The sequence below is a fragment of the Thamnophis elegans genome, chromosome 4, assembly GCF_009769535.1.
Source record: "Thamnophis elegans isolate rThaEle1 chromosome 4, rThaEle1.pri, whole genome shotgun sequence".
Lineage (NCBI taxonomy): Eukaryota > Metazoa > Chordata > Lepidosauria > Squamata > Colubridae > Thamnophis > Thamnophis elegans.
This window is the reverse complement of record NC_045544.1, coordinates 42,512,628-42,656,806: the sequence shown is the minus strand read 5'-3', so window position 1 is coordinate 42,656,806 and position 144,179 is coordinate 42,512,628. Positions and strand designations below refer to the sequence as shown.

The following is a 144,179-nucleotide window of genomic DNA, read 5'->3' as shown; positions in this document are numbered from 1 at the left end:
AACATGATGTAAATGCTGAACCATCATCATGCATTCAAGTTAGATGCAGCTGTGATTTAAATGCATTTGGTGCAAAACTCCTTGATGTGGTCTCGTGGAGCACCCAAAATTCTTTATGATGTTCTAGTCATTTTATTTCAAATATAGGTTCTCTTTTTACACTAGTAGTAGCAAGTAAGTCACTGGGGAAATGAATAATGTATTTTGATCTGACCCAGAAAATGGTCTGGCTTTTTCTTCTCTAAAGTTGCTAGTTCTGTTGAAGTTGGACCCATCAAATGAGGAGTCTCAAATGGAAATGTTGGCTTCCAAAACATGGATGAGGGATTTGACCTTGTTGATATCTCAGTGTCCATTCTGTTTTTCATATTCTCAGTCATAAATTACTTTCAGCCTGTTTCTGCATCTGTTTGCTAATTCAGCAGGTAAAAAAACAGCTGACAAAGACATTTTCTTAAGTGATACCATTTTCTATACACATTTCTAGATTTACCAGTTGCGGTAAGCTAATAAAATGCACTTATGTGTACAGTTTTCTTTACTGATACAAGCATTTTTATCTGCGATTTCATTTAGCACGCATTATCACTCACTTTCTATCACCCACCCACCTTGATCCTTCACCAATCTGCTTGAAGTTGACCTCAATCCTCCTCTGTTCTTTCTTTGGATGTCCAGGAAGATATGCAAAAAACAAAACAGTAAGATGTCATCATATGCATGCCATAACTTACCTATCCACATCAGAGACTATGTCACGACTCCTTCACTTAATAACCAAGAAAGAAACCACTCGACTCCATGTTTCAGAATTAAGTGTACTTTTACTGATTATAAGCGATGAGAAGCTAAGCAAAGCTGGAACTGAGCAAAAGAGCATGAAAGCAATAGATATCAATACATGATTCATTCCCCTCCCCTTGGTACCCCAGTCCATAGTCCAATCGTATATCACCACAACTGTCAGGTGGGAGACATCTTCAAAAATCATCATCAGGTTGGAATGCTGGACAGTTGGCCTTGGCGGGAAATTCCCCTCCTTCCACATGCGCAAACGAATGGTGAGAACAACACCCAATTAACAGTCCTCCTGTACAGATTATTTCGCTCACCCAAATACCATGCCCACCCTCCCCGTTTCAATGGCAGCCGAAAAGCAAACAGCAAAACAGAGGCTGACAGACTGGGTCATGCAAATGTAATGGTTTCCTTCATATTATGTCAGTATCACACATGCTGTGTTACTTGGATATCACCACAATTGACACAAAAAGAGAAGATGATGACCAGAAGCAAGATAGATGGATTTAGCTGCAGTAGTGATCAGTACACCACAAGAAGAACTGAGGGATCAGGCTATCATAGAGAAAATCTATGTGGTTGCTACAAATTGATAGCAACTTGATGGCATGTAATGAACATCATGATAAATCATCACAAAGGATGCCACTTATTTTGCCCACTGTAAAATTCTGAAAATAGTCAGAAAACCTTATAAGCCAATCAGTTTTCTCTCCAGTTAATCAGTAGGAGAGTAAAATACTGTATATACAGTTAGTCCTCCACTTACAACAATTTGTTTGAAGTGAGTCTTCGAAGTTACAACAGCAGTGAAAAATGTGACTTACGAAACTGCTGTGGTGGCGCAGTGGTTAGAGTGCAGTACTGCAGGCTACTTCTGCTGACTGCCGGCAGACAGAAATTTGGCAGTTTAAATCTTACCAGGCTCAAGTTTGACTCAGCCTTCTATTCTTCCAAGATGGGTAAAATAGGTAAAAGGTATTTAAAAACCCAGATTGTTTGGGGCAATATGATGACTCTGTAAATTGCTTAGAGAAGGCTGTAAAGCATTATGAAGCAGTATATAAGTCTAAGTGCTATTGCTATTGCAATTTTTCACCTTTATGACCTTTGCAGCATCCTCATGATCATGTGATCAAAATTCAGATGTTTGGCAACTGGTTCATATTTATGACCGTTGCTGTGTCCTGGGGCCATGTGATCATCCTTTTGCGACCTTCTGACAAGCAAAGCCAATGGGGAAGCCGGATTCATTTAACAATTGGGTTGCTAACTTAACAACTGCAGTGATTCACTTAACAACTGTGGGCTAAAATGCCGTAAAATGGGGCAAAACTCACTTAACAAATGTCTCATTTAACCACAGAAATTTTGGGCTCAATTGTGGTCGTAAGTCAAGGACTACCCCTATAGGGCCACAAAATAGGTTCCAGAAAATGCCACTACAGTTCCTAGAGTAATAAACATTCTTATTTCCCCACCTCAATTGTAAATAAATTAACAGCAGGCAACACCCACCTCTAAGCTTTCGGAATACACAGAGTACTTTTTCTAGGATTTACAAAAATAAAATAAAATTGAACAATTGCTGAGAGTAAGTAATCCTTCCTCTTTCTGTTCCAAAGCCTCTGTGATCTGACCAGTGGAAAAATCAGAGGGAGGCATTTTTGCCTTCTGCCCTGACTCAGATATAGGTTACAGGTTGAACTTCCTGATGCCTGTTGGAGTAGGAGGAGGGAAATAATGGCTCATTATAGCCTAGGGGCAGAATGGGGAGGGGGGTGGGGGGTGGGGTGGAATGAAGTCAGGCTTTGGTTGTGCTGTTTATAGAAGCAGAGGAAATCAAGATGAACAGTGGTGATGCTGATTTTTGTAAGGCTCATGAAAATGAACGCAAACCGATCAGAAGGATTAACGGGGATTTTGCTGATAAAGTCTGCTTATATCACTGAGACAGACATATAAAATCATGAGGCATCATGAAGCTGATTGGGAAGATTAAGAGGGAATCCCTAATCTGATGGCCCATATTTCTACCACAGCATTGTAGGTTGCAATTGATGTTAATCAAGTCCTTGCTTGCATCCCAGAGAACATCGATTCAGCCCGTGAAACCAGCCAATATATCATGTATAAGATCACATACCAATAAGAAAGCGTATTGCTTATGATTCATAGTTCCATAAGTTCAGAGGTGGGTTGCCAATTTTTCTACTACCAGTTTGAGCGCGCTCCCATACACCGCTTTTGCACATCTGCAGAAACGTCCAGGTGGGTGGGCAGAGCCTCCCACCGCCGCTACTACCGGTTTGCTCGAACCGGGTCAAACCGGGAGCAACCCACCTCTGCAGAGGTTCCTTAGACCCATCAGAACCAAAGATGTTTAAAAAGAGCCATTGTACATTTTCTCCATTTTCTTCCTGCCCTGTGTTTTTCTGCCTCTTCTTTTTTTGATCCATAAAAATCAGTTACAGACGCAAATATGAATTAACTGTACCATGCTTTTGCTTGATAGCCCTATAATCTTTCTTTACAGAGGCAACTGTATCTACAAAAATTGGAGTGGAGAATTTAGGTTTCAATGGAAAAACCTTTAGCGTTTATTTATTTATTTATTTATTTATTTATTTATTTACTTACTTACTTACTTACTTACTTACTATATAGTATCAGAATCAGAGCACTTAAAAAATCAATACAAATACTGCATAAATTCAAGCAACAATAGTAAAATGATATAGCTATTAATAAAATATTTTATATTTTTAATCAAGGGTGTTATACTTATTTTTAAGAATTGATCAAGCAGTTTTACAAAAAGCTTTTAAGCATTGGATAATCAAAGTCTTTCGGCTACTTGCCCCTAATGTCCCAAACTTTCTTCCCAACTTATCTTCCTGATGTTACCTTCATCTTATCATCAGTTGACAAATAAACCAGACTTAAGTCTTCCTTAAACTTTAATGGTCTTTTAACTACTGTTCCCCCCTCCTTACCTTGACATCATTCAAAAGCAACTTTACAATGTACAAAGCTATTAGACCTTGCCAATCCACAAGCTTATAATACACAGTACAGCTAGCAATGATTGGGAAAAGAAACAAGATGGGGACCATCAATGAGGATAACAATTTTCAGGCTAGCACAATTCAAAGAGGCAAAGCACTTAATTCAACAGAAAGAAAAAGGCCATTTAAGTGAGGGCACCCTCTTCATTCTTACCTTAGGCTTTATTATTTTGATTTATTATTTATTAGTAGTATTTACTTTGCTCTATTTGTGTTATTCCTGCAAGATAGTTCAGACAAGAAGAACAACTAGGAATACCAGATTTGTCTTTTTTGAAAGGTTACATGAATAGAATCTTGTGAGATTAAAAATATTTTCCTCTTCCCTTTGTTTTTACTCTCCAGAAAACCAGAGGGGATCCTTCCAAAGTCTTTTCCATTCCATCTTCCCTTCTGAGGGCTGAGATGTCTTTTACAGCTTGGTTGTCCAATCTGCAGCTCTTCTTCCTATCTCCCAAGGTCATTTCCATATAACACTACACCACAGCAAACAAGAATTCGGATTAGAAACCCAAAACTTACAATGTCAACAGCATAAAAAGAAAACCTGTATAAGATGTTTTATAGGTGGCATTATTCACCAACAAGACTAACAAACATGTATAAAAACAAACCGGTCAAATGTTGGAAATGCAATCAGACACCAGGCTCATATTACTATATGTGGTGGACATGCCCCAAAGCAAAAAACAAATGCTAGGGAAAAATACTTACATGGCTGGAGAATATGACAAGACAACATATAGATTTGAAACCAGAGACATTTTTGTTGGGCATGCTCCCCGGAAACTACAATAAAGGTAACACATATTTGGTTTTACACATCCTAACAACAGCTAGGATCGCATATACACAAGATTGGAAAAACCTAGAAACCCCTGCAAAAAATTCTGGATTGTGTGGAGATGGATAAGCGAACCCTAAAAATTAAAGGAAAAAAAGACTCAGACTATTTTACAACATGGGAATTATTTTATAAATGGTTAAATGACAGATATTGAGGTCAGAGGAATAGAATCAGATGAAATAGGGTTTACTCAAGGAAAAAAAATAGATGTGTAAATATTTGGATGGTTAGGTGTTGTGGCTCGGCAGGAGCCATTGGAGCTCCTATCAGACTCTGACAGCGAGGGGCCCTATGAGTCAGGCCTGGAGGAGGCGGAGGGCCCTGGACAGGGTTCTGACTCCAAGCAGGGCTCAGAGAGACTAGTTGGTCCCCAGGTAATGACTGAGCCTTGGATCAGTGAGAGAGGCTGACACAGAAACCTCCTGTGAGTTGTTTTGGGATGCACACAGGAGAAGGGCTGACCGACGTAAGGAACAATTGAGGACTCACAGGAGATGATAACGAGCAGCTGTGGTTCGTTAGGATCTCCTCCTGAGGATAAAAGACTGATGGTGCCATGCCCTGGTTGCAGAAGTCAACGTTCCGTTTCTCTTCTAGTCAACGTTTCCGTTCGTGTGCAATCATCGAGAAAAGCACTTGGATAAGTGACTTGATTTATATAATCCTATTCTGTAGCAGTTTATGAGTTAGGACTTTTGCCAGAGCATTTATCTGTGTTTATTTTGGGGCTCGCAGCCAGCAAGAGCCAGGACTGATAAAAACATTCCTTTGAACATTCTGTTTGGCTTTCGTTTCTGAATGGACAAGGTGGGGGTCAGAACAGTTAGGTAACTGAGATTATAATGGAAGATAGTACACATTGTAAAGATAATTGATATTAGTGTATATTTGCCGGTATATTATTGCATATTTGTTTATACCTAAATGTAGATATATGACTATGATGATTATGTTTGTTTATTAGCCCTCTGGACATCTAGAGAGCACACTGCTCAACATAAGAATGGAATGTATGATATAAATGTGTGTGTGTGTGTGTGTGTGTGTGTGTGTATGAATTTCCAATATATAATGAATGAAAAATAATTAGTCTTTATCATCATCTGCTTGTGGACATCTGAGTACAATAAAGGAGTGAAAACCCATTGGAATATCTTAATTTTAATTTGCTTTTTAAAAGGACAGAGGTTTGGCATCATCCTTTCTTTCTTTCTTTCTTTTTCTATTTATGTATTTATTTATTCTGGTGCCTTCAAATCTGTCTTGACTCGCCAATGCCTTCTTCCTATGGGTGAGAGAGAGAGTGACTGTCCCAAGGCAGATTGAGAATTTATGGTCTCCTGGTTTCTAGTCTGGTGCCTTAACCAAGACAAGTCGTCCTTGGGTTACAACCTATTGTTCAGCAGTTGTTCAAAGTAACAAGGGCACTGAATGAGGGGGGCCTATCACCAGTTCACAAAGTTGTGGCCATCACAATGTCCTCTTGTTCACATGAACCATGATTGGTCAACTAGTTCACAATTACAGTGGTACAGCAGCATTCCATGGCAATGTAATCACCATTTGTAACCATTTGCCTATCCCAGATTCTTGGGAAGGACTCGACAGATGGATAATAAGACCATAATCTATTCTAAATGTCTGTCTGTGTAGCTAACCATAATAATTATATAAAAGGAAGGCACCATTGAGATCACTGTTGAATACCCCTTAGAACAAACAGGGAAAGAAATCATATTTAATTCAAAGCAGCTATTTTGCTTTTTCTCTTTGTTTAACATTCACTCTCTTTTGTTTCTTATATTTAATAGTTCTTCATTTCATAATCTGGATTTTGTTCTTTTGCACTTTTTGATAGAAGAGATTTCAAAAATTATCATTGATAGGAACTGAAAATATTGGCAATCTTAATGGCTCACAGCAGGATTAAAGAAATGTTTTTTTCAAAGTAACTAACATATTGAAAAAAATGTCTTCATTAATGTGAAGGACAGCAATGTCTTTTATTGTTGATTGTGTAATTCAAGAAAGAGGTTATAATATGAGCGCAAATACCTATTCCACATTAACTAGCTGCATTTTAAATCATTATATATGAATAATACTCTTTGCAACATGTTACCGTTTATTAGAAAAAACAGTAGAAGAGAACAATAACAATAATATAAACCTTTTGATATATACAAAAATATGACAAAATATGGTATAGTACAAGAAGATACTGAATTTGAATGAAAAGTTTATAGCTTTTTATCACAATTTTTAAATCTAGAATTGTAGTGCCTATTGAGGGATTCAGAGCCTCCATCTTTGCAGCTTCAAATTGCTTATTTCAGGGAATAGTATAAGTGTCAGTAAAGGACATCATCTAAAACACAGAACTGTAACAAGAACGCACTATAAGAGCTTTTGATGTTGATTCTGTCTCTTACATGACAAGAATTACTGGAAAGAGGATCAATGAGAACTCTGTTTCTGCTAGATGATTATCCTTGTTTATTTGGGAGAAAAGTCCTTTTAAATGTTTGAAATTGTCTTCATTTGAAGCTTACAGAAATGCTAGGTTAAATCCCTGGAAACTTCCCCCAAACTGAAATGAACCAGCAAAACAAAAGAAGATGCAAATTTATACAGTTTATACACAGAGAGCAATGCAAATCCAGACGTCCTCAATTTATATCAGGGATAGGATGCTGAGGACTCTTTTGAGCTCCCAGCTTAAATTCAAATCCCCTGTGAAAAGGATAATTCAAATTTGAAAGAATTAAGGGCATACTACTCTCTGCAGTTGCTCTCCATGGCCTCTTGCCTGGGAGGGAGGGGGGAAGGGGATGAGGAAGAGAACAAAAGGGGTGGGGTGGGTAGACAACGGGCATAGTGAGGAATAAGCAGACAGTAGTGCAGTGCTCAGAAAGAATACTTAGGTGTGTTAGCTAATTTAACTGGATCAAGCCTCAACTTAGTGATAGCTAAGTGAATCACCGGTGGAAATAAATGTACTGTGTGGGGTTGTGATTCCTGATTCCTGAACAGGTGAACTCTTTGAAAGAATAAATAAATAAATGCTTAAACAGTACAGACATGAAGAGTAGATGTTTTATTACATGTATATAATTATAAGTATAATTATACTAATACTGGAAGTACAAGCCACAGTTGCTCTTATCAAATGTAGTAATGAACTGGTTTAAAAAATAATAAAGAGGGTGGGGGGTAGGGGAAAAGACCTTGAAGCTTGTATGGTATTTGAATCATAGATTGCTTTAGTATTTGAACATCTTTTCCATCTACTTTTCCATTATGTGAGAGACGACACCAGCCCTTCAATCTTTGGGCCTCCTAATGAATATACATTATAGTAGAAGATTTCTGATTATATAGAATTTTCCCCCTACATTTTTGTTGTTGCCATCTCTCTCAAAATTTCCTTCAGAATTTTTCCTGCCTAGATCTGGGTGTGCCAGAGAGCACAAAATCAAGTGAATTCGTTCAGCAGGCTGGTCTCATTCTATTAGTTGATGGGTATATTTGAAATTCACTTTATGTTCTATCTGGTTTGGTTTTTAAATGATTTTTTAAAAAAATGTTCCCCATAACTTATGAGAAACACATACTGTAAGTGGAACAGAAAAACAAATCTGAGTCTGATATAGGAGCAATTTTTGTTTGTCATGTACTACGCACCACAACAAATGTGTAATAAGCTTCAAACGCAGTAGGTTTTTACTAGAGATGCAGTTCATGTGTTGCCACATTAATATATGACCTGATGCAGACTTATTATCACTACAATTTGTAATGAAATCTACAGACTTGTTAAAATTATAGTAATCACACTGAATTAACGATGCAAATGATTTCTTTAACTATATTCCCAATATTTATTATCTATTACTTTTTGCACAAAGAATGTGACCAAAATAGTTATTATATAATAACACTGGAGAGATAAAATAAACACTTACCAAAAATCTATTTTTTCCATGTTGGATTGCTGACATATTATTTTTCAATGATTGACTGGTCTTAAGGCCATTCCTCTTATTTGAATTAGCATAATACCTGAGTAGATCTAACTCATACCATTTGTCAATTACAAGTAGTCCTTGACTTACGACCATAATTGAGCCCAAAATTTCTGTTGCTAAGCAAGACATTTGTTAAGTGATTTTGCCCTATTTTATGTTTTTTCCCCATAGTTATTAAGTGAATCCCTGCCATTGTTCAGTTATTAACATGGTTGTTAAGCGAAGCTGGCTTCCCTGATGATTTTGCTTGTTAGAAGGTTGCAAAAGCTGATCACATGACCTCAAGAAACTGCAACTGTCATAAATATGAGTCAGTTGGCAAGCGTCAGAATTTTGACCACATGGCCATAGGAATGCTACAACAGTCATATGTGTGAAAAATGGTTATAAGTCACTTTTTAATGCCATTGCAACTTTGAATACTAAGTCACTAAGGGAACTATTGTAAGTTGAGGACTATCTGTGGGTAACAGTTCTAAACATTTCTATGTTGCAAATCAAGACATGAGAACTGGTTTGGTACAGTAAAGTTCCAGGAGAGTCCATGAGGTCTAGTCCTGCCTTAGACATGAAGCCAGTTGGTTCACCTTCAGGCCAGTCATTCTCTCTCAGCTCTAGGAAAAAGACAAGGCAAGAGTAAACTACTTCTGAAGAAAGCTGCAGGGACTTATCTGGGCCAGGGGTGTCAAACTCAAGGCCCGGGGGCCAGATCTGGCCCACAGGGTGCATAGATATGGCCTGTGGGGCTGCCCTGGAAACAGCAAAGGACCAGCCTGTGGTGCCTCTGCCAGCAAAAATGGAGTGTCAGGCGTGCCTCCATCAATAACCAAGAAAGAAAACTCCCAACTTCATTGTTCGTGGAATTAAAGTACTTTTACTGGTTATGAAAATATAGCAGTAAAAGTAAAGCAAGATCTGAGCCAGAAAGGAGCGAACAAGTACATATCAAATGATAACTCAGCCCTCTCCCTCCAACGACCCCATCCCAGTATCCAATCTGCAACTCCCTTAGGTGTTATGTAGATTGCATCTCCAAAAGGCATCATCATGTTGGTATGCAGGACGGTTGGCCTTGACCAGGTCCAAACACCGGCCACCAGAAGATGGTAAAAGAAAATTGCCTTTTCCATATCACCTCCTGTACCATTTATTCCCATCCCAAATACCATGCCTCCACCTTCCCCGTTTCTATGGCAGGTGATAGCAAGTAAGCGAAGCAGAGGCTGACATAGAGCTTGGGAAGGTCGTGGGCGGTCCTCTCGAACTCCATTTTCCCTGGCAAAGGGTTGCAGGACACCCTTACAGTCAAAAATGGAGCTTGGAAGCTCGTTTTCACTGATAGAGCTCTTGGGCCACCACAGGCACCCCCGACATGAGTGATGTGGCCCTCCATGAAATAGAGTTTGACACCCCTGATCTAAGCAGTCTCCAAGGCTTGAACAGTATAAAAAACATCAAGACATGTTCGCAGTTACCATTCCTACTACTTCTGCCGCTATACAGGAAGAAAACATTCACATATCCCACTGGAGGCTTATCCTGTTCTGACAGTGATCACAAACAATGTTCAATAGCTTCAACGCAGCAGGTTACCTTCATCTGTTGTACCTGGGTTTTCTTTTGTCAATACACAACAGCAGCAACAAGAAAAACAAGAACAAAAACACCTCCAGTGTTACTGAGGGGTAAAAGCTTAATCACCAGTGTTACTTGTGTTGTTTTGTGTGATTACTTAAGAATAAAGCAATCAGACAGTAGCAGATTTTTCCAGATCCTGAACACGGAGCCTGATATTGTTGCTATTTTAGGGCCAGCAAGAATCATAGCAGAGTAGCTGCCATTTCTTTCCACCTCCCAAGTGAGTTTAGCTGGCTGTTATCTATTCCACAGCTGCCACCATGTTACATTCCTCAACAGAAAATACCAAATCGGGCAGAAACAGGGAAGGCAGCCCCTCCACAATAACTCTCTAGCAACAAGACCTGGAGAGAGAGCTGGCCATGGAACTTCTGAACTCTTGGGCAGAAAACCCAACCATGCCAATCTGAAGCTGGCTCTTTCTCTATAACCTGATTCCCATGGAAGCAGGATTGGTGGGGGTGGGGGATAAGGAAAAAAGAGGAAGTGAGTCCTTTCTCATTTGCAAAATACTGTGGAATATTGTTAAGAGGAAGATGGGGAAAAACATGCTTAATTAATCAAGAAACTTCAGTGTCTTGAGGCCACTTAATTATGTTAATTTTGCAAAAGCATGAAAGAAGATTATGATAAATGGATCTTGTCCTCAAGTTAGGAAACATAGGAAACTTGGGAAAAGATAGAAAATCCATTGATAAAAGGGCAGAACTCCAAGTAATTTTCTTCTATTTTAATCCAATATCTCACTTTCTAGGCTTCAAAAAAGAATAAAGAGTAAAAAACCTGGAATGAAAGATAAGGGTGCTTCCTATGCCATGAAGACGGAGTTGATATAGTGGGCTATATAATGAAAACAAACAGTACAGCTGACATGCCTTTATCATATTTTGGGATTTACATATAGAATAAATGGAGTGTTAATCTTTCCTAGCAAGCAAGCTAGTACATCTCCATGCAATGACAATAACTGTGCTAATAGTAATAATAGTGAGCAAGATACACAGAGAAAAATACAGTAGAAGCATGAAAAGATAGTATACATTGTAATTGTGGCTTAGGAATCAATACACAAGAAATAAGAAATTTACCCAGTAAGTAGTAGTATTAATCAGCCATCCAAATCTATATTAGAACCAAAGCCCTGGAATTGAAAGTCTGCTCAGTGCATTAGCAATTCCCATGTTGCTGTCTATTCAAGAGACAGCCAAGATTTTGGCTCTTCTTTTTCTGATAGAATTGGAAGATCATATTATCAATCATTAAGTAAAGGGATAAATTATTTACTGCTTTTTAAAATGAAAGTGGAGTTTTGTAAATACAATTTCTGATGTAGCCTCTATATTATAATTTTGTACAGCCAGGGCAGATCTAAAACCCATTAAGTAAAGTGCTAGACTTTAATTTTCAGAGGGTGAGTTGTTAAATTTCTGGTTCCCCCCAAAAAGTCAGATTAGCACATTTTCGAGCCTATGAAAATCTTACAATAGAAATGGTAGTCTTTAAGATTTTGCAGTAAGTGTTCAGATTTTAAACTAGGTGATGTTTTGAAAATAGCATGTCTCTCTTACAGATTGGGTTATAAGTATTTAAAATCACCAGTTTCTTTTTACATAACAGGAATGAAATTATTTGAACATCCTAAACCAGAAATGGAAGTAAAACTAGCTTCAGCTGTTCTGAAACCAGATTAAAAGAATGAAATGGGTTGACTTTAAAAAATAGCTTTAAAGATGATATAGTTTACTTTAGATCAATCTTTTTTTTTTCAAATTTAATACTTTGGGTCATAGCTAACTGGGGCATTTTGCATAATTAATATGTAGCATCCCAAAACATAGTGATCAGGAACATCTATTGCAGGAAGAGTGAAAGAAGGGGAATATTGCTACTTTTATCATATTGCTATCATATTGATCATTCTTTTTCGAGAATAATATGCAAAGTAGATTCTTAAACTTGAGGGTTCATATGGGTTCAGCAAAGTGTTCTTACATCATCTTTCTGCAATGGCAGAAAGTTAAAATGTTATTTCTTGATAAATTTCCCACAATGTTTCTTCATACCTAATGTGGCATCATGCCTCTAGATTCTCATATCTAACTACACAAAGCAAGACACATATGAGCTCTGCTGTCCCAGATGCTGAATCTAACCTATGGTCTTCTATGGTCCAGGTTCACAAATCCAGATTCATAGTTGTAGATAACACATTAGTAGCTAAAAATAATAGAAAACACATGGGCAGGTGTTTGTCAATTTGTTTTTCTTTAGATGGAGTTTGCAGCAGCAGCAGATGGCTTACAAAGCTTTTTGCCTCTAGTAATACATATTCTTTATTTTTTTTCAAACTAGTCTAGTCTAGAATAGAATAGAATAGGAGAGGAGAAGAGAACAGCTTTATTGGCCAAGTGTGATTGGACACAAAAGGAATTTGTCTCTGGTACATAAACTCTCAGCGTACATACAAACAACAAAGCAATATATTCATAAGATACCAATAGGAGAAAGTAGTAGAAAAAATTAGACGGATAATAGCATCTTGATGATATCTATTGTGACCTGAGGAAGCAAAGACAAATCAAAGCTTGGTCAATGTCTTTAAAGAGCTTCACATTATTTATTGTTAGTTCATCTTTTTGCATTCAAGTATTCTAAATAAATATAGAGATTGCTCTATTTACTTTTTTGCTTGTTTCTGTTGTATCATTCTCTATCAATTACCCTTGGCATAAAATGACCTCTTCACTTTCACTCTAGGTAGATGACGAAAATAGCATGTAGACTTTTATATTTTGCAATCAACTCCTTGGAGACATTTTTCTCACATCACCTGCCTTGTTGAGAAAATGGGGATATTTCCTAAAGCATTTGATTTTATTGTCTTATCAGGTGACAGCACTTGTTTTAACTTCCCTGGGCTTGGAAGTTAAGAAGAGTCAGTATCTAGATAGAAGACCACTAAGGCTCAAGTCTACAGAGTGGAAAGTTGGGAGAACTTTGTGGACAAAATCATTGCCAAAACACTTTTATATGGTTGACAGGAAAACTGAATCATCTCTCTGTATAGTCACCAAGAATTATACTCAGTTCTGAGGGTACCATTATCTCTTAATTTATATGAATGAAGAGTTTTAAAGAGTATGATTGCACACACAAGGAATTGGACATATAGGTCATTTTCTAGGGCCCATTATGTATTTATGAAGACACAAAAATTAGTTATCTTGGCACAAAAATTGTGCTAACCAGGAGCTGTTGGCTAGTACTGTAAAGTACCTGAGGTAAGGAATATCTACTTTTTAAAGTATGTTTTCATTCAGTATGTTAATGGCCTCTTTCTAGATATTAGACAGTTGGCACTTGATCATTAATGTCAATAAGGATACAGCTTTCAATCTTTTTTCAGCTATGCTCTGGATGCATCTCAGAGTTCCTACTAACAAGCTGTTTCATCAGCTGCTACTATAAAAAAAATTATTTTTTTTATTTTATACACATAAGCACATCAACAGAACACATAAACACATTAACAAAAATAACCACATCTTAAAAACAACATAGGAACAATAAGTTCCATCGTATATCATACAGCAGTTCCGAATCGGTTTCTTTACAGTTAATGTTTTCCCTTCTATACATTTCTATCTTGCGTTCATAATCTCGTTATTCATTATCCATTTTTATATACATTTCTTTATTTATTTATACTTAGCTACTTATGATCAAGTATTATTTACCTATATTGTGCTTTATATTTTTACTGTCATTTATTCTCTTACATACAGTTATAGGTATACATTCACATAGTTATTCTTTTTTTTGCCATTCTTATATTATTATTATTCCATTTAAAAGGATATAAGGTATAATTTGGAATGTATTGTTTACCATCCTTCATATCTGCTATGACACCACCTTATTTTCTCTTTCTTTTCTTTTCTCCCTCCCTTCCTTCTCTACTTCCTTCCTTCCTCCCCTCCTTCCCCTTCTTCCTTCCCTTACTTCTCCCCTACTTCTCCCCTCTTTCTTCTAATTACTACCCTCTCTCCTTCTCTTTTTCTCTCTTCCTCCCTCCTCTCCTTCTCTTTCTCTCCCTTCCACCCTCCTCTCCTTCTCTTTCTCTCCCTTCCACTCACCTCTCCTTACTTCTTTCTTCTTCCCCTACCTCTCCTCCACATTTCTTCTTCCTCTCCTACTATCTCTCCTTCTCTCTCTCTCTCTTCCACCCTCCACTTCTTTCCTTTCCTTCGTCCCTCCATTCCCTACTTCCTTCCTCCCCCCCTTTCCTTCCTTCTTCCCTTCCTTTCTTTTTCTATTGTTATAGATGTCTCTTTCAAATCCAGTTTATGTTTTCTTGAAGGTGTTATTTCCACAAGTCCATTTTTTTTCATATTATTTCCTTTTTTATCATTCTACAGTATATATGTCAGTTATTATCCTGATTGGATTTCACCAATCATGACCCCCTTGTTTTACTCATAATTATTATTTTTGAGAGTTGTTCTATTCTTTCATTGCTTTTTATTTCTTTGCTCCATCCATCTATACCAATTAACCCATATCTGGTCTACTTTCAATTTCTTAGGAATATTAAACATCTGGGCTCTTTTTTTCTGTGTGTGTTCAGTCCATTCAAGTTTATCGACATAATTGTTATTTCTTGATCCATCTTTAGTTGAGATTGTTTCTTTTACTTCTAGTTTGTATCTGACTTTTCCCTCTCACGCCTTCCTTCTCTGCTCTCTCTCTTTCTTGCCTCTGTTCTTCTCTCCTGCTTCTTCCACTGTCTTCTAATATTTCTTCCTCTTGACCTCTGCATTCTAGTTCCTCTTTGCTTCCTTGTTCTCTTTCCCTATTGCAGTGTTCTTCATAAAATTTGTGTGCTTCTTCTAAATTCTCTATCTTATATCTTTTACCTTGCCAAGATACCAGAATCCCTTCTGGTACCAACCATCTGTACATTATTCTATTTTTATTTAACTCGTTTGTTAAAAATTGGTATTGCCTACGTTGTTCCCGAATTCTCCATGGGATCTGTTTAAGCGTGATCAGCTCTTTTCCCTGTAGTATAATTGTCTCTTCTCTAGTTTTTTTGTACACTTCATCTCTGGCAGTTTTCTTAGTGACTCTTACATGCACTTCTCTTACATGCTATTATAAAAGTTAATGTTCAGATTTTGCACCTGTTCTAAACAGGCAATTCTCATGATGGAATACAAAGTGGGTTCCCACCAAGAACTATATTAATATTTTTTTCAAAAACAATTTTGAGAAATTAATAAATAATGAGCTAGCTAAGGGGAGATTGAAGTGAGATCATAAAGGATATTCCAAGGAATGTGAATAAGTAGTAAAATAGCTAAGGCAATTCAATGGCTGAATTTATGTATGCATATATTACACAAAGCCATGTTATGTTACATGTTGTGTGCATATTTTCATTATGATTTATAAGCTATTAATGATGGTTCAGCATTCCATGTAAGTCTAGCTTTGTAGCTTGTTCAAGAAATATTTTAACCAAGTCAATGTAAACAAATGGGACAAAAGAGGGCAAAAGTGTAATCCAAAAGATATGTGATGGGGTCTGAGCTGGTAATAACAAAGAAATAGAACAAAAATGTGGTTGTGATAGAAAATATTAAGATGGTTAATCTGTATTTAAAGAGACAACTTCCTTGTTTAGGTACCTTATAATGAGCTGGAAAATTGTAATGCCATTATACAGAGTGAAACCACACACTTTGAATATAAGAATAGGCCTAGCTGTTGTACCTTAATAATGGAAAATAAGTAGAAGAAAGCTAATTGTTCAGAAATATGAAGTAACTTTCCCATGAGGCATGGTTTGACTTTCAAATCTTAAAATGTTAAAACAAAATAAATTTGGCTGCTGAATTTCTTCCACAACCTTTATCAGCAATGTCCATAAGAGGCTCCTGCATTTTCTTCTGTGGAATAAAGTGTTTGTGTGCAATGAGAAACACTGGGTTCTGCTCTTGGTCACATGACCAAGAGGGAGGAGGCTTGGAATAGAATGAATGAGATGGTAATATTCTGGATTCTTAAACTTCTTACATAATTTGTCTCCAACATTTCACTGGGTTGAAAAGATAGATAGATAGATAGATAGATAGATAGATAGATAGATAGATAGATAGATAGATAGATAGAGTTGTGACTCAGCAGTTCTGCTGAGAGTCTTTTCGGGATTCAAAATTCAGTAGGCAGCTGGGGCTTGTGGGAGGCAGGTTTGGAGATAAAAGGACAGATGCTGCCATGCCCCAGTTGCTGGAGTCAACGTCGTTCCTTTGTGTGTTCCTTGTTTGGTACATTGCTTGATGATTAATCGTGATTTATTGCTTGTTACACTTGGATAGGTGGTTTGGTGTTCCCTGTAACCCTGATTCGTGAAGACTTCGGAAGAAGTGCATTTGCTTGTAAGAGTTTTGTTTTGAATTCTTATCGGAGACTGGTATTTGTGTTATTTCTGGGCTCGGAGCCAGTTTGAACTGTGAACTGATAAAGAAAAGTTCCTTTTAAGTTGCCTGCCTGCGTTTGTTAACGAGCTGTGAAGTGGGGGACAGAACAGATAGATGGATGGATGGGGAGAGAGAATTATAGATATAGATTATAGAGATAGAGAGAGATATTTTTCTCTCTCCCATTATATAGTTGATGTGAAAAGAGGAAAAATCCAGAAGAAATTCGGGACAGGCACTCCTGTGCTAATACAAGAATGCTTTGGCTAGTAGATGAGATAGTTTACAAAGCCATTAGAAAATAGCATGAAATGAAGATATTAATGGCAAAGTATCACCATAGTTACAATGTACCTCAGGATCTGATGTTGCCTATATTTTAAAACTTTTGAAAAGCAGCACATGGGACTTCCGGGGGAGGAGCTGTCGTCGTCGGAAGCTCAACGGAGCTCTCCTCAGAGTTCTGGTCTGTATATCTAAAAGATCTATAGATATCTCCTCTTTCAGACAAGGAAGGGGCAGGGAGGAACTCAGTCATTAGAATTCTCTTTGTTGTTCACAGCCTTTTGTTTTTTGCTGTGAACGGAAAGGAGGTTCAACATTAAAGCTGAGGTTTTTTTTTACTCCAGCCAGATCTTCTCAGCTGTTTTTTTTCCAGCTCAAGGCAGGTTGCCCCCCCTCAGGACAAAACTAAGCTATTTAAATTCTATATGAGCAGCGACCATTCCTGAGAACCCTTTGGTTTATTATTATTCAAAATACCAGCTTCAATTTTACAAAAGGCTCCTTTGTTTGACTGCTTTTCAAAATGGCGATTTCATAGCCTTCGCAGTTGATATATGATATGCTTGACTAGCCCCGTTTCCCTGAAGACTTCTCTTTGCTAACTGCCAAAAGTTTACTGAAAGTACTTTATTTTAAATCAAGGTGAGCAGAGACTTTGTTTGTTTGTTTTACTCTTTTATTATGGCTCCTAAGTCAAAGCAACCGAAACGCTTCTTCAATAATACATCGCAAGCAATTGCCATAAAGCCGCAGCCTTTGCCTTCTACGCCCTCTACTGGAGATTTGTTAACGAAAGAATTTCTTTTTGAAACTCTTAATGAATTTAGAGCGGAAATGAAGTAATTTGTTTCGGAATTATGTGATAAACTTGATGCTAAGATTGCTCAAACAAAGGAGAATATGATCGAGGTTATAACTGTAATGACAGATTATATTGCAGGAATGGAAGATAAACTGGAACTTTTGGAAGAAACTAATTTTAATCTGACATTTAAAATTGAAAAGTTACAACAGGAAATTGAAAAGGCAGAAAGACAACTTGTTATGACAAATTATAAAAAGACTGCATTTGTAATAAGAGTTAGGGGATTGCGTGAAAAGGAACAGGAGAATTTGAAACAGACCTTTTCGGAGGCTTTCAGTCGTTCGGTGGGAAGTCCGGGATTCAACTTTGATTGGCAGATTCAAAAAATTTACCGCCATAATTCACGGACAGCAAAACAGAGACAGCTTCCGAGAGACATAATTATATATTTTGCTACAAAAGAATCCAGAAACGCGATACTACAAAAGTTTTACAATAACAGGCTGCGAATTGATGGACAGGATTTGATCATCTTTAAAGAAATACCATCTCAAATGCTAAGATCCAGAAGAGACTATGCTTTTCTAACCAAAGAACTCAGAAATAATCAAATAGAGTACAGATGGGAGGTGCCATTTGGTATTATGGTTACATTCGATAACCAGAAACATCGCCTTAACTCTGTTTGGGAAGCCCGAGATTTCTACTACAAGATCCTGAAGGCGGGACTTCCTGAATCACCCGGACATGGAAAAAGACAAGGAGAAGCAGAAGAGAAACAATTAAACACACAATTACAAGGCGGGAGGTATTGTTTTCCCCCTCCGGAAGGGCAGAAGAGCAGAGAACAAGGATTTAGTTTTGCTTCCAAAATATTTGCTTAATGCTGATACCCTCGAAAAATATACTGTATGGAACTTAAAAATTACTTGATGGATAACTTTGAACTTTTATATAAATTGTTTATGATTTATTCTCTAGGGTGAGGAGGGCGGAGATTGTGATGTTTCTGGACTGCGGCTTAGGTTGAATGGAGTTGGGAAGGGTGGTGCAGACGGGAGGGTAGTGAAGGTTCAATTAGAGCTTATTCGAAGCCAGAAAGTAAGGTGACTTGTATAGAAATTGTTATTGCTATTTGAATAAAATGCTTGGAAGGATATATTCAGGGAGTTTGAAGGAAGGCGGAGCAAATATGAGAGGAGTACGGATGATATAATATATATATATGGACACGGGTAGAGGCAGGATGAGAGGAGTTAGAATGGAAACCGTGAGAAATATTTGAGGTGTCTAAATTGCTTTATAGAGAAGGAGGTAAAAGGGACAAATTAAAGGTTTGGAAATGGACACATACCTAGATAAAGAGATAAGGTCCTGGCTACAGTAGAATTTTATTTGATTAACTCACCTGGTTTCAACATAGTTTGAAATCCTGCAAGTAATAAATTAATTGAGTTTAGGAATGATGCACATTGCTTAAGTTTTAATAATGACGGGAAGCTGAGCTTAATGTAGAGAGTTTATTGATTTTTCTTTCTTTTTTGGTTCTTTTTTTATTTTTTATTTCTTTCTTTTTTCCCTTATTTTTAATCCTTTAATTCTTAATCTATTTGGTTTTAATATACTCCAGACTGTGCTTGATAAAGAGTCATGCCGGGAATGGGATCTGGGAAGTTGGAAGGGGGCTAGGGAGGGGGGTTCACGGGGGGGGGAGGGGTGGAGGGTGGAGAGATAGTTTCAATTGTCAAAACAATAAGAATGCACTTGTATACTGTTGGTCTTTTTTCCTTTTTTTTTCTTTTCCTTTTCTTTTCTCTTTTTTTTCTCTTTTCTTTTAATTTTAGTGTAAAATACAAATTGAATAGATTAATGAATAGTAGAAATACACCGAAGTGAGGAGTAGAGGGAAAGAAGAGGGAGGAGTTAAGAGGGAGTGAGAGGGGAATGTAAGGAGGGTGAGATGGAGGGAAGGGGAGAAAGGAATGTTTGAGGGGGAGGGGAAGTAGAAGAGGGGAATGTTGGAGGGGAGAAAGGAAAGTTGGAGGGGGAGAAGAAAGGGTGTATGGAGGATCGAAGTGTTATACTGGTTTTTCATGATGGAATAGAAGACAAGTTGTGTGTATTGCTTTTTTAATTGCACAGTATATAAGTGATTGTATAAAAAGGAAAATGAAAAATGAAATAAAATATGTGGAAAATCGAAAAGCAGCACATGCAGGAAATGTCATGCTACAGGGGCTTTCCTTCATAATCTATTTGCTTCTGTGAGAAATAGGACATTGAAGAGTCACTGGTTGATCTAATCTTTTAGACTTTGTTGTAGCCACCCCACTCCAACCCATGATTAGCCAACATTCTTATCTCAGAGAAGGAGGGTTAGACTTGAACTTGGATAGGAAATTATCAGGAAATCGCACAAGGCTGCTGAATAACAGAATAACAGAATCTTCTCTCAAGGAAATACAGTATTTTTCAGAGTATAAGACATACTTTTTTTCCTCCAAAAAGAGGCTGAAAATCTGGGTGCATCTTATACACTGAATACAGCATTTTTTGCCTCCCAAAGCCCCACCCCTTCACCAAAATGGCCATGCATACCCTTAGAGAGGCTTTTAGAGAGCTCCTGGGGGCTGGGGAGGGCAGAAATGAGCAGAAATGGGCCTTTTCCCCCCCCCCAGCACTCTATAAGCCTCCATAAAGCTATGCATGCATTTTTTTTGACAAAAAAATGGGCCTCTTTTCACAAAAAAACAGGCCATTTTTGCTCATTTGCACCTCCCCCTTCCACCAGGAGCACTCTGAAAGCCCCCCCCCCCCCCAAGGCTATTCATGCTTTTTTGGGGGGGAAAACGGGCCCATTTTCATGAAAAACGGGCTGTTTTGGGGAGGTTTACAGAGTGCAAAAACTTGTTTTCCTTTTAGAAAGCTCTTTAAGTGATTGATGAGAATTATATTGATCAAGTGCTGTGCCAGCAGAAACAGCTACCGATCTACTGTATTTCTCTCTCTTTCCCTCTCTATCCCTCTATCTACCTACCTGCTTTTTTTAAATTTGCTTCTTCAAAACCTTCGTGCGTCTTATACTCCTAAAAATACGGTAACTGCAATCTAAGCAAATGAGAATGGGGAATCTTGAAGGGATTTTAGAATAGAGAAGATTGGATAGGTTTGAGATCCTAAGATTATGATTTCTACAGACAAGATCTCAAATACGCAGGAAGCAGATGGTACTATTCAAGGTGGTTGTACTTCAATTGCCCAGAAAATAAAAGAATATCCTTGAAAAATTGCTAGAGTACAGAAAGTAAATTCATCTCTTTAAAAAAATCCATTTGAGCTCTTCTAGTTAGGATATCTAATTATGTCTGTCATCAGGAATAAAATTGCTGTTTCAAGAGAAGCTTTGTTGTTTAATTCAGTGAAAGTTTCCCTTCTCCTAGATAATTTGGAAAATAATACTATTAATCTGATAAAGGAGAATATTTGTAGCTCAAGGTTGAAAGGAGGAGATCCTGGGTTCTCTCTGAGCTTGGTTGTTTTCTTGCAGACATTTCATTACCCAAACTTGATAACATCACCAACATTAATAAGCAATTTGGGTTGCAGCGCACTGATGATGTTACTTAGTTTGGGTAGTGAATCATCTATAAGAAAACAACCATCCAACAGGAGCTGCAAAGACTCCTCAACAATGTAAATATCTATGAACATATGATTCATGAAGGGTCAACACCTAAGGCACCAGTCATGCACAATGCAGTCAAACATTATTTTGTCAATAGTGATATTAATATGTTTATTATGTTGGATGTTTATTATACTTGTATGCCGCCCTATTCCCAAGGGACTCAGGGTGGCTAACAAACAAGTGGGGAAGGGGGAAATACAAAAAACAAGCAAGACAGAACAAGATACACAAAACAGATTAAAAACAACACAACAGTCACAGCAATTCAAGTGGGGCTGGGAACTCATCAGCCCCAGGCCTGCCGGAATAGCCAGGTCTTGACGGCTTTGCGGAAAGCCAGAAGGGTGGTGAGGGTCCGAATCTCCACGGGGAGATCGTTCCAGAGGGCCGGAGCAGCCACAGAGAAGGCCCTCCCCCGAGGGGTCGACAGTCGACATTGGCTGATGGCTGATGGTATTCGGAGGAGGCCTAATCTGTGGGATCTAATTGGTCGCAGGGAGGTAATTGGCAGGAGGTGGTCTCTCAAGTACCCAGGTCTGATACCATGTAGGGCTTTAAAAGTAACGACTAGCACCTTGAAGCGCGTCCGGAGGCCAACAGGCAACCAGTGCAGCTCGTGGAGGATAAGTGTGACGTGGGTGTACCGTGGTGCACCCACAATCACTCGCGTGGCTGCATTCTGGATAAACTGAAGTCTCCAAATGCTCTTCAAGGGCTGCCCCATGTAGAGTGCATTACAGTAATCCAGTCTTGAGGTCACAAGGGCATGAGTGACTGTTCTGAGAGCCTCCCGGTTCAGGTAGGGACGCATTTGGTGCACCAGGCGAACCTGGGCAAATGTCCCCCTGGTCACAGCCGACAGATGGTGTTCTAAAGTCAGCTGTGGGTCCAGGAGGACTCCCAAATTGTGAACCCTGTCTGAGGGGCGTATAATTTCACCCCCCAGCCTGAGAGATGGAATACAGGGCCAATCTTTGGGAGGGAAAAACACAAGCCACTCGGTCTTGTCGGGATTGAGTGCAAGCTTGTTCACACCCATCCAGACCCTGACAGCCTCCAGACACTGACACATCACTTCAACCGCTTCACTGAGTTGGCACGGGGCGGACAGATACAGCTTTGTATTAATAAACACATAACAGGTTAAGTACATGCAATGCCAAGTACAAAGACACTGTAAACATTTGGTAGAAGTAAGCTCAGAGGTGGTTTGCTCCCTGTTTGGCCCGGTTCAGTCAAACTGGTAATGGAATTCAGGATTGGGTCACAGAACCGGCAGTGACCCAGGCCTGCCACGCCCATGAACCGGTTCACTCACTGCTGCTGGGCCACCACCATTTTGATTTTTAGTGACTGCGCATGCACAGTTCACTGTAAATTGTTGTCAGCATGCACAAAGAATAATTTACATTGAACAGTGCACATGTGCACAGCGCATATATGTGCATGTGCAGGTTGAGAACCGGTAGTAAAACTGGCAGCAATCCACCCCTGAGTGAGATCATATTGTTATGGATAGCTATTTAAGTAATGATTAACCCATGGGACCAGTGGTGGGTTTCAAAAATTGTTCGAACCTACTCTGTGGGTGTGGCCTCCTTTGTGGGAGTGGCTTGCCACCCATGTGACCGGATGGGAGTGGCTTGCTGCCCATGTGACCGGATATGAAGATGCCGACGGCACTTGTCAGAACCACCTTAAATTACCTCACACACAGCACTGGCATGCATAAGAATATGATGTAAACTTGTTTTTTTAAAGGCATCTTTGGTTTGCGTTAAAACAACTTCAACACACGCAATGTTCTGATTGCACCACAAACGCAGTAGTCATCCTTACCTTTCACAGAGGCACTGAGTTTTATAAATATGAGCATGATAGTGTAGAATAATCATAGCCAAGGACCAGTGGTGGGTTTCAAAAATTTTTGGAACCTCTTCTGTAGGTTTGGCCTGCTTTCTGGTCCACTGGTGGAATCTCTTCTAACTGGTTCGGTAGATTTCACAAAGAACAATTTTATTGGATCTATCATATTGGCATAGGCTGGTGAAAACCAACTCTAACGGTTCTTGCTGTTTCCACCTAATTAAAAGTAACAGTTTCTCCCTTTTCCCAAATAGTCACATGGTCCAATCAGGGTGATGTCCAGTTGCTTAGTAACATCACTCCTCCTCCTCTCTTCAGCCACCTGTTGGAATGTCCTTGGTTCCTAGGGGAAAGTATTTTGTTTTTGGCTACAAATTCCCAGATATCTCTATTTCCCCATCCCTAAACTTCATCTCCCTTGTGGCAACACTGAAGCCTCAAAGATGGCTTCAGTCAGGCCATCTTCAGAGTTGACTGAGTTCATTCCAATGGGTCTTCCAGGCAATATGGAGAATCTATTCATCATCTATTTCCGAGATTAATTCTTTTTATTTCTCAATCTATTTCAGGTTCTATTTTATTGGCTTTTTCCCACCTGGCATCTACAGATTCCCACCACCCCCCTCTTCTCAAGTTCTGTGCTTGAAACTAGAGAAAGAATTATGAAGAGATTAATCCACAGAGTCTGGAAAGTTTTTGGAAAGAAAGTGACTCAAGAAGTAAGCTTCTCTTAAAGACAAATATATTATGCACTTGTAAAGCAATTAGTAAAATTACTGTTGCATACTGAATGTTTCAGGGATTGAGGATTTTCAGGAATTCCAGATTCTGCAGATTAATCCCTTTATACATCTTTCTCTAGTTTCTCAACATTGCCTGAAGAAACTTCAGGTTTCTTTTGCAATGCCTTCAGTCATGTCAATATATTGGCTTAACACATTGTGCTTAACATAAAGTGGCACATTTGATGTACACTTAAGATTTTTTATGAACTCATATTATTGCTTGTAAAACTGGTTTTATTCTTTAAAACTGGTTTAAAACTTAGCATTATGCATGAGGCAAATAGGCCAGATTTGTTTAACTTGTAGTTCAAACTATTGCTTAGCAAAGGTATGAATGTAGAAGCCAATAAATGTGCAAGACAGTATCTCATGCAGTCTTACTGGAAGGATTTAGCAGAGCAAACCAAATTACCTGCTATGAGGAAAAAAACATTATTATTTTAATGCAGCTGGCTTAATCACAATCAGTAGCATTGTCTAAGTGCTCCAGCATTTCAAACTGTATCAAAGTGAGCTATTAGCAATTTCATATGAGATTATTGAATTTTTTTTAAAAAAAAAACCTGAATATCTTATTATACCATTTGTTTTGTACAATTCCTGGCACACACTTCAGTAATTGATGAGAAAGAGATTATCTGGGCTTAACGTTTACTGTCTAGATACTCTAAATGTATCTTGCTGAAGATGGATAAATGCAACAATATTCTCATAATCACATAGTGAATAATTACAAGTAGTGCGTATAGGGGGAAAACACAGTAATAGTAGATAGAATTTTTCTTCTGTAACAACAATATACAGTAGGAGAGTGATGTAGACTGTGTTCAGTATAAATCTTTTTGGTGCAACACAAAATCTGTTAAGAGAACACAGTGGCATATAATATGGGCAAGGCCATAGATCAAATGATTTAAACAAGCAAACAAACTCTTAGGGAATCTACAATAGCACAGATTTGTTCATCAAACAACTGCAATCTATGCAGCCTCAGTTGTTGTGAAACCTCATTTGGGTTTCACAAACACACTCACTGAAGTGGTAAATTTGGATGGAGATATCTGTGCTCTCTCCTTGCACTTCTAAATTCATTTAATATCAAGTCTCGTGTTATTTTTAAGAAAACCTTACTTTGGTAAATTGTAATGAAAATATGAAACAGAAATCAACATTCTTGGTCATTGCACCGCATTTAATAAGTGCAACTGTTCCTAGAATGGAGAGAAATATACTGTCCATTTTTGTCTATATTAAAAATGAACAGATCTATCAAAAGAAGGAAGAATCCTTCCAATGCAGAAAATGCACATCATTAGATATAAGAATTTAAGCCCAAACATTGATTCAAATATTTTTAAGTTCAATTTTATATACCCCTACATTATATTTAATAAATTTATATCTTAAGTCTTTCCACAATTCATGAAATTAGCTTTTCACATTCATCATTCTAATCAAAACATGACTTAAATGAAATTCTTGCCCATTCCGAATGTGGATTCATAAATAAATGTCAGCTTATAAATAAATGTCTTACATACTATGAGGCCATCTGCCTAGAAAAGTGACTATGGAGAGACTAACTACATCTGACTCAAGAGTAACAAATAATGGATGCTCACTACAAGCAGAGGAGACTTGATAAATTTTGAAGCATATTGCTCATCAGGACTGCGCTTTTAGCCCCATGTCAAGAGGAGCGCATACGTTTGGGTAAATGAAGTGAGTCATGTCACAGTGGGCCAGGTTTGTTAGATGCTAACAAGATTAAGCAGTTTCAGACATGTTTAGCACTTAGATAGGAGGCCATTAGAAAAACCTATGTACAATATGTAGGACTGGGAAGTTGAAAAATATATCCCAGAAGAAAGTAAAGACAAGCTACTTTTATATTTCTGCCAATGTCCATATAGTCATTAGCAATCAAGCTTGATTTAAAGGATTTTTTGTTAATTCTGCAGAGTATGCATTTTCTGATAACCATAACTTTTATTGGATAACTTTGAGCTAGTCATTGTCTATGCCTTGTCTACCAAACAAAAATATCACAAATCTTCAAAAAGACTCAAATTTATACCATACTACTGTGTTTCCTGAAAATAGGACTGGGTCTTATTTTCTTTTGACCTGTGAAATAAGCACTTAGCCTTATTTTTGAGGAGGTCTTATTATTTTTGAGGTGCAGAAGGCAGTGAGCGTGGTCACCTCATGGCTGCTGCTGTGTTGCAATATTTTCAGGGAGGGCTTCTTTTAGTGCATGCGCTCAAAAGTCCAATTGGGCTTCTTATTCGGGGAGGTCTTATTTTCAGGGAAACAGAATAGCTCATACCACTTCTGATGATTGAAACATTGCTGTTGTGGTGAAGAAAATGTCAGAAATTTGCCTCCCCCTCTCCAAGACCCATGGTCTATTTGCCACCATAAAGAGAGAAGTCTTTGGTATCTGTAGCTTCACATAACATATTTGGAGAGTTGAAGCACAATGGATGGAAATATTATAATGGGAAGAACAGGCACTGTTATTGATAGAAATGAGAACAGAATGGATTTTCACTTACATTATAATGGACCATGTAACTGTTATGTATTTCCTGCAAATCTTCCACTCTCAACAATAGTGATTGTTGGGGGTTTCAGCAATTACAAAAGCAAGGTTGTGGGCCAAATTTAGAAGCAGACAGTGTGGTATTATAGAAAAGTCCTTGAAGATTCAGTGACATAACACTGATGTTCATAAGTAAAAATCTTTATTTTATAACTTGGCCAAGAACCTACTCATCTATTTGTCAAGATCACAGCTGCCTGATGAGCTTTCTAACAACTTGTTTGTGCAACCCTGATAACCTTTGAAGTTATATTAATACCCAAGAGATGGACAAAGCTGAAAGCATTCAGTTCCTTTGGTTATATCTATCTCACATGATTCAGTATGGAGAAAAAAGCAAGATGCTCTCATATCTTCAGAGACCTCCTGTCAGACAGAGAAATCACTAGCTACTCTCTTTGCACTCTCTAAATCATGTGCTGTCAGCAAGAATTATGAATGCCTTGGTCATTTAAAAACTCAATATTGTAACAGCCTTCTAAAGGCTGTCAAATTCTTGGAAATTTACTGCACACTTGAATGACCACCAAAGTCATCCAAGCACTTCCAGAGTTCCCCTAGTTTAGTGACCTTATTTTTCCTCTTTCTACTTCTTGAATATTTGTTCAATAGACTTAGAGTGGCAGGCTAATTACCTCCAAGAAATAATAGGCTATTATACCAGGCTAAGGAACAATGGCTTAGATCAAGGAAAGTAGCTCATTGGCAAAAGACATAGGAGTGACTGTCCATTTTTAACCATGCAGCATGCATACTTTGAACACACAAATGGATACATTGAATAGAATGGAATGGAATAGAATAGAATAACAGAGTTGTAAGGGACCTTAGAAGTCTTCTAGTCCACCCCCTGCCCAGGCAGGGAACTCTGTACCATTTCAGACAAATGATTATCCAGTCTTGGAGAATTCACAATTTCTGGAGGCAAGTTGTTCCCTAATCAATTGTTCTAGCTGTCAGGAAATTTCTCCTTAGTTCTAAGTTGCTTCTCTCCTTGATTAGTTTCCACCCATTGCTTCTTGTCCTGCCCTTAGGTGCTTTGGAAAATAGGTTGACTCCCTCTTCTTTGTGGCAACCCCTGAGATATCAGACCACTGCTATCATGTCTCCCCTACTCTTTATTTTCATTAAACTAGATATATCAATTCCAGCAACCATTCTTTACATTATTAAGGATGAAACATTTCTTGGTTGTCTATTTTACCCATTCAAATGGCAGTCTGATAGTAATAATAATTATGTTCCATTAAATGTTTGGATAGAGAAATGTGGGACAATTTGTACTGTCCTTGCTCCCTATAACAACATATTGAGTGAGTTTATATTGCATACGACTAGGCTTTTACTTCCAGAATCACACAAGGATACTGAAAAGTATTTTCTCCAGGAGGGTCCACATCTGCTCATCAACTGTAGGTCGCCTCATCCTAGCATATTGTCAACAGTTCTAGCCTCATGCTAAATAAATAAATGTCAGCGGTCCAACAAAATTAAATCTGTGAGTTAGATTGCTGCAATGGACAAATTGCCTATTTATGAGCTAGGGCAGTGTTTTTCAACCTTTTTTGTGCAAAGGCACACTTTTTTCATGAAAAAAATCACGAGGCACACCACCATTAGAAAATGTTTAAAAAATTTAACTCTGTGCCTATATTGACTATAGGCAGCAATGTTCCCTCTAATTTTTTTTCAGTGTGAGCAGAAAAGTATAGTGTTTGAGCGGCACATTTTCATGTCTGAGCACCTAAATTTTTTTCATAGATGTTTCACAGAGCAATTGATTTATAGGATCTGAATTGGAATGGAGAAAAATGGTTTTGTGCATGAGTGTGTATGTGTGTGTGTGTGTATGTGGGTTTGAGTGAGCGATGGTTCCGGTAAGGGAACTGTGCCTATTTAGAAAAGAAGGTAAATTATTGCAAACATGATATATGTTTCTAGAGAGAGAGAGAGAGAGAGGGAGGGAGGGAGGGAGGGAGGGAGAGAGAGAGAGAGAGAGAGAGAGAGAGAGAGAGAGTATCCCTCCTTCCTTCAGCCCAACACACTCTCGCTGGCATCCCGGCCAGACGAGAGGGACTGCAGAGGGTCTCCCTGAGTTTAGGGCAGCGAGTCAGGGCTGGGCCAGCTTGGGCACCGCAGAAAAGCAGCGGCAGCCAAAAGGGGAAGGGCAGGAACAGCCTGAAGCCACCCCCACACCAGCTAGAGGGGGTGCTGTAGGCTGCAGGTGGTGGCGAACAGGAAGGGAAGCGAATGGCAGCCAGCATCCCTGCCTTCTTCCTCCCAGAGCCGCTTCTTTGCCAGCCTCTCAGCTGATCGGTGCCAGGCAGCCCCCACAGGGCGAGCGCTGCCGGGGGGAGATCGAGGGGAGAGGAGGGAAAAGGCGTCCCGAGTAGAAGTTTCCCTTCTCCTCCCCCTCCCGCTGACTTCTCCCCAGCAGCGCTCGTCTCCAGCCGCAGCAACCCTGGCAGCCCCCAGGGAGACTGAAAGGGGCGCAGCGCTCTCCCAACTGCCGAGGAAGGCAGAGGAGCCGGTCCTGGGCTGTTGGGAGAAGCGCCCTAACCCTCCCTTCCCTTTGGCAGCCGCCTGGCAGAACGGGGAGATTTCTGACATTTTGCAGCTGGAACCAGCCAAGCGCCCTGCGCACATCGGCCGCCCGGGAGCCCCGAGGCTCACCACCACCGTCTCCGGAAGCACCAACGGCTCAGCGCGCAGCTTAGAGGGAACGCTGATAGGCAGGTGTTTTTCCCACGGCACACCTTACACTATGCCATGGCACACTAGTGTGCCGCGGCACAGTGGTTGAAAAACACTGAGCTAGGGTACAAAACTCACACATGTTCACCTTCCATTTAAAATGTCCCAAGTTCAGCATGGTACCTAAAGGGAATCTCACAATGCAATTTTAAAAAATAAAACCTTTTTCTTTTTTCTTTTCTTTTTTAAAAAAGCATCTATCACTTGATTCAGTTGGGCGACTATAGAAATTGAATAAATAAAAATTTAAAAACTTCCTTTTTTATCACCATCAGGAGATGCTTCTAAATGCAGTGGGGCTCCAAGTGCTTAAAGCTCGTTTAATAACAAGGGAAATAGGATTTCTGAACATATGCTTCTGCGTACCAAAATACTAAATGGTTCTAATGTAAGGTGACCAGATTTTCAGATTGGTAACACCATTGACCGGGAAGGGCGTGGGGGCTTGATTAAAATTTTTATATTTTGTCAAAAGCTCACAAAAGGCGATTAATGACCCCAGGACACTGAAACCATCATAAATACGAATCTGTTGCCAAACAAAATTTTGATCACGTGACCATGAGGATGCTGCAATGGTTGCTAGGTGTGAAAAATGGTCATCAGTCACTTTTATCAATGCCATTGTAACTTTGGTCACTAAACGTTTTCCCCCTCCTCGAGACACCTCACTTCTTCCTTCATTCATTCCTCTTGCTTATCTACCTTCACCTTATCCGTCTTCTGCTCTTTCCCTCTCTTCCTTCCTTTCTCCTTCCATCCTCTTTTTCCTCACTCACTCCCTTCCTCCTTTTCTCTTCCTTCCTCCTTCCATTCTTTCAGCTTCCTTTCTTTTGCATATCTACCTTCTCTGTCTTTCTGCTCTTTCCATCTCTCTCTTTCCCTTGGCTTCTGTTCCTTCCATCCTTTCACCTTCCTTCCTTCCTATTTCTTCCTTCTTCCTTCCTTCTGCCTATCTACCTTCACCTTCTCTGTCTTTCTGCTCTTTCCCTGTCTTCCCCTTTCCTCCCTCCCTTCTTTCCTTTCTGGTTCCACCTTTTCTTCTTTCCTCTCTTTCCCTTTTTCTTCCTTCCTTCCTCCTTCCTCCCTTCCTCCTTCCTCTTGCCTATCAACTTCATTCTCTTTGTCTTTCTACTCTTTCCCTCTCTTCCCTTTCTCTTCCTTCCTCCTTCCCTCTTTTCTCCCTCCCTTCTTCTTTTTCTTCCTTCCTTTCTTCTTCCATCTTCCTCCTTCTCCCTCCTTCTTCTTTCTATTCTTTCTCCTTCCTTCCATCTTTTCTCCTTCCATCTTCTCCCTCCTCCCTTCTTCTTTTTCTCCCCCCTCCCTCCTTCCTCCCTCTCCTTCCCACTCTCTCCTTGGAAGGGGTTGGGGGTGGCGGGGCAGCAGAGACCAAATAAAGTCAGTAGATCTTATTAAAACTTTCCTATTTGTTGGAGTGCATTGCTGCGAACTTATAAACCAAATCAGGGGAACATTTTGCAACCGAGGATGCTGCAAGGAAAGGGGGGAGGGAGGCAGCCCTGCAATTTCCCTGGTTTTGCAAGGAATGAGAAATGGTGCTTTAATCCGAAGCAACTGCAATCGGAACCGCAGATAGGGAAATAAAGAAAGAAAGAAAGAAAGATCCCTGTAGCACAAAACCCACCTTTGCATGATTGTGAGAACATAGGTAAAACAAAACAAAAAAGCACAGCATCTCTCCACCCTCTGAATGGGACTCAGCGTGACTCCGATTTGAATAGAAGGACACGGAGCCAGGTGGGGAGATAAGCACCTTCATTTGCATTCTCTGCTACCATGATGCTTTGCGAGGAACAATCCCAGGGGCTCCCCATGACTTTTTGCAGATTTTTCCTTTTGTGCTTAAAAAAAAACGGGACTTTTTAAAAACACCACAGAATGAGCTGTCAGTGTGACAAAATGCAACCCCTTTCTTCTCCTCCTCCTCCGTCACTAACAGCTGGGTGCTCAGAAATCGGAGCAAAAAGCCAGTCCTCCATCTCTTCCCTCTTCCTGGATTCACTCCAAAGTTTCTTAAATATCCCCCCCCTCTCTCTGTGTATCTGTTTGTCTCTCACTCTCTGTGTGGCTCTTTGCCTCTATCTCCCTCCCTCCATCTCTCTGTGTGTCTGTCTCTCTGTGTGTCTGTCTCTTTGTCTCTCCTCCCTCCCTGTGTGTGTATGTGTGTGTGTGTGTTTCTCACTCTGTGTGTGTGTCTTTCTGTGTCTGTCTGTAAGCCGCTGTCACGCCTGTCGTCCTGGATCAGGCTGAGCTGCCTGTCTTTCTTCAGCACCTCCCGGGGGTGCACATCCATCGTAAGATCCATTGGGTCATCCAAAGTAGCAGGGCTCAGCAGGACCTTGGCTGAATGCGTGCAAACACTCAAGTCCACTGCTCGCCGCTCTTCAGCTAGTTGCAAAGTTCTCTCCAGAGATTCTGGCAGGCGGAGGCAGCGCTTGCCTCTCGAGCTTCGGCAAAGGGGAATTTTTCTGCGGGATGGAGCCTGGGCGGCAGGGAATTTCCCCGCCGAAGTAGAAGGCGAGGCTTTCAAACTAGTCTGATCCTGCTTGAAAAGGTTGCTGTGGCGGAGCAAAGGGTGCCCTGGCTGAGGAGTCCCTCTTTCAGTTGGTCTCTTGAATTCCCCCCCTTTTTTTCTACAGAAGGAAAGGGTTTTTTGGCTGGGCAGCTCAACATGCAGGATCCCCCTTGCGTTCCTCGTCTCCCTGGATTGGCTCTGGACCAGCAGAGTCGCCTCCTCCTTTTTAACCAGGCAGCTATCAGAGAGAAGAGGGTAGGGCATGCCCATGGCCTTGTGCAGCATCCGAATTCTCGCCTCCTGTTTTTCGGCTGTTGCACAATCCCAAAGGCACACACTGCCCGGTTTGCTGAATCTGGTGCGGCTTCAGAGAAAGAAGGCATGCGAGAAAGCCTCCCCCACCATCCCCGCTGCCTGAACGTTTGAATGAAGGAGGCTTCAGGCTCCTTTGTCCTCGGCTATGCGATTTTCTTTCATTTTCTGCTGCCCGAACAAGTGAATGAGGCAGAGGGAGAATGAAAGGAGATTGCATCCCTTCTGTCTCCCCGTTGGTCAGAAAAGCAACTCCCGGAAGGTCCTTTGGTGGCGGCAGGCATCCTAGAACCTGCCTGCTAGCAAAGGACCTTCCCGAAGTTGCTTTTCTGAGCAATGGGGAGACAGAAGGGACAAAATACTGGCCAGCTGGGATGGGTAAACAGGGCTGGGGGTGGGGCAGGCTTACTTCCGGGCCCAGTCACAAAAATCAGGACTTTTTAAGAATGCCCTGGGACGCAGGACAAATTGTGCAAAATCGTGACTGTCCCGCCAAAATCAGGACTTCTGGTCACCTTATTCTAATGCAATGCATATACTCATCAGAAAGAAAAAAATGGAATGAGAGAGAGCTGTAAACAGAATTGAAAACATCAGGACTGTACAAGGTCTTTTTAAAACAGCTAACAGCAGGGAAAATGTTGTCTGTGGTGGAAGTATAAGTATGCAGAAGCAATATATTTAAGCCATACATCCTATTCCCTTCCCACATTGTTATATGGAACTCCAAAAAGAAAAGGACCTGTTGTTTTAGATCCCCTCTGTACATTTTTCACATTTCCTTGCTTCAGATATGGGCGGGACTGAGAGAATGGGAACATTTCCCCTTCTCCACTTTGCCCTAATGTGATCCTTTTCCATGTTACACTACAAACATTTCGAGAGGAAAAACTGAATTCCTTTTATTAGGCAGCACACATTTTAAAAACTATCCAGTCAATCTACATCATATTTCAATGAAGCTCATTTCTCCTCTGATATTCATTAAATTGGGTGTTTTTTATTTATTTCAGACTCTTGGTACAAGTCTGAACACAAGCCAGTTCACTAAACTTGAGGCAACTCTTAAAGCATTCATATTTTTTTTATAAATCTAGACTCATGAAGAAGTTGGAAAAATAATGACTGCTGTAATGAATAGCAGGTAGGCCCAAAGCATTCCTCTAAATGTTATTTTCATCTATTCTTTTATTCCCCAGAATAAATATATTCTACATATTCTCTGTGCTTATGAGTCACACATAAACTGATTGTAGTGGTCATCAGGTAAAAAGAAAGCATTAAAGCACTGGATGTGAAAAAGAGGTGACAAGTCGACCTGGGTGAAAAAACATAAAGTCCTCATTGCAGGATGGAAACAGTTAAATGATACCCTGATGAAGATGTAAATTTTTCCTGTTCTTGGCAGCCATTGAAATCCAGAATCCTTGTTTTCTTTTTTTTGCATGTGATTAGCCTAGGCAAATTTCACATGCAAATGTTAAAAATAGTTGTTCTGGAAGATTCTCACTGCTTTTTAATGATCAATTTGCATTTATAAGAGAAAATCAGGAAGTAAAGTGCTGGTCAGGATAGGCTAAAACTCAAGATGGCAGAATACGTTCATTCTTTAAAGCCACTTTGCATAGGAAAAAATAATTGCTGCAGACAAACCTTTCTACTTTTAAAAAACAAAACAAAACTACAGCTGGCTTTGAGTACAAGAACAAAGGAACTGGCATCCATGTGGTTATTTTTTTCAGGTATGTAGCAAAGATCCCAAGGTATTTTCAAGGTCTGCCAACATCATCTCAGTCTACCCCTTTAAAAGGGAGAGCTGATTGTGTGAACAATAATGTGTTTACTTTCGCTGAGTATCTAATTAAAAATAAGTTTTGCCAGTTTTAAGGATTTACTTCTTTGTTTCCCCTGTGCCAAAGCAAGCAAGCTTTCATATATTGAAGGATCTACAGACAGCAACCAATCCTGCAATCCTGCCTGAGTTTGCAAATACCAGAGAAAGCATATTCACATAGAGATACACACTTAAAATTAAATCTCATTGAGTTTAATGGGTCTTCTTCTGGGTAAGTAACTATACAAATACAAAATAATTGTTTGCAGTTGTGGGATTCAATTTTTTTTACTACCAGTTCTGGGGCGTGGCTTGGTGATCGTAACTTGGTTTGGTGGCATGGCTTGCCTTGGCTTGGTGGGCAGGGGAAGGATACTGTAGAATCTCCATTCCTTCCGAACTCCAGGGGAAGGTTACTGCAAAATCCCCATTCCCTCCCGATCAGCTGGGACTCAGGAGGCAGAGAATAGATGGGGGCGAGGCCAGTCAGAAGTGGTATTTACCGGTTCTCCGAACTACTCAAAATTTCCGTTACTGGTTCTTCAGAACTGGTTGGAACCTGCTGAATACCACCTCTGGTCATTTCTCCTTCTTAAAAAAAAAGAGAAGGGGAGCAGAAATATCCAAAACTAAGTTCGCTATATTAAGCAAGATTTTTCTTTTTAATCAAGACACAGAAACACTGAATTAGAGGAATATACACTGTGTAGCTATATAAAGAAAGAAAGCGATATTATGAAAAGAAATGCAGTTATATTGCGAAATCAAATTACATTAAGAAAACAATATGAAGAAAACACATGGAGTGGTTTTTCAGAAGAAATGGAGTGGGACGCACTCTGGGCATATGCTGTAAAATGCAGCATTCTTGAGTTCCTGGAAGACAGACAGGGTATAAATCTAACAACAATAACAACAAAAAACACATTTGTCAAGGGAACAACTCATTTTAGATTTTCAAATAAAACCGCAAAAGAAGGACATTTTTCAACGTAGGCTTTGTGCCATTAACCTGCCTCCTTAAAATATTACAAGGCAAGCTAATGTGGTAACTTTCTAATGCAACACTCTTCTTATTGCTTCAAAAGGAAAAGATGGGGTAGCTGTGAGATATTTCTGGATTTATAGTGGTAAAAGTATGTTCAGTTCCCTTTGCACATGACCCAAGCTTCATAGTAATTACACTTTGCAGAACTCCCAGATAGTATGGCCAGGTTTAAGAATTAAGGAATCTTGAATCCCAACAGATATGAACAATATCGGATGGAGATGGCTTCTAAAGAATGCAATGTATGAGAGCTTAACTTGGAAATAGAGTCCTCACATGATCACATGTCTTCAAAGCTTTTTTAAATGTAGAATCTGAAGGAAATAAACAATTGCCATATAAATATTAATAATACGGATCTCCATGATAATATTAGATAATATTCTAGCTTTATCTGGACTAAATGGAAAACACAACAATTCAGAAACGTGGCAAACTTAAGATGCTTGGATCAACTCCCAGAATTCAGCATTTTACAGTTGTCAAGTTTGAGAAATGCTGCCCTAAAGGCAACTTATTGTCTCACTGGAGTCCCTCTCAAAATCACCTCACAAAGGAGGAGTGAGAATATTCCAATATTCTCTGAGACTTCAGAATATAGTTGGTCCTTGATTCACAACATTCCATTTGGTGACCATTCAAAGTTACAATGGCACTGAAAAAAAGTGACTTATGACCATTTTTCACACTTATGACCATTGCAGCATCCCCATGTTCATGTGATTTACATTTGGACGCTTGACAACTGATTCACATTTATGACAACTGTAGTGTCCCGGGGTCATGGGATCCCCATTTGCAACCTCCCGACAAGCAAAGTCAATGTGGGAAACCAGACTCACTTAACAGCCATGTTACTAATTTAACCACTGCAGTGATTCACTGAACAAATGCAGTGAAAAAAGCCATAAAATGGGGCATAACTCACTTAACAGATTTCTCACATAGCAATTTCGGGCCCAATTGTGGTTGTAATTTGAGGACTACGGCAGAGGTGGGTTTCACATAATTTTACAACCGGTTCGCTGCAGACCAAAAAGGTGAATGTGCACTTTCCGCACATCTGCACAGCCTTCCGTGCATGAGCTTTGCTCATGTACACGGCTTGCATGCATGCATGCAGCTTTAGAAAACATGGCTAAATAGGACAGCATAGCGCCGGGGCCACCCACAGGTCACCACTACCAGTTTGTCCGAACCAATCCAAACTGGCTGAATACCATCACTGACTACCTGTACTTAAGAGTCAAATCTGGTTTTAGTTTTTCTATTCTCCTGACCTTCCCCTTCAGTAGACTGAATTTAAACATTCAGGATATCTTATAAACAAAAATAGGCCACATAAAGATTCTCTTGTTGTGAAGTTATCATGACCCTTCACAGAGGTAGAGCAACGATTGTTTATCTATTTTATTTTATTTGGCCAGCTAGAAAGTTTTATCATGTTCAAGTCTAGTGCAGCTGCCTTTACAGCTACATGTTAAACAAAGAAATCTAACCCTGAACGCCAAACCTCTCCACTGTATGGTTTCAGCACATTTTTTAAAAAATACTGGAAATGTTGCTGTACAATTAAAGCAATTTTTTTTCATTTCACTTTTACAAACTAAATAAATAAGTAAAATCTTGTGGCAGACCAAGATCCCTTAAAATGTATCTTCTGACCATAGATGAATGTGCCCTGCTAACAATTTTGAATGGAATATTTTAAGCTCCTGTTTTTAAATGGCTTTTACTTTTTCTCTTGCCACTAATTTTTTCATGGACATACGGTTGGACTCTTTATCCCCCATGTGAATGATGGGGCATGTCAGGACCTGGGATCAGTTAGTTACAGACTGGTGCAGGCCTGCTTCCTCTGACCATTCTTCTCCTTCGCCCTTCTGGAAACATAGCAAGCAGATCAATAATTAATGGCTAACTGTCCAATTAGCAGAGGATTAAACAAACTGTTCAAACCATTTGCCTAGATTCATCCAGCAGTGATCTCACCACACATTAAGTAGAGTGATAGGTCTTTGTTTATCCCACTAGCACAGGGATTGGCAGCCTTAAACACTCAAAGGACCACAAAGGTCCTAACCGGAAGCCTCCCCTTTAATTCTGGAGCCGACCAGAAGCTCGGTTTCCACACCATAGTCTCTCCTAGTACAGCATCCTTTTGCCTCTACCTGTCCTAACCAAAAGCCTATCAATTGTGGAGCTGACAGGAAAACCCACCTCTTGCCATAGAGTCTTCTTCTGGTGCGTCCTGCTCTCCCCCTCAACCGGAAGCTCCTCTCAAAATTGTGGTGCCAACTGGCGACAGAGAGCCACAGGAGAAGGATGAAAGAGTCACGTGCGGCTCTAGAGCCGTGGATTGCTGACCTCTGCATTAGAACATGCCACTCTGACAGGAAAAACAAATCTTGGAGATTCCATCAATGTTTCCCCTAATTTATCCTGTATTGAAGGAATAAGGACAGTGCCCAATCACTGTCTCATTACTGGGACCGAATTAGATTAGGGCATCAAAATTTATGTCAGCAATTTTTTGCCAACTCAATGTCTAGGGAAAGAGTATCCAACCCACAATCCATGGCCTCATGTGGCCCTGGGTAGCCCACAAGATCATACACTTGTAAGATTATTATGTGATATTTAGTGATATTAATATACATTAACTACATTATAAATTTTATATGCAACTCCAGACAATTTATCTTCACTCAGTGTGGCCCAGGCAAGCCAAAAGGCTTGACATCCCTGGTCTAGGGGACCAAAAGTTAGAATGGCTATAAGAAAGATCCCAGGTTACTTTTTGTTTTCAAATGCTAGAAGGACTAGGTTCAACTATTGTGTGTGTGCGTGTAGAAAATGTGTCATAATAAAGGGAAAAATATAATGGCAGGTATTATTCAAACAGCTCAATCCCCTGTACTTTTAACTTGGAAATAAACCTATTAAAACCATAATGGCACTCTAAACCAAGAAATCATGTTTTAACGGTGTATATGTGCTATCATTTTTTCATAAAACCTGTAGAAAAGCAAAAATTTCACTATAATTAGAAAAAGTGCCCAATTTCCCCTCTTTCCCACCTTTTTTTGAATATTCTTGGGCTCATTCTACATGTGATCTTATAGGCAGAAATACAAATTCTGGGTTTATAATCATTAATAGTGAAAATGGAACATAGAGAGAAAGAGAACAGGATTGAACCAAAACTATTTTTGAATAGCATTTTTACCGGTTCTGTCTCTTTAACAACAGTTTTAAATGAAAACGTGAAGCTTTTCCTGCTGGGAGAAGCTAATCAAAGTATTACTGTATTAGTTATCCTTTAAAGAACAGAGGGGGAAATGTGACAACTCAGCACTGGCAAACAGAGATTGGACATTCTTATCAAGCAAGTTTCAAGTTATAGTGATAAGAGGAAGAATAAAAATAAACTGAATTGCGGGAAGACAACCACAGCAGGGATAGCAAGGGTAATAGTGTAGGACTGGTAGGTCAGCCATGTTGAGTCAGGGCCATTTGGCAACGTCTTGCAATGACCAGCAGGGGTCTACTATAGCAAGTAATTGATTGATTATGTGCCACTACATTTGTGCTGACTATGGGTGACCACATAGATTTTTTTTCTAGGATTAATTGTTCCAATCTTGGTCTTCAGATCTTCCAATGTTATCCCAATTGCCACCGTAATTGAGTCTCTCTATCCTGCTGCTGATCATCCTCTTCTCTGGTGATTGATACAGATTACAAATGAGATCTCTGATGTTCTGCTCTCCAAAGGTAATGGGAACATATTTGAAAGCATGTTATGGGTGCAATCACAAAATTGCTGCCATGAGAATTTGCCTATTGACAATATGGGTACCCTGACTTGGCTCATTACAAAAATGGTCTCCCTCTTAAATTGTTTCATTTTAACTATCAGGCAGTGAAGTCAAAAGAGGTTGGCTTTGACTCTTCCTCATATAGTAGTAACTCTGTGAGAAAAACATAATTCATTAAGATTTAACATTCACCTTTCATGTAACAAGGGGGGAGAAAAACATCATTTGTATTGGCCTAAAGCATGTTAGAAGGCAATAATAAATTATATAGAAAGAAGACAGATTAGCATGGCAGATTATTTGCTACTTGCTGTAAGTGTTTGAACACTTCAGTTAACACACTGATAGTTGAGATTGTGAGTGGTTGGTCTTTGATTTGGCAATGTCATTAAGCTCCATCATTTATGTACATGGTGCTATAAGGGTAACTCACCCAAAGCATGAATGTTCATCTCAATCCCTGATTGATTAATGAAAGAGGGAGTGCTATGAACACCCTGAAAACATATTATCTTCTGACTTACTAGATCTATTTCCATTCCAAATTCCAAATAGAAAAATAGTTCTCTTCAGGACTACAGGGTGGGGTAGGATGGGATGGATGTCACTGGTTACAAAATATGCACTTTCTGTAGTCCCAACCCGTTTGTCTCTTTTCATTTGTCCCCGTTTGCAATGCACACAAGCAAAAACTTCAGAAAATTAGCTTTGGAAATAATAACTTCCAGCAATTGTGATTGAATCTCATTTCCTAATCATGTTGTTATGACAGTTGTTCCAACACATTATATGAATCATTAAGAGCTACTACCATTATTCTATAATTAGAAAGTTCTGTGTGAGTTTGTAATGAAAACATCCAAATAGTTTGAATCCAGGTATATGGAATGGAGTACATCCAAGGAAAAGTCTTTGAGTGATCTACCACAGATGATATTTTCCTCATGACTTCTTTATTTAATTCCTGGTTACTTCAGGATGAGTAGATTGTGAACACATGAAAGGAAAACATAAAGGGGCATATGTAATCTGTCCTGAACTGAACAAGTTGTGCCTTTTCCTTTATTTACAGATTTCAGAAAAAAGAATATAAAAAGTTGATTTATATCAAGTTAAAGATTCAATGTGTTTAATTAAGCATTATTTTCTCTGGATGAGAACAACAACCTAATCTTTCAGGAAAGGGACATTCACTGCTCTACTTAGGAATTAAAAGTATTGAAACTGGGGTCATTTATATACAGACAGGCTATGGACATTTTCTTCACAACCAGAAAACAGTCCAACCTAGTGACTTCTAGGTGGTTGAAATACAACCATTAGTAACCTAACCATGACTATTGGCAGTGAGAAATGAAAGGAAATTTAGCCTCACATGACTGGAAGAGCTTTGTCACTTCTGTAAGTCTGCCAGAGGATGGGGGAAAGGACAAGGTCTTTCCAAATATGCATACATAGTCCATCTCTTTTTTATTTTCTGTTCTTTTGTATGTTTACAGAAAGAAGGCAGGTCTCCCTTAACCAGAGGTTTTAATCAACCATTAAACATCTCATTCTCAATATCTACATGAACCTGACATTTGGCTCACAATAGAAAAACCTTTAATTCTGACATGATTGCATCATGTTAAGTCCATCTGGACAACTTAGCCTACCAAAGTTGCAGACTGAGAAGGCGATGTTTGAACTTCACTCTGCTGTGTGTTGATCTAACATCATTTTGACTTGAGCTAGGTGACAAGTGTATGCTAAATCGGCATGCTATTAATCAAGCACTGAAGACCTTGCTTCCCCTGTGTGGATTTTTTGGCACAGACAAAGCTCTTTTCTGCAACAAACAGGAACTTCAGTATTAATACCTACTCTTGTTTTTGTAAACAGAGCACATAATTTCACTGCCATTGTGACAAAGACTAAGGACACCATGTAGATATAAAAGGAACTGTGTGAATTGTTCATAGATGGTGTGGCCCACAGCAAAATAATTACTCTTTAAAGTGGCTTTCTCCAACCTAGTATATTGGATTGTTAGAAGAGAATCCTGGGTTCGAAAACAGGCTGGGTCATCCAAAGAACATACAGGGCAAGCCACTTGGAGCAAAGACAAGGTTTATTTGAGAGCATAATGTGAAGTAGGCTATCAAAGTTTGTAACAAAGTTATAGTTGTCAAGTAATTACCTTTATACATTTCCTCTGTTCTATTCACACACTCTCTTCAGAAACAGAGGCCCATCCTGTAGGAATTATTGAAAACTGCAATTAACTTGGATGGCTTAAAGGGGGCATTTGGTGTTGGCTTATGGCCGTGATGACAAACCTATGGCACATGTGCCACAGGTGGCAGGCGGAGCCCTCTCTGCAGGAACGCGGGCCGTCACCCAGCTCAGTTCCACCATGCATGTTTGTATGCCTCATACTGGCCAGCTGATTTTGGGATCTCTGCTGCGCATGCAGAAGACATGTGCACATGTGTGTGGGGTTGCGTGCGCATGTATGGGGCTGGGGGAGTGGAGGGGGTGCGGCATCCCCCATGCCCCATTTTTTGTTTCAGGACGCTTCAGGGAGGCCTGCTAAGACCAAAATGGAGCAGAGGGGGGGCATGCACAAGTGCGGGGGTTGCATGCATGCATGTGGGGAGTACAGGAGGGTTGCATACATGTGGGGGGCAGGGTAGCATGGGGGGTCATGCACACATACACAGGGGTGGGATGCATTGCATTATGGATGTGGGCATGTATGCACACACTGTTTCATGTGTGCACATGATTTCAGCACACGAGGAGAAAAAGGTTAGCCATCACTGGCTTATGGCATTTTCCCACTCATCTATCTTAACAACTGGCTTCCTGCTTAATTAACATTGAGGCTGGAGGTGGCAGTCACTCAATGGTAGGGATCTTTTTATTAATAGTCATGATATCTGGTATATACCTGAGTGGGCTGCAACCTTTGGCTAATCTCAAGCACTTTGTGTGTGTCTTTAAAGGAGGGGATTTATAATGATCATTCATTTATAATGATTGAGTTACTAATGTCTGCCAACTTCCTATCAGTTTCATTCCTGGTTGAAAGCTCAGGAGGTTCTTTGTTTTGTGATCTGGGGCTTCCTGAAGTCAGGTATGGCCAAGATTACAGTGTGTGGTCTGGTTGGAAGGTGTCACAGGCACTTTTACTTTCTAATAGTACAATTCTATATACATTCTGACATGACTATGATTTGGGTCTATTTCTGTTAGGGAAGAAGCGGGTTTACCCCATACAGCTTGAAGGAATCACTGGAAAAAGATCTGGAGAGACCTGTTAAAGAGATTCTCACCAGTACAGGACTTGCTCTATTTTCTCTGTATATCAAATTGATTTTTTAAAAAAAGCTAAATTAGGAAATTTTCAGAACAATCTGCTTTATATAAAATTTACTTAAATATATACATAAAACTTGGATGGAATACACCTGGATATCCTGAGTAAGAATATTAAGACTCAAAACAAAACAAAAACTTATGCAAGATTTTAAATACAAGCCATTTCAGAGCCATAAATCCAAAACACAGATTTAAATTGTTGTTTGTGGTTTCAACAGGTGTCTATTTCAACAAAGACAAGCTGAAAAGAACAGAAGGCAACAAAGACTTATCTAAATACCTAAAGGGAAATAAAGACAGGAGCCAAATCTCTAAAATCAATCTATATGTTTTTATTTTACTCTCTCCTTAAAAATACCTATTAATGTCTGCAACATTTTACTTCTATATTTTATCCAAATATTTAGATTCTTTGTTTCCAAGGTAGATGTCTTCACAATAAAGTTGGCATATGGTTAAACTAGTATATAAGCTAATTAAAGAATACAGCACCCAATAATTTTATGAGAAACACAACAAAAGTAATTCAGAGTCTGGGTAAACAGAGAGGAGTTACTCTCCAGTGAGCTTTTAAACTGGAGAGTTTTAATATAATAAATAGAAGGACAAAAAGACCCCAATACTGTCTTCAAAATTAAGATTGTAGGTTATAATACAGAGTTCCCCAGCCTTTGTGCTTTGTGGCCCAGTGGGGGAGAGGAAGAGAGGGATGGTTCCACATGAGTGGTGGCCTACTACTTTCCCAAGTAGGGATGAGTGCATGTGCGCACTCCCCACTTTTGTGGCCCAGTTCTGAATGGCTCAAGGCCCAGTAGTGGGCCATGGACCGGGAGTTGGGGAGACCTGTTATAATATAATGCATGTAGTCTTTGAATTATGGCCACAATTGAGCCCCAAATTTCTGTTGCTAAGTGAGACAGTTGTTAAGTGGGGTTGCCCCATTTTACAATCTTTCTTGCCACAGTTGTTAAGTGAATGATTGCAGTTCTTAGGTTAGGTTAGTAACACTTGTTAAGAATGTTGGTAACATTTTCAAAACTGTGGCGTGTGTGTGTCTGTGTGTGTCTGTGTCTGTGTGTGTCTGTGTGTGTGTGTGTGTGTGTGTGTGTGAGAGAGAGAGAGAGAGAGAGAGAGAGAGAGAGAGAGAGAGAGAGAGAGAGAGAGAGAGAGAGAGAGAGAGAGAGAGAGAGAGAGAGCGCTAAGCATGCTTTGGAAGAGATCCATGAGCTTTGAAGTGCTTCTTTTCATTCATTTTCAAAACATGCACAGCCCCCATATAGTATTTCTTCCTTTACCAACCATATCAGAGCCTACTTTGCATTCCAGTGATGTCTTATTTAGACAGTTCTAAACACCTTCATTAATGCTACACAGTATGGTAAAAACATTAAGCCTGCCCTCCTATTGCTAACCCTTTAATAAAAATTCCCAGGAGTCCTCTTTAGTCAGTGACAAAATGACTTACCTGCTGATTTCTGCAGAGCACCTCTTTGTTAATGGAACAAAATCAGTCTAAACTTTTCTTTCTTTATTGCCCAGTTGCACCAGGTGATTTCCAAACTCATTTTGCATTTCACGTATGATTCATTCCTGATTGCAATATGTTGAACAGAAAATAGTAGCCAGGTTCAGTATTTAATGAAAGGTATAATATATCAGGAAATTATTCAAGGTCTACAGTTAGCGGATATTGCTCCCTGATAGACTTGATGCTATTTATATAGAGTGAATGGCAACACAAGGTGCTGTGAACCAGTGAGCCATGCAATGCTGTAAAATACTTGAGTGTCAGGGGGAAAAAATGACGTGTGTTTCCAGGCTGAAAGCCTCTGGCCCAGAATGACATTGAACAGAATGCAAGCCAGCAAAAGCAGGCATATGTTTGAGTTCATGAAGCACGATTTTGACAAATGATTGATTTAATACCTCTTGCAATGTATTTGCCCTACTGCAGAGAGCGCAGCATAAAGACCTCTATCAACATCCAAAGAATCTTTTGTATTCATATTTAATGAAATTGTTTGAGAAATGCCACAAAGAGTACCTAAATAGTTAATTTAATTCAGGGTGTATATGGAAATGATCATTGAAGTATTAATAGATTAATAGCAGCCCATTATGCCTCTGGCCCATCACTTCTTTTGCTCTCCTGTTAAAGGTTGTGAGATTTTCTTTTTTATGTAAATGTCTCCCTTCTCTGTTCTTCTTGTGATATTTTTATTGAAATTAAGGAATCTATAAATATTTTTTCTTTTACCCATTGTGTTTAGCAATCCCTCGGCCTCATGATCAATGCCTTCATATTTTTGCAGTGATGTTTCACATCCCAAGCTATCCTTCCTTCCCTGTCTGTCTCCATTGATCAGTTTTAGTCTTACAGGAGCCTTAATAAAACTTTGCAAGCTACATTTTGTTTTATCTACTTATCTACTTTTATTCAACACCTTTTTATTCAGTCCTTTTGTACTAACTTGAATGATGAATAAAGTATCATTCAATACCTCTTTCTTTCATTCAGTCCTCTCTCTTCTCCTTGTACTAAGTTGAATAAAGCATTATCTGTGCTCTTTTATAGCCGTTCATTAGAAAGAGAAATCACTTTGCTTTTTGTGTGTTCTGTGCTAATCATGACAATTGTTAGTTTTAAATTGATCAAAAACATTGCCATAACTTGAGCACAAGTGACAAAAAGGACACGTTATGGACATGAACACTTTGAAATGTTTGTGTTCAGGTTTGGTTGAGTATACCACCATTCAGTAAACACATATTGCATTTTGCGCTAATCCCAGAGTTTCTAGCCAAGATGACAACTGTGATGCAAAGTAGGAAAACCTGTTTATTACATGTGTAACTATTTGAAATGCCAGAAGAAGTTTCTGCTGTCTCTGCACAAATTAGGCAAGATGCCCACTCAGCTACTGAAACCATCATTCAAGGCAGTTGCTCCACAAATGATGAACTAAATGAATCTTTTTTTTAACTTGAGTGTCTTCCAGATGTGTGGGCTTCAATGTCCAAAATTTGTAGCCAATATGGCTATTGTTGAGAAAGCAAAGAATTGAATAACAGAATCGGAGGAAACCTTGGAGGTCTTCTAGTCCAACTCCCTGCTCAAGCAGGAGACCCTATACCATTTTGGATGAATGGTTTCTTAAAAACCTCCAGGGATGGAAGACCTACAACTTTTGAAGACAATTCACTGGTCCAGTTCTACTGGTTAATTGTTCTCATTGTCAGGGAATTTCTCCTTAGTTCTAGGTTGGTTCTCTCCAATGGTGGGTTTCAAAAATTGTTCGAACCTACTCTGTGGGTGTGGCCTCCTTTGTGGGAGTGGCTTGCTGCCCATGTGACCGGGTGGGAGGGGCTTGCCACCCATGTGACCGGATATGAAGATGCCGACGACACTTGTCAGAACCACCTTAAATTACCTCACACACAGCACTGGCATGCATAAGAACATGATGTAAACTTCTTTTTTAAAAGGCATCATTGGTTTGTGTTAAAACAACTTCAACACACGCAATGTTTTGATTGCACTACAAACGCAGTAGTCATCCTTACCTTTCACAGAGGCACTGAGTTTTATAAATATGAGCATGATAGTGTAGAATAATCATATCCAAGGACCCTTTCTCTTATCCCCAGTCATGAAATTCTGTTTTTTTTTTTGCTTTTTTATTTTAAGAAAGAAGCATTTTTCATTATTAGGCCTCATTGTCTTTAAAGAAGCCAACAGCTGCCATGAGTCAAATGAAAAACAGAGTGGAAAAACGGGGCCTAACAAGGAGAATGAAAATAATGAGACAAAAGTAGAGAAAGGGCTTTTCTAAAATAGTAAATTTCTAAATAGAAAATGATTGCACCTCACATACTATCTCTTCTTAGTTGGTAGTAATACCAACTAAGGAGAGATAGTATGTCAGGTGCAGGGCTGGGTTCCTACCGGTTCGCACCGGATCGCACGATCCGGTTCGTCGGTGAACCCGGAAGTAATGAACTTCCGGGAACGCCGGTACCGGTCCTGGGCCCTGTCGCGCGCTCCCCCGCCCGTCTGGACTAAGCGCAGCCTGCCACTCACTGTTTGGCTGGAGTCCAGCCAATCAGTGAGCGGGCTGGCCTCGTTTAAAAGTGTGGCGCCAACGGCTAACATTCCTCTTTTGAAAAGAATCTTTCTCTCAAAGAGTCTTTTCAAAAGGGTTTGTTGCCGAGACGCCTCGTTTCGCGCTTCACGCCTTCCCTTCACCTTCCAGGAGCTTGCTGCTTCCCCCACAGGTAAGCAACCAAGCCCTGGCGGCAAGACTCGGGACGCTAGCGGCGGGACTTCGGGTGAGCGGTGGCGACGGCAGCGGTGGTAGCGGCGGTAGGAAGCTGGGGGGGGATAGGGACCGTGGTAGCAGCGGTAGCGGCCTAGGTTTCGCCAGGGAAGGCCTCCAGGCCTTCCCTCGTGAAAGCCGCGGCGTCGCGTACGCCGCGTGGCCGCCTTCGGGTGGGGGGGGTGGCGGCGGCCTCCCTTTCGAAAGCCGCGGCCTCGCGTAGGCCGCGTGGCCGCCTCCGGGTGGTGCGGGCGGCGGCGGAGGTCTCCCTTGCGAAAGCCGCGGCCTCGCGTAGGCCGCGTGGCCGCCTCCGGGTGGGGGTGGTGGCGGCGGCCTCCCTTTCGAAAGCCGCGGCCTCGCGTAGCCCGCGTGGCCGCCTCCGGGTGGTGCGGGCGGCGGCGGAGGCCTCCCTTGCGAAAGCCGCGGCCTCGCGTAGGCCGCGTGGCCGCCTCTGGGTGGTGCGGAGGCCTCCCTTGCGAAAGCCGCGGCCTCGCGTAGGCCGCGTGGCCGCCTCCGGGTGGTGCGGGCGGCGGCGGAGGCCTCCCTTGCGAAAGCCGCGGCCTCGCGTAGGCCGCGTGGCCGCCTCTGGGTGGTGCGGGCGGCGGCGGAGGCCTCCCTTGCGAAAGCCGCGGCCTCGCGTAGGCCGCGTGGCCGCCTCCAGGTGGTGCGGGCGGCGGCGGCGGCGGAGGCCTCCCTTGCGAAAGCCGCAGCCTCGCGTAGGCCGCGTGGCCGCTTTCGGGTGGGGGGGCCGCCGGTAGCCGCCTAGCTTTCGCGAGGGAAGTCCTCCAGGCCTTCCCTTGCGAAAGCCGCGGCCTCGCGTACTACGCCTGGCCGTCTTCTGGTCGGGGGGGGGGGGCGGCGGCGGCCTAGTTTTCGCTAGGGAAGCCCCCCACCACCACCCCTCTACCCTCGCCTGGCTTGCTAAGCATGCCAGGCAACCTAAGTGACTTTACCTAGCCTTGTCCCTCCAGTCAGGTTTCTTACCTGTTCCTGCTGCCTGCCATCGCGACGAGGATCCATCCATCGCATCGGAATGCTGCTGATTCTGCCTGCTGCTGGTAAGTGGCCCGGTTTTATTTAATTATTATTTTAATGTATTTTAAAATATTTTATTTAATGCATAGAATTTTTTATAATAGTTTTACATATAAGTATTGAGTGTAGAATACTTTAAAATGGTTTACTTTAATTTATTTTGGATATAATCTTTTTTTAAATTGTCTTAGACTATTTAAAAAAAGATTATATCCAAAATAAATTAAAATAAACCTTTTTAAAGTATTCTACACTCAATACTTTGAAATGTATTGTGCATTGAATTTTTTATAATAGTTTTATTGTAACTTATTGTGTGTGGAATATTATTAATGGTTTCATGTTAAGTTATTGTGTGTTGGCATAGTTTGAAATGAAATATGAATTATTGCTTGTGCTTTGAAATAATCCTAATGCATGAAACTAATTATGATTGAATAGTTTTACTGAAACCTTGGGATCTAACATCAAAATTTTGATCTCGTGGCCATGAGAATGCTGCAACGGTCGCTAAGTGTGAAAATGGTCGCTAAGTGTGAAAAATGGTCATCAGTCACTGTTTTCAATGCCATTGTAACTTTGGTCACTATACCACCTTTCTGGCCACAGTTCTTAAGTGAATAACTGCAGCTGATAAGTTAGTAACATAAGTAAGTGAATCTGGTTTCCCCATTTGACTTTGTCAAAAGGTCACAAAAGGCAATTACATGACCCCAGGACACTGAAACCATCATAAATACGAATCTGTTGCCAAACATCAAAATTTTGATCGTGTGGCCATGAGAATGCTGCAACGGTCGCTAAGTGTGAAAATGGTCGCTAAGTGTATGTATCCTAGAAAATCAGATTTAGTGTGTTTCACCCTTATTGTTTAGGTAATTCTGAGGTGGTTGATGGTTCTGTGAATGCCTGTCCTTTAAAATTGCCCGCAATGCCTTGATGGTTTTTATTCCAGTGGCTTTGTGTTTCCTGTCCTTAGGCTTAGGAAAAAAAACCTGGTTTCATTTGCTGTCTTTTTTTGGGGGGGGGGAATTCTTATTTTATGGTGTTTTCCATCATAGTGTGTGTGTGTGTGTGTGTGTGTGTGTGTGTGTGTGTGTGTGTGTGTAATGTCCCGCAGTTATCTACGCATTAATAATTATCTAGTAATATTTCCTTATACATTTTAGGGACCTTTCTTTACATAATTGGTGTTTTCTTTCATACTTTTGGCTTTCTAATTCCTGTTTCCGTTAGTTGGCAATAGCTAAAACCAATCCCACGTGAAAAAGTAGTCAAAGCCTTCTTGATTTTAATTGTCCATTTATTTATTCCTGCACATTGTAATATTTATTCATTTACATATCTCTGTTTTTCCACTGTTGTGCAAACACAATTCCAGCAGCTGCTAACATGTGTAAAATTAAATATATATTATACTCCCTTTCAAATAATCAACAAAATATTTCTGGTTTTAATTCCATATCTTGCTTTACGATTGCTTCTAACCACTAACTTCTGAATAGCTACTTGGACCGACCTAAGTACTAATTCATAATTTCATATGAATTCATATATTCCTGTCTTTTGAAATGGAGAACTAAATTTCAGAAAAAGGAAAACTGTATTGCTCTGGGAATATGACATTCATTCTTGAACTATCTTCTTGGATGAAAGACTATATCAACAACCAGAAAAGCAATAACACAAGTAAGTACTTGAGTGTATCTCTTCCATTGTGTTATTCTTATGTAAGGTGTAAGTGCCAGCAATTAAAGTGTTGCTTTCTGTGTCTCTCCTTTGTGCAGGTTTTCTGAGCAAAGTAAAGAAAGAAGGTGGTGTGCAGAAGACCAGCAAGCCAGCGATGCTTCCTCTGTAAGTAGCTGTCTTTATTGCTGGGTGTGGTGTGATCTGTGTTGTGTTCCTCCTTGAGATAGTGAAGTGCCAGAAATTAAAGTGTTGCTTTCTGTGTCTCTCCTTTGTGCAGGTTATTGGAGCAAGGTGGTGAGGTGGTGGTGCAGAAGATGCAAAAAAGGAGAGTAATTTTCCTTTTCTATTATTTTGTGTGCTGGTTTCATCCCAATGCAGTGCATGCAATTAAAGTCTTGCTTTCTGTGTCTCTTCTTTGTGCAGCCCATTCATTGGAGTCAGTGATACTGAAGACTGGCAAGAACAGGCATCTTCCATCTGTAAGTAGCTCTTTTATTGTTTTTGTACTTATTTTAATCATATTGTAGTTGGGGGAAAGAATTCAGTGACATCGTCTTGGACACTCCCATCCGGTCACATGGGCGGCAAGCCACTCCCATCCGGTCACATGGGTGGCAAGCCACTCCCATCCGGTCACATGGGTGGCAAGCCACTCCCATCCGGTCACATGGGCGGCAAGCCACTCCCATCCGGTCACATGGGCGGCAAGCCACTCCCATCCGGTCACATGGGCGGCAAGCCACTCCCACAAAGGAGGCCACGCCCACAGAGGTGGTTCAAACAATTTTTGAAACCCACCCCTGGTCAGGTGCAATCATTTTCCTAGGGAGAACTTCCATCCTTAAGTAGAAGTGGGCCAAAAGACACCACCCAGGAACATGTACAAACTGAAAAAGAAGTAACGTAGGGGATAAAGAAAGAGAGAAATGTAGTTGCTTCTTGGAGAAGGTGGGTAAACTTGGTAAGCCCCTTTTCTGGGTGGCCAATCCTAGCCACTTGCGCCTGGCGCTGCGGCTGAACTAATCCCCCAAAGCCCCTGCCGCCACTGGAATATCTGCTGCCTCCTCCTCCTCCTCCAGCAGCACTGCCAGATTTGCCACCTGACACTGCAGCTGAGGTAAAGCCCCAAAGCCCCTGCCGCCACCGGAATATCTGCTGCCGCCTCCTCCTCCTCCAACAGCACTGCCGGATTTGCCGCCTGACATTGCGGCTGAGGTGAAGCCCCAAAGCCCCTGCCGCCACTGGAATATCTGCTGCCTCCTCCTCCTCCTCCAGCAGCACTGCCAGATTTGCCACCTGACACTGCAGCTGAGGTGAAGCCCCAAAGCCCCTGCCGCCACCGGAATATCTGCTGCCACCTCTTCCTCCTCCAGCAGCACTGCCGGATTTGCTGCCTGACACTGCGGCTGAGGTGAAGCCCCAAAGCCCCTGCTGCCACCCTAATATCTGCTGCTGCCTCCTCCTCCTGCCGATTACCTTCCATAGACCGATCAGATCTCACAGGCTAGGTCTTCTCCGGATTCCATCTGCCAGCCAATGTCGGCTGGCGACTCCCCGGGGGAGAGTCTTCTCTGTTGCAGCTCCAGCCCTTTGGAATGACCTCCCCATGGAGATCTGGACCCTTACTACTCTCCCGGCCTTCCGCAAAGCCACTAAGTCCTGGCTGCTCCAGCAGGCTGGGGGGCTGTTGAAATACCCAGCCCCACGGTAACTATGAATGTTGTGTATTTTAAAGTGTTGTTTTGTCTATTTATCCCCTTCCCTTGTTTATGGTAAGCCGCCCGGAGTCCTCCGGGAGTGGGCAGCATACAAGACCAATAAACTGCTGCTGCTGCTGCTGCTGCTGCTGCTACTACTACTACTACTACTACTACTACTACTACTACTACTACTCCAACAGCACTGCCGGATTTGCCGCCCAACGTTGTGGCTGAGGTGAAGCTGCCAAAGCTCCCGCTGGCACCACCACCCATGGCAGCGACTCCTCCCCCTCTGCTCGGAGCACCTGAGCTGGGCCCCACGTTACCCCTGCCTCCTCCTCCTCCTCCTCCTCCTCCTCCTCCTCCTCCTCCTCCTCCTCCTCCATGCTTTTGAGAAGCCATGATGCCTTTTTTTCCTCCTCCCACCCCCTCCGCCGCCTTCCTACTGGCTCCTCAAAAGCAGCCTTCCTACTGGCTCCTCAAAAGCGGCCTCATGGCTCCTCAAAAGCATAGAGGAGGGGGGGGGATAATGCGGGCCCAGCTCAGGTGCTCCGAGCGGAGGGGGAGGCGTTGCTACCAAAGGGGGGGGGGGCGGCGGGGGTGCCGGGGCTTCACCTCAGCCGCAGCATCGGGTGGCAAATCTGGCAGTGCTGTTGGAGGAGGAGGAGGTGGCAGCAGATATTCCGGTGGTGGCGGGGACTTTGGGGCTTCACCTCAGCTGCAGCGCCGGTGCAAGCGGCTAGGACTAGCCACCCACAAAGGACCTCCCCGGGCTTGCTTTGCTGAAAACGGGGCAACTGGTGCTAGTTTGAGCGGCTGCGGCCGGCGCAAACTACCATCAGTCATCCAGTGCTCAACAAAACAAGTCTGAGGAGGTCCTTTGCGGGTGGCCAGTTCTAGCTGCACCTTAGAGGGGGCCTTCCCGGAAGTTAATTACTTCCAGGTTCACCGACCAACTGGTCCGCAAGGACTGGTGGGAACCCACCCCTGGTTCTCTCCTTAATTAGTTTCCATCCAATATTCCTTTTCCTGCCCTTCAGGAGCTTTGGAGAATAGCTTGGCCTCCTCTTCTTTGTGGCAATCCCTCAAATATTAGAACACTACTATCATGTCTCCCCTAGTCCTTCTTTTCACTAGACTAAACACCCAAGTCCTGCATTTGTTCTTCACATATGTTATCCTTCAGCCCCTTAAATCATTTTTGTTGCTTTTCTCTGCCTTTTTTCCAAAATCTCAACATCTTTTTTATACTGTAATGACCAAAAGTGGATGTAGTATTCCACATATGATCTTACCAATTCCAAGTGTCATCAAGTGAGGTGCACATATTGGAGGGGGGGCACTTTTCATGGGTAATCTTTCTGAACTTGGGAACTTTCAGATAGTTTTGCTCTTGGAGAAGTGGTAGTCACATGAATCCCAAGGGTACCTGGTTGGAGGAAATTTAGATATACAGATGGTCTCCAAGACAATTTCCCATATTTCCAAGTGTCACTATACAGAACAGCTTGGTTTGAATAACATACAAGGAGTTTTGTTAAGCCCCAACTGAGCAACCTACCACCAGCAAAACATCGTAACTGGACAACTGACTCTATATAATATACTTTGCTTGTGTATTCAATTAACTGAAGGCAAAATACATGCCGTAAATCTTTCTGTACAGCAATAATCTGAATTTTGAAATATGTGGTACCATGACAACCACAGTGTGTTTCCTTTCATGCCATCGTGCATTGCTGTATGTTGTTAACAAAAGCATTTCAGAATAGTAATTCCAAAATTGTGTTTCAAAAAGCCATGCACACAATTTTAAATGAGGTAGTTAGAGGCAGAAATAAATGACTGAAAACATCTGTGATTCCAAAATACTCATCTAGAGGAAAGACATTTGACTGCAGCGTAATGTTGTAGGATTCCAATTTTGTTTTGGCTTCCTTCTGCTGGGCTGAGTCACTCTGCTGTCTGAATCCATACTGATAATTTGATTGGGTCTATCATTATCTGTGCAGAGATGTCATAGCAGTGTCCACTTTTCAGATGAGGCCAACTTCTGCTTTAGGGTGGGGTGCCTCCATTCAGCTTGAAGATTGTTCCTGATAAGTGACTTTCTATTTGAAGGGAGGATAAACCTACCTTCAATCATTGCTTCCTGCAGAAGTTTCATGATTCAGCCAGCCAAGTTCAGAGAAATTGGAAATGGGACATTGAGAGATCTGCAGTCACTGTAGATAATATTGAGCTACTTAAACCTGATTCAGTATATGGCACTACGTTCCTTTCTTCATGCAAACTGATCAGTGATGGGATTCAAAAATTTTTACTACTGGTTCTGTGGGCGTGGCTGGTGACCGAGGCAGGGGAAGGATACTGCAAAATCCCCATTTCCTCCCGATCAGCTGGGACTCAGGAGGCAGAGAATAGATGGAGCAGAGCCAGTCAGAGGTGGTATTTACCAGTTCTCCAAACTACTCAAAATTTCCACTACTGGTTCTTCAGAACTGGTCAGAACCTGCTGAATACCACTTGTGAAACAGAGGGTTGGTTTACATGAATGTTTAACTATGCTCCATCACATAATGAGTGTTAACTTGCACAATATATTAAGTTTTACTTTAATGTGTCCTATTGAATAAATTGTGAGCAGATCCTCACTTTTTGAGGGTTGTGTGGCTTACGAGTAAGGAAAGGGCCCGATTACCTTCACAAGGCACACCTGGGGATGGGGTTTAAAGGAGAGGAAGTTGGGAGGGGCGTTTGTTGGGAATAAATGCTGAGTATGGGTCATTTCCCCTTTTGTCTTCCTGTCCTTTCTGGCCCATTGCAGATGCATCCCATATCTGAAATTGGCTTAAGAAACAACAGGATGCCTTAGAGGCAAATGATTTACTATATTTGCCTGAGGTCACCCAATGTAACAAGCCAATAAATATGGTTAATAACCACAAAGATTTCATTCACATAGGAAATGAAAACAAAAATAAAAACAAACCACAATAGCCATATTGTGTGAAGCAGGTCTGAAAGTACCACCTAGTTTGATCTTGCATATTAAAACCAAACACAAATTTGGCACTTTGCCAATCTGAGTTGCAAAAAAGTATACACTAATGTTCCCTAAAGAAAGAAAGAAACTCTTGAAATTGCCCTGCTCACATTCCTTTTCATCATGGGTGGGGGGAGCTACACATCCTGGTTCTTTCATCTGGAGCTGGAAATCAGCATCAGGAATGGGATGCAAATGCAGGCTTCTTACTAAGGGGAAGTGGAGGAAGGATACATAGATATCCATGCCAAATTAGGTTTGCTCTAAAAGTAAATATTTTCTATTCTTATCATGTGCTTTCAGTTTCAATGCTGAAAAAAAGAATAACATTAATATTAGTTTTCTGTTCTGATGAAATGCTGTCATGCAACTAGAGGAGATTCTCCAAAGGCAGATGCAATAAAATGTCTTACAAGTCATAAAATCCTTGGTCCCGATTTTTACATTCCTTCCCTTGGATGAATCTGCTGATGCATGAAATAACTACTTTTTAATTCAACAACCTCTGCTAGATAGCTTCAAGTCTCTTGAGGTATGGCATTTATGCCTCTCCTCTTATTCTTCATACAGTTCAGCTGTGATGCAGCCAAAATCATAACATTTTTGTCATTTGTAACATTAGAGCTCCATAACCCTTGGAGATGGCTATTTTCTTACTTTCCTGTAGGAAATTCTTGTATCAGTTTCCACTCTTCTACAGTTTAAGCTCTGAGACCTAGATTGCTACCCCAAGCAATCTTATCAATAAACTTGATCTGAATCCTTTGAGTCAATCTCACACAAAAGAAATCTGTTTGCTTTCCTTGCTTAAGTGAACAATTGCCTCTGGATAAGATGGGCAGCACACAAATCAATCAAATAGATAAATAAATAGTCTGCACTAAATGCATGCCTCACTTTGGCCACTTCATGGCCATGGAAACTTGTGGTCCTCTCATTCTTCAATCAGGAGGAAAGCACATTATGTAGAAAGCGTTATCCTTTACCATTCTTCAGGGACAATCTGGGTAGTATTGCTACCCAGAATACACATTAGAACAAATATTTAGGTGATTCAATCATTTAGGGCAGCAATTTGTATATTCCTGTCTCTCCTTCTTCTCCTCCCAATCACCTCCTACAGTTGGGAAAAAAACCCACTACTTGTTGTTCTGAACACGTGGGTGTCTGTGGCGAGGGACATAGTTTGACATTCAAGCTGTCATTTTTATTTTCTAGGTATTTTGACTTTCTTTTTCTGGAGAACGCTCTGGAAAGATGGAAAGAAAGAGAATGAGTGTGATGAATGTGTCATGCCCCCGTTGGAGTCTGAGATAGAAGACAAACAGCTGACAGAGAGCAGGAGAGTGCCTCTATTGACTGTGGAGGAAACTGGAGAAGGGCAAAGTCAGGCTGGGCAGAGTAGGGGAGAGGTAGAACAAGGGAGAGGGGGTTCAGATGAAGACCAAGGCTCACCCCCTCCTAATCCTAGGGAGCGCAGGGAAGAATGCAGATGAGAGCAACATGAGTTGCGTGGCTTACAAGGAAGGAAAGAGCCCTGATTACCTTCACAAGGCACACCTGGGGATGGAGTTTAAAGGAGATGCAGTTGGGAGGGATGTGTTGATGAAAAATGCTGAGCTCACCTAGTGTAGCATTGTGGCCTGCATTCCTGGCATTCCTCCCGACTGCTTGAAATATTTACGACCTTCTGTGTGTTTATCTCATCCTGCTTGAATTATCCTTCGCTCCTTGCTTATCTTGCCCTGCTGGAGTATTTGCAGGCTTTTGGAAGAGCTTTCCTCCAGACCGGAGAGTGAAAGAGATGTTGCGGGCACAGTTGGTATTAATAAAGGGACTCATAGCGTTTCTCTGGCTGTGTTACCTTTGTTCCACACCCCAGGTCATCAAAGACTGCCTTGATGCACACCCTGGATGACCAAGATAGGGATAGATCAGCATAGTGACATGCAGTCAGGGGAGGCAGGGGAGGCAGGGCCGCAGCACTGTCATCATGAAAAGAAAAAAAAATTAAAAGGAAAAAGGCTGAGGTAGTTGCTGCCAGAGTCACAGTGGATGTCTCTGCTTAGTGCTTAACTGTTTAAAAAAGCCTCTTTAAAAAGTGCCCTCTGCAGGAGGAGGCGAGAGAACCACATGCCTCATTTAGTCTATCTTTATGATCACTTGAGCAGAGTTAAGCAAGGGTTAAAAGCCGAAAAATTCCTTATGTAGATGAGGCACGTGGTTCTCTCACCTCCTCCTGTAGAGGGCACTTTTTTTAGAGGCTTTTTTTAAACAGTTAAGCAGAGTCATCCATTGGAGGCTCTGGCAGCAGTTAACCCAGCCTGACCTCAGCAGCACTTGCCTTTTTCTCTTTACATTTTTTTACATTCATCATGGCAGACAAGAGCAGAGTTGAAATCCTCTGTGACACAGCTGGAAAAGGTATGTGGGTCAGACGGAGGAGGGAGGAATTCAAAATTATTGTAATTTGTAAGTAATTTTTTATTGTAAGTAATTTGTGTGTGTCTCTGTGTGTGTCCGTATGTTTGTTTCTTCACTTCACTCAAACAAACTCTCTCTCAATTTGAGAGAGAGTTTGTTTGAGAAGAGAGGGGCAGACTACCAGCAAAGGCGGGTCTTTTACCTGCCTCTGCTGGCGAGCTGGTGCTTTTTTTCTTTTGCCTGCTGTGCCCCCTCCCCTTTCTCCTCTCCCCCCACTAGGAACCCCATCCTGCTCCCCCCCTTTCCTCTTCCTCCTCCTCTCCCCTTTTTTCACCAGCTGCAACTGAGTCAGGAGGCACCGTGGGGTCAGGCCCCTTGCACCCGTGTCCAGCCTGCTGGAGCTCGCTGCGCCAGGAGAGGAATGAGACCCCATTGTCCCACGGAGCCTGCCGCTGCTTGAGTGGGGAGGATGAAGAGGAGGAGGAGGAGGAGGAGAGCAGTGAGGTCTTGTGACAGCCAGCCGACCAGGCGGGGAGTAGGTTGGGCGGGGGGGTGGGCTGGCTGGCTGCCGAGGGATTTGGATTTGGATTTAACTTTATTTGTATGCCGCCCTTTTCAGTGAGGGGACTCAGGGCGGCTCACAATTCAGGGGAGATTATGGCCGTTCAGGTGGCCCCCGAAGCCCCGCTGAAGCCCTGTCGCCGTGTCCACCATATAGCGGGACATGTCCCGCTCTATGGCAGACACGGTGCCAGGACTTTAAAGCCCTGCCACCGTGTCCACCATAGAGCAGGACGCATCCTGCCTGTATCGTGGACACAGCGGCGGGGCTTTGGCAGGGCTTTCGGAAAGCCGCGCTGGGGCTTTGGTGCGGCTTTCCGAAAGCCCCACCAAAGCCCCGGTGCTGGCAGACATAGGATGGCTTTTGCCCGCTTGCCTCACTGGCCATGAACCTCACCACACATCACTGGATCAGTATAGAGAAAAACTACTTATGTGGCCACTAAGAGTCATCAATAACTTATTACAAAGCCCATAACATTCTTCTTAGAAGAAAATTTTGTGTGAGAAATTACATAAGAACCTCTGCATGGGTTAAAGCACTTCTTGAAAGGTTTTCTCTAATCCTAAAGTTCACTGTGTTGTGGAACTTTGTCAATTAAAAATCCAGTTCCTTTAGATATACATGCATCTAAATCATTAAAACAATTATCAATGAGAAAATTTGATTACCCTTGATTTCCATAGAACTTGAGAACTGTAAATAAAAATGTACCTATTTTATTTTTAAAACTGCACCTCGGACTTTCTACACTCGTGGAATGGGCTTCCCAGATAAATACAAATGCTATGCGTGACCTTTCTGCTCTTGCAAGAATAATAATAAATGATATTTGATCATGCTCTAATAGCAATACAGTCAGGGATCTATTTATTAATGAGTGACCACTGAACACCTTTGCTATGAGTGTGGATAAAACTTTACCGAGAAAGCAGCTCAAAAAATTAAGGAATGTTTGGTGAAGACTTACCTAAGCGACATATGGCACCACTGGAAAATCTGGCATGCAACTGGCTCTTAATAAAAGGGGAATAGTTCAATTTTCTATCCCACGGACAGGAATTCAAATGCCAGTAATTAATATAGTACCAATAGCACTTAGACTTATATACAGCTTCATAGTGTTTTATAGCCCTCTCTAAGCATTTTACAGAGTCAGTAGATTTCCCTAACAATTTGTTCCTCATTTTACCCACCTCAGAAGGATGGAAGGCTGAGTGAATCTTGAGCTGGTCAGGATCAAATTCCTGGCAGTGGGCAGAATCAGCCTGCAATACTGCATTCTAGCCACTGTGCCACCACAGCTCTTAATTAAATTACATTAAACCTAAATAAGGTGAAGTATGAGCTAAGAACTGGGGTGGTGACATTCTAATAGAAGAATTGACTGCAAAGAATGTGCTGGTTTGCCACTTTCAATTTTTTTTTAAGTGGAGTGTTTCCCTCCTAAAATAGAAAACAGCAGCATAAAACTTGTTTCTAATAAAATAAAGCCCATAACCTCTCACAACCACACTCCTCCAACTCAAAGTACTTCCCCACACAGAGAACAAACTATTTGCAAGGGCATGCCAATTTTTTTTCTGCTAATATTTTTATTCACTATATGTATAAAATACTGTACAGAGATTACCTGATGGCAAAAAGTCCATATTCTATAAGTTGGACACCATAATTAATGTTTGCTTCATGTAATAATCCTTTTTTGGGTCACAATCACAACTCTTTCAGATACCCAAGCATCAGCTCTGCTTTTTTCTAACTCTGCAAGCAAGAGTGAAGGGTCATAAAGGTTTTATTCCTGTTGTTGTTCAACAAAATACACTTTCATTTCTCCATGGTAACTACCAAGTAACCAGAAAAAGGCACCATCCTACACAAATGTTTACCTAGAAATATTAAGGCTTTTGAGAAAATAACCTGTGGTTACTGAGTTCCAGTTAGAAGCCAGCAGTGAAGACTTAAGATTTCTACTGTTCCTGAAGTTAGACAATACCCTTCTGTTCTTGGAGTAGTTTAGCAAAAATGGATTGTTTATAAGGTCAACAAAGATTGTATATTCACCAACACAAAGTTCAACCTAAACCAAGAATCTTTTTAACTACAGGTCTCTAGAAGCTTAATAAAGAAAGAAGTCCACAGCTTGCTGGTATAGCAGAAAGTTCATCCATGAGTATCCCTTTTGATTTATTTGAGAAGTGTAATAGAGTTGATGGAAAGACCTCAATGGTATGAAATATTGAAAAAAGGCAGTTGATGTTGGTACTATCAACAGTTACAATACAGTAATGGTTGGTATACGAGATTGCACCTTTAAAAAAAATTGCTTGAAGATGGAATATGGTGTTATAATTCTCGTATACAAAGGAAAGAGGAACAAATGATGAGATTCAAGTTATCTTACTTAGGTCACATTATGAAAAGACTTAGCTCTCTGGAGAAAACTCTGGTATTGAGAAAGGTGAAGGGCAAGAGGGTGACCAGCATTAGCGTGGAGTAACTCAGTTACAGTGATGTTGGATGTACTGTTTGAAGAACTAAAAGACCAGGCTAGGGGCAAATTGTCACAGAGAAAATCTGTGTGTTCACTAAGAGTTGACCCCAACTTAACGGCACATAATCAAATAATTATAAAGGGAAATCTAATAATAATAAATGAAAACCGTACAGGTGGATCCATTTGTAAAGTACATCTATCCAATAGATAGGATATGTAATAACAATTAATAGAGTTTGGGAAACGAAACATTTTTATAGTGGAAAGAGATGTGCAATTGCATTAATGTACCAATGCATTAATGTGAGAAAGTTGTAATTTAGAGAAAGTTGCAAAATATTTTGAGTAACTCAAAATTGGTTGTAAAATTCATTAAGAATGGTATATGATGGGAGCAAAAACTTGTACGAGAATACATTGTTAGTGAATAATCAATATTAGCAGATATTTCATATATTTTTGCTATGAAATATATTTAAGAATAAATGATGTTATGATGTTCAAAGTGTGTTAGAGGCATAAATGTGTAGACATGTAGATGAATAAGTATATATTCAATCGTATGGCGCAATAAAGAGCACATATCTAAAAAATTAATGTCTGAAAGGTCAAGGTTTGATAAGGAAAATTGAATGTTTATAACCTACAAATCAATGGTGAAAAATTAGATAAATGTCTCTTTGTAAAATGTTTATTAGAGATGGAATAGATGAATAGGTGTAAATGCTGATAGAAAAATAATGGTAGAATGTAGTACTAATATTTGTCAAAAGAAGTTATAATTGCTATAGCTTACTTACATGGAAATAAAAGTTGGGGATGGCAGGAAAATAACATAAAAGTTGACACGTAGTGGGAACATAAGAACTGTGATGATAAAACAAGAAGAGATAGAGTCAAGCATGAGTGGACTGATTGGGTGTGGACTGAATCCAAAAGTGATTGGCCAGGTTGAAAGAAACTTACTAAGATTGGATCATATACCGAGTATAAATAAAGACTGAATCTCAAATAAATACAGTATATGAGGGGTCCTTGGTGCTCTCTGACCTTGCTTGTTTTCTTGCAGACATTTCATTACCCAAACTAGGTAACATCATCAGTGCTAGTAAGAAGTGCTGCTTGCTGTCAGTTTATATTCTAGTGGCTTGCGTATCAGTGGGAGTCGGGATGGTCTTAGATTCTCTGGTTGTGCTGTTTGCTGTTGGCTCCTTTGGCAGTTTCTTGATTGGAGTATTATTTACTTACTTGCTGGTCTGATGATAACCTTGGAGTTAATCTATGCTGATTTGGGTGCTTGGGTCATTTTGTTCCTTTTTGGGGCTAGGTTGTAGTCTCTTTTGCATAGTCATATGCATACAGCGTTCTGTGTGCCTTCGGTGTTTAGTCATGCCAGCCACATGACCAGGGAGACCTCTTCGGACAGCGCTGGCTCTTCGGCTTTGAAACGGAGATGAGCTTTGCTGCCTAGAGTCGGGAACAACTAGCATATGTGTGCAAAGGGAACCTTTACCTTTATACATACAGTATATAATTGTAGAGTCAATGGGACAAGAGGAAAGCATAAAATGAAAGTTGTGGCTAGATGGAGGTGATGACCTCAAAAAGTGAGAAATGTATATGAATTAGCATTAGATACTGTTGTGGCCCAGCAGGAGCCGTTGGAGCTGCCACCAGACTCCAACAGCGAGGGGCCCTATGAGTTGGCTCTGGAGGATGTGGAGGACCCTGGACAGGGTTCCGACTGAGCAGAAGAGGCTGGTTGGCCACCAGGAGGCGCCTGAGCCTTGGACCAGTGGGGAGGAGACAAGGGAGTGTGATCCTGACATCATGCATTGGAGCAGTGGGGAGGAGACAAGGGAGTTGGTCCTGGATGCCCAGCAACAGAGAGCTAATAGGCATAAAGAACAGTCACGCAGTTACAGGAGATAATTGCACTCAGCTGGTGGTAATTAGGCTCCTCTCAAGACTATAAAAGGAATGATTGTCCACACGCTCATTGCAGGAGTCAACGTATTTACTAGAGCTGGAGAACTCTTGTGGCTAGCTTGGCAGGCTGGATTGCTGCCAAGGTTAGTTTGTGCTGGATTGCTGCCAACATCTAGTCTGTGCTGGATTGCTGCCAAGGTCTGGTCTGTGCTGGATTGCTGCCAAGGGCTAGTCTGTGTATTAATAAATCCTTGAAGTATCTTTGTCTCGGAGTGCTTTGGTGTGTGAAGAGGGGGGGGGTCAGAACAGATACTGTACTTGTGAAGCAAGTTTGGTTTGCTAGAATGTATAGAGAAGTTAGTGAATGTTCTTGGTGTACACCTAGATTGTTACATTTCTTTTTCTCATCTCTTGCATTTAATATTGTTGCTCAATCTTTGTATTTCCACAATTTCGGTTACACTACTTGCAGAGGAAGAGCATGTTGGATATATACAGCTCGAATATTAACAAGCAATTTTAACAATATTTCAAGAGACCAGAAACTGCAGGCAGGAATACATTTAGTTATGATTTTCAAGCATTCATATGTGAATTAAATTGCTAAATAAACATAGCAACCTTTGATACATAACTTTAGACTGCAAACAAACAAATTACATTAGAACACTCTTTTCACTAATGATTTATGTGTGGGGATGGGTGGGTAGATAGATATATTCAGAGGTTTTTAAAAATCTTCTATATGCACTTTGACGTGGAAAAAAAAAAGCAATGGATCAACCATTAGAGCAAGTTGATATAATCACATATATACCACATGGAATAAAATGATAGTTGAATGAGCTGAAATTAAAAGCTTTAAGTGTAATATTAGATTCATCTTTCCAAGGATTTTAATTTTAGCTTAATTTTTACAGAGAGGAACAATGTGTGATTATGATTTTCAAGTATTAACATTACATACATAATATGTATCAATGTGCTCTCCAAATTCAGAATGTTGGCAAAGACATGTAGCTTTATTTAATCAAAGCACTAATAGAAGATATGAAATAAAATGTATGAGGAATTATTACATTATTACATTATTCCTGTAATAGTCTGCTTTCTTCATTGCAGATACTTTTTAGTAATGTTTTATTTTTTCAAAATCCTCAACAGGCTTCTAATTATTGTTTGGATGTGAAAGTACATTTTAGCCTCTGCAGAATCAGCTTCCCTGTAGTACAAATGTTCTCATTAGGAAGACATTTAACATGGGAAGAATATAAATGAAATTAGTTTTTTTTATATATATTTTGATCAAAAGAATAATGGAGACAAACAACTAGGCTATTAGGTCTTTCACAGAAATTAGATGACCAAATGGCTTCCTTAACGAGCCCTGTTACAAACACTGACATTTCATGAAACATTCATGTTTGAATGACACAGTGCCTTTTAGAAATCAAAGGACAATTTGATGGAAAGATTCATCTCTATAAGACACTGTTATTACATTTTCCCCATGTTTTGTAATGTTACAAATCCAACTGTAACTTGAAGCTTTCTTAATCCAATATCTGTATGGATCTACTGAAGTATACCCGAACACCAGTACTGGGATTCAATTTTTTTTACCACCGGTTCTGTGGGCATGGCTTGGTGGGCGTGACATGGTTTGTTGGGCGTGGCAGGGGAAGATACTGTAAAATCTCAATTCCCTCCCCACTCCAGGGGAAGGTTACTGCAAAATCCCCATTTCCTCCCAATCAGCTGGGACTCGGGAGGCAGAGAATAGATGGGGACAGGGCCAGTAAGAGATGGTATTTACTAGTTCTCCGAACTACTCAAAATTTCTGCTACCGGTTGTCCAGAACTGGTCAGAACTTGCTGAATATCACTTCTGCCGAACACGGGTAAAACCCAAATATTTCCTCACTGTCTGAATGTACTGCCAGCTCCACTGGTGGGCCACAACACTGCATCACACCGTCACATATAGAATGTTGCCACCAAACATCCCAAGAAGGAAGTGTCATTTGTTGTACGCCCGGTTTTTTACTGGCATGCAAATCAAGTTAAATCTTTATTATTGTCAAAGACCAGGATAATTACTGGCATACAAAAGTAGCATGCCAAGAATGTGTCCATCGGTCTTCCTACCTAGCAGGCTGTCCAGAGTACAGTTCAAATGGAGAAGATGGCTTCACCTCCTTTCTCTCAGGGCAAAGGATAGCAAAATAAGGATTTGGAAAAAGGGGAGGAGTATGTTCACCATACACAGAAAATCCTCTCAGTGGCACTCAGACAGCGGACCGATGAAGCGTTGCTCCGTATATATTCTCATGGATTCTGCTAGGTTGTGATTAAGTGGAGTAACTCAAATTGTCTGGGAAATAAGTGGACAGGGCTGACAGTGGAATGACATAGTTGGCATTTGTTTTGGTGAGTTCTGTATTCTCAAGCCTGTGAAATAAAAGGATTTATTGTATGTGTATTTACATTTTGGCTTTGGTTGTCACTTATGGCATCAAGGTAAAACACACAACACTTTTATTCTATCAATCAAGCTTATTTGTCCAGGCATTTTACCCTTGGGTTCATGTCAACAGAGCATGGCAAAAATCCTGGTTCTTTCTAATGCCATGTCAAGCAGGTTTTTTTTAACCTATTTAAAATCTTGGCTTTGGAAACAGGGGAAAGACATCACACTTATAAAATATATTTGACATTGTATGAGTAATTAGATGAAAAAGTCAGTTTTCAAAATGTATACGTTTATCCTTTCTTACAAACATTGCTTCTTATTGGTCCCCGTGAATCTGACAAGACTGGACAATATTGCAGCTGAAAGAAATTCAGGGAAACACATCTTCATAAACATGCTAACTAATTATCATTAATTGTAATTCCCCCCCCCCATTAAGTACGTACTCAGATGAAGCTTACCTTTCTAAACATCCCTGATACAAGTAGTACTCGACTTACAACAGTTCATTCAAAGTTACAACAGTGCTGAAAAAAGGGACTTGTGACCATTATTCACCCTGACAACATTGCAGCATCCCTGCAGTCACATGATCAAAATTCAGATGCTTGGCAACCGGTTCTTATTTATGACAGTTGCAGTGTCCTGCGGGTGATGTGACCATCTTTTGCAACCTTTGTCAAGTAAAGGCGATTTGGGGAACCAAATTCATGTAACCACCATGTTACTAAATCAACAACTGCAGTGATTCACTTAACAATTGTGGCAAGACAGGTCATCAAATGGAGAAAAACTCATTTCACCAACATTTTACTTGGCAACCAAAATTTTGGGCTCTATGGTAGTGGTTAAGTCGAGGACTACTTGCAATGCCGAAATCCTATTGCATCAGGACGTGTATGCACAACACTCATTTTTCTCTTTCTGTGTTCAATCTGCATGGCGGATTAGATATTTCTCTCTGGTCTTTCCCAGGTTTATGTGAAGCCATAAAGGTAGCATTCTCTTCAGAACGTTTAGGCCAGTGGTGAGTTTCAAATTTTTTTAGAACCTCTTCTGTAGGTGTGGCCTTTGTGGGAGTGGCTTGCCAGCCATGTGACCGAGTGGGAGTGGCTTGCCAGCCATGTGACTGGATGGGTGTGACCAACTTATAAAATGTGTTGAAACTCACTTAACAACACTCTTGCTTAGCAACCAAAATGTTGGCTCAGAAACTCTGGCATTGAAATGTGCATGTCTTAAAGCTGTCAAGTTACAAGACCCTTGCACCCCCAACCCTTTAGAAAAAAAAAAACCCAGGGGTGTCCAAACTTGACAGCTTTAATACTTGTGGATTTCAACTCCCAGAATTCCTCCTCTCGCTCTTCATCTTGATGATGTGCGGCCGGGCAGGGGGAGGGAGCTGGAACTGGTTCTAAATGGCACTGTAGATTTGTGGAACCTCTTCTTTAGAAGAGGTTAGAACTGGCAGGAACCCACCCCTGGTTCAGGCTGTATTCTGTTTCTGATTCCTGATATCCTGGAGATGCAGATGTTGGCACCACATCTACTACTGAAAAAACAGATTCCATAAGAACTTCAGCAGTCCAATTAATTGAAGTGTGAAATGTTCCTCTCTGAGTGGAGTTGGAAAAAGCAACAATGAATATCCAGCAAACTGAATTTAAAGATAGAATAAGAGCAAGAAAATTAAAAGAACCATTAAGGCATTTGAAGAGATCAACTTTCTTCTTTCATCATTTGCCTGCAGAGGTAGAAGACAGAGACTAGCATACCACACACAGTTTATCTACTGGAAGCACAAGCCTGCATTCAAAAAAGCACTTCGTATAAACATTAATGTGATATGTCTTACCCGCCCACCCACACACACTTTTAGCCCTTTTCAAATTTCAGAAATTATATTCACAAAAGCTATTGAATTTTTCCTGTTTTTTTAAAATTAGTATACTCGTAACAAGTGATGAAATAAATGACCTGCTGCAATTTTACAATAAATATTAAAACATTTTAAACTGTCTTGTTTTGCATATAAACAATAGCAAAAATTGTATGTCAGAATCTGTACATAAGATTTAAAATTCTGGTGTGTTAAAAAAGTAAGCAGTTCAAAACCAAAGTATCACCATAAATAGTTAAAAGACAGGAGGATAATACAAAATGTTCCCTTAAGTGGTACAGTTTAAAGCCACCTAACAGAACCTCATTATAAAGTTTACAGCCATTGAAATAATCCACTGTATTATATATTACAAAATAAACACGGGCTAAGAGAGGACATGGTCTGGTCAATATGGTAAATGGTAAGAAAAAGGAAAAAAAGATAATGAGATGATGTAATTCATATGTAAGACTGTGCATGCAATTTCACTCCAAACAGTACCTGTCCTTAACTCGGTTTTTGGTTTGTACTAACTAAATGATACACTCTAAGCAGTGAAAATTTGCATCTAAGTTTTATACACCAACTTTCCCCATGTCAGTAATAAAATGCATAGGGTGAGATTAGTCATATCATAAATCATGACTTCTCTCAATCAATGTTACAGCATTATACTGTATTTCTATGTACTGATAAATATTGGTAGGTTTAGAGTCCTTGATGTACTATTTACAGTACAATAGACTTGCCTTCTTCTGACTCAGTCAGATTTCCTCATTCTTCACCAAATAGGATGGACCTTAGAAAAAAAAAATCCTTATGTATTATATAACCTACCAGTTTTTCTCCAAAAATAAGACCTGGTCTTATATTAATTTTTGCTTCAAAAGACCCATTAGGGCTTATTTTTGGGAAAATACGGTACTAAAAGCATACATCGGGCTGACAATCTTAACTGGGGCTTATTTTGGGGTAGGGATTATATTATGATCATCTTGAAAAATCATGCTAGGGCTTATTTTCTAATTGGGTTTTATTTATGGAGAAATACGGTATTTTTCCCTATTACTTTCAACTATTCGTATACAGGTACGTATCTTCCTCTAAAAAAGAAGCAATACAAACCGGGCATGTAAGTAATCTTCGTTAAAAATTAATCTGTATAATTTGCAGTTAAAAATTAAGACACTAAAGAAGTTGGATCAGTGTCATTTTCCAAGATGCTGTCAACTAAGCTGTCCTTGTTCAAGCAGTTCCTTGTATATTTTCATCCGAATTGATGGTCTGGATAAAAGTTCTCTTATCTCATTCACTTTGGCCAACAGGGGCAACAATTCTCTATGCAAAGCTTCCTTTACTAGAGCTGTTTCAGGGCTCTTCCCTAAAGGGAAAAAGAATAATATCACATATTTGTATACAATTAATAGTGATTAAAATGTTATGGAACAAATTGCCAAAAATACACCATTGTGCGGAAAGTACATAATTTTGCTTGAATGCATTTTTTTTACTGTGAAGGGTAATCAGAGACAAATACAATTTATGTGTGAAAATTGTACTTAAAAATGAAGCATGATATGAGATTCAATATCCAGTTACATTCTATTGGGTAACAGTAACTGTGGTTCACATTAAGATTTCAGTAGTGACTGCTCTTCGATACAATAATTGCCTTCTTCTCCAACAAAACACTTTATTTAGTTCTGCTGAACAAAATTCAAGATACTGTTTCTTTGGCCATTCGGTTTGCTTCCAGGCGGCACAGAAAGAAAGCAATGGAGAAATAACTCTGTAGTCAAGAATACAAGAAAGATGGCACTTTGGGGGATCACATCTCTCTGTCCTTCTTGTCCTTTCCTCTCTCAGTCTTATCTTCTTTCCCAGAGTTCAGAAGTTTTTTTAATAATCATTTTCAGTAGCATTGGCATCTGTCTCTTGTAAAGCTCTGTGTTCTCAGTTCAGAAACGATACCTGATAGCAAACCATAACCATCATGCCAGCGAGAACAACTCTGAGGAGTAGGGAGCAGAGACATGGATGTTGGTGCTACAGCCCTGCCTTTTTGTCCTCCAAAACAGTCATTTTCTACTAATGTCATTCTCGCTTTCTTTGCTATTTCCAATAGCCACCTCCTCAGTTTTCACTGGGGTCCCACAATCATTTTGAATGTTTTTGTTTTGAGTTTCTTCTAGATACTGCTGTACCGCCTTGAGGACCGCAGTCTCCACCAGTTTTTTGCTGAGGCTCAGCAATTCTGCATCATCTGGCTCTGCCCCCTTTATGTCACCTGTACACCACAACAGACAAAAATCAGTAAACCTAAGCAGGGAAAACTGCATGCAAATACACACTTCTGTGGAAAAGCTCCTCAGTACATGGGATATACATTCATCAGGGTGCTCTTGTTTTCTTTGGTTTCAAAACCCCTGAAAACCCTTCAGGATGAAACAAAAAAGGAGTCCCTGGTGTTCTCTGAGCTTGGTTTTTTCTTGCAGACGTTTTATTAGCCAAACTGGGTAACATCATTGGTCTCTCAGTTCAACTCAATTCAACCCTGAGCATACTGTATTTTTCGGAGTATAAGACACACTTTTTAGATTTAGATTTTCGATTTTATTTGTGATTTATAGGCCGCCCTTTTCCCTGAGGGGACTCAGGGCGGCTTACAATTCATGGGAGGGGGAGTGCAAGACAAAAACGTAAGACAATACGTGAATAAGAAAAAAAATAAAGCAATAAAACCCAACTTTCATTCAACATTCGGGTGGGGGCGAATTAGAATCTTATCCCCAGGCCTGACGGGATAGCCAGATCTTAAGGGCTGTGCGGAAGGTCTGGATGGTGGTGAGGGTGCGAATCTCCACGGGGAGATCGTTCCAAAGGGTCGGAGCTGCTACTGAGAAGGCTCTCCTCCGCGTAGTCGCCAGTCGGCACTGACTGGCTGATGGAACTCGGAGGAGGCCTAATCTGTGCGATCTAATAGGTCGAAGGGAGGTAATCGGCAGGAGGCGGTCTCTCAAGTACTCAGATCCACTACCATGGAGGGCTTTATGGATGGTAAGTAGCACCTTGAAGCGCACACGGAGATCAACAGGTAGCCAGTGCAGCTCGCGGAGGATAGGTGTTATGTGGGTGAACCGAGGTGCACCCACGATCACTCGCGCGGCCGCATTCTGGACTAGCTGAAGTCGCCGGATGCTCTTCAAGGGCAGCCCCATGTAGAGCACATTGCAGTATTCCAGCCTAGAGATCACAAGGGCTCGAGTGACTGTTGTGAGGGCCTCCCGGTTCAGGTAGGGTCGCAACTGGCGCAGCAGGCGAACCTGGGCAAATGCCCCCCTGGTCATAGCCGATAAATGATGGTCAAAAGTCAGCTGTGGATCCAGGAGGACTCCCAAGTTGCGAACCCTATCTGAGGGGTGTAAAATTTGACCCCCCAGCCTGAGCGATGGAACACTGGCCAAATTATTGGGAAGGAAACACAACAGCCACTCGGTCTTGTCCGGGTTGAGTACCAGTTTGTTAGCTCTCATCCAGTTCTTAACGGCCTCAAGACCCTGGTTCATCACGTCCACCGCTTCATTGAGTTGGCACGGGGCGGACAAGTACAACTGAGTGTCGTCCGCGTATTGGTGGTATTTTATCCCGTGCCTCCGAATGATCTCGCCCAGCGGTTTCATGTAGATGTTAAATAGTAGGGGGGATAAGACCGAACCCTGCGGCACCCCATATGTTAGGGGCCTCGGGGACGATCTCTGCCCCCCAACCAACACCGACTGCAACCTATCCGAGAGGTAGGAGGAGAACCACTGCAAAACAGTGCCTCCCACCCCCACCTCCCGCAGTCGTCGCAGAAGGATACCATGGTCGATGGTATCGAAAGCCGCCGAGAGGTCAAGGAGAACCAGGATGGACGCATGGCCTCCATCCCTGGCTCTCCAGAGATCATCAGTCAATGCGACCAAAGCGGTTTCTGTGCTGTAACCAGGTCTGAAGCCGGACTGGAAGGGGTCAAGGTAGCACCCTCAAAAAAGAGGGTGAAAATCTGGGTGTGTCTTATACACTAAATACAGCAGTTTTTGCCTCCTGAAACCCCGCCCCCTTCACCAAAATGGCCGTGCATAGCCTTTAGGAGGCACTACCACCCCCCATGAGCATTCTACAAGCCTCCTAAAGGCTATTCATGTCCCTTTTAAACAAAACAGGGAAGTTTTTGCAAAAAATGGGCCGTTTTGGGAGGTCTGCAGAGTGCAAAAATCTTTTTTTTAATTTGCCTCTTCAAAATCTTGGTACATCTTATACTCCGGTGCATCTTATACTCCGAAAAATATGATATTCTCTTGCGTTGAAAAAAAGAGAACCTGTAATATGGGCAGTAAAGAAGATGACCTTGCCAGAGACACTGTGGGCCAGATCTGTTCCTAAAACAACAAGGGCAAAAACACAGCTTAAGTCTAAACCAAGAAGATGTGCCTAAGACAGATTTACATGACTATGGTAGGAGTAAAAATGGTCAAATTTGCAAGATTCTGCTACTGTAACCAATAATAATATCAAATGTTGTAGTTTGAGCCTTCTTGTAGGGTTGTTTTTTTGGTTTGGTTTACATAGTGAGGCTGAACTTAATTCTTCCTCAGTTCTTAAACCAATTTCATTGTATTTAAGTACAATGACAATAAAGATTATACTTATACTTATACTTATAGCAATCTGCCTCATTTCCTTGTTTCCATCCATGGATTCTGGCTATTCCATTTATCTTTTTTGCCCAAAGAAAATTCCTAAACCAACAATTACCCAAAGTCTCAGCTTATACTTTGAAAATCATCTTATTTCAGGAATTTGAAATATAAATCTTGGTGCAATTCGGAAACTAATTTGTTTTATAATCTTGTTGACATTATGAAATTAGGACTGAGATGAGAAAGCCTTACGAGGAACTACTGGAAGACTAAGAAGTAATAACAAAACATATAATAAATATCTTTAAACAGAAACACAAGTCACATAGAGCTTATCCTCCAGAAGAATCACTTATTTTTTTAGTTATGAAATGTTTTTCCAAATCGATACACTATTGAAATGGCAAGTCAATGTTATTCAAAGATTCCTAGATTGAAATCCTGTTTATTTCATATTTACGTCAAGTCATACTTGCAACAGTCTTGGACTAATTCCATAACTCAGTGATCATATAAGGGAGAAATTGGAGCAAGGCAAGTATTTTCCTTGAAATCTGCAACTATTATGAGATGTTGGGTTTTCCTGGGAGTGAGAAATCTTGCTTCACCACCTACAGCTCTTGGGTTCAAGCTACCCATTATTCTCTACCCGTAAGGTCCTGAAGCTAAACTCTTCCTTTTCTTCTCCCTTTTCTCTTTGCCCAGCCAACTTACAATCATGGTCTTAGTTTTGGGAATGACATCTGAAAAAGTAATGATTTGCTATTCTGTCACCTTCATAACACACAAAGCTTTAAATGTAAATAACATGCTAGGTATCATCAACATGCTAGAAAGCCATAGAAAGATTGCCGTGCCTTGTTTGAATATAGCTTCCCATCACTGCTATTAGTCAAATTCTTTTGCAAAGTGCAAATGAATCTATTTAAAGGGATGTATGAAAAACATGATGCTGGCAACTGATTTTGTGGAGTAGAGTTGAGGATATTTGTTAAATGGTGGTAGCTGTCAGGGCAGAACATGGACTGGGTGACATATTCTTATTGTTAGCTGAAACAGAAGTGCTAAGTCCTGGTGAACTCATACTATTCTTGGCTTTTCAAGGTTAGCACAATTATATAGTAGGTCAATCTGAAACTGCTTTGTCTGGAACTAGGAAATGGAAATGCTGTCAGCGTGGAAGTGCTTTCTTTTTTAATGAAAATGTGCCCTGTTTCTCTATTTTTAAACATTTAAAAGCAGGTGAATATTTCAGAGTTAATTAATTTTCATGAAGGATTTAAAAGACTCTAGATTTGAATAACCTAAAGTATGGGTATGAAAACTGTGGCTCAAGAATAACCTAAAGTTCGGATAAGAAAACTATGATTCAAGCCAAAAAACTATGGCTAAAGTAGGGATATGAAAACCACAGCTCACTGTGTTTGGCCTACCAGTATTCTTTAGTTATTCCTAAAGCTTTCCAGAATAATGGAGCATAACTATGGATCCTTATTTTCCTCCTTGAATGCGCATATGGGCTTTTAAGGGGACACAGTGGTTTAAGGCATCCATTCACTTCTTAAAATTCCTGAACTAAATTAATCCTATGTGAGCAGAGAAGGATGGCATAGATATAAACTATCCAGAGTCATTATTGGAATGGGCAACTATAGAAATCAAACAAGTAAAATAAAAGAAGAACCAGTGTTTCGGTCCCTGCTCAATATTTTTCAGAGTTGGTTTTAGACGCAAGTGACATTTTCAGTCCATTACTAATGAGTTGCTTAGGAGCAAAAAAGCTGTTTTACTTTAAAAATGAAAGCTTAACAATAGTACTAGTTTCATAGCAAAATATAGAATGACTGCATTCAATAGAGTTGTATATTTATAAATTGCACTTTGGTAGGAAAGCTTATGATTAAGTAGCTATGTTACATTCTATTCCTCTTCCACTGCATTTTAATCTAATGAGATGAGAAACAGTGGAAAGCCTTGGGACTTGTAATAATAGCTAGGAAACTTTCACAGAGTAATTTTTATGACATTGCTTGTATGCATGGCCTTGAATGCTGTATAAATCATAAACAGACAAAATAATTCAAAGACTTCAGTTGAAACAAGTTATTTTTCACTTTGAAGGAACCGTGTACCGCTTCTGTTTTATCCAGTCCTATTTAGTACTTCCAATGAAGCTACAATCTTTTATCTATTGTCATCCTCTGGGATACTATGTCACCTTTAACTGTTTTAAAAAAAAATCCTTTCCAGCATTAATGGACACCGCTGTACAAAACACATGTCAAGTGGCTTTCTCCCCTTCTGGAGTCTCTGTAACAAATGTTCCATCTAATTGGGCAGTTTGTTTTCTAAGGTGACCAAACAGATGCCTATGGGAATCCCATAATTATGGCCTAATAAAAGAAGTTTCACCACATTTTTCTTTTCCTCTCCCTAGATTCTGAAATTAAACCTAAGTTATTGTTATTCTGTCAGCTCTTACATATCTTAAAGATATATTATCTGTGATTTGTTTGTTTCTGTAAAGCAATAAGGAAACATTGCAACATATTTTGTCAAAACATAACAGTATATTCACCACTGTTGCATTCTGTATATAATAACACAATATATTTTATTACCGCACTCATCAACCCAGTGGGATTTAAATTATTCATGGTAACTTAAATTGCACTAACTTCAATGGTTCTACTCTGATTAAGTTTTGATAATTGCTCGTTGTTCTGCCTCTTATCCTTTGGGATAAAAATCATAATCTTTTATGGGGCATCCATTCAGATACATAAAGAGTATTAACATTTCCCCTAAACATTGTCAAGGCTTTTTTTAGTCTGTCATAGGACCTAGATCCTATTTGTTCTTTTCTGAATCTATACCAATATGTCTAATCTTCTCAAAGTCTGTTGGTCTGACAGGTTATGGGACTGCTAGCGTTTCTTCTCTCTTTTCTAATATTTATAAGGAAAGAATTAAAGTAACTTCCCTATGATAACACTTCATTCTGCAACTGGGGAAAGGAAAGAATAGAATAACAGAGTTGGAAAGGACCTTGGAGGTCTTCTAGCAAACCCCTGCTTAGGCAGGAATCCCTATACCATTTCAGACAAATGGTTATCCAATCTTTTCTTTAAAACTTCCAGTGTTGGAGCATTTACAACTTCTGGAGGCAAGTTGTTTCACTGATTAATTGTTCTGTCAGAAAAAAGGTAGATATGCTTGCAAGGGCAATAAACTGTATTATTTTATCTGCTCTTCTCTTGATTAAAGTAAAGAAACAACGAAAGAGAAACTAGCAGATTCCATAGCACCAGGTTGACAAATGTTGTTTTCATGCTACTGTACTTTACCTTTAAGTAGCATATAACATTATATAGTCCTGTTGTTATTTTTCCCTCATCCTCTTTTAACCTGTGTTATACAAATTTGAGGCTTTTTTAAAAAAAGCACATGTAACAAGGTTAGAATACTAATTTCTTTTGTGACATAAGCATACTAGAATCATAATAAGCTCATTCAATTCCTCCCTCCCACCAGTATACCAGCTGAATTAAAGAGGACAGGATCACCCAATTCCAAACTGTGCTATGCTGTATCTGCCCCTGAAAAATAACTTCCATCAGAAGTGATAAATTGCAACTATAATTGTAAAGTTCATGTTCAAATCAGCCAGGATTTTAAACATGCAGAACTCTTCTTTCACACACATCTCTTCTCATATACATGCGTATGGTGATAGGCGTGAATTGAGGTGATAGGCCTGAATTGAGGATAAACATGATGGAGAATCAGCTTTTGTAAATAGACGATTCTGTATAAAGATAGTCTCATGTCAAATTCAATCAGTTGACAGCATTGTTCAATTTTCTTGGCAAAATTACAGAAGTTATTTACTGTTTTTTTCTTCTAGGATGTCCTTTAATTTCTCAAACTAGCCTTCAGCCTTGGAATTCCCATACAAGTACAAGCCAGAGCCAGTCCTGTTTAATCATCCAGGATATATGTGATGGCCATGGATCTACAGGCGTTCCTTTGTCTATTTCTATTCATATTTCATCATCCTATTAGCCTGTTAACACTGGGGATATTTGTTCTTGCAAAGTGATCTTAAACTAGACACAATGGAAATATATTTGGTTGCCTAACCTCTTGGCTTCTGGAGTGATTTGACATTTTGAGCCATAAATGGCTTATCTATGCCATCAATAGTTTCACCTACACACTCTTTATTTTGCTTCTTCCATTATTTTACTCCTTCTAAAAGGCCTATTTTATCAAGTTATCAGTCTTGTGCTTTTGACTGATATATGTACACACTGATTGCCCCAATACTGTATTGATCTAGTCTACAAACCAATGTTATTGGAATGTGTCATTTCAAACTCTGGATTAAAGCTTTTGCAACTAATAATCTTTCAGTTTTTGATTACTTTCTTATACGTAAGATGTATTCTTTCGCATGGGGGTGGTGGGGAACCATGTTGACCTGCAACCTTAACCAAAGCATAGATACAGACCAAAAATAGAGGATGAAAGTTATTGTATCATTTTTTACTTCATAATTCAACTTTTCATTTGCATGCACAAAGTTAATGACCCCAATTAAGAAAAATCTTACTAACATTTCAATCCATTAAAAGTTTAAGTATGTGAAATTTAATTTTGTAATTAATATATTCATTATTGTTTATTCTGCATAAAAAAGAATGACTACCAAGGAAGAAGTGCTTGAAAAGAATCTCAAAGTCCTTGATTGCTTTATAATTGCAATTAATGTTAAAAGCAGGAATTATTTAATGCAAAATTATATATCCCAGTATAATCAAACTCATTGCCCTATTAGATACAAATACAAAAATGATGTAAATTAGAAAGAGATCTGCAAGCATATTTTGAAGAATAAATGTATTATAATCATATCATGCAATCTACATGATAGCTTCCCTTTTGTATGTGGCAGATTAAACTTTATAACAAACTTCATCTGTATTACATTATGATGTCACAAACCAGTACTCATAAAAATTCAATTAAACTCAGAATTCATAGAAACCACTAATATTTTTCTTAAAAAGTTTCTGGACTTAAAAAAAACACCCAGCTATTTGGAGAAAGAATATACTAAAAAAAGTTTTGCAGTCAAAGGGATTAACGAAGTGCAGGTACTTGGAAGCTTGGCAATAATTATCGATTAAAAAAAAACAATTTCCATAAAATAAAGAAGAAAGATTAATATTTGAAAATGTACCATAGAGAAGTGGACCAGATATCTGCATTTACCTAATTATCATCTATATTTTTATATATCTTTCTCTGGCCTTCACTTAATCTAAATTCTGATTTATTAGCTTTTTATTTAACTTATTCCATGACTTTCTTTCATAATAACAGTATTTTTGGGGGGACCCTTTGTTTCATCCTACCTCTCTTACTTCATTCCAAGATTCTGCCAGTTATTTCAGCAACATTTCTGCTCACTTCCTCTTACTTTAAACCTGGCTCTTATCCTGCACTTCCTATTACATTTCTTGGAACTACATTGGATCTCCATCCAAGATTCTTAGAATCTATTTTTGTATTCTATTGTATTTTACTTCATTTATAATAATTGGAATGAGGTGTTGGGTTAATTAAAAGTTACTTAGAATCAGGAATTAAGCAGTACAGTGACAAAATCAAGGGTCTGCCACAGCTTAAGTACCTTAGTAATATTACTGGTCAGCTAATATAATATTCTTATAACTGTTTATTTGAAAATTCCACTGAGTGGAGAAGGGTATGTGTATACAATTGCAGAGTTTATCATTAAAGCTAACCACAGCAAAAACAGAAATGGAATGTAAAATAAAACAAAAATGCAACATTAAAAACAGTTCCCCTAAATATCCCCTATTAAAATTAAATTAAATTTAGGATATGGCAGGTATCTCAATTAATTTTCTGATAGGAAGTCTGACAGCCCACAATGTTTGAATATTGCCATACAAACTATTCTAAAAAACACAATTAAAAATGACCATTCCAATGAAATGATTATTGTAAATTAAGTTAATAAAATTTATCTATTGCAATGCCTTTTCTGTAATCTGAATAAAATAAAAACATGCCTGGCAACTGTTCAGAAAAGAAGACACTCTTTGAAGGAGTGAAATGCATTGCAACAAAAATATTAGAGAATCCTTTCCCTATTTTTAAGTACAACAGCAACAAATCATCTGCCTTTTGGATCCTCCATGTCCTTTACATTTTGCTAGTAAGCACTGCCTTCAATTGAAATTAGATTTAGCGTGGCAACACTAACCTATCGGATAGGGTACATCTGATAAGTTCAACAAATGCACATCCCAATGTTAGATCATATTTCATTATATGCACTGAAAGAATAACCAGCCATAATTCAGAGTTACAGACACAAAATGTGTTTCCTAGCCTAGTATGTATATAAACATATAGATACATATTCAATTTCTACTTACCTGTATTCCTTTAAACCGTAATATATAAATTAAAGTGTAGGTGAGAATGACCCATGCTCCAAATGCATATAGCTGGATATTTTTTTCTTAGCAGTAAACTACATTCTGAAATAGCTGCACCCAGTACTGGCATTGCACAAAACAATCAGACTTACTGATTTTTTTCTCCTCTCTCCCAAAAGGATAACAGCACAGCTGGCCCATGATATCTACTGTTTGGTTTTCTTCCTCGTCCTTTCAGTATGCACCACCCCAAACTGTAAACTGGATGTTGCTCTCGACTCTGAAAGCAAACTGTTCATTCTACTCAGAGGAACAGAGAAAGGCGCACACACGCATGCACACACACACACACACACTGAGGGGAGGGAAAGAGAAAGCAGCCAGCTCTCTGCTGTAAAGAATGAGAAAGGCTCCACCTCTTTGTCCTCGGCACTGATAGGTGTAGAGAAGGAAAAGTATTCCTACCATCTGGAGGGGTTTACAGTGACACTATTTTACGCATACACACATGGGTGCTTCACACATTTCACAATTTCTTTGCACAGGAATTTAGAATGTTAAAATACAGTACCTTGTCACCATCAAGAACTGGTTATATTAATAGCCAGTTTTAAATCTTACAGTTGGGACCATGTTAGAGGCAGAGTTTTCCTTCTCAATTTTTTTCTCTCTTGTCCTTCTATGCCCCAAAAGCTGTAATACTTGCAGAAATATAAGAGATACAATATTTCCCATCACCTCATCTCAATTTTAAAACAACCCATGTAATTTTATAATTCTACCTCACTTAAAACCTATGAAGATGCAGGGATGCAATCAGACACAGGCAAAATCTTTACTTAAAGTAAGTAAGTAAGTAAGTAAGTAAGTAAGTATGTATGTATGTATACACACACACACACACACACACACACACACACACACACAGTACTCGTTCTTAATTGGTTCTGGGAGGAGGGATGAGTATTAAAAAGGATGAGTACCAAACAAACCATATGACTTACTACGTCTCTTTGTTTCGGCCAGGAAGGACCTCCTATCTGTCCTTTTTCCTATGTCAATGACCTTCCCAGCATGGTCAACTTCCTGTCCACCCCTGTGCGCCCCTCACTTCCTTTTGCAGCCATCTTCCCAGCATGGCCATCTTCCTGTCCTTCCCTGCGACTGTCCCCCCCTCTTCCTTTTTCAGTGCATTGAGTACTAAACAAACAATGAGTACTGGAACAACATTAGTATGTCCAAATGCATTAAGTACCAAATTCAACAAGCTTTGAAGCAGTGGGGTACACCAAGGTACCACTTTATTAAAACTTTTTCTAGACTTCAACTAATACTACATTCTTGATAATGCTTGGTTCTGCTTATGTGATTATCATAGAGAGAGAAAACATTAAAAGTGAGAAAATGCCCAATAGGAGATGAGATATACCCTTAAGTAGTACTCTAAAGACAGAAGCAGCCACCAACACTGAAGTAATGAGGGCAAAAGTTGAAAATCCAGCATTGTTTGACCTTGTCCTGGAAGAACAACATCTTATACATCAGTCATTCTGAAAATTCTTTTGATAATTTTATGTAAGGAAGTGGCTGCCTGGCCTCAACATATGGGATTCTACAGTCTGTATCACAACCATAGCTTAGTTTAGCTTTCACCACATGCAGTGCTCATTGAGTCTAATTTAACTTTGCAGCCCCAAATTCCAGCAAAAGCAATAATTTCCCACCACTATCAGAAAAGTAATTAATATTTCACTGCAACGTCTAGTGTTCCCCTTATGGATTACCTTAAACAATTGTAAGGTAATTGCTAAAGTCACATTATCCCTAAACAGGGAAAATGTGATGATACAACTGATACTTGGTTCTCTTAATCTTTAATAGTGAAAGAAATTGAAAGAAAAAAAAATCTATGATTACAGGATAACAAGTTATATACTAAGCCTCTATCCTACTCTTTCTATGTCTTTACCAATTACAATTCACTTGCTGGAAGAATTTCTTCTTTGCAGTATCATTCATAAACAAAAACAGAGGAGTATTATTTTTAAATATTGAATCACAACTGTTCTTTAAAACAATGTGAACAGAACACCCTGTCCTGAGAACATTGAGAATTGTTCCAGGATTATTTGGTAGCTTATCAGGGACAGAAGTCAGAAGGTTCTTTCATGGAAATACTGGATATTTTTCAGGCAAATATTATATGGTACTTATAAATTATTCTGATATGGCAGGATGGACTATAAAACTCTATCATGCATATGAACAGCTTCATCTACATTCTGTAATAAAGCCTGCTTAAGCAAAAACTGTCAGCCTGTCAAATCACATGTAAAAAAAAAGAAGCACATGACCCATATTCTAAAGAACAAATGAATTAAACATGACTACTTAACACACATCTACAGGGCATAAGTAAAAGCCTGTCATTAAAGCAAAAGAAAATGTGTCTGGTGGGAACTTCTTTCATTTTACTCTTTTCAGGAGACTAATGCCTTATTTATTTAAAAAGGAAACTGAGAAAATGGCTAGAAGTGTACTTTTTGTTTCATTTTACAACTGTGAAGTGACAACAGATATTTGATTTCTAAGAGTATTTAATGAAATATGTCCAAATAATTTCAGCATGAAGAAAAATGTGGCTTGAAGTTCTCATACTAAATTTAATAAAACTTCACTTTGAAAAGAGTATGTGTGTGTGTGTGTATGTATGTGTATATACATACATACATACATACATACACATATATACATACATATACATATATACATACACACACACATGCATAATCAGGTTTTGATAAATAAATCTATTCATTTATAATTTCACTGTTTTTATACAACATTTTATTCTACAGTTACCCTTCATTCTATATCTATGTTTATTTACAATTTTTAAACATCTGCATAAAAATTCATAAGCTCTTTTTCCTCAAATGCATACTTCCTGAATAAAATGATACTTTGTCCATTATCTTTTAAAATGTACCATTTTGTGTACTTTAGTACGCAGATTTATTCATGTAGTCCTCAACTTACAACAGTTCACTTAGTGAGTGTTCAAAGCTACAATGGCATTGAAAAAAGTGACTTTTGACCATTTTTCAGTTAAGACCTATGAAACTTCCCCATGATCATGTGATCAAAATTCAGATGCTTGGCAACTGATTCACACTTATGACTGTTGCTATGTCCCAAGGTCATGTGATCACCTTTTGTGACTTTCTGACAAGTAAAGTCAAAAGGGAAGCCAGATACACTTAACACCCAGGTTACTAGCTTATCAACTGCAGTGATTCACTTAACAACTTTGGCAATAAAGGTTGTAAAATGGGACAAAACTCACTTAACAAATGTCTCACTTAACAACATAAATTTTGGGCTCAATTGTGATCATAAGTCGAGAATTACCTGCACTCTGATGATTGAAAAACAGCATCACAGAACTCATAAAGATACAAAAATAGACAACTGCATTTCTGCATGCAAATCTATTCAAGAAATACTGTTTAGAAATGAATGCTTTAAAAGTTGAGCTGAGCAAATTTATCTCCCAGCCCTATTAACAGATCACGTTGGTTTCCTGAAACCACTGAATAAGTTTAAGAAAAACATAATCTCTCCACTGCAGTCCCCAATCTGCATCATGATGAGAAGCTGTAGCTCCCCCTTCTGAATAGCATCCTTGAAAGCATTTTAATTTTTTTAGTATCTTCTTTTTGTCTTGAGTGTTAAGTATATTTGTTCTTGTTTCTTAGCATAGGTGTCTTATCAGTAAAATAAAATTAAAATGTATCATGGCCATGTCTACCTTTTCTGTTACTATCTTCCTTCCTTTTGAATTGCAGGTCTGGCAAAGGGAAGACCAAGTGAAAAAACAAAAAAACTTGTTCTATAAGTACATTGTTGAGTGCTAACTCAAACTCAAAGAACAAACAAACAAACAAACAAAAAGAAGAAATATGAGAGCCAGGGATGTGAGGGAATCTGAAGACCATTGTGGTTACACTATTCTGGATCTGAACTTGCTGCTATGAGCATTACATATTTTTTCTGGTTATGTGATTTTTATTCATTAACCAAGATTTAATTGCTTCTTAGATACTACTACACAAAGCTCTTTAAATGCGCACAGCCTATTTATGTAAGAGTTCAAATTTCCTGTTAAGAATTTTCATTTCCTTATGTATTTAATTCATTAAAACTATAGTGAGATTTTAAAACAGAAATCATCCATTTGTATGGTATTTTTATGGACATAAATGTACATTACCAATTCCTTAATTTTAAAAAATGGATTTGAGATTTCAAAAAAATCTTTAATCTACATATATATGCATATGTATGTATACCCTCCCATAAAGAAAAGAAGAATAACCTTCTTTTCTCACTACATTAAGTTACTAGTTAAATAAAGATTTTCTGAATAAATCAAGATGGTTATGTTCATGTAATAACCTGAGCCATAATCCATAGTTTATACATCACAGCAATTTTGTTCAGATACTTCATGAAGATAAACCCAAGCCAGAGACTAACCATTATCGATTAGTATAATATATAGCTTGCCTCCAGAAGTTGTGAATGCCCCAACACTGGAACTCTTTAAGAAGATGTTGGATAGCCATTTGTCTGAAACGGTATAAGGTTTCCTGCCTAGGCAGGGGTTGGACTAGAAGACCTCCAAGGTCCCTTCCAACTCTGCTATTGTATTGCATTGTATATTAAACCCAATGGAGGATTCTCTTTTATAGTCCTCTGTTACTTAATTGGAACCAGAATTTCCACTGATAAGTGATGTGGACCTAACACCATTCAGCAATAGCAATCTTGGAAGTCCTTATTGCTGTCATTAAGTGAGGTACAAGAGTTATTAACTGAGAACCTCCTCGCAACTTTCTGTTGACTTCCAATAATCAAAGTCAATGGGGAAGGCAGTAGGAAGTTACAAGTCCCAGGTGGCTTGCAAACAGGCTGGCTGCTATCGGTAGATGGGGAAGGGTGCACAGGGATGTGTGAGGAGCAGGGAGGCACAAGCACAGTGGCGCTTGGTATGGCTGCTGCAGGGTGCAAGAGGCACACAAGATGGGGGATGGCGTGTCACAGGACTTGAGGTTGCTATTGCAGGGTGCAAATGAGAAAAGTGCAGCAGGAGCACAGTGGGACTTGGGTGGCTGCTGCTAGATGTGGGTATCTTACCAGAACAATTTTCGACTTTCCTTACTGGCTTTCCCATTGACTTTGCTTGTGGGAAGCTGGCAGGGAAGGTTGCAAATAGCAGTCACATGACTGTGGAACACTGCAAACATTGTTAAGTGCAAGTGGTTGCCAAGCACCCAGATTATGACTAGCCAGTTGTTGGGAAAACTGGAACTTCAAAGACCAGTCATAGTTACTACTTATTCAGCACCATTGTAACTTTGAATGGTTGCTGAACAAGTGGTAATCAATTGAGAACTAGCTATATACGTAAACACGGTAGGCGTATCGATAACACAAAGATTTAAAAAGCTCCATTAGAGATATTACATTATATTTATTTCAGATTCAGTACTGGAGTTCTCTGACTTCCTTAAGAGTAAGATTTAGTCTTGGGCATTTTTCCAACAACAGAATTCAGCACCTTGTAAAAAGTTCACTTTTCATGAAATCACTTGGTGTTCCTGAAAGACTCCTTTGCCTCCTTTGCTTCCTGTGCACAATGCACAAACAGTTATATGATAGTAAAAGTCACAATGCCTGAACTGTTACAAACACCAAATCATCAATATAGGGCTGTATCCAGGAGTGTCTACAGGGTTAACAACATCAAAATAGAAGGCAAAACTGACAACTAAAGCTTTGCCTCTACTAACATGGGGTGGGGAGAGCAATTAGATTACTCCAATAGCATCCACCATTTTGAACCAGCTAACATGGTCAATGGATATCCCAAATAGTACTGTTCTATAGCAAAGAATTCAATTTCTTAAAGCAGATTTATTTATTTGTATCCCACCTTTATTATTATGTTTATAATTAACTCAAAACAGTGAACATATCCATCATACCATCCTTCTATTTTCCCAACAACTACTCTGTGAGGGGCTAAAAGTGACTTGCCCAAGGTCATGGCTAAAGCAAGACTAGAACTCGCAGTCTCTTGCTTTCTAGCCTGGTTGTTCTAACTACTAGACAAACCAGGATCTCAGATCTTAAAACAATACTTTAAATGTCCATTTAAAAATCAGGCAGAGCTAGATGAATCAAAAAGTTGGAATTAAGATTGCTGGGAGAAACATCAACAACCTCAGATGCAGATGATGCCACTCTAATGGCAGAAAGTGAAGAGGAATTAAAGAGCCTTTTGATGCGGGTGAAGAAGGAGAGTGCAAAAGTTGGCTTGAAACTCAACATTAAGGAAACTAAGATTATGGCATCTGGCCCTCTCAATTCCTGGCAAATAGATGGGGAAGAAATGGAGGTACTGACAGATTTTATTTTCCTGAGCTCCAAGATCACCGCAGATGGGGACTGCAGCCAAGAAATTAGAAGACACTTGCTCCTGGGGAGGAAAACTATGGCAAATCTAGACAGCATACTAAAACGCAGAGACATCACCCTGCAAACAAAAGTGTGTACAGTCAAGGCTATGGTTTTCCCAGTTGCAATGCATGGCTGTGAGAGTTGGACCATAAGAAAGGCTGAGCGCCAAAGAATTGAGGCCTTTGAACTATGGTGCTGGAGAAGACTCCTGTGAGTCCCTTGGACTGCAAGGCGATCAAACTGGTCAATCCTAGAGAGATCAACCCTGACTGCTCTTTAGAAGGCCAGATCCTGAAGAGGAAAATTAAATACTTTGGCCACCGAATGAGAAGGAAGGACTCACTGGAGAAGGAGCCTAATGCTGGGAAAAATTGTGGGGAAAAGAAGAAGAGGATGACAGGGAATGAAGTGGCTGAATGGAATCACTGAAGCAGTCGGCATGAGCTTAAATGGACTCCCGAAGCTGGTAGAGGACAGGAAGGCTTGGAGGGACGTTGTCTATGGGCTGCGACATGACTTTGCAACTAACAACAACAACAAAAATCAGGCCAAAGAAACCCGTCTTAATTGAAAAGTCCTTCTGCCCTTTCTCCAGAGTCTACTGACAGAAGAGAGTTGAACTCTTCATTGTGGTTTCTCAACAATGTAAAAACTGTCTTTCTCAAAGAGTTTTAACTGTATCTAATAATATATTTTGGAGATGAATCTTCTAAATCAAAAGCAGAGAGAGCTCTCAAAACTTTTCATTTTTCCCTGTAGGGTGGCACTTTCTAATATCAACCTTTATACCAAATCAAAGCAATTTAGCCCAGAAAAATATGACCAATATATCTATTTATAACTCTTTATGCGTTCCGCAACAACAACACAGCAATTCTAAAATATTTTCAGAATTGGGCCAGAGTGCTTGATCAAAGCAAAAGAGATATTTTTAGAGTATTAGCTCATAGCCTGAATGATAGACCAATGCTGCTAAAAGTAAATCTTTTATGGAGACATTAGCTAAATCAGGCAAACTTCAAAGAAAGCTTTATCTTAATACTTTGAGATAAGATCATTCCATGGTGACACATCATCATTAATCTTATGTAAGTTTTAACCAAATACCCTAACATATTTTAACAGATTAGCCTTGTTGCCATTTATTTATTCTGAGAATTAAGCTTTTAATTCCTCCATCATTCAGTTCTTCACATTTTTAAATTACAGTATTGAATACACAAACCCTTGATTTACTAGAGATTATTCTTTTAAATAAAAGGTATGATATTTGAATGAAAAATTTGTTCACCCTAAATAGTTTTAAACTATTTACTTTATATTAAAAATCAAAGTGGAAACAGTCTCAGTCAAATGAAAATTAAATCAAATTGTTTGCTGACCCTGAAGTATACTGCTAAAATCATGTTTTTTCATGTATTAATACATCAATGTAAAATTGATACATAATACTGAATAATAAATTATTTTACTATTTAATGGCATCTTAGAGTTTGAATTATTATAGAGCTAATAAATTTGCAAGATGTAGTTAATATTACCAATTATCTCAAAGCACAGCTGAAACTAATTCATTAGTTATTGCCTATGGTCCTTTCTATCAATAAATTCATGAGGTATTTTTAAAGATTATGGTATCATATTATTTGTTAAATATGCTTGCTGCCCAAATAGATAAAAGTGGAGTTTCTAACATCTAATTTCTTAACATTTTTATTTTTAATTCCAAATAATTATGAGACCATTGCATAAAACATTTGGTTTTGTGTTTTTCTGCAATTTTTTTCAAACTCTTACTGCAATCTTCTGGTTTACAAATCAATCTATAACACCTTTGATCTAAAATTTATTAGCAGTTGCTGGTTATAAAATCACAGTATACATCTAAACCTAAATAGATCCCAAGATTCAATATTGCAATTTAAACATTTTAGTAAAAAGAAGACCCTTATACCGCAGAACAAATTCAGCTTTTGATTATTCTCAACCTTAGTTTTTTCCCCCAGCCATATTGAAGTGTGATTAGTTGAGGGACCACCTCCCATAACACCTGCCCAGTCAATTCAATTCTGCATTCTTTCAGATGTTTTAGTTTGCACAGATGGCTTATCGTAGGTGGCACATTTCTCCTGATATTTTGTCTAAAAATCTGAGGTTGACTTATATGTGGATGGGCTTATATGTGTGTGTACTGTATACACATAGTTACTTTAGAGAAGTGTACTGCCATATGTTTTCATAGATAAGACCATCCATGAATAAACTGAACCCAATTGGGAGGGGGAGGGTATTTTGGCACATAAAACTCTCGGCTTTTCTGCAAGTTTACATAGTAGACAGTACTTGTTTGCCCGTCAAACTAGAGGCTAGAGTTTTCCTCTGCAAAAAGATTTTAAACTTTGTACCTAACTAGTTTCTCTTTTCCTTTCATTCTCCCTGCTCCTCTTTTGACATTCCCATTTGCTGACTACAAGGCTGAAGTTATAAAGGACCAGCTCTATTTCTGTTCAAATCTTAGCTCTGAAGTTTAAAGGAAGAAGATCAAATGAAAGGCCAATTCAATGCGCTTCTCTCTGTGATAAAAAAACATCTGCCCTTGCAAGCTAGGTAAACCACCTTTTGACAGTGAAAGAGTCATGCTCCTCTATGAGAAGGCAAAAGAAAAATAATTTTTAGAAACAAAGATTTAATGCTCTGGAATAAATGCATATTTTTTTAAAATATGGATTTAGGTATTCTTTTTTTAAAAAAAGTAATAGTCTCATGCACATAGAAACTGGAAAAGAAAGACAAGTTCTGCTATACCTACTGTATATTTCTAGCTAAATATGACTGGATGTACAGATAATCCTCAAGTTACAAATGTAATACAGCCTGCCAAATACATTCATAACCTAAGGATTCATTTCCCTGCTTTCCCCAATGCATTCACTAATCAACATGGAATCCAATGAGACAAAGGAAACAAGCTCCATGTTGACTGGCTGCCATGTCCCAATCCCTGAAGCTGCTCATTTGAACTAGCCAGTCAGCAGCAAGCAGGAAGCTGCTCACCAGCAGCCAGACTGGACCCAAATGAAGCCTGCAGGTCCTTGTGGCAAAGAAGCCAGGCTTTTATTCAGATGGGGCAAAGCTGTTTTCCTCACATTCTCATGTTCTTACAGCTTCACTGGCTTCTGAATTAAAAGATTTCGGCTTCTCTATTATGTGGGTCATCCTCTTTTGGAGCTCTTTGAAAAGTAAGTACAGTAAAGCCATAGGAAATGGGGTGGGAAGGAGTAAATGGAATACGGGACACTAGCAGGCACAGTGCTTGTGGAGACCCATCGGGGCAGGATAGGGAGGGAAATAAGCAGGGGGCATGTTGCAGCATCTCAGCGGTTGGTTGTAAGGGCAAATGACCACTGTGGTGCTGCAACATGCGGAACATTGGGACTGAGTTGAAAATACTTTTGGGGAGAGGGAGGTATCGTAATTTTGAACTGTCACTAATTGAATTGTCGTAACTTGAGGAATACCTGTATTACAGATTTTCCACTGCTTCTGCCAAAAAAAAGTTTTGCATGGATTTGCTTTTTACTATTTTCTTTCTTTTGTGTTTCTCAGGACTTTTGAAAGAATGCTAGTTATTGCCTTGACCTAACAATGCTCTTAGCCATTCAACTGTAGTTTTCATAGCTGTTTAGGTAATGCACCATGGTTACTTCTTATTATCCTCAATGCAGAGTAGAAAGGCACCATTTAGTACCAGCTTTGGAGGTGTGTCATATCAGGGATGATGACAGTTCTTACAGGCAGACCACTCACAATTGCATGATTCCAGAAATTTCATGTAGTACGTATGCTTTCCATAGCCCTTCCCTGGATTCTTTCAGTCATGAAATCAACTGGATCTCTTGGTCAATCATTGCTAGTACAGCCACTTCCATGCAGGGCTTTTTGGAGACAGTCTTTGCTTAAAATAAATAATTCCGATCTATTTTACTTGACATCCCTTTTAGGACCCTGTCATGTTTGTTAATTGACCAATTTGACAGGTAGCTAAACCCTTTATTATAAGCCTTCACACAAACTTTGCCCATTCTTTACCAGGGAGAATGTTTTCCTACCAGCAAGAGTCACTTTCTGGAAGGGATAAAGGAAGCAAAGGGAATCTATCAATTTACTGGCCTGCAGTAAATAAATAACTGCATCATTTGCTGACCTTGTTACTGTAGCAGAATAGGATTCTACAGAATAGAAGAGGCAATTCTTTTGCTGGCTCAAGGATAGCTGAATAACACTTCAAATCAACTGTGAGAAACAGTCCTATTTCTATTCCGTTTCCATCAACTTGGTTACAGCAGAAAAAAGATAAGCAGATGCCAAATATATCTTTTAGCCTTTCCTCCCTAAAGCATGACAGAGAAAACCATTGTAATGTGCAATTATAGATCTAATTTATCCGTTTGTGAAGTAGGCAGTTTTTCAAAATGAAAATACTACCTTGATAACTGGGTATTGGAACTGTAAGTCAAAGAATGTTTAACATATGGCCACACATTTCCATTTAAATTCTAGAAGAAAGTGAGGTGAAGAAACAGAGATTTGATGGACATATGGGTAGGATAGGTATGAGAAATCTATAGCCTCAACCCAAGGAAAGTCTCCTGCTATCACTGTGAACAGATAAAAGTTAAATCCCTGACATATTCTTAAGAAGGGCCATATTCTAGAGCAAGATTTGAATTGTTGGAGTGCCTCAATTGTTGAAGATATTGTTCATGTTTTTTTGACTGTCAACTGTATGTATTTCTTAGATTTACATATTTAACATCCTTCCTGAAAAGATGGCCCACTGGGATCTGAATCACAGATTGTTCTATTTTCTCCTGGGCTTTAAACTACATATTGTGAGCAGAATTGCTAAATTTCTAGTTAAGGCACCAATTACATTGAACAGATCAGGGTATCCTATAAAGGTAATATATTTATCTGAATGCTGATCCTTTGTATTTACCACATATGTATTTTATTACTGTATTTTCTTTCGTATATTTTATCCTCTTATTAAATCTTGTATTTTATTTTATGATACGGACATAAGACTAATCAATAAATTACCACTATGTACAAATATTTATTGATATATAGATATTTTGTAGAACAATTAGGAGTCATCTTGCTGCAAAAGAGAGGTCGAAGTAAATTATAAATTTAAAGGGAATGCTTTTACAGTTCTTTTTACAGAAGAATTGTTTTACTCTGTTTTATTCCAAAGCATGTTACCCTTTATAACACACATACATATATACAAATGCACATATGGATATATAAGAATGTACACATTACAAGCATTAAACAATTTCCAAGTCAGGAAAGTATTTGGTGGTAATAGAAAAACCAACAGATAGTATAATAATCTTCCCAGATTGCTGAAATTATGCTGCAGTGCTGAAACACACACACACGAACGAGGGCATCTATTGTAATCAGGGTGTGCCACACAGCCACTTTTCTAAGAGCATTGCTTGAAGACAGAGCAACACTATGCAAAAAAAAGCTTCAAAGTCTTATGACAGGCCTAGTACTTAAGCTTGCATTCTTAATGTTATATTCACTTGCAAAATTCTATAAAGAAATCAGCAAAGGTTTTACACATACAGTATATTCTGCATTATTAAATAGCATAGAAAATGTTAATAAATATATTTTCTTACCTACTACAATTGAGGATTCACAATGATAGTAGCCATTGGGTTGCTTTTTTTTCAACATTGAGCAAAGATCTAGACGGTTCATAAGTTCATCTCCAAAATGATAATTTTTGAAATTTGCAAACATGCTTGAATCAATTCTCTTCACTCCCTTGTAGCATCAAAGAAAAAGCACAGAGAGAAGAAGAGAAAGTGAACATCATACAATGAGTACACATATAACATTTCAAAGAATAACCTAAAAATGTGAATTTCCGGGCAGTACTAGTTTAGATCTAATTAAGTTTTAAAATAAAGTTGATTATTTCCTAGGTAAAGACCTAACTTAGAATGCTACTAGAGCAGTGAGAATATATTAAGCATTAAATTTCACTGCTATAGCTTAACCAATAAGATTAGTATCTTCTTAAAGTAGCCTTCTGTCTGATAAAGAAAAAGATCAACACTGTTCATTAGTACAATTCTTTTAATTAGTAAATAATATAATTAGCAACTGAGATTAACACTAGACCCATAGCTAATCTCTGGAAGCTCCAGGCTTTGCTGTTATATTCCCAGCTGTTCCTGGCAGTTCAGCTCTATCAGGCAAACAATGGCAAGAGTGACAAGTATGGATTCATATTGTTTGAACTCTTCCTCTGGGCAGTTGTGCAAATCAAGTTATGCAGGAAGTAAAACCTTAGCTCTCTCCCTATACTCTACTGCCTTGGTCCCCAACCCCCGGTCCGCGGACCGGTGCCGGGCCGCGGAGTACCTGGCACCGGGCCGCGCAGCGGCCGGGGGCCATGATCACTGCAGCTGGGCGCCGTGGCTCTCCTGCTGCGCCAGCCGCTCCTCTTCCAGCCGCTCGCCCAGCGCGCAAAGCTCCCGGCAGCGGCGCCACAGCTCCTCGAGGCGCCGGCGGCTCTCCTGCTGTGCCAGCCGCTCCTCTTCCAGCCGCTCGCCCAGCGCGCAAAGTTCCCGGCAGCGGCGCCACAGCTCCTCGAGGCGCCGGCGGCTCTCCTGCTGCGCCAGCCGCTCCTCTTCCAGCCGCTCGCCCAGCGCACAAAGCTCCCGGCAGCGGCGCCACAGCTCCTCGAGGCGCCGGCGGCTCTCCTGGTTCTGCGCGCGCAGCTTGCGCAGGTCCTGTTGGCCCAGGCAGCCCCCTTCCAGCTCCTGCAGCGCCCACAACTCGGCCTCGTATCGCTCCAGGCTCTGCGCGCAGCTCCAGCTCAGCACCAGCGCGTAGTCGGAGGCCAGCTGCCGCTTCTCGGAGCGCCCGGCTTGTGCGCTTCCTGCAGCCCTTCGTGCTCGGCCAGGAGCTGCTCCAGCAGCGCCTCCAGAGCGGCGCAGTCGGCCCACAGCCCCTCCAGCTGCTACTGCCGCCGGGCCAGCTCGGGCTCCAGGCGGCGGAGACGCAGCTCTCCAAGTTGCGCGCTCAGCCTCTCCAAGCTCTCCAACTCGTGGCGCAGCGCGTCCCGCTCCAGCTCGCCTTGAGGTGATCTCAAAAAATAAGCTAGGTTGGATATGACTGGGATAAGATTTCCAGATGTTGACTTGGCTCAAGTCCTTTTTCTTGCTGAATGAAAACTCCTGCATCATGGTTGTATGTAGGATGTATTTAGAAAAATTCTAAATAGTAGTAGGCTGGCTTGAATGCACTTACTAAGAAAGGATTCACAGTGAATTCAATGAATAACATTTTTGGGTGATCATCAATCTGATGGGAGCTATATATCTATTGCAGCATTTACCTGCAAATTTAAAGGAAGTCCAGAAAGCAATTGCAATCTATTTGGCATATATTTACAAATACATATTGAAAATAATGCAACATCTAACATTTTCTGATCATGGTGCTGTCATTGGTGTACTATCCTGGTAATTAAAAATGGTGTTAAAATTAAAAACATTTTTTGGGGGGGAGGGCAAGCTGATGTTTTCCAACAATCAATGTGTCGTCGCGAACAACGCCCCCCCACCCCTGCGCACGCTCAGCGGGCCACGGTAAAATTATCACAGGCTGACTGGTCCGCGGCGATAAAAAGGTTGGGGACCACTGCTCTACTGCTCTCTTGTGATGAGAAGCTCATGAAGTTGAAGAATCAGTGCCAATAGATTTTCACATCAGGATTTCAATAGTCTCTACATTCTCCACTAATATAAAAAAGAATTGGTGCCCATGTTTGGGTTACTTTTTACTAATTCTTTACCTTTGTGTCTTTTTATGGGTTTGTGTGTTGAATAATGGAAATCAGCTCAATATTTTGTTATTTCCTCTGTAATCTGACTGTTACTAAAAATATGGATATTTTGTTATTTCCTCTGTAATCTGACTGTTACTAAAAATATGGATAACAAAATAAGTTTTTTTTGTTCTTTTCTTTTATTCTATCTCTATTTTCCCCTTTTCTCAATTGTTTCCCTGTGTTTATTTCTGAATAATAGTTATTTGAGATTTTCCTGTATGGCATTTTGGATAGGATTGCAAAATTGTTTTAAGGATTGCAGAGAATTGTAAACTCAGCTCTTGGCCCCAACTATTTATGTCTTTCCAGGATCAAGCCTTTCGTAGCAGCTACACAATTTTGAGAAAAGGTGTGACTACTCTAATAAGTTGCAGGCAGGTGCTGTACTCATGTTTCCATGTACATAACCGTATTTTACATCTGTACCTTACATAACTGAATCTGAACACAACTTTCACAACCTAGTGCATTTTTTAAAAAAAAAGTTAATTATGACAATTACTGCCATTTGTGATAGGAAGGGACTTCTGCTACCCTATATGTTAAAAGTATTATATACAGTGGGGCAAAAAACTATTTAGTCAGCCACCAATTGTGCAAGTTCTCCCACTTAAAAACATGAGAGAAGCCTGTAATTGACATTATAAGTAGACCTAAACTATGAGAGACAAAATGAGAAAACAAATCCAGAGAATCACATTGTCTGATTTGGAAAGAATTTTTTTGCAAATTATGATGGAAAATAAGTATTTGGTCAATATCACAGTTGTTGGCAATGACAGAGGTCAAATGTTTTCTGTAAGTCTTCACAAGGTTGGCACACACTGTTGCTGGTATGTTGGCCCATTCCTCCATGCAGATCTCCTCTAGAGCAGTGATGTTTTGGGGCTGTCGCTGGGCAACACAAACTTTCAACTCCCTCCAAAAGTTTTCTATGGTGTTGAGATCTGGAGACTGGCTAGGCCACTCCAGGACCTTGAAATGCTTCTTACGAAGCCACTCCTTCGTTGCCCGGGCGGTGTGTTTGGGATCATTGTCCTGCTGAAAGACCCAGCTGTGTTTCATCTTCAATGCCCTTGCTGATGGAAGGAGGTTTGCACTCAAAGTCTCACGATACATGGCCCCATTCATTCTTTCCTGTACATGGATCAGTCATCCTGGTCCCTTTGCAGAGAAACCGCCCCAAAGCATGATGTTGCCACCCCGTGCTTCACAGTAGGTATGGTGTTCTTTGGATGCAACTCAGCATTCTCTCTCCTCCAAACACGACGAGTTGTGTTTCTACCAAACATTTCTACTTTGGTTTCATCTGACCATATGACATTCTCCCAATTGGATTTGGATTTGGATTGGATTTTATTATATTTATATGCCGCCCTTTTCCCCCAAAGGGGACTCAGGGCAGCTCACAATTCAAATCAGGGAAGGGGGGTACAGACAAAAAATTAAAAAAACGAAACATAACAATGCATAGTTTAAAAACACACAACATCATACCATTCGAGACGGGGGCAACAGCTCTTTAGCCCCAGGCCTGTCGGAACAGCCAGGTTTTAAGGGCTTTGCGGAAGGCCTGGAGGGTGGTGAGGGTTCAAATCTCCACGGGGAGTTCGTTCCAGAGGGTCGGAGCAGCCACAGAGAAGGCTCTCCTCTGGGTAGTCGCCAGTCGACACTGGCCGGCAGATGGAATTCGGAGGAGGCCTAATCTGTGGGATCTAATCGGTCTAGTGGAGGTGATTGGCAGCAGGCGGTCTCTCAAGTACCCAGGTCCAATACCATGAAGGGCTTTATAAGTGACGACTAGCGCCTTGAAGCGTATCCGGAGATCAATAGGCAGCCAGTGCAGCTCGCGGAGGATAGGTGTTACGTGGGTGAACCGAGGTGCACCCACGATCGCTCGCGCGGCTGCATTCTGGACAAGCTGAAGTCTCCGAATGTTCTTCAAGGGCTGCCCCATGTAGAGCATGTTGCAGTAGTCCAGTCTAGAGGTCACAAGGGCGCGAGTGACTGTTGTGAGGGCCTCCCGGTTCAGGTAGGGACGCAACTGGTGCACCAGGCGAACCTGGGCAAATGCCCCCCTGGTCACAGCCGACAAGTGGTGTTCAAAAGTCAGCTGTGGGTCCAGGAGGACTCCCAAATTGCGAACCCTGTCTGAGGGGCGTACTGTTTGACCCCCCAGCCTGAGAGATGGAACACTTGGCCAATCCTCTTCATCCAAATGCTCTCTAGCAAACTTCAGATGGGTCCGGACATGTACTGGCTTAAGCAAGGGGACACGTCTGGCACTGCAGGATCAGAGTCCCTGGCGGCGTAGTGTGTTACTGATGGTAGCCTTTGCTACGTTGGTCCCAGCTCTCTGCAGGTCCTTCACTAGGTCCCCCCATGTGGTTCTGGGATTTTTGCTCATCATTCTTGTGATCATTTTGACCACATGGGGTGAGATCTTGCGTGGAGCCCCAGATCGAGGGAGATTATCAGTGGTCTTGTATGTCTTCCATTTTCTAATTATTGCTCCCAAAGTTGATTTCTTCACACCAAACTGCTTGCCTATTGCAGATTCAGTCTTCCCAGCCTGGTGCAGGTCTACAATTTTGTTTCTGGTGTCCTTCGACAGCTCTTTGGTCTTCACCATAGTGGCGTTTAGAGTGTGACTGTTTGAGGTTGTGGACAGGTGTCTTTTATACTGCTAACAAGTTCAAACAGGTGCCATTAATACAGGTAATGAGTGGAGGACAGAGGAGCCTCTTAAAGAAGAAGTTACAGGTCTGTGAGAGCCAGAAATCTTGCTTGTTTGTAGGTGACCAAATACTTATTTTCCACCATAATTTGCAAAAAAATTATTTCCAAATCAGACAATGTGATTGTCTGGATTTGTTTTCTCATTTTGTCTCTCATAGTTGAGGTCTACCTATGATGTCAATTACAGGCCTCTCTCATCTTTTTAAGTGGAAGAACTTGCACAATTGGTGGCTGACTAAATACTTTTTTGCCCCACTGTAAGTGAACAGAACAACAATCAATTGCATAACAGTAAATGTTACGATGTCAATCTGGCATCTGGTACCTAAAGAAGTATTTATTCAATAATTTGAAATAATTTCCTACTAAGTGATATAACATGTACTTCAAAATACAGGCATATCATAAATGTAAAATTTTAAATACAATATTTAAAATAAAATAGGCAGAAAAAGATTCATAATCAGCTTTAAATTTAATTCACTCAAGGCACATATGACCAGACTCAAAGTATCATATTTGGGGACATTATCTAGTTCTTTAGTAAAGTCTATTAAGTTGCTAAATGTGGTAGGAAAGAAAAGAAGAGGACAAGGTGCATGAACTCATTTATTACAGAAATGGGTGTACTTTTTTGAAGAACCAAATGATCAGGTTAGTGGCATCTATCTATATGGCTTCTGAGAATCAGCATTAACTGAATAGCACATAATAATCAATTATCATATTTTTTTGCTTAAAGTTATCTATACATAAGTGTTATCATTTTTCTTCCTTCTAGCAATGATTTATTTTGAGCAAAATTTCTTGCACAAGAACCAAGCAACACTCTCAGAAAAATAAGGGGACATATGAGATTTAGTACTAACTACTATATGATAGCTAGCTCTGTTTTAGTAATTGCCTGAAATGTGGCTGACATCTAGTGGTGCATCATGTGTGCTGCATATGAGCTGATATCTTCTTGATATCTCATCCCTAGCTCCTTTTAGTTCCATAGCAAGTGTTTCTAAATCAGTAACTATGGACAGAGGCTACTTAACCACCTGCACTGCCACTAAAATACACTAATAGCATAATACAATATTTGCATTCCATCAACTACCAAGGGATTTAAACAAATGAGAAACAGGAGACAAACTAAGCCTTTTAATGAGGAGCTATTGGTGCTCTCTGAGCTGGGTTGTTTTCTTGCAGACATTTCATTACTCAAACTAGGTAACATAATCAGTACACTGAAACATCTTCAAGTGAACAACCAAGCTCAGAGAGTACCAGGGGCCCCTTATTTCAACCCTGAATTACAAATATTCTCCTTTATTGGTAACTCCTCTAAATTTGAAAAGCTGGTTCCTTTTCCTAATTTTAACAAGAGAATTTCCAAAATGGGAAAGTACAGTTTCATCTTCCTCTATAGATTGAATATTCCTCATCTTATGTCTAAGACATCTATATGAAGGACTGGTTTCCTACCCAACCTTTGTTATCCCTTTGTTTTAACTCAGAGATGTTTCTGTGAAAAAGGAAGACCTTGTGTAAATGCCTTACTCCAAATAAGTTCCCAAGTTAGTTCAGAAACTAATTTCCATTCATTCGGGGGAGCAGAAACATGTAAGTTAGTCCTCTCCCCTCAAGATGCTGGCAATGAAGCTATCTGAAAAGAATTTTATTTTGATGTCATGGCGTGCTAAATGGCTCCCTTGACTTATGTTAGTCCCTTCACCCACCTCAAAGCATTTGCTCTGCTAGGGGACAACCCTTCCCCCAACTTTGTTTTGACAATGACAGAAGAGAGTCTGGAGAACAAACACTGAGGGGGGAGGGGACCCCCTCTGGAATGCTGAAAGTGAGAGACAACAGCAGTTGTGAGAGAATTTATTTAAGGAAGAAAAATTATTTAGGGAGGATCTGAGGAGTGTGTGTGTGCGCGCACGGACACACATGTGCACAATCGTGCTATTCCCCATTGCTCATGTGCCTTGGGGAATGGTGAGTTGGCCTTTTTCGACTGGTAACAGTGGGGCTAGGGCTGAGGTCAAGGCCTAGGCCTCCATTTCAGGCCCAGTCTCGGTGTTGCTATCAACCACTGTTCAGGGTGGCCTATATGGGAGAGAGGTGAGGGGAAGGTAAAGAATTTCTCTTTTGGTCAGGATGGTTGTAGTGTAATATGCTAACTGAGTCAAGTTAGGTAATTATAAATTTTTCACATGCCAAGCCCAAAAACTACCATCACTGCCCTCTGTCAAAGGCAAGAAGTTCACTTTTTAAAAAACCAATACAGCCATCGGAATATTTATAAGACTTCAGTGGATGACTAAAGGTGATGGAAAACTGCTTTACTTCTATGAGAAAAGAATGCAAAAGTGATAAATTCAGAAAATAAATGTTATATAAAACGGGCTTTGATCGGAAAATATTAGCAAGGTGTTTTTGCAACTGTATTGCAACAGCATGCATAGGAAACATGTCAGTGTATGTACTTGTGTGGATACCTGTCTATAAAATAAGGCTAGGCATCAATCAGAAATTCAAAAGAGATACAGTACATGGAACATCTAAGAATACAAGCATGGCATCTCAGCAAAGGGGTTTTCATCTTTTCCAAATAATTTTCAAAGCATGCACAAGACTAAAGTATGGTACATGCATATAAATGTAAGAAGAAAAATGATATGAATTTAGGAAATATTGATCAAACTAGTTTACACCATTGGAATAATTAGAAAATACTGTAAATGGAAGTTCACTTTAGAAAGGAGACAGTCAGCAGCACTAGTACAAAAAAGTGAGGTGTTCTGCATGGAAAATATCTACTTTCAATACTAAAAAGTGGCTTGTAGATAGATGAGGAATACATTAACACTGTCCACCTGTTCATTCAGAATCTGGGTACTTTAGGCTTGGGACTAGGAATGCATTCAGGATTTTGTTAGTGTACTATTCATCCTGATGCTGAAGGAAATTCCTATCGAGTTTATTTTAGATTTCATTTTCAAGTTTTAGGAGCATCTGGGCTTATTATGCTGGGTGACTTCAATATCCACCATGGAGCTGGTTTGTCTGGGGTAGTTTAGGACTATACAGCACCCAACAGAGCAGTGGGTCAATATAATGCAGCTTCCATGATTAATTTGATTTTTTTTTGTTCTAATCAGGAGGCTGTTCTGACAGTGGAGATGTCTGAGGTCTTCCCTGGAGTTATGGATAGACTGCTATCTGGTTAATGTTGGATTAATGGCTATACATCATCTTTTTGGGGACCCTGAATCTATTAGGATGATTTACCCCCAAAAAGCTATTGGACAGGTGACTTAAGATGGTATTTTTTTACCATATGTTCTTCTGATCGTTGTTTATTACTTCTACCTAGGAAGTTATTAGAGAAGATTTATTCAGTTCTGTAAATTTCTGAATAAATAAAAATACTATGAATAAACATACTATATTCTTTAAAGGAATCAATTATTAGATATCTTAAGCACAATGGATCCCTTAGGAGATATCTCTCAGGGAGATATTACCATATTTTTCACACTATAAGACACACCTGACCATAAGACACACCTAGCTTTAGAGGAGAAAAACAAGAAAAAAATCTGAATATGGAGCACCATCTCACTGTGCATATGGAGCACCGAATATGGAGCAGCAGTGTAGTGAGGGCAGGAGGTAGAGCCTGAGAGGACCACAGAGGCGGGCAATGACAAAGACAGAAGAAGCTGGGTTCAGCACTGTAAAAGGACTCCGCTGCCGCATCCCAGCTACTATTCATAAAAAGATCAGCTCCATTCTATCCATAAGACACCCAGACATTTCTACCCATTTTTTGGGGGAGGGGGGAAGAGTGGTCTATGGAGTGAAAAATACTGTAATTGCTTCAGTCTATCTCCAAACTTTTTCAATATTTACATGAAATATCTGGTGGGGTATCATCAGGAGATACAGAACTCTCAGTCTGATGATGATACTTAAATCTATTTCTGTATGACAACTTGAAGTTCCCTTATAGGACTGGCTGCCTGCAGTCAATAAATTGTATGAAACCAAATGCAGACAAAATGGAAATGTTTACTGTGACTGGCATAATGTACTGGCATCTATTATGTGAATTTTTTCACATATTTAAATTACGTATACAAAAGCCATATTACTAATCATGCAGAAGAATAACTGTTGTTAGCTAATTTAATCTGGTTCATATATTGCTGCTCAGAATTTATATTTCTATAAAAGGGAAACATCTGTATATTTACATACACATTTGGTCCTGCATATTTATTGTGCACAATATTTCTATTTTTACTTTCTATTTCAAAGATTACAAATATCAGTAGTCTCACTTTAAGAATATTTCTGGGAAGCATACGTACTTTCAGTCTTGATTCCAAAATGTAAAATAAAAGTATTTTTATTCACTACTTATTTAACAATATTACAATAATTTTGAAGTGTTTCTGTTAAAAAGAAAGATTATTGACCAAGTTTATGAATGTTGTATTTTAATTTAAAATTGGATGCAAGGAATAAATGGTTCACCGACAAAAGGGCGAATGACAAAAGCGCGCCCGACTAAACCGCGGTGACAAAACCGCAAGTTCTAAAGCGCACCGACGAATGAGTGCTGAAGCGCGGCGACAGAAGCACGCTGTAAACCTAAACCTAACCCTAAAGCTAACCCTAACTTAAATCGCGTTTCTGTTGCCGCGCTGTTGTCGCTGCGTTGATGACGTCGCATTGATAATGTCACGGTTTTAGCGCCGCGCTTTTGTCGGTGCGCTTTTGTCATGCGTGCATTTGTTGGGTCACGGGAATAAATTAATGTTAAGGGTGGATGGGGACCTCAGAATGTTCATGTGTATGAGTTAATTATCTTGTATTAATTAGATTTTGTCCTGATCCATTCACTATTTTACCCTGGGACTTTTTTACTCTTTGAAATATGGCTTCTAGATTAAAAAGATTATATAACCCGCATTTTGCACACATGTTCCATAAAGGATGAGCCATTAATACAATATTGTGTATCCAACTACACAGATGCTTGAACTTTTTTGAACTCAAGGAAAATGAGTACTGCTGCTACTTTTTCCAACCAGTGCCAATTCCAACCTCAGCATGTCATTGAAGAAGATGAAGGGCCATCTGAAATCTACCTGTGTGTTTTGTGGTATGGAGGTGAGCTGGGAATTGTTTACTATGACACTGGAGACTGCTCAGTATATTTAATGTCTGACACACCTGACAACAAAGACCTCAAACTGCTTCAGAGAGTGGTAGATGAGGTCTCTCCCAAATGTATATTGAGTAGTGCCAAACAAGATTCTAACATTGCCAAATTTCTGACCAATATAGGTATGACTGAAGGAGAAAAGCCAGAAGGAGGAAAACTAGAGGTTGTCCTCTATCCAAATATGGATTTTGGTTTGGAAGTGAGCAAACAAAGGATTCTATCTAGGCAATTCCCTTTTGTCCCTTCTCACATGACAGCAACAGAGAAAATTCTCTATTTGTCCTCTATTTTACCTTTTGAGAGCCCTCTTGTGTTAAGAGCATTAGGAGGTCTGCTAAAATTCCTTGACAGGAGAAGGCCTGGAGTTGAACTAGAAGATAGTCATGTTGTTGTCCCCATTTTGGCCTTTAAAAAGTTTGTATTGACAGACACCGTAAATGTGGATCAAGACACTTACTGTGTACTGCAGATTTTTAAAAGTGAAGTACATCCTTCTGTGTATAAGCAGGCCACTGGGAAGAAAGAAGGCCTGAGCTTATATGGAATTCTGAACCACTGTAGGTGCAAGTGGGGAGAAAAACTGATGAGACTGTGGCTCATGAGGCCAACCAGCAACTTTACAGAGCTTAATAAGCGACTGGATGTTATCCAATTCTTTTTGTTAGCTCAGAACCATGAAACAATTCTGACCTTACAGGAATGTCTCAAAAATATAAAAAATGTACCTCTGATTCTTAAGAGGATGGCTCTCTCTAACACAAAGGTAAGCGACTGGCAGGCACTTTATAAAACTGTTTACAGTGCTGTGTGCCTAAGAGATAAATGTCGCTCTCTCCCAAGCACCATTGAGCTTTTCCAGACAATTTCTCATGTTTTCACTGATGATCTACACTATATAGCCAGCCTAATTAGCAAAGTGGTAGATTTTGAAAGCAGCATCTCAGAAAACCACTTCATTGTCAGACCAAATGTGGACCCCATAATTGATGAGAAGAAACGAAAACTAGTGGGGCTTTCAGACTTCCTCACAGAGGTAGCTCGCAAAGAACTAGAGGACCTGGATAATAGGATTCCATCTTGCAGTGTTATTTATATTCCTTTGATAGGGTTCTTACTCTCTATTCCACGGCTGTCCACAATGGTGAGCAAGACAGACTTTGAGATTGAAGATCTAGATTTTATGTTCTTATCAGAAGAAAAGCTGCATTATCGCAGTGCCAGGACCAAAGAGTTGGATAGTTTGCTTGGTGACCTTCATTGTGAAATACGAGATCAGGAAACATTAATCATGTACCAGCTACAGTCTAAGATCCTGGAAAAATCTGCAGTACTTAGTGATGTGATTGAATATACAGCACATTTAGATGTGCTATTATCCATGGCAGTCATTGCTCGAGAGAATGGATATACTAGACCCAGCTTCTCTCATTCTCATATTATTCACATAAAAGATGGAAAGCATCCTCTGATAGAGTTATGCGCAAAAACCTTTGTGCCTAATTCAGTGGACAGCAGTGAAACATATGGACGGATTAAGCTCCTTACTGGGCCTAATTCATCTGGTAAAAGTGTGTACCTAAAACAAGTAGGTCTTATTACATTTATGGCTCTAATTGGCAGTTATGTCCCTGCTACTGAAGCTGAAATAGGACCTATAGATGGAATTTATACAAGGATCCACAGCAGAGAATCGGTATCTCTTGGACTGTCCACTTTCATGATTGATCTTAACCAGATAGCCAAAGCAGTGAATAATGCCACTGAAAACTCTTTGGTATTAATTGACGAGTTTGGCAAAGGCACAAATACTATAGATGGCCTCTCTCTTTTGGCTGCTGTTCTAAGGCATTGGATTGCACAAGTGAGACAGTGCCCACACATTTTTGTTGCCACTAATTTCCATAGCCTGATGCAACTAAAGCTCTTGCCCCACACTCCTTTTGTGCAATATCTGACCATGGATACCCACCAAGATGGAGATGAGCTTGTATTTTTCTATCAGATTAAAGAAGGCATGTCCACTGTCAGCCATGCAGCCAATATTGCAGCTTTGGCTGGCATGCCTTCCAAAATTATTGACAGAGGAGTTGAAGTATCAGAACTGTTTCGAAATGGAAAACCTATCCAACGTACTGATCACCCCTCAAAAGAGAAACAGATGCAAAATTGCAAATCTCTGGTGGATAAATTCCTCTCCCTAGATCTTGATAATTCCCAAGTGGATGTAAAGGAGTTTATGATTCAAGAGGTACTACCTTCTTCAGCTTCCATATTGTAACCTATTAACCTAGAGTGATTTGAATAGAGCACATATACCGTATTTTTCGGAGTATAAGACGCACCCTTTTCCCTCAAAAGAGGCTGAAAATCTGGGTGTCTTATACACTGAATACAGCATTTTTTGCCTCCCAAAACCCCACCCCCTTCACCAAAATGGCTGGATATTCCCTTTAGAAGGCTTCCATAGTGCTCCCGAGGGCTGGGGAGGGCAGAAATGAGTGAAAAGTGGGCTGTTTTTTGCTCAATTTCCCCTCCCCCCCAGTCCCCAGGAGCACTCTATAAGCCTCTATGCATGCCTTTTTTTTGGGGGGGGGGGACAAAAAACAGGCCCGTTTTTGCAAAAATGGGCCATTTTTTTGCTCATTTTTGCCCCCTGAGTACTCTAAAAAGTCTCCTAAAGGCTATTCATGCCCCTTTTTGGGGGGGGGGGCTTATTTTCGCAAAAATGGGCCATTTTGGGGAGGTCTGCAGAGTGTAAAAACTTTTTTTTTTAAATTGCCTCTTCAAAATCTTGGTGCGTGTTATACTCGGTGCATCTTATACTCCGAAAAATACGGTAAGTAATTGTAATACAAACAATATAAGTCTGAACTATATAGTTTAGTGTATACTGAATTGTTACAAAGTAGGAAATACATCAGAAAAAAATGCCACTTATTTCTTCAGACAAAAAGCCTGAAAAATTCATAATGCACCAAACTGAGTTTCATCCATCAGGCCTTTATTATGTTTTATCCAATGCTTGTCACATCCAACCAGCATATCCCATTCTGTCATATATGGGAGATGACAAAACTATGATCCTGATCCTGCAAACCACCTATTAACCACCTAATAGCTGCAAACCAACTATTGTTACATTTGTTGAACTATTAATGTGTATTCATGAATAAATTATAAATGAAATTAAATTTAGAAGATTATTTATATATTTCCCTGAATTTTATAAACATATTTGTCAATATTTGGACACACAAGTGGATTATGTTCAGGTTTTTTCCACTGATAATTTCTAAATTTGTGTTACATGCATTAAATATGTCCATAACATGAAAATAGTCCAGAAAATATACAATGCAAAAACATATAAAAGCAAAGAAATTGTTATTAATATTCTTTTTTAATAGTAATTTTGTCTTTGCTTTGTTGTGTATGTTAAATGTTTTTGTATGCTGGTATTCTAAAAAATAAAATCTACAATGCTTCATGTTGATATTGTTTTCAAATATCCCAGTTTTTTTAGCTTTACAATAAAAATCTTTAATTCAGAACATTCAGATATTTTGCATACCGAAACATTACCTTTATTACTGTTTACTAAAATACTATTATAATACATGAGAAATTGAATTCGTTCAGGCACAACCATAGATGGCAGTATATGATCAAGCCTAGATTATATTTTTCTCTCTCTTTTTAGTATGCTTTTGCATCCACAGTAGGAACCTATGGCTTCCATATACATTTAAACCATTCATTATGGCTGACATTAGATCAAGAGTGAGATACTGATAGTGACAGTCCTGTTTAGATGAAAACACAAATAAAATCATACATGAACTTCTTGTAATTACTACATTAGTTTTATTATATATTTTGAACACTTGCTAGTAATGAGACAACTATTATCCTATAAAATGGAGATGTATCTCTTTACACTTAAATTTCTTGATACATAGTGAAAAAAGAAAATTTGATAATACAGTAAAACTAGAAGTATTCAGAAGAAAGAGGAAGCTCTAAAATCATATATATCATAACAAATAGATTTGTTAATAATGTTGTTCTTACTGTATTGTTTTAGTTCAAATTACTCTAAAATTTTCAACTATGTTATTCATAATCTTAGAAAAATAAATATATTTCTAAAATATATAATTAATTCTTAATTCTACTTTCATACTTTTTTAAAATATATTTTTCTGAATCTTATCCGCAAACATCTTCACAATGGCTACACATTATTTTCATTATTATTCAAGGGCTATAATACTAGTATGTACGTTTACTTTGGAAATAAATGTGAGGCTTACTTCTAAGTAGACAGGCAAAAGGTTATACTACCAATATTGTTTGATTTTTAACTCAAATTAAAATTAATGCAAAAAACCCGACATTTATGTAAGAACGTGTATACATTCTTGTGTATTTTTCGGAGTATAAGATGCACCTTTCCCCCAAAAAGAGAGGGTGAAAAACTGGGTGCATTTTATCCATCGAATACAGCATTTTTGCCCTCTAAACCCCGTCCCCACGCATCCCATTTTTCAGAAAAATGGATGTGCAGAGGGTTTGGGAGGCCTGCAAAGTGCTCCTGGGACTGGAGAGGGCAAAAACAAGCGAAAAACGGGCCATTTTTTGCTCATTTCCCTCAGCAGCACTTTTCAGGCCTCCCAAACCCTCTGCATGCTCCGTTTTAACATAAAAATGAGGCGTGCAAAGGGTTTGGGAGCCCAGCAGAGTGCAAAAACTTTTTTAAAAAATTTACCTCTTCAAAATATTGGTGCGTCTTATACTCTGATACGGCATATCATTCTAACATCTTATACATCAGGGCACTTTACATATTATTTCCCAGATACTCCATTATAAAATATGTGCAATGAATAATGACATCAAGGCAAAGGTCAATAAAGAAGTACTATATTTATTACAGCCCAGGTAAGTACTTGGCCCCAGTATTTCTTTATAGTCATAAAAAAAACCTGAGTTGGGAATTACTAATAATAAAGCATGAAAATTTCAGAGGAACATCAGAATTTTTAAAAATGCCCTCTTCCTTAATTTTTCTTTTCTTTATTTAAGAGAGCTGTACTAGCTGAAGTTAACAGTTTTTGTATACATTTTTAATAATATTAAAGAATCTGATTTAAAAATCTGATTATTATGCTGTCTGTTGGATTAGATTTCAACTTGAAATAATGTATGTAATAATGATTTCCTGATAAGAGACTTAATACTGATTAAGTCACTTGGCTACATTTAAACGTAAAATCATATAAAAATAGTTTGTAGACAATCTAAATCTTTATAATGCAAACTTCCCCCAAGCCCTATTGTGATTACTTCACCTGCTTTTGTAGTTTTGGGGATTTTGACAACTTCATGAAGGTCAAGTGAGGCTTTAAAACTTTGTCATCTGTGACGATACCTTTTTCTTGAAACATCTTCTTCACAATTTCTAGGTTTAAAAAAATAGAAATACTTAGAGGTACATCGGAGAATGAGAAATATCTGTTTCATAAAAAAAGAAGAATCCACTGAAGAGAGAGAACACTTTATTTTTAAATTGGCTACAACTAAACCATATAAGAGCCAAGGTGGCGCAGTGGTTAAATGCAGCACTGCAGGCTACTGCTAGATCAGCAGGTCAGCGGTTCAAATCTCACTGGCTCAGGGTTGACTCAGCCTTCCATCCTTCCGAGGTGGGTAAAATGAGGACCCAGATTGTTGGGGGCAATATGCTGACTCTCTGTAAACCGCTTAGAGAGGCCTGAAAGGCCTATGAAGCGGTATATAAGTCTACTGCTATTGCTATAATTTTACACATGTAATATTAATTGCATCTAATTATGGTGCTGATTATTTCTTGGAGAAAGCAGGTATGCTGCCTCCAACATGGCTATATATTGATACACAAGTATTGCCTTATTCTGAGATCGCTCTCACACTTCATTTTGCAATTACTGGTATGTGTGAAAGCAAAATGTCAGCTCACATTTGCTTCAGGCATATTAATGCTAAATCACGTTGTGTATGAAACTTAAATGTATTTGGAAAGTCAGTAGTAAAGCAAACATTATTGTGACTTTTACAAATGTGTGATCTGGCAGCAGAACTATTTTTAGTCTATTGCAATGCATTTTTTAAAATCTTAGACAGATTCAAGAGTTTAAACTTTTTTATCATAATAACATATTTAAAATAAGAGGGAATTGTAGAACCACAGAGCTGCTGGAAAGTTCACTGAGTCCACATCCTGCTCAGTGCAGGAATCTAAATCAAAGCATTCTTAACACATGGCTGTATCGCTTTAACTTGAAGACATTAAATGGGACCAACTACCTTCAAGGTGCTCTATGTGTTTCGTTTTTTCCTATTGAACTGGATTCTGCCTTCCTGTTACTTACTGAATCTTGCACTCTAAAGAGAACAGGGAATGCTTGTCTATATATCCCTTCAAGTATTTGAAGAACTCTTTCAGTCAACTTTTGTCAAGGCCCTGCTTCTCCAATGTCTTTTCACAGGAGTTCATTTCTAGCTCCATGATTGTTATTTTCTGAATATTTTCAGTTTTCCTCAATCTGTCTTGAAATATGTGCCCAGAACTGAACACAACACTCAAGATGGGATTTGACCAAGTAGAATGGTTACTACTTACCATATAGAAATTATACTTTTATTGATGTGATATAAAAAGTGTGTTTGTCATCTTTCAATACATCAGTTGGTTTATATTCAGTTTTCAATCACTTACTACTGTAATATCTTTTTCAAAAGCACTATTACCAAATCACGTATTCCAAAGCTGTACCTTTGATTTTTATTACCGAAGAACTTTGCACTTGTCACTTTCAATTTTCATTCTGTATGTTTGATTTGAATTTCATTTCTGTCTTCTGGTATATTAGCTATCACATCCAATTTTCTATCATCTGCAAACTGATAAGCATTCCTCCACCACTGTGCCCAAATCATTAATTAAAACCCTGAAAAATAGAAGACTGAACCAAGCAGCATTCTCTCTCCAATTTGATGAGGAACCACTGACCAGAACCTGATGAGTATGATTTTCAAGCCAATTATAAATCCACCTAATGATCATGCCATCCAGCCCATACCTAATAGCTTTTTAATCAATATAGTATGGAGTCCTTTGACAAATACTTTTCTGCAGTTAAGATAAAGTTTGTCTACAGTAATCCCATAATATATGAAGGAAGTTACTGCAGCAGAACTATTTTTATGACATAATGACATAAAATTAGTCTGGCCAAATTTGTTCTGGACAAATGCACGCTGATATCCAGCAATTGTAAATTGTTTTCAAGGTATTTACAGATCAATATTTTTAAAGCCGCTACAGAATTTCCATAGGTATTGCTATGATGCTGACAGTTAGTTTCTTGGATTCCTCCACCCCCACCCCAATTTTGGGAGATAGGAATATTTGTCCTCCTTCATTCATGAGGCACTTCATATCTCTAGAGTGCCTCAAAATCTAATACACAAGGTTTCATCAAGCCATTTCCTTCAATACTCTTAAGATGCAAATAACCTGGTTCTGGAGACTGAAATAGGTGTTCCTTAACATGGTTCTTTTAGCACATTCATTCTGTCCTTCACATTTTGCTGTGGACCACATTGATTTTTGTTGGACCAAAATAGGAACTACATAAGTCCATTTTTTTTTGTTTACCTTCTTCACTGAACAGTTGGGATACCAGTTTTTAATTCTCCTTTGTTAATATAATATGATCATGGATCAGAAAACTGTTCTCTTTGAATTTTTAAAATAGGCTACAGTTATCTGATGAAAGGCTTATATTAAACTTTAAATGTTAATATCAATGGTTTATTGTAATTTCTCAGTATCTCCTTCTGACATTCATTTTCTATTTTAATTTCCTTTGCTTTATTTTTATGCAAAGAAATCTGTGATATTTACAGTTGTTAATACAGCTGGATTCAGACTTCATGTCTCAGTAACATTTCAGACATGTCCTCTGATTTTTCTCTTTGAACTAGAAATTTCAGGCCTGTTCAGAGATTCTACGTAAGTTGGGAATGCCCAAAACTGAGTTCTACCTATTCTATCTCTGTCTTCAAAAGTCCATTTCTTCATTCAGCTAAATAGTTACTAATAAATCTATTTAACAGACCTATTCAGTAATAGCACTTATACCGCTTCATAGCCCTCTCTAAGCAGTTTACAGAATTAGCATATTGCCCCCAACTATTTGTGTCCTCATTTTACCGATCTCAGAAGGATGGAACACTGAGTTGACTTTGAGTTGGTCAGGATCAAACTGCTGGCAATTGGCAGAATTAGCCTGCAATAATGCATTTGAACCATTGTACCACCATGGATAAGAGAGAAAACTATTTTTGTCCCTATTGTTCCAATTTTTAAACATTTCTAGAATCAAAAATATAAATCTACAACAGAACTTCAAATAATCTATAGGTAGTCCTGGTTTAGTTCCACATCTAAAACCAGCAACTTGGTTCTTAAGTAAATGATCACTAGGTGAAACCACAATTGTATTTATAATCTTACTTTGGATTTTCTTTGTTTTCTTTCTTGTTTGAGCCATGGTGGCACAGTGGTTAGAATGCAGTACTGCAGGCTACTTCTGCTGACTGCCGACTATTTGCAATTTGGTAGTTCAAATCTCACCAGGCTCAATGTTGACTCATCCTTCCATCCTTCTAAGGTGGGTAAAATGAAGATCCAGATTGTTGGGGGCAATATGCTGACCGTGTAAACTGCTTAGAGAGGGCTGTAAAGTACTATAAGTCTAAGTGCTATTCTATTTACAGACCTGTGAATGATGTAAATGTGACAATTAGTTGTGAAGTTACATTTTCATCTTTGTTGTAATTGCAACTGATTGCTAGATGAGGCAGTTGCAAAATGAAAATTACCTGTATTTTCTGTCAAAAAAACTTAAGATTTATGTTGAAAGGCAAAATGACCCCAGAACTATAGTTACCAATTATAGTCCAACAAATATGGCCGAAATGAAGTTGTAGCACTAAATAAAATTTGCTCAAAATTGAAAAAGGAAAACTGTTCACCAACAGAACCTAAAATACTTTACTTTACAGTGAAAATTATAAACTTTTAATAAATCTAGAAAGATTATAGAAGTGACCAGAAAAATAACTATCTATAAGTGACAGCATAGTAATAAAAGATCCCTCTGCAATCAGTATCACCAAAGCATATCCATGTTGAAAAAAGAATTGCTCATTTTTGGTTTTCGCAAGTCAAAAAACCTTTGAAGGCCACATGAAAGTCAGTACTTTTCAAATGATATTTTAACTGGTTGTTTACTAAAGTAGAAAGCTCATTTAAAACAACTTGTTCAATGCTATTTCAGTCTTCTGCAATGTACAGCAATGGGGATTCATTGATCATTTTCTAGGATACTTTTTAGTTCATTCAGATTTGAGCTGTACCTTGTATAAAGTGGTAATATCTGTTGAGATTGCCCTTGAGTTTCCTACAACAGTTAGGATTGGGTTATAGATGCATAAAAATGCGTTGATAATAAAAATGATAGCCACCAGCAAGGTTTATGCAACACTTTCAAACAAGGAAGCAATGAAGCAGGAAAAATAAAATATGACACAGAGAAAGGAAGATTATTTGCATCCTATTCTACTTCTAGCTCTTGCCTGTTTCAGTCTCAGTCATTCTAGGAAAATGTGGCTTTTGGAAGAAAAAAAGAATTCTTACCTACTTAATATAATGATTAATTTGTTTGACTTCTCTGGAAATCTGAAAATTTTTAGAATGATTGTCTCAAGTTAAAAACATAGGCAAACAGCTGAGAGATAATGATTTACTTTGCAGAAATTTGGGATTTAATTTGGGATTCAAAAGGATCTTGGACTACTGAATTTATTCTGACATTGCTATTAACTACACCTACTAACCAAGCGGAAGTTTTACGCTACTTGAATTTTGAACAGTACAAATATTTTGGAACGACAAACATTGTGTCCAATAGCTATATTTAAATAAAGACTTATTGTACTCCCTAATGCGTTCCCCTCCTCCTTTCCTGATTGCTGGGTACCGCTTGTAAATGTAGGCTTTTATGAAATAGGAGTCCCATTTCATGCTACAAAGAGCCAGAGTAAGTGCTGCTAACGTTGTCAATAAAGACCCACAGTTTCAAGACATAAGCTTTTCAATTGTTAGTTTGTGTGCCGTCAGCACAAAATAGGGAAGAAAAGTCATTGTTTGAGATAAATGCTTTCTCACAGCTTAACAGTATGAAAATGTATTTCCAATTACTCTCCCTTCCCTTTTTTGTAAGATGCACGTGAGATTTTTTTTTAAAGCTTCACTTATAGGTGTTGAGGTGCTGATGCACCAAATGTTACAACTGTGTAACAGCAGATGGCAGCACTTCACTGACCATGGCTGATCTTGTGAAAGTTTATTAAAATGTGTGTTATGTGTGAGAGCCTAATTAATAGCAAAAAATGAAGCACTATTAACGTACGTGTGTGTGTGTGTGTGTGAATGCGCACGTACTTTTTAAGTTTGGAAAGAAATTCCTATGAAGAACAGATAAAGGATAGGGGACTATTTAACTTATTTCATTCACCTGGCTTTCTTTCTAGACTCATCAAGCTGCCCTCTAAACTTAGTCCCTTTTGACACTGTTGAAATTTGACAAACTCACTGTTTAAGGAACCACAGTATCTGTGCAATTATTTACTCTAATTAACAGCAATCTAGGATAAAATTATTTTTTCTATTACTTTTTCATTTCCTAGGTGATTTCTATTATTATATTTTACCATTTGTGTAAATTTTAAAATGTACATTACTGCACTGTGATCAGAAAGCCATTTCTTTGTGAAGCAGCATTTAGAATCCCAAGGGATTCATTCCATTCCATTTTGCTACATTTTTTTTCTAAGCACTTAGGTTGCTCATTTATTTACTGATTTTTTTTCAGTAAAATCTCTGGTTCAATTAACAGCTACGGAGAGATTTGTTCTTAGACAATCAACATCTAACCCACAAAAAATATGGAGGCATAGCAGGAAAAAGAAAGCCTATTAAATAAACTTATTTAGAAACACATTAGGAACAAGTAAAAATATTATTAGACTTATTTTGTGTATAGTACGATACTCATATGATGCACAATAGTTACAGTGTATATAATATGTATACATGCTGAAGGCCTGCTTTGTGTGTGAACTTTTACTTCAAAATGATTTGAGTAGACTCACTGCCAAAATTTACACAAGTTTCTCGGGAAAAACTACATGTTATTTGCAACCTGAACAACGCCAGCACAAGATTAGTATCTAATTAAATTCTTATAATCTGCTTGTTGGCTGACCTTAACTGCTCTCATTTCCTGTCATTTCTTTATATTGTTCTTCCTCTAAACCGCTTTGGTGCAGTAATAAACAATAGACAACCTAATAACTCTTTTTTACAAAAATGAAACAATAATCCTAACACTTAAAGTAATATAATTGGCATAACAATACATTGGAATTAGACAAACACAATACAAAGTGTTGTACTAAGAGAAGCAGTAAAATCTGGGGGGGGGGGGGTTGTCTGTGGAAATATCTAATAAAGAAAACACATGACATGATGTCACCATGTTGGCAATGTTTCTTTTGATTACAAAAAATGACAAATAGACAGAAACAGATTACGTATAATAATATATATTTGTTTTTATGAGATGTATCCAGGGGTGGGTTCCGGCTTCTTTTACTGATGATTCACTCAGGGGCACGGGTGCTTTCTGTGCGCTATGCACACATGCGCAGAAGCAAAACACAATAGAACCAGTAAGGGTGTGTGTCCGACCAAGTTACTATCTATTCGGCCGAACCGGGCCACCCACCTCTGGATGTATCCAAAAGCCATATGTAGAGTAGATGCATTTGTTTGAAGTGATTTGTGTTCCTTAAGTGTTTGGCTACCCTACACAAACTTATTGAAGCAGGTTTGGTTGCTTTAACAGAAATAAATTTTAGTTATAGGGGGGAAAAATCAGGTAGGCAGAAAAGCATCTAGCCAACTAAATCCAACCACAGGCAAAGTTAGGAACAGAATGTTCATGTGCAAAAAAACAGGAAAGGGGAATTTGAGATTAACAATTTCATTAAAAAAAACCAGAAATAGTTAGCAATAAAACCACGGAGAGAATTCCTAACAGATTTTCTGTGTCTTGTGGTCAGTAAGTTGTAAAAACTGAAGTTACATCTTCAATAACATCATCTTCTTTTCCCTTCTCTTGCAATTTTTAGGAAAGTATTCAAGAACGTAAGAGAATTAGCTTGGTTTTTAAATTAATTAAATAGGGGGTGGGGGAGGAATGAAACAGAAGAAAGAGCAAGTGAAAAAAATACATTCAAATTTAAAAAGAAAACAAAGAGCCATATGCAAGTTTCAGAGGAATTCTGGATTCAGAAACAAAGTGTATGGATGCAGAAAGATTTCTTTGGCTCCTTCCACATTTGAAACAGCTGGCTTCTCACTGACCTACTTACTTCTTTGGGATGCCCATCTACTTCTCTCCCATATGTAATCATTAATGACTTTTTTTCCCATTTACAAAAGAAAGCAGTGCTAGAGGCAGGAAGATGGGAGGAAGGAAATGGCTGGACCATTAATTTTCTTGGAACCTCCTTGCAGGTGGTCCTTTTTTCTTCTCCCAGCTTTGAAACTCTTCTCCTTGGACACCATGAGGTAAACCATGAGCATCTTCATGCAGTGCAGAAGAATGAGAGGAGTGACGCTGCTGGCTGTGCCACAAATTAAAAAATAGCTCTAAAACTTAGTAAACGACTTTGAGATTCAAAAATCTATACAAATATTGGCAATGCATTTCCCAAAACAGTTGCATTTGTTCCTGAGGAAAATAATAAAAATAAGAGAACAAAAAGGGGGCAATAATGTGGCAGACAGTTCAAGTTTTAATCACAGTGAAATTATTCCTCTAGAGCTCACTAATCATTCTGCTCTACGGGAAAATATCCTGAAAGAAAATCTAAGGTATTGTTGTGGCCCGTCGACTGCCAGCAGAACTAGCTGCAGAGTCAGATGAGGAGGCGGTGAAGGGAGAGCCTGGGCTGGCTTTGGAGATGGAGACGCAGCTGTCTTCAGGGCCTCAACTGAATGAGGGGCAGGCACAGATGGGGCCCAGACCAGAAGCACGTGTGCGCAGAAAGGAGAGCAAAGGAAAACAATAAGCCGGTTCTCAAGCAAACATGGATACTAGCCAGGTGACAGGAATTTCCCTTGGTGATTTCCTTGAAGCCTGGCACGCCAGACACATGCCTTTCTTGGTTGGCATGGAGAGCAAGGAAACTGTGTGGCAAATGGGCTTTGCTGAAAGATAATACAGGAAAACTAATTTGGCTACATAAAGGTACTTAAAAGGGAAAATGTTGGCGTTTCTTTTTTTTTCTCTTGTCTGCTTGTCTCTTTTTATATCTTCTATGCAACCATGTGGTTTGTTTGTTAAGATTTGTGCCTTCCCTAATTTACCAGATTTGTGCTGGGAATGACTAGGGTATGTAAACATGAGATTTCTTTTTCCCCCCTCCCCTCTTATTTTCTCCTTGTCCTTGTGTATGTGTGTCTAAGTCTTTGTGCACTCTCAAGGTAATTGTAACTATAAAATGTCTCCAATCCAAAAAGACAAGAATTTTAAATTGCTCAATGAAAGGAAAGAGTATACTGGCAGAAATTGCCTTTGCTCCATTTATTAGACCCAAAAAACTGAATGAAGTGGGGAGGAGTCTTTACTTTGTGTTTGTTTGGCCAACAAAAACAGAGTAAAGAGAAGTATTTTTTCTTCCTTCCTTCCCTGTACCTTAAAGTAACAACCCAGGGAATGTTTTAAGTTCATTTGCAAGAAGTTTCATCCTTGCCTTTATTGTGTGTTTAAATGATTTTACCTATTCATCTCTTTCCTGAAGCATGTGAATCCAGACCCCATTTCTCATCTGTGATATCCCAATAATGTTACCAGCAATACTGGTGGGTTTTTTTTTTCAAACTCTGCCTGCAAGCTATCTACCCCACCCCCTTTATCTCTAATCCTCCAATGCCTTTTCTGTAGGGGAGGAGACCTTGTTCTCATGTCTTTTAGTCCTGCACAGATGAGCAGAACACATAGATCCAGATGCCTCCAGAGGAGACCTTCCGTAAGCCTCTGTTTAAGTCTCATGTTTGGCTCATTGCGACTTGGATGTGTTCTCAAACTTCTATGAGTCTCAATGTATTATCAAACCTTCCATTCTCCAACGTGAATGGAACTTGGAGGCCCTGTTTTCCTTCAAGGTAGGCACATCTGGCTTCCCATTGATCTGAACCTCTTTGAGGTTCGGCAGGCCTTCAACATGATGGACTGGAGAAACTGGCATGGGCCACAGACTATGTCGAGAAGCGCTCCCGGTGAGTTTGGACCGGTGACAAGGGCTTGGCCTGATGCCAGCAGATCCTGAATCCATCTGGTCCTGAATGCCAAAGAAGCTTGAATTAGGTAGTGGGGAAGATTGTATTCTGCGAAGTGAGTAGAGAATTTTTTTTTCCTTTTGAGGGGAGTGTTGCCTTGTGTCTGCATGTATGAGATGAAGGAAATTCCTACTAGAGGTTTGCCTTCGACATGAGTAAAAACCCTCTGCACATCTATCTGGCCAACCTACTCTATTGGTACTAAGGTAGAAACCTGGCCTCCAGGAGGCAGTTTTGATTTAGATTTTGTCAACAAATTTTCTGATTTTCTGGCCACCATCAGATGAACCGAAGAGGAGCTCTACCTCAGTTTCTTCTCCAATCTCCTTTGTTGCCCAGATATTCAGAAAGCATGTGGGCTAACTCCCTCAACCCTTCTCTTCTTCTCCACCAATGTTAAAGCACGTGATCACCTTTTCTGTTCAGGGCTCAAGCCATGTGGCCCTGTCCACCATTAAACCATCTTTCCAAGCAGCCTCCATGTCTCCAATGTCTTTTTTCCCACTCGGAGCCGAACCCAGAAGGACATTTCTTTCAACAAACTCAAGTAAGCATTTATTATCAGTGTGTACCACTGATTTTGGTTTTTGATATTGACTGGAAAGACTTCTTTCCCACTTCTTCATGCAGTATATTTTCAGCTGTGTGATGTTTAATTGGTTCCTTGCATGCACACAACCCCCCCGTTTCAAATCACCTGACATATGTCATATTAATTAGTCCATTTTCATTTGGCGTAGCCATTTCACAAAAATTAATAATAACTGAGATCTTGACTCTACTTTTTAACTGTGTGAATTTCTAGAAACACAGTTGTCAGGAAAAATATTGCACAGCATGAGATATTTCATGATGTCATATATATAACTGGGTAGAACAAAGGACCATTAGAGTGTTTGGTATTTATTTTTATGTTTTTCTCATAACTGGTTATTAGTTATTGCTCCTAGAAACATTTTGTTTAGAGATTTAAAATTAAAATACAAGGCTGCTCTTGTTGTTTGTGCTTTCAAGTCATTGACACCTGACAACTGCCTGGAACATTTTCTAAGCAAAATTTCAGAAGTGGTTTACCAATGTCTTCTTTGTAGGGTTGAGGGAGAGTGTCTGGCCCAAAGTTACCCAACCAGCTTTTACGCTTAAAGTGGAAGTAGAACACATGATCCCCAATAACCTCATATTTTATCCACTATATCAAATTGGCTGTCATATCAAAGAGATATAATGCTACAAAATTTAATAATGCTTAAGTATTGCAGTATACAATACTAGAATCTTTTGAGTTAAAACTGGAAATACTTTTTTTTTTTTTTTGGCTTTCAAGGTCCAACTTGGAAAAATGCTCCCTTTCTAATAAGTCCTGACTTATTTCGAAGGATGTGTATTTTATTTTCCATGAGTGGAACAACATGTTTATCTCATTCTCCCTGAGAATGTTTTCAATGCTACTAAAACTGCCCCCATCTCCATCCTCCAGTTTCATACTAATCATTTGGAAATTAGAGGAATACATAGAACGCCTGTGAATCTTATATTGAGCTATGTAAAACATAATCAAAATGGCTGTGGCCTTTGCAACTTTGAAAAATTCTCCTAATGTGAGTCACGCAATATTCAAGCATGGTACGACTTCACATTCCTTTGAGCACAAAAGAACATTCATTGCATCTAATAATGTCTTAAAGGAAAACTTTTCAAGAAATGATTGGAATTTGGGGAACAGTAAAAGGACAATGTCAAACTCCAGGCTTTTCTCCCAGACTGAGATCTTTTTGTTACTTTATTTTTCCAACACTTTGGTTTCTCAGATGGTTTCTGTTTTTTAATACCACGTTTTGTATTGCTCCCATTTAAAGTTCCATTCAATTGGATCTAATGCCTACAATCTCTCATTTCTCATATACGCAGCAATTCCCAAGAAATGCATATAGGCTTTACTTTCTCCCTGCTTTTCTTAGCAAGTGATACATGACAACAAGTTACATCTCATTCTGAAAATTGTTTGTAGCCATCCTGACCACTTGCCAGAGATAATTTCTTCCTCCATAAATCTGTGTTATTTAGTTAAAGTACTGTATTTGGCAGCCAACCAAAATTGTAATTGCAATCAAACTCTCCAAGATATTGGCTTAAAAGCAGTATTGCCAACACCAAAGGATGAAAGTCAAACAAAATCATATCATTGACATTACTTTCTCCATTAAACCTTCCTTTCCCATTCCTACCTTCATGAATTTTATACCCTCTGACAAATATCAATATGTATGTACAACATGAAATAAATCCTACAAAAATTTTACACATCTCCCACCTTCACAAGACACCAACTACAAACCTCCACTGATGTTTAAGCTAAAAATTCTACTTCCTTGATACACTTGAAGTAATAACTGTTTTCTTTACACTTAAGCAACCAACAAAGTCCATTTTATATATTTTTTGCTATGCTGTTTTCACTAAAGATATTTCTGTGATTGCCCCTCACCTCCCAGTTCACATTTCACACATTCGAACAGGAAAAAAGTTCTGAAGAGTATTTGCCGGCTTGCAGATCTGTAGCCATGCAATGCTCTCATGAGTTGCTCTTACATAATACGTATTCTTGAAAGATCTTGTAGAGCTGTAGAGCTATGGAGTAAGATTTTTTTAAGGCTTCTTTGTACATTTTTAATACTTTCAAAATGAATTAGATCTTAAGGAAGAATGTTTTACAATCCAATAGATAAATGTGCACATACATACTATATAAGTGCAGTACATGCGTCTGTGTGTACAAACACGTTTATGCAAGGATGCCCAGGAACTTAATTACTCCTCTTTTGGTGAAGGAAAGGGAAAGGCTTTTAAAAAAAAATCTCAGGAGCACTGAAAGCTCTGGGAACACTTAGCAATTTGCAGATTTGAAGCATAAAGGGTGAGTCCTCTTTGGCTGTTCCTTCTGTGGCCTCGGACATAGTCCAGCTCAGCATCAGAAGTTGCTCTTTTTAAATTCTAAACCCACAAGCATACAAACATTTAACTGAAAGTGGTTTAGATCTGGAAATGGCGAGAACAAAGTGTAGCAATCACAGGGTGGTTTTAAAATGGATTGAGAATCACTTACAATGGGAAAGCTAGTGATTATGGCAGAGTTCTGTGTTTGAAACATTATCTACATAGGATGCCTTATTGTTCAGTGCAGTCCAATCAATCTCATGTAGAACCCTTGGCTTTGTAACCTTCAAACACGATCTCACGGATGAGACAGCAATAGCAGACCTTATTCTTCTGTGGCTTTTTCCTTAATATGAAGATTGGTTTGCAGATGCTTAGATTATCAATGAATATGAGTCTCTGCCTATAAAAACCTCTAGCTCTGTGATTCTAAATAACTACTGTTGCTCTCTTCATAACAGGACGATGGATACAGTTGTGCATTGCATGCAAGTGGTCTATCACTTCGTTATATTAATGACAATCTTTCATTTATTATTATCTCTGTTTCTGATGTAATAAAAATAATCATTTCCAGTTATAAAAAGAATTTTAGTAAATCACGTTAATGTTTGCAACTTGTTCCATACCTTGGTTTTACTTAGGGTTTAATATGAAGTTCATTTTTGTAGGCATGAAATAAAAATAGTAAGAAAGGATTGCAGGTGCCCAAAGTGTATCTCAGCTTGTTCTCATATCCTGCAATCTCAGGCTTCAGATTATATCTGAATCAAGATTGGGTATCTAATCCTTGTGGAATTGGTGAATTCTATAGGAGTGGTAGTGTAGTGATATTATCTCCACTTCTAGAGCTATTATTTTGTGTTCTCTTTAATTCCAGATTCACAAATGGATCAAACTTGCTCAAAGACTAATGTAGCAGCTATATCTAAATAACATTTTTTTAAAAAATTAAAAATTTCTAATATTAAAAAAGATTTACCTGCTATCTTTAAAAGCGTGGTTGTGTTATCACCCTCTGTCAACTTTACAAATCCAACTTGATTTTTGAAGTGATCAGTACCTTGAAAAGACAAATTCAAAGGTTTTCCTTGCAGTAATTCTTCAATTAAGCCTCCACTCTCCAAGAAAGCACCAACACCACTATCAGAAAGAAAATAATATATATATTAATCTATCAATCTAGCATCTATCTATCTGACATAATACATACAATCACTACATTAGCTTGCTACAAGTAGTTCTGGCTTAATGATCATTGGTTCTGTGTCCAAAGTCATAGCAGCACTCATCGAACAATACTTGTAGCTGGTTCCCAGAGTTATTGCCATTGCAGTGCCCCCATGGTCACATGATCAGAATTTGAGTGCTTTGCTACTCACAAAAAAATTGGATTGCAGAATGCTTCAATTCCTTCTCTACCTACCCCACCCCCATTTCTGCCTTTTTGGCCACTTTGCACATTGACACTCCTTGGTGGCGGCAGAAATGCCGAGGCTGAAATAGAGGCATGGGCCTTTGGCAATCTCACCAGCTGCCTCACTCTCAAGCCTGCTGTGCCTAGTTGACCTGGGCTGTCTTCCTCCCTCTGCTGACAAGGAATGCAAAGCCTGGCCCTACCCAAAGCAGCTGCTGGCCTTCCTTCTCCACAAGGCCCCTTGCATCGTTTAAAAAAAAAAGAGGCTTGTCATTGTCCAAATAGCTTTCAACATTCTCGTGATGCTTTGGAAGATCTCAGAAGCTTTTGGAAGGCTTTCTGAAGCATTGCAAGAACCAGCATGCGTTATTTGGAGAATGATGGGTGCAGCCTTCTCATGAGGTTTCAGAAGGCCTCAGAAGCCTCTCAAAGCAACACAAGAATGGTGCGTGCTATTTGGAAAATTGTGTGCGTGGCCTTAGGAAGGCCTGGGGTAACCAACAGCTGCCTTGCGTAGGGCTAGGCCAGTTATGCCTTCTCAGCAGGAGAAGACAGCAAAGGTAAGCTGGGATCAGCAGGGCCTTCAGAGCAGAAGGCAGAAGGAGCTTTGTGTTGTGATGGCAGGCAGTGGTGTGGGGCTTGAGGTGGCCCTCCTTGGCAGCAGCAGTGCCAGGCCTGAAGTAGAGACCCAGGGGAACTGACAGCAGACTAGACCTCAGCTCCTGTACTGCCACCAAGGAGTGCAGGACAGTCAAAATGGAAGAGACGAGATAGGTGGGTTGGAAGATTAGGAGGAGGCAGGGGAGGCACTCCCTTATGTTAGGAGGCTTGAGACTGGGATAACCCAGTCTTGCATGTTTTTTTTAACAAAAATCTTGTTCTTTCAGATGAAATAGATGTTATAGATGAAATAAAATATCAGACTGGGACTTGGGGGAGTTGGATACAGAGCAAATTACCAAATGGTATGGTCAACCTTGGGCCAGAACCATGGTTTTTGCAAACTTATAATTCAGTATTATTCTGGTGAGAAAAGGATAAGATTAAAACACAATACATCTTAAAAAATAATTAATGGGATTTCCTGCCAATAGACATCATTAAGATTTCAGCCTTATTAAGCCTATTAAGGTCTTTAAAACCGTTGTTGTTGTTATTGTTAACATTGTATTCACATAACTATCACTAGGTGGCAGTAACTACCTTTTAAGCAAGCATCTTTCCTTTCATACTTTGTACTATAAAAATGCAATTTGACTCAAGTATGCCTTAAGCAAAATAAAATAAAATAATAATGGTAAGATATGCAATTAGTTCTTTAATAATTACCAAGATAGCCTACTAAAGCCATAACTGTGGCCCAACATAGTAACCCGGAACACAATCAACACAAATAAGGCATATATATGTTCTGACAATCATTTTCTTTAAATTAATCATTTTCTAGTTTTCTCTTCCCACTCCTTTTTGTCTTCTCTGAACTCTGAAGGGCTTTGCTACAATATTGATGTGAATTGTAGCGGCTCCCATGACACGTCCAGGAGATCACATATGTCACACTTTTCAAGCCATATTATTTCAACTTATCACTGTGCCTATAAATAAATTTAATAATCTCCCATAGCAACACACTACAGTACAGGGAAGAATCAACAGCTAGGAATTGGTTTTCAAGGAAACATGCTCATTATAATTCATTGAGAAGGGCAGCAAAATAATAACTGTTTCCTAGAACAGAGGTCACCAACCTTTCGGACCTCAGGGACCACTACATTCATAATTTTAAATCCTGCAGACGACTAACATGAATTTTAAAAGAAGATAAATAGTATTTAGTGCAATATAAAAAATGCAAATAATTTTTCTGCAGACCACCAAAGTTTTCTTGCGAACCACCAGTGGTCCATGGACCACCAGTTGGTGACCGCTGTCCTAGAACACAGCTTTAAAATTACTGTTGTAAAATCATGGATTTCACAGGAAAAAGAACAAGAAAACAAAACAGGAAGCAGTAAGCCTGGATAATGGATAAGCTCTTAGATTTGAACTACAAAGACCCAATTTTAATCTCTGCTTGACCAGGGATCTCATAACCAACTTTAAAAGGTTGTTGCTATTATGGGAGATAGAAACGGAAGTGGGGTGATTTTATAAATTCCTATAATTTTTTTTAAAAATCAGAGTTTTTAGAAAAAGTTTGAATATAAATGCAGTAAAAAAAGTTTGAATATAAATGTTTCGAAGCTCACAGCAACTCTTTCCCCACATGATTGTTTCTAATATTATATTCTACAAAGAAACTCAACGACTTTCACTGCCTACATGCTAAGGAATGAGGAAGGGGTTGGTTAGTTTCTGTAGTAAAGGCAGCCCTTTATTTCAATCCATTGCAAGTATAGGAACCACCCACATCAGAGTAGTTTTTCTTCCATTCTCTGATAAGGAGGGTCTGTATAAGAGTAACTAGCTGGATTACACGTGTGAACAAGTAAGTATTACATGGTGAAGAAACCAACAAAGAATGCTTTATATACAGCTCTCCCACCCAAGAATGCTCAAAAACTCATTCATGCCAGATTTATAATTTCTAAATAAGTAAATAATAATAATTATCAAGTTGCATGAATACTAATAACTGCCTGGTCTTGGTATCTCCAAAAAAGAGGTATATATTGGAAGAGGAACATACTATTCTTTATACTTTCTTAAACCTTATCTACGCTTTCAGCCACCCAATTTTCTCCCAATCACTTTCTACCCGATATATGCAAATAGTTCTTAGCTATCCTACAAATGTAACTGTCTCAGAGAACTTCTATTGCCAATCTCTAAACTAAGCAACAGCCGATTCATTTGCTGACGGCAACCACAAAAGCGAAGCATGAATGATTCTCACTTCTTCTGCTTCTAATTCTGCTCTATGGGGAAAAAAGCAATCCTCTTTCTCACCAAGAATTGTGACACCTGGAGTTACCTAGATCTCACATTACAACAGAAACTTATCATGCTGGTGACCCAAGACTGGGCTAGCATCTATTATCTTTTGTCCACGCTATGGGATCTTGGAATGTACTTTGAAGAGTAACAAGGATTTTTGAAGTATTTTATTTTCTTTCTATTTTTTCAGAAAGCTACCCCTTAGATTTATTTAATTATTTACCTTTTTGTTTTGTTTCACTATCAAAATTTCTTGTAAAGCAATTATAAACATAAACTATTTTTTAAAAAATATCTTATGAACCCTTTTCAGATTTTCCTTTTTTTTAGGTTTGTCTTTTGTTTTCTAAGAAAATATAACCACCATATCTATAAACCACTTGGTAAAAAGACAAAAGTCAAATCCAGGTAAATGCACTCAAGTCAATATTTCAAGTGACATTATGTTAGGCTTAACAAACAAGCAAGCTGTCATCTTGACTTCCTATTATAATTGAAGAACCAGTATATATAATGTACTTATTGGAGAAGTTACTGTTAAGATAACACAAGGTCAAGGCCACAAGAAATAACCATTTGCAGGAGATAGGTTCCTCTCAGATAAGGATAACAGAAGACAGAAAATGAGCTGGTTGGACATCTGAACTTTTCCTGGAATGAATCAATTATGGAAAACATATCTAGCCAGATGATATTGTAACATTACCACTGGATGAAAAGATAGCAAGATGTTTAGATAACCTTTGAGTGACTGCTGTGAAAAATATGGTAATTATATTAGTAACAGCTATACAAACATCTGAGATTGTAAGTGTCAAAGAAGACTAGGGCCATCATCCAAACTTTTATAAAATTGTGATCATTTTATAAAATTGAATGGTTATCAAAATAAAAAATATGGGGCATAGAGAAGAGGTGCTATCAGATTCAGAAATGGAAGAATTTTTTATTTGATGACAGAGGAAAAAAAGGCTAGAAGTACTGTATATTCAACCAATATAAATATGTTGTAAAATACACCACTTTTAGGTGGTATATTTAGCACAGCATGAGCAAAGGAATTCTTCTGCTAATTTTACACAGTAAGGAGAGGGGGGGGGAGGGAGAGAGAGAGAGAGTTTTTATTTAACAATAAATTCATAAACGTAGGTTTTAGATAATGGACTGGCTTTCAGTAATTGATGGTATGCTGAGACACAGACTGAAGGAGAAGACCTGTTTCCATATGACCCCCTTTTTAATTAGTGAAGGATGAAACTCCATAGTCAATATTTTTAAGTGACCATTTGCATATTTCACTACTCCTGCTATAGAATACAGAACTTCAAGTTGGCACTGAAAGAACATTCAGAAATAATGAGCGCACAAACATAAATTGAATTATGAGGAGACAAAGAAATTGCAGGAAAAGGGAGAAAGGGAAAAGAAAAGGCAGTGGATGTAGCAAAACAAGTCTTTATAAGCAGTCCTTGTTTTTTTTAAATAAATCATTAAATAAAATATAATGTTTAAGAGACTGCTAATATCAGAAATGAAACTTCTTCACTTTTTTCATTGTTAACTTAAAGCTGTGTTAAAAGTAAATTTTGCTGCAGATCAATGGTGTATTCAACATCTGCTAACTGTAGGATTTAAGATCACAGCTAAAATTACTGGAAGCAAGTAAATGGAAATGTTTTGGCTTTTAGCACAGTTATGTTGAGAGGTTCAGCCACAGACTCATTATATCCTCCAATTTACCACATGATTTATTTTTGCTAAACTCAAGCCATTAACTGCTTTGTGAAAAGTCAGAGATGAACACAAAGTTCCCAAAAACAGTTTAACTATTTTTTTCTTGTCAAAATTCATAGCCTTCAGCCAAGTGCAACCGTGTATGAAAAGTATGTGAGTGGACTTTGGTGGTGCCATCAATATTAAGTACAATATATACTCACCAGAAAGTTAAAATCTAGCTTGAATAGACAAAGATAATCAACATATGCCATTTCTGTCCTCTAATCAAGCCTAAATTCTGACTGCGAAGAATCTGGATAATCTGTTTCATTTAGTCCAAAGATAATATGTCACCACCTTCTCAACCAAGATTAGAAAGTGGGCGAACATTATTTAAAAGGGCTGGCTCTCTTCAGACAACAGAACACTATTCAATTCTTAAAAGGAAGGAGCATTACATCCTTTCCCAGAGAGGTGCTTCTAACTTACTTACATCTCACTTAACCATCCAAATGCCCTGGGAAGGACATGGACTGATCCACAACTGGCATAATTCAGGCTACTCAGACCAGTAACCTCTTCTTCTTGCTCAAAACTCAAAAGAAATCCAGATTAAAATTTAAAAAAATGATTTATTCACCAGACTAGGTTCTGTTCAACTAACACCCAACCCAAAGTCGACATCTACTAAGATACCCACAAACTCCAGTGTGCCTGTTCCCCCACATCTTTTCTCAAAAGAATACAGAATACTCTAAATGGAATAGCTGGGCAGCAACTTATGAATGTAATAAATGTAGAGAAAAGTGACATTTTGGTGCTCTTACTGCCATCATGCAATCTCATAAGAAAACCTTCTCAATATTTAATTGTGTCCATTTCTAGGTTTTCACCAGATAAGTTTAAATGCCACTATTTATGTGTAATACCAACGAGGAGCCTATCACTTCAGTTACTAAGTATGTATAAGGTCTAGTTATCTAGAAGTAACTAAACATTTCCCTCCTAGACTACAGAAATTCATATTAATGATGGTTACTGGGTAAGTAATTGATGTCATAATTAATATTAAAATAATTAATAATAGTTTCTACTCCTATTCAATTGTCATTCTTTTCCCAGTTTTATCCTAAACAAAACCAGTTTTAAAACAATTGATTTCACAATGAAACACATACTTGCTAATTGCTTCTTCATTGGACAGATGCATCACTAAGAGGGTGACATGGAAAGAGCCATAATGAATCATTGCTTTGGAGAGCCTATTATCTTTTTGTATGATTGTGTTCTGAAGAGTCTGAATGCCATCTATAATCTAAGATAAAACAGAAGCATATAGAAAACCAAATTACTGTAAAGATTACTACAATTAACAGCAAAAGAAAAAAGAGTGGGGGGAAAAGATTGAGCATTTTAGTTTTAGGTAAGCAAATATGATAGTCAGTAGGGTCATGGAAGAACACAACCAACAAAGGCAAGGTATCCATTATGTCTTAGTGGGATTTATGATGAAAGCCAATCCAGTGTATGGCATTTCCCCCCCCCCCCCTGAAATTGTTCCAGGGGACAAGTATATAATCAGCTCCCTGATTGGAGTTTTAAATCTGCTTCAGTAAATTAGTGGATAAAATGGCTCCCTGCTGTCACATCTTGTTATGGTTTCAGCTTGTAAAATCATGTCACTGTACATCATTTGTGCCCGATTATATGCTTTCACAAACATTTCATTCATATTAATCTTAAGTAAAGGACATGACGGCAAGTAAGATTTCCCATTAAAACATGCAAATCCAATCATAACATTGATTAATCAATACAATCATTGAAAAAAGGACAGACTGTATTAGCTTTTTCTCTGAAGAGAATTGTGATGGCATGTCCAGTCTATTTGACTGGAAATGCCAAAACAAAGCAGTAAAAGAAGCTATTATCACAACAAAGCTGTGTTACATCAACATCATTTTAACAGCAGGTATTGCTAGTTTGGAAATTATAGGAGTGAGAACATGTAGCCCATCCTCAAATATTAATACAGTATATATAGGAATTAGAGCCCATTTTATACCACATCAACATAAAGAGTTTGTTCTTAAGTTATCATTGCTTAGAACATTAAATTCGTACAGAGTCTGGCAAACAATTACAGGATTATAAAGTAACTCCACTAAGTTAAATCAACTGTAACAATAGGATAACAATAGGATAACAATAGGATAACAATAGGATAAGGAATATTAGTATTGGTTAGAGATTCACAAAACATATGAATAAAGTGCTTCCCTGTTCAGTGAGCAGGATCGTACATTTTGTTGTTGTTGTTGGCCTGGGACAAATTTAACATAATGGGAAAGAATGAGGGCTATAATATGTAGGGAGAGAATGCCGTGATATTCATTGAGGATTTTTAAAACTTATTTAGAATTTACATAATAGTATTTTTATAATGTAACCCCTAAATTCTTCAGACTGAAGTAAACTGTACCCTCAATATTTGACAAGTTGATAGCACTGTCAAAAAGCATTGTAAATATGCTTTAATTTGGATCTTTATGCTGCATAGAGGGGTTGGACTTGATGTCTCTTTCACCTCTATTTCTAAGAGTCATGCAAAATAGATTGTGAGGCCATAATTTTTAAGTCTCTAATAAAAGAAGCCTAAATAATATTTAGAGAGTCGAATGATTATTCATTATATTACTCATAGGTTAAATTGGAAGAACTTTTTAATATAAAGACCAAGTTTACTTAGGAAAAGAATATCATTACTTGATGCATGTATAATTCATAATTAATGTTGATCATTTCCTCCCCAAGATTATATTCTAAATAATTTCTAAGCATTATGTTCAACTTTATCTATTTGAACTATTCATTTTCATATGCTGCATGTAAGCTTCTGAGTAAAACTTAAGAAACACTTTACAAGATGTTTACTTTTGATCTGAAAGCAGCAGGAAAATATAATATTCAGTCAAGTATGTTTTGTTTGAAGTAAGCTGAGGTCAAAGAAATCAGTTAAGATTAATCACAATTTAGTGTATGAACATAACTGCCTTTAATAAAAAAGAGCTTCCAAATATCATCTCTGGAACTGCAACAAGACTCACTGCAGTTTCAATTTAATGTATCTCCTAATTCTCAGCGTAAGATTCTCTTTCCTGTAAGTGTAGAACAGTATGGATCACTTGTACAGTTAAGCCTAACTACAGGTTGTCTTCAACTTATGACCACAATTGAGCCCTAAATTTCCACTGCTAAGTGAGGCAATTGTTAAGTGAATTGCTCCTCATTGTATTATCTTATTTGCCACAGCTAAAGCAATCGCTGAAGTTGTTAAGTGAGTCATATGGTCCCTAAGTGAATGTGGCTTACCCTACTGACTTTGCTTCTCAGAAGCTAACTGGAAAAGTTACAAATGGTGCTCACATGAGCCCAGGACAGTGCAATGCTAGTTGCCAAACGGCCAAACTTTGATCACATGAACATGCCATGGATGCTCCAATGGTCGTAATTGTGAAAAACGATCACAAGTCACTTTTTTCAGTGCTGTTGCAATTTCAAATGGTCACTAAACAAATGGTCGAGGACTGCCTGTATAACTCTGCTTACCAAGAACTATCTGTTCAGGGCTATTGCCTCCAAATGACAACAAATGAGTGCAAATTTAAGGGGAATAGAAATTCAAAGAATAATATATAGTATGATAAAGATACTGGCTCAAATAAAAGTATTCATTTTACTGTAAAGTCAATTCCTTTGAACTGAACTTGACTCTTGCAAATTTCATTGCCATGGTTTCCTGACCACAATGTAGATGTGATCTGCCAGTATAGTCTTATGGAAGTCTTTTTTAAATTTACAACCTAACTTGTGACCTGAATGTATCCAGAGAGCTCCTGTCCAAGATCTGACCCCGATTAGCTTTTCAAGATTATCCAGGGTAAGACAAGCCCTGTCATTTTGGTGAACACTTAAGACAAGCAGTAATCAAATTATTTCAAGTTGGGATTAAGGTGGGGGAACCTAAACAAAAAAAGTTTTTTTTTCTGATCATGCCTTCCTGGTAAGAGTAATAAGAAATGCTTTACAATAACGTTATAGACAAAGTATATATCCGGGATAGCAAACCTATGACATGCGTCCAGCTAGTTTCTGGGTCTCTGTCACGCATGTGCAGGGCACATTCAGGGGTCACGTGGGGGTTGGAGGCACATGCTAGGGGGCATGTGCAGGGGTTGCACGTGCATGTGTGGGTGGCGGGCGGCATGGCATGCGAGGTGTTCAGGGTGCATGCTAAGGGTGTGTGTGCATGTTCAGGGGTCACACATGCATGTGTAGGGGGACATGGGGGGTCACACACACATGCGGGGGTGGGGCGTGCAGGGGGTTGCTCACACATTATGGGTGTGCGTGCATGTGCGCAGGCGCTTTCACCACAGTGCCAAAAGGATTAGCCATCACTGGTATATATAAAATAACATGACCAACTACCTTAGTTATTAGAATACTGTACACAACCATGAGAGTTGAAAGAAAAGGTCCAGCTAAGAGAGGAAATATCCCAGATAACAATAGCACTTAGACTTATATACCACTTCATAGTGCTTTACAGCCCTCTTTAAGCGGTTTACAGAGTCAGCCTATTGCCCCAACAATCCCGGTCCTTATTTTACTGACCTTGGAAGAATGGAAGGTTGAGCCGGTAAGGATTGAACTACTGGCAGTGAACTGAATTAGCCTGCAATACTGCATTCAAAACACTGCACCACCACTACTCCATAGATAAGTACATTGCCTGACTGGAGCCTTCCTTCACCAGGATCTTATTTTTTACAAGATGAAATAACTCAATAGATCATTTCTGCTAGTTGCAGTCTTAGCTGTAAGTGTACTCTACTAGTAGTGTTCTGTAACAATTGTGAGAATAATCCTAATTGCCTAGGCTTATGAATCACAACAACTATAAAGTAAAACATTGAGAACAAACTCACCAGCCATTTTTTAACCTATCATGTTATGCAAACCCAGATAATATGCTTGAGAGAAAGAAAAAATGCTAGTTAGGCAGATAATTAGTTCTCAAAAATCTTCCTGTTTTCAAACTACCCTCTTACTTTCCTCTCTCCTTCCACCCTCTTATTAAATTTATCTTTGATGTCACTGTTGCAATCAGAATAGGTGAGCCTTTTCTGGATAACATGATTTTAAATCAGTGGACTTCCTGTGCCAACAATATGAAACAGATTGTTGTCATTAGGAATAAACTGTGATTTATTAACTCTATGCCACTTTGGCTACTAAAAGAGTAGACTTTAAGAAAAAAAGATCACCTTTGGATTTGTGATTGGAACAGAAATGAAATAATTGGGTCTGTCTTGGTTTTTCTTTTTCTTCGTTATTGTGCTGTCTTCTTCACTCCCCTTTCCTGCTATTCTCTTTCTCTTCTTTTTAACAGATGGTTTAGATTTGCTCGAGGCTGGATAGAAAGCGAAACAGTTTTTATACTGTAAGCACATGTAAGTAGAATAATGCATAACATCTGATAAATACAACATCAAAAGGCTATTCAGACATTATTTTATCCTAATTTTCAAATCCGAATGCTAAAGTTTCATCCTTTCTTAGTCAGAAACAACAACATTTCCATTTTGTTCAAGATCTTCCTCTGTCTTTGGAAGTCCCAAAAGTGCTTTTTCAAAATGCAACTGGACTTTATTTTGCTCTAAGGTGTTTCACTGATCATCCAAGAAGCTGCCTTAGTTCTGAACTGAAATGCAGAATTGAAGGTTAGCAATAGCAATAGCAGTTAGACTTATATACCGCTTCATAGGGCATTCAGCCCTCTCTAAGCGGTTTACAGAGTCAGCATATTGCCAACAACAATCTGGGTTCTCATTTTACCCACCTCAGAAGAATGGAAGGCTGAGTCAACCCTGAGCCGGTGAGATCTGAACAGCCAAACTGCAGAACTGCAGTCAGCTGAAGTAGCCTGCAGTGCTGCATTTAACCACTGCGCCACCTCGGCTCTTGGACGAGAAGCGAAATGTCTTCAATCAAAACAATGAAAGTCCAGTTGCCTTTTGAAAAGCACCTTTGGGACATCCATGACCTGGATGGTCAAGAATCACCATAGACATCCATCAGGGGTGGTATTCACCTACCTTCCCTACCGGTTCGCAAATGTAAATGCACGCATGAGCTTTGGCAAAAAAAAGGTGCCTAAATGGGATGGCATAGAGCCAGGGCAGGTGGGTAGGACCCACCCGCAACTTCCACTACTGGTTCGGGTGAACCGGTCCGAACCGGCAGAATACCACCTCTGACACCCACCCTTGGAAGTAATGCTAAGGAGTGAAATGGAAAGAAGAACTAAAAACAAAGGCCATATTACCCTCTTTTTTCAATGTTTAAAAAACCCAACAACACACTGCTAAATACAAATCTGGTCCCAGTCCAGGATTAAAAACCTGGAGCTTCCACATATTTTAGACTGATATTCCTTGACACTGGCTGTACTGGCAGTAGCTAATGATTAACTAAAGTCAAGAATCCAATAGAAGGGAATATGTGTAGGTTAGAGTTGAATTGTGGCGTCCTTGGTGCTTTTCAAGCTTGCTATTAGCTTGCTATTAGCTGGTGATATTAACATCACCAGTGCTAGGGAACATGGAGTTTGCTGCCTGTTGTATGCAACAGTTTGGCCTGCCAGCGTATGTGGGGATACAATTTTCTCTTTACTACTTCCTTGATTAGACTATTGCCTTCTACTAGATTGCTCATCTGGTCTTAAACTGGGTGTTGATTGCTGCAGAGGATGTGTTTAAGTACACATTGGTGATCAAGACAAGCAATCTAGCAAAAACCAATATCCTAAATGAAGAAACTGTCAAGGAGAAAACCACAACCCCATCAACAGTGGAAGGCAAACTATGGTGGGGAACAAACTCCATATCCCTAGCACTGATGATATGATCTAGTCAGGTAATGAAATGTCTGCAAGCAATCAACCAAACTAAGAGAGCACTAAGAACTTCAAAGCCCAGAATATCTGGTATCAGTTTGCTTAATCCTACTAATGTCCGCCCCCCCCCTCCCACTCCCCAATTCAACCTCTAATACATTAATGGGGAAATCATCTGCCTGCCCCAAACAAACATTTGTCGTGGCTAAAAAAGCACTGAAAAGTCAAAAGTTTGAAAAGTTTCTACCTGTTATAAATGTAAAACAGTGAGGTCAAAATGATTAGGATATACAGTTGTTTGCAGAAGGGGCATTTGTTCATTTTTTCTTTTATGAAACACTCATACGTCACTTCAAAATTATTGTATTCCAGTATCTTCTGGGGCACCTTGAATCCATGTCACTTTTTTCAGAGTGCTCATGTGAGTGTACCCTTTCTGTATATTTTGAAACTTAAAACTCAAATTACATTATTCTTTTCCACGTGGCCTTTGCAGGGTACTTATTAAGACTTCCTTCTGCTCCGCTCCTAAAGCTTTAATTAGTTCTGTGTTCACACACCCTGATCACACTTAATCTTTTAGTTAGTTGCCTCTGGTATAATCAAGCAATCCCATCTTTCTTTATTCAATGTTTTAACTGCATTTTTCATTATTGAAATTGCCCTTTTGTGGCATTTTCCTACAAAGTTAGCACCAGCAAGCATTAGAAAGGAAGCTTTTGCTTCATAGAAAGAATTCTTATACTGAATAACTTGGAATTCAAACATACTTCAGAAAAAGGAAACTTCTAGCAATTTTGAAAGGGAGAACTACCCTAACAAGACCTGGAATTTGAAATGGCAAAGATTAGGGGATTTTTTTTTTCTTTAAGACATCTGGCTTTATGGTTCTTATTTGCTTAACTACAATGTGAATATCCAATATAACAAAGTTTCATAGCTCTATTCTACTAAACTTACTGCTAGGTTCAAGTTCAATATCTGCTTCAGCAAATGGCATTTCCGCCATCAAGTTATCAATGGAATTGTTAGAGCTGTATGATTTCTTCCTTTGCTTTTTTCTTTCTTTTTTCTTGCACTCCACAGTTTGTTTTCCATCTGGAATACATTTAAAACAATGAATTTGGTTTTAGATTTCATGGCTGATTAAACCATCACCAATAAAATTCTGTCCTAGACTTACAAGCTAATTACAAGGCAGCTTTTCAAGCACAATATCAGAGGTTCTCCAGCATTTGCTTATTTCTCCAGTTTTCAAGTTTAACTGACTTTTCAAAGCATTAAATAATTACAATAAGAGATACGTTTTGAAAACGTATTTGAAAAACAGGGATGCAGTTGACTCAAGTTTGTCATAACAATCCACAGTGTAGAGTAATTCTCTTGCTGATTTTTAAGCTTTGAAACTAGAATAATTTTCTCTGGGTGGCTAAGTAAGCTATTAACAGTGTTTAATTAATGTGAAGTAAGGTTGGCGACTCAGTTCTGCACTGAAAAAAAAATGATTTAACCAAGATACATTCAAAGGCTTCTCATAGCTGGAACTGTTGAATGGAAACAATACTATTACTTGTTTGGCTTCAGATTTTATTGGTTACCACTCATTTCTTATTTAGAGCTATTTGGGAAAATTATGATAAAAGGTGGGATGCATACTTTTAAATAAAGTAAACGCAGACTTTTTTTCCTATTCCAAATACTCAAGTATCTGCAACTCCACTATTGTGTTATCCTTATGTATGCATTCAGGGACATAACCAAAAGCCATGATTCAATTATATTATCTATTACTTAATGACTTGTAATGATGCTTATCAAACGAACAACCACATAACAGATGAATTGAGGAAATTGTTTTTCATTTTGATCTAGGTTGCAGATCTAAGCAGATTTAGAGAGATTTGTTAGGGAATCTCCAAAACTTTGCTGAGTTCCCCAAGGCTGGCTGAGCATAGAATTCCATCCTGAAAAGCAACAAACTCAGCAAGCACGTTTTAAGTTTTGCTCCGTATCACTACATTAAGTTTATTAGCATATTTGCATATATCATTCAAGTGTTTTCCAGAACTCCATGCCACTTTGATTATACCATGTGCTGTACAAATATTATGTTTGTGCCTTCTAAAAAAGAGAGCTTAAAATTCTTTGGTGTGTTTGACTTTTTCTTTTCTTGAGGCTTTTTACACTAGAGCAGTAATGGCAAACTACAGGTGATATGCCATGCCATTTCTCATGACACACCAGGCCTCTAGACCAGTGATGGTTAACCTTTTGGGGGCTGAGTGCCCAAAGTGGGCGCCCAAAATGCCAAAATGCAATGTGAGCACCTCCCCGCACATGCCTCCCTCACCCATTTTGGGCTTCCAAGTTGATGCAGGCGGCCTTCCAGGCCCAAAACAGTGTGCATGGGGAGGAGGCTCATGTGGTGGCCCCAAGACCGGTTTTGGCTTCCAGATTGGTGCAGGCTTCCCAGGGCCAAAATGCAATGCCCCCTGCGCATGCATCCCCCACATGCGCCCCACACATGCACGGCAGACCCGAAGAACAGCTGGCCGGTGGGAGGCGCATCCACATGCATGTTGGAGCTGAGCTGGGATGATGGCTGGCATGCCCGCAAAGAGGGCTCTTGGTACTATAGGTTCGCCATAACGGCTCTAGGCTCTCTACACTCAAGCTGACCTCAGAGGGCCCTGCTCTCACACGGCCTCTGGGGCCTCATGCAAGAATTTCAGAGTGAAGTAAAAAATCTTCCATCACTGCAGAAAGACACATCTCATTGTCAAGGTTGGGTATTCCACCTCTAACCCAGAGGGAATTTGGCAGCAGAGAAGCACATTCTATTCTTAAGACATAAAAAGAAACCAGTGGCTTGATAGATGGAGTGTGAAAAAACCCAAACATTTCATCCAGATTATTAGTGTCCTGTATAGTGTTTCCTGGATACCTCATCCCTAGCGCTAGAGGAGATAAGCCACCTGATTACAAGCTAATTGGCTTCAGTGTTCAAAAAACAAGGAAAGGATAACTGCTCCTGGAAGCTGTACATAAATTATAATAGCTGTTAGATGGCAACTGATTTTGGGGAGAAAAGATTTCTCTTGTATGAAATGCTAAGATGAACATCCTAGCTGAGCAATCCTGTCTTCAACAGGTTTATTTTTTTAAACCACTGTGTGCCTTTTTATCTGGGGAGGGGAAGAGAAAAATTGCCTGCCCCCAAATCAGCGGTATGAATTTCAGTAGCTCTGTTTTAGACAGGCAGCTAAAAGCTTACAAACGTAGACAGCATGTGAGCAATTTATTGGGACATAGATCACAAGTTCCTTTTTAGATGCATCATCACTGACCAAATCTAGTTTGCCATCTTAAATTTCCAAAATTATTACAAGCAAAAGGGCCATTGTGGCAACTATCTTTTATTAGTCTGATACTTTTGGTCCTGTATGAAGACAGTATTTAATGGAACAAACAAAAAGGTAAGATGAATGTTCCTGATGGCTTTGGGTCAGAGCTTAATCGCCCCAATTGCAACACATAGAAATGCCTGTTTTGGCCATTATATAAATATAAATGCTATGAACAATCAATACGCAAGGAAGCAGAAACTGCTGAACAAAATGATTTGCAGTATTAACAAGTGAGGCAGGTATTCTTTCTCTCAAGGGAAATCATCAAAAAAGGATGAGACAAACAAGTGAGTCATAGTCATGAGTGGATAGTCTGCTGGTTAACAACAATAGATAGACAGATCACAAGTTACTCCAAGTCATAACAGTTAGTTGTTGTTATTTATTGGCCTATAACTTTCATTAAATATAATTTTTGCAGAAGTTTCATTCACAAAGAAGACCAATTATACTTTGCAACCCAATCTATATACCCCTAATATTGAAAGCTTTTGCTCTCACTTTGTGATAGTGTCAGAGACAGAAAAGCTTTAAATTTCCTGCTGTAAGTTGCAGGTTGAACTGAATAGCCTCAATAATTCCTTTCAACTTGATCACCATATTGTTGTAAAACAATGATAATCTTTAATTGAGTGCCTTAAGCCTAGGATTAGTTACTTTCACAGAATATATTGTTCTTTCCTTGTTTTCAAACTGAAGATGCATGTTTAATTATGGAGAAGCAGGGGTGTGGCTACTATTCAAATGGAAGGCATCTAGGGAATACAAGAGATGTAGACTAGATTGAGAAATCAAAACAACGCATTAGAAAATGTCTATGGCAAACCACATCTGGGACTGTTACCAATAAAATCATAAGAATTTTTTCATTATATCATCAGGAATGGAGCCTGACCTGGAGAATCTATTGCAAAGATCATTGCATAGGCTGCTCTGTTCCTTATTACTGAGAAACAGTGATTTGAACCAGATTCTATCGTAAATGTTCAATTTCTAAAATACGAACAAACTCTCAGGAATAGACAACATGCGGGTTTTATAACAAGGTTGTTCTTACTGCTGTCATACAGAAGCATGTAATCCTTAATTATTAGAAATTTTGCAACTCTGGAATGCCTCAGATAGGTTTTGCTGAAGCTATACTGCCCGGATCTACAGTATTTGGATCTGTAAATTCAAATACTATTCACAACTATTAGAAGCATAATAAAATATATCTAGATTCAACCCTTGCATCTCCCAAGATAGGTATTTCCTCATTATTTGTGCTACCATATCTGCCTTCGAGGGTTGTTAACTAGGAACTAGGGTTTATTTCAGCATATCCTGCATTGTAAAATATTTTTTTGGAAGTTTTCCTTATCACTCAGTAAAAGAAAAGTACTCCGTTTTGGTTGTCTGTAACTAAAAAAACAGGCAACATTTTAATACAGGTGGCCCTTGACTCAAGACCGCAATTTCTGTTGCTAATTTCTGTTAACAAGTGGTTGTTAATTGATCCATGTCTGGTTTTACCTTTTTTTGCGATGGGTGTTAAGTGAATCACTGTGGTTATTAAGTGAATTATATGGTTGTTAAGTGAATCTGGCTTTCTCCATTGACTTTGGTTGCCAAAAGCCATCTGGGAAGATTACAAATGGTGATCACATGACCACAGAATACTACAACCATTGTAAATACTTGCTGGTTGCTAAGCACCCGAATTTGTATCATGTGACTATGAGGATGCTGTGAGAGTTGTAAGTGCCAGTCAGTTTTTTTCAATACTGTTGTAACTTAAAACCAGTGCTAAACAGGTTGTAAGTTGAGGACTACTTGTACCTGAATAATTGCTGTCTTAGGTAGTAAATATGAATGCATCTCATTGACTATTAAAGCCGAGTTGCTGGCAGGTGTTAAAGCAGACCAGATATTAATATCACTTTCTTTCTAAGTGGAATAAAACATAGGAACTTTTAATTTCTCTCAGTAATTCAGTTTCTATGAGAAAATGGAAGGGCAGGGGCATAAAAATCACATGTAATTTTAATGAAAACTAAAACAATTTTCAATAATGGAATAAGATGGATAGAAAATTCAACTTCATATTGTACCATAATGTTTATCACATCCACCAAGTTTTAGTCAAATTTCTCTAATATGATAAACCTATGGTGAAAGAAAATCAGTTCATGTGTTATGCCCACTAAAAAAAGGACAAAATACCCACATGAACTAATACATATAAAACCAAAAGGTGACTTAACAAACAAAATGCAATGACTTCTAAGGCAGTCACTTACTCACTGCCAATCTGGGGCACAGAAAAATTGTTCAAATTGAGGTTTTATTACCCTTACCAACTGTTTGCTTAAAAAGCATGGGTTAATAAATAGTCGCATGTTTATGCATTTAAATGCTCACTTACTACACTACAATAAGCCCATCATAACTCCCATTCCTAGTAGTAACCTCCAGCTGCCAATTACATGATAAACCAGCAGCTGGATTAGACTTCATCAGCAAATTGGAAAGGAGGCCATCAGAAAACATCCGAACAGCAAGCTAGACAGAAAATATTTTTTTAAAAAGGTGACAGTGGCAAGTCGCTTTGTACTCTTGCCAAGAAAGCAAAAGTGGACATGTCTGCATAATATCCAAAAGTTGAATTGGACTCAAACAAGATCCTCCTTTGGTTGCAAGGTTTTTCTAAAGTCTTTTCAAACCAATTTGTTGATTTCTTTTAGCAGGATTATCACCCCATTTGTGGAATAATTATTCACAATACATGGGGAACGCTCATAATTATTCTTTCACCCATTAGGTGTTCTCTCTAGAGCAGTTATTCCCAACGTGAGGCCGACGCCCACAGTGGGGCAATTTGATTTTTCATGGGGGCAATTTGAACCTTGTTTAAACCAAGTTAATGGCCTTTTGGGCTTCCTCTGCGTCAGTAGAGTTCACTTTTTGAGTAAAGTAAGAATTATATGGGGGGGGGGGCACCAGGATTTTAGAGATGCTTAGGTGGGGCATGGCCAAAAAAAAAAAAAAAGATTGGGAACCACTGTTCTACAGATTCTGATGCCGTTATGATGACCGAGCTCCCTTTGGGGGTTAACTAAGCGCCGGAACAAAGCATTGCACAAGTTTTAGACGAGGAAGGGAGGTTTCATTATCTGCGACTGCCAAAAAAGTGAGAGGCAAAATGGAAGTGCCCCCCCACTCCCCTCCCACGTTAAGGAAGGAAAAGTTGAATAGAAGGGTGGGTCTGCTGGACGCTCCTCTCTTGGCTTTGGGGCCGCTGCTAGCATTGATTATCTCCCCCTCACCAATCTGTTGTGACAACTGCTTGCTCGCAGTTGGAGGCTGAACTTTTCCTCCTATTCCTCCTCGCCCAGCTTCCTTCTCCTCCGCTTCGAGCCTTTGGGAATCCGCCAGGAGAGGGGAGGATCCCTGTGCAGCCATAACGGCGCCGGAGAAGAGAGCTCCCCGTCCCACCTCTGGGGGCACCCAGGGGATCTGGGGACCAAAGGACCCAGCTGCCCCCGCGGCGAAGCGAACGGAGCGGAGAGTCCGGAAAAGAAGTCGCGGCACTTTCGATATCATCATAGCCCGGGCTCTCGCCTTCTCCGAGCACCTACGGAAAAACGAAGGAGTCAAAGGGAAGTTCCACCGGTCACTGCCGTTCAATCGGCGGAGCAGACATGATTTTGCTGCCCTCCCCCCCTCCAATTTAGGGGAAACTACAACTCCCGGCATGCAACGCAGGTTGCAAAGGGGGCTCGAAACGAGGGGGAAGAGCGAGCCGTGCATTGTGACGCCGCTTCGAATGTTTATTGGGAGCGAACGGCGTTAAGCCTTTCTGTTCGGCTTGCATTGCGTGTTACTCGTGTGAAAACAATTTCCAGCTATTATTCTTTCTTCCTCTCTGTTGTATTCTCGGAAGAATCAAAGTTCTTGGTGTGGAATATGGACTGCATCTGCATAATATTCTTGAGCCCGATAACCCGTAATTCCCACCAAGCAGCTCTTTATTGGAGGTGGCAACACCCCCAACCCTCTCTGTAAACTAGATCAAGACTTAACCGTTTTGGAAAATACAGTGTTTCTCAATATTTTGTCCTCTGGTACCCCACGAGGCTTTGTGCCAGGACAGCACTGGCAACTTCACTACAGCAATATGACTGGTTCAAACAAGAAATGATGGGGATGGCAGCCAAGCAATTTTGGAAAGTATGGCATGCTGTTGTTGCATGGCCCTTAGGAGCCAACTTCCTAATGAGTGCCTTGTATTTTCAGCTGCTCTACACCTGTCCACATACCTGGCTTTGAAATATAAACAGAAATTGAGGTTTATAGAACAAGGCTTCACTGGGAGATGTCTTAATTGATGATTTACTTACAATGTGGTGATTTTGGAATGATTCTCATTTGGGTTTACATTCAGTTTGTGCCTTTGCACAATGCATTGCACTTAAAAATTACCAGTTAAATATATTTTTTTTGCGAATTTACTCAATGTAGGCAAATAAACGCAAAGACATAACATCACACAACATTTTAAACTTGGATGTGTTAATTGACTTGTAGCTCAATGTACTGTGGAAGTTTTAATAAAGTTAATTTATGCTCCATTAAATCATGTAAATCCATGTTAACTCAGGAAACTAAGGTGGTCAGTCATGAGCTAGTAAGTTGTGTGAACCCAGCCCAGAGCAAAGGTATTCACCAAAAGAGATGATGGAAATCTAGTCACAATGCAAGCCCTACCTATTTTACACATGTCTGTATGTGACATCAATGCATATACAAAAAAGTGTGAAGTTTGTTTAGCTTACATTGTTTCCACCTTCTTGCTTTTTGAATCTTCCTCCAACAGATCTTTGAAATATTACTACTTGACTGCTCCATCATTCGTAGCCCATTGAATTCTCTTTTTTTTTTGTGGCCTTGGGCAAACATTTGACTATATATCAGTGGTGGGTTGCAGGCGGTACGCCCCGGTACGGGCGTACCGGAGCCGACCCGGAGCACCTGGTACCATTCCGGTACGGTACTCCAGAGGGCCCACCCGCTCACCCGAGCTCCTTACCTGTCCTTTAAGCCTTTGGCCCTTCCGCACATGTACTTGGCACGTACTGCGCCTGTGTGACGCTCTGCCAAGCAGCTGGAGCGTCACGGAGACTTGCAAAGGTGTTGCAGGCAGGTATGACACATGCGCGTGCACCGCACACATCCATGTGCGATGCTGGGCCCATTCCAACCGTACCGGTTGGAATGGGATCCGGAACCCACCACTGCTATATACAAATCTGAAACTCCTCTTTTTGCCTCTCTTGGGCAAGCACCTGTAATTTCTTGAGAAGAGCCCCCCAAAAATTATTCTCCATGCTCTTTCCTTCCCATTAGTAAACATGATGTTTGTTATAAGGATAAGAGGTTGGGCTATGAATGGAGGAAATCAAGTTCCAGTTCTCCCTCAGCCATGGCAACTCACTGGGCCAGTTGTTCTTTTTTAGCACAATATCACTGGAGTGTTTTGTGTGTGTGTTGGCGGGGGTAATAAAGAAAGAGCTATGCATAGAGCTGAACTGCTAAATAAAAGCACGATATAAGTCTAATAAAATAATCCTTAACTTTGTCAAAATATCCTGGTTCTGGTATTCTGGAACATTTTTCCATCAATATGCTATAATCTTTTAACTCTTTTGAGTTTTCATATAGTATTTAGTCTGCCTGGTCAAAGCCAAATCTATTCTTCTGAGATTTGGTCCTTTCATATCTGTTGGGACTACAATACCCAAAATTCCCAAGATGGGAAAGACTTCAATTAATCTGTGGATGATTTAAGAAAATAAAACAAAGCTAGGTTATCTCCCTTGCAAATTCACCCGCAGAGCATGAATAGAACTGAAGCCGCAGCAGCTGTCTAAGGAGGAAGGAAGGAGTTAATAAGACTCTGGAAAGAAAAGAGGAAAGTGTTCATATGGAACCAATTACAGAGGTATTATAAAGGATGTTCCCTCCAGAGGAAGAAAGCTAGCTAATGGAAGAGTTATCTTTCTGGAAATGCAACAATACACATCTTGAACAGCTGGCAATGAACCGAAATATTTTTAAACCCCTTTGTTAGAGATTAAAGGGAAAGAGTGACCAGTAAGATGGAGTTAGCAAATTCTTCTAAAAAAATAGTTTGAATGAAGCCCATTTTCTACCAGTTTCCAGATTTTGAATTCGTTGGGAGGGAAGGATATTTATAATGCTGCAGTTTTAATTGCCTTGGTTCTTTACTATTCAATTCAGTGATTTTCAAGGTATGTTATAACTTTCAAATTAAAGAGCAGGCTTGAGATATCTTTTTCATCAACATTTTAACATTCTGCTACAGAATGTTAAAAGACCCGTTGAACCTGGCCTGGTAGCCTGATCCTTATTTAATGGCTCTTTTCAAAGGGCAAACCTAATTGTCAGTGACTTATGTCCTAACTAGACTTACGTAGTCCACTTCTTACTAATCGTCACAAAGATTTTATAAAGGCAGCAAACTTGCATTGTACATGGAATAGAAAAATGGAAATCTAAACACTAAGCGGCATTGAAAAAGTAAAATATTACCAATCGCCACTTAACCTTTATATAGCACACCCTACAACAGGAAATGCCATTGAGGATTTATTTGCTTATGGATTTGTGATTGTGGATGTAGGATCATCTGAGAGATGGATTTGTGATTGGAGTCTAGACTTCATAGTGATTTGTGTGTCTTTTATAAAGCTAGCAGATGTCACTTCATCTAACTTGGCTGAAAAATGAACAAGGGAGGAATAAATGGTCATGGTATATGTTGGCATTAATGTTGGTTAAATGTTATGGAGAAATGCTGAAATGTAGCTAAAACAGACATAATGGAACCCTAGTGAAATGGACAGAACTACTGAAGATACAAACTATAGAAAGGAGAGGGAAATACAATTAGAATTTGTGTCACAAAAGAAAGTAGTGAATATCCTCTTATTTCAAGTTTCAATTTATAGTGACCATCTGTGACTGGAGCCTACCTTTAATGATGATGATGATGATGATGATGATGATGATGATGATGATGATGATGATGATGAATCAAAAGCTGAATATAAGAAAGAAGTAATTGAGAAGCGAGCTGAAAGTTGGAAAAACAAAGCTATGTGTTGCGTCCTCACGATGCAGCCGGCAGCCGCAGCCAGAGCCCAAGGCTTCTGATTGGCTCTGGCGTGCCTGCTGGCCGGCGGGAGAAATACGCGCTGCCGATTGGCTACCCGCCTGACAGCTGTCAAGTATAAATAGCTGTCAGGCGGGCTCTGTTCTCCGTGTTATGTTCTTGCTGTTGTGTTCTGCAATAAAAATTCCATTGAATTCACCTCAGGTGTGAGTCTTTAAAACCGGCGACGAGGATGAGCGACACGGACCCCGTCCACGTCCCAGCATTGTCTCCTTCTTCTGTTTTCGCCACTTTCCGCCCTGAGGAGGAATCCTGGGATTCGTTCATTGAGCACTTCGAGGTTTTCCTTCGGGCTCATGATCTGTCTGACTTGCCTGAGGGGAGGAAAAGGGGCACCTTCCTCCACTATTGTGGCCCTGAAATGTTTGCTACCGCCAGGGCTCTTTCAGCACTGACCCCGGTGTATACAATGCCCCTTGACATTCTAATGGCCAGGCTCAAGCTTCACTATGAGCCGACGCCATCCAAATACACCCGCCAGCAGTACTTCAGGCGCTGCATCCAACTCAAGGGACAGTCCATCAGCCAGTATGTGGCTGGCCTGAGGGCTGCCGCCATACATTGTGAATTTGTGGACCTGGAAGATGCCCTCCTGGAGCAGTTCATCTGTGGACTGCTCGATATCAATTTGCATCGCCGCATCTTGTCCTGCGCCGAACTCTCCATGAAGATCGCGGTGGACGAAACCCGTGCCTATGAGATGGCCAGCCAGTCCACCCCTGATGTCCGAAGGTTCCCTGCGTCTGCGTTGCCTGTGCTGCCTCACTCTAGTGTCCACTGTTAGATGATGACCGATGAGCTCCGCGCTGATCTCGATTCCTCCGTTGATTGCCTCAAGTCGATGGCCGTTCAGGATGGTGGCGCTTGCCTCACCTGTGGCGGCCGCCACTCAGGAGCCTCTTGCCGTTTCCGTAATGCCCTCTGCCGCAAGTGCGGGAAGAAGGGCCACATTGCGGCCGTTTGCCGCTCGGCTCCTGGAGACTCTCGTAGCCCGAGGCCTCCTCCTCCTCATTCATCGGCCGCCTTCCGCCGTCCTGCTTCTGACTCTTCTGCCACCCGCCTGGGGTGCTACACCATCTCCGACCCAGAGGCTCGGCTTCCTGAGTGGCTGCCCGAATCCGCTGCCTCTTCTTTCAGGGCCCAGAGTAAGATGCATCTCCGCGTCTTACTCGCCGGTTGCCCCTGCACGATGGAACTGGACACTGGTTCAGCTTGCACGATCATGTCCTGGGACACTCTTCATGCCTTGCTGCCGCATCTCCAGCCGAGCCAGCTGTCACCTGCCACCTGCCATCTGGGGGATACCAGGGCAACCCTATTCCCATCCTGGGTTGTGGGACATTCCCTGTCCAGTATGGACCATTTAAGGGCTCCTTGCCCCTCATGGTGGTCCGCAGCCCCCTTGCTTCCCTTCTGGGGCTTGATTGGTTCAGGGCTTTTGACCTTACTATTTCTGGCATTAACTCCCTACACCTCCATAGATTCCCTCCTCTCTGAATTTGCCGACGTTTTCTTGGATGCCCTGGGTTGCTACAAGGGCACCCCTATTTCCCTAAATTTGGATCCTATGGTGGCACCCCTCCGCCTTAAGGCACGGCGGGTTCCCTTTGCCGTCCGGGCTCGGGTTGACGCGGAGCTGGATAAGCTGATTGCACAGGGCATTTTGGAGCTCGTGGATCACTCACCTTGGGAGACCCCCATCGTGTTGCCTTTTTTTTTTTTTAATAAATGTTTTTTAATTTTAATTGAAACAAGTACAGCATCTTTCTTTACATCTGTAGAAAATGTATCAATCGATTACAGATCCTCCACGGTCAACAAACATAACTCATATTAACTTAAGCATTATTATATATCCATTTTCATTTGACTGTAATTATTATTTAAAAGTATTAATACAAGTAATAATCTTGAACAATACCTGCCCACACCAGTGGGAAAAGAAAAAATCAAAAAGAAAAGGCAAAAAAAAAATAGAACAAAAAAAAAAGACAAAAACGACAAAGGACAAGGCAGGAAAAAAGAACAAAACACAGGTATCTATTATAAAAAAGAAGAAGTATATCAACTGGTTACAACATGCTTTGGTGCTTCTCTTCCATTAACTCATATTAATTCAAATATCTTAACTCAAATGTTTACCATATTAGCATCATTATACCTCCAGTTTTAATTACCTATAGTTATTTAAACATCCTTCATCCTTAGCTAAGCCAAAGAATTAATCCATAACACATGCTGACATTTCATTTACTTACTTATAAAGTCCTCTATTTACATCAAATCCTCATATCCTATTTTAGCTGAACATCCATAATATTTAGTTATATCATATATCATAACATTTTCCCAGTATTGATCAACATTTGATTGTATGTATTTTATTTAGTTTTTATGATAGTGATAATTATTGTAATTAATACTCTTTATGTATAATCCAAAAATGTTTTCTCATATCCAATTGTTATTTATCATATCGACTCCACATTATATACATTACTATCAATATCAATTATTATTCAGCTATATCTGTTACAAAGAGAGCAATTAGGTTAGCTAGATTTCAATTGTATTCTTCAATCTATCAGCCAATTCCACATTATATACATTACCATCAATATCAATTAGTATTCAGCTATATCTATTACAAATTAAAGTAATCAGATTTAGCTAATTTTAAGTTATATTCTTGCATCTTTCAGCCTGTGTCCCTCCAACAGCAGAATTTTCTCAATCCAATTGCCATTCATTGAATAAATTTACCAAATGTTTTTATAAGCAAGTCCAGACAAAAATATCTTCGCACCTTTTGGCTCTGAATGTCAGTGATGAAATAATAATGTTGTCCCGGGCTTGTAAAACTTTTCAAATTGACTTTAATTCTCCAGGGTGGAGTTTCCATTTCTCCTGCACTCTGTCTCTTTAAATGAATCTTCTTTATAGCTCCCCCCCTCCTTTCTTCCTCTGAGATAGACCAGACGCCATTTCTCACATTTTCCATTTGTATTTCAGGAACATTCAAACATTCAACGATCTCAGTTTTTCCTTCATATTTTAAAATCAGATGATCCAATTTTCTTTCCAATCTCTGAAAAGAGTCAAAAAGCTCTCGACATGCGGAAAAAAGAATCTGGAATGAGACTTCAGGCGCCATGATGTGTCGCAGTTAGAAATTGCAAATAGAAACACGCTGGAAACTGTGCAATCTTATCTGATCGTAAACACAGCCAAGTAATAAAAATGTCAGATCGTGAAGGGCTAATTAGTAGAGAGTTGACTTTACGATCCACTTAAAAAGAGTCAGTGAGGAGGGCTGCCGAAGCGTTCCTTGAAGCGTTTAAGAAATAAAGTAGCCAC

At 39.3% G+C, this 144,179-nt stretch overlaps 2 protein-coding genes across 7 annotated transcripts; one reads left to right on the top strand and one right to left on the bottom strand.

Moving 5' to 3' along the window:
- Window positions 1–67,067: 67,067 nt before the first annotated feature.
- AKAP7 (A-kinase anchoring protein 7) lies at window positions 67,068–137,338 on the bottom strand. Of its 5 annotated transcripts, none has more exons than XM_032215615.1 (8): window positions 136,894–137,194; window positions 131,139–131,276; window positions 128,548–128,693; window positions 124,396–124,532; window positions 118,130–118,290; window positions 105,047–105,156; window positions 89,502–89,649; window positions 67,068–67,500 (listed from the first exon to the last, which is right to left on the bottom strand). In XM_032215615.1, the coding sequence occupies exons 1-8, from the start codon at window positions 137,171–137,173 to the stop codon at window positions 67,346–67,348; spliced, it is 1,275 nt and encodes a 424-aa protein (XP_032071506.1). In that variant the 5' UTR covers window positions 137,174–137,194; the 3' UTR covers window positions 67,068–67,345. The 5 variants fall into 5 exon arrangements, with proteins under 5 accessions (XP_032071506.1, XP_032071507.1, XP_032071505.1 ...); XM_032215616.1 differs by lacking the exons at window positions 67,068–67,500; window positions 136,894–137,194 and adding exons at window positions 67,733–68,406; window positions 137,206–137,338; XM_032215614.1 differs by lacking the exon at window positions 67,068–67,500 and adding an exon at window positions 67,733–68,406.
- MSH5 (mutS homolog 5) lies at window positions 99,425–101,973 on the top strand. Of its 2 annotated transcripts, XM_032215613.1 has the most exons (2): window positions 99,425–101,711; window positions 101,778–101,973. In XM_032215613.1, the coding sequence occupies exons 1-2, from the start codon at window positions 99,532–99,534 to the stop codon at window positions 101,971–101,973; spliced, it is 2,376 nt and encodes a 791-aa protein (XP_032071504.1). In that variant the 5' UTR covers window positions 99,425–99,531. The 2 variants fall into 2 exon arrangements, with proteins under 2 accessions (XP_032071504.1, XP_032071503.1); XM_032215612.1 differs by having other exon boundaries at window positions 99,425–101,973.
- Window positions 137,339–144,179: the final 6,841 nt, after the last annotated feature.

Bases quoted from the DNA above. Each gene is read 5' to 3' on its own strand.
- AKAP7 (XM_032215614.1), bottom strand. From the start codon at position 137,173: ATGATGATATCGAAAGTGCCGCGACTTCTTTTCCGGACTCTCCGCTCC. The intron at 128,694-131,138 runs GTAAGTTTAGTA...CTTTCTATCCAG, and splicing joins TATTGAACTTGAACCTAGCA to CCTCGAGCAAATCTAAACCA. The intron at 68,407-89,501 runs GTAAGAAAATAT...TGTGGTGTACAG, and splicing joins TGAATCCTCAATTGTAGTAG to GTGACATAAAGGGGGCAGAG.
- MSH5 (XM_032215612.1), top strand. From the start codon at position 99,532: ATGAGTACTGCTGCTACTTTTTCCAACCAGTGCCAATTCCAACCTCAG.